The sequence below is a fragment of the Apus apus genome, chromosome 20 (genome assembly GCF_020740795.1).
Source record: "Apus apus isolate bApuApu2 chromosome 20, bApuApu2.pri.cur, whole genome shotgun sequence".
In the NCBI taxonomy this organism is placed as follows: domain Eukaryota; kingdom Metazoa; phylum Chordata; class Aves; order Apodiformes; family Apodidae; genus Apus; species Apus apus.
The window spans coordinates 8266362-8404269 of record NC_067301.1 but is presented as its reverse complement, the minus strand read 5'-3'; the positions used below and the strand labels follow the sequence as shown (position 1 = coordinate 8404269).

The 137908-nt window shown below is 50.0% G+C and overlaps 9 protein-coding genes across 17 annotated transcripts; 6 read left to right on the top strand and 3 right to left on the bottom strand.

Annotated features, from left to right (window-relative positions):
• The first annotated feature begins 37610 nt into the window (after positions 1-37610).
• Positions 37611-39486, top strand: LOC127393054 (phospholipase A2, membrane associated-like). The gene is made up of 3 exons (XM_051637691.1): positions 37611-37867; positions 38101-38207; positions 38302-39486. Exons 1-3 carry the CDS (start codon positions 37611-37613, stop codon positions 38445-38447), a joined length of 510 nt encoding a protein of 169 aa, XP_051493651.1. The 3' UTR covers positions 38448-39486.
• A 531-nt stretch (positions 39487-40017) lies between these two features.
• On the top strand, positions 40018-41713 carry LOC127392988 (basic phospholipase A2-like). Its single transcript, XM_051637556.1, has 5 exons — positions 40018-40028; positions 40336-40376; positions 40642-40786; positions 41295-41401; positions 41479-41713. The coding sequence occupies exons 1-5, from the start codon at positions 40018-40020 to the stop codon at positions 41601-41603; spliced, it is 429 nt and encodes a 142-aa protein (XP_051493516.1). The 3' UTR covers positions 41604-41713.
• Positions 41714-41924: 211 nt separating this feature from the next.
• On the top strand, positions 41925-44032 carry LOC127392985 (basic phospholipase A2 A-like). Of its 2 annotated transcripts, XM_051637553.1 has the most exons (5): positions 41925-42016; positions 42384-42439; positions 42622-42751; positions 43256-43362; positions 43500-44032. In XM_051637553.1, exons 2-5 carry the CDS (start codon positions 42400-42402, stop codon positions 43622-43624), a joined length of 402 nt encoding a protein of 133 aa, XP_051493513.1. In that variant the 5' UTR covers positions 41925-42016; positions 42384-42399; the 3' UTR covers positions 43625-44032. The 2 variants fall into 2 exon arrangements, with proteins under 2 accessions (XP_051493513.1, XP_051493514.1); XM_051637554.1 differs by lacking the exon at positions 42384-42439 and having other exon boundaries at positions 41938-42016.
• A 3140-nt stretch (positions 44033-47172) lies between these two features.
• Positions 47173-48868, top strand: LOC127393053 (group IIE secretory phospholipase A2-like). The gene is made up of 4 exons (XM_051637690.1): positions 47173-47242; positions 47337-47484; positions 48001-48107; positions 48694-48868. Exons 1-4 carry the CDS (start codon positions 47173-47175, stop codon positions 48834-48836), a joined length of 468 nt encoding a protein of 155 aa, XP_051493650.1. The 3' UTR covers positions 48837-48868.
• A 2150-nt stretch (positions 48869-51018) lies between these two features.
• On the bottom strand, positions 51019-60723 carry OTUD3 (OTU deubiquitinase 3). 5 transcript variants are annotated; one of them, XM_051637533.1, is made up of 9 exons: positions 60553-60723; positions 59695-59843; positions 58831-58943; positions 56425-56547; positions 55068-55193; positions 54382-54478; positions 53910-54106; positions 53698-53806; positions 53487-53573 (listed from the first exon to the last, which is right to left on the bottom strand). In XM_051637533.1, the coding sequence occupies exons 1-8, from the start codon at positions 60720-60722 to the stop codon at positions 53741-53743; spliced, it is 1041 nt and encodes a 346-aa protein (XP_051493493.1). In that variant the 5' UTR covers position 60723; the 3' UTR covers positions 53487-53573; positions 53698-53740. The 5 variants fall into 5 exon arrangements, with proteins under 5 accessions (XP_051493490.1, XP_051493491.1, XP_051493495.1 ...); XM_051637530.1 differs by lacking the exon at positions 53698-53806 and having other exon boundaries at positions 51019-53573; XM_051637531.1 differs by lacking the exon at positions 53698-53806 and having other exon boundaries at positions 51019-53573; positions 53910-54091.
• Positions 60724-63894: 3171 nt separating this feature from the next.
• On the top strand, positions 63895-64800 carry RNF186 (ring finger protein 186). Its single transcript, XM_051637546.1, has one exon. The coding sequence runs from the start codon at positions 63895-63897 to the stop codon at positions 64798-64800; it is 906 nt and encodes a 301-aa protein (XP_051493506.1).
• Positions 64801-69158: 4358 nt separating this feature from the next.
• On the top strand, positions 69159-107198 carry TMCO4 (transmembrane and coiled-coil domains 4). 2 transcript variants are annotated; one of them, XM_051637514.1, is made up of 14 exons: positions 69159-69228; positions 72630-72814; positions 73222-73396; positions 78411-78438; positions 80436-80568; positions 83115-83212; positions 83903-84046; positions 85016-85135; positions 87132-87296; positions 87818-87954; positions 89386-89470; positions 92383-92500; positions 95180-95297; positions 105990-107198. In XM_051637514.1, the coding sequence occupies exons 2-14, from the start codon at positions 72636-72638 to the stop codon at positions 106164-106166; spliced, it is 1677 nt and encodes a 558-aa protein (XP_051493474.1). In that variant the 5' UTR covers positions 69159-69228; positions 72630-72635; the 3' UTR covers positions 106167-107198. The 2 variants fall into 2 exon arrangements, with proteins under 2 accessions (XP_051493474.1, XP_051493475.1); XM_051637515.1 differs by lacking the exon at positions 87132-87296.
• A 2283-nt stretch (positions 107199-109481) lies between these two features.
• Positions 109482-112856, bottom strand: HTR6 (5-hydroxytryptamine receptor 6). The gene is made up of 3 exons (XM_051637529.1): positions 112125-112856; positions 110194-110352; positions 109482-109964 (listed from the first exon to the last, which is right to left on the bottom strand). Exons 1-3 carry the CDS (start codon positions 112854-112856, stop codon positions 109545-109547), a joined length of 1311 nt encoding a protein of 436 aa, XP_051493489.1. The 3' UTR covers positions 109482-109544.
• Positions 112857-117770: 4914 nt separating this feature from the next.
• NBL1 (NBL1, DAN family BMP antagonist) lies at positions 117771-137675 on the bottom strand. 3 transcript variants are annotated; one of them, XM_051637550.1, is made up of 5 exons: positions 129438-129581; positions 123223-123287; positions 119056-119250; positions 118767-118878; positions 117771-118081 (listed from the first exon to the last, which is right to left on the bottom strand). In XM_051637550.1, exons 1-5 carry the CDS (start codon positions 129516-129518, stop codon positions 117827-117829), a joined length of 708 nt encoding a protein of 235 aa, XP_051493510.1. In that variant the 5' UTR covers positions 129519-129581; the 3' UTR covers positions 117771-117826. The 3 variants fall into 3 exon arrangements, with proteins under 3 accessions (XP_051493510.1, XP_051493512.1, XP_051493511.1); XM_051637552.1 differs by lacking the exons at positions 123223-123287; positions 129438-129581 and adding an exon at positions 137627-137675; XM_051637551.1 differs by lacking the exon at positions 123223-123287 and having other exon boundaries at positions 129438-129557.
• Between the last annotated feature and the right edge of the window lie 233 nt (positions 137676-137908).

Genomic DNA, 137908 nt, shown 5'->3' with positions numbered 1-137908 from the left:
GGAGGCCTGTCCCGCACAGCCCCGCAGCCTCTGCCCCAGCCGGGCAGGAGACAGCCCGGGCCCTGGTCCAGGAGGCCATTGGCAGGGTTCTCAGCGGGTACCGGGGACCCGTCCAGCAGCCGGTGGCACCGCGGGACCGGGCGGGCAGCTCGGCAAGCACAGCCGAGAGTGGATGGGCCCCTGGGGCTCGGCCCCTGCCCGCTGCCCCTCGTTCTCCTCGGGCCACAAGAGCTGCCCACAGGGCCCCCGTGCCAGCTGCTCCAGGCAGGGAGGTGGGGACAGGAGGCCAGCAAATCCCAAAGTCTGCTGTGGGCAAGCATGAAACAGAGTGGCTGGAAGCCCATAGACCCAGGAAACATCAGGTGGGGGCAGCAGGGAGGAGAGTCCTGCCAGAGCCAGCGGACAAGCCAGGGGCCTTGACCCAGGTGGAGGAGGAAGATCACAGCGACCAAGAGCTACCTCAAGCAGATTACACCAGTAGCTACGACATTGGGTTCAAGCCCTTGTCCCCAGAGCTCTTTCAGGACCCCCACACTGGCTCCCAGGAGAGACCCTGCCCACCCAGCACAGAGCCTGCAGGAGAGGAAGATGGTGACCAGCAGAGCCCACCTTCTGACTCAGTGTGGGTCATAGAGGCTCAGCCAGGAGCTTCTGCCCTGGCCAGAGCTCTCGAAGAAGATGAGCACCAGGTGCCTGCCCTGCACAGCCCCTCAGATGATCACCTGGCTCTGCTAGACACCAACCAGGTCCCTGTGGATGAGGTGACAGGAGAGCCTGTGGTTGTGACCCAGGGACCCGGCCAGCAGGACACAGCAGCAGAAGAAAAGCACAAGGAACAGGCCCGGAAGAGCATCTCAGATGAGGACCTGGCTCTGCTGGACGTTGTCCTGCAGAACATCTCAGATGAAGACCGGGCTCTGCTGGACATTATCTTGCAGATCATCTCAGATGATGACCTGGTTCTGCCAGACACAGCAGCAGCAGAAGAGCAGGAGGAACCTTCTCTGCGGAGCCCCTCAGAGAACGTGTCTGTGCTGGACACGGCAGCAGAAGAGCACAAGGAACCTGCCCTGCAGAGCCTCCCAGAGAACCTGGCTGTACTGGACACCAACCAGGTCCCTGTGGATGAGGTGACAGGAGAGCCTGTGGTTGTGACCCAGGGACCCAGCCAGCAGGACACAGCAGCAGAAGAAAAGCACAAGGAACAGGCCCGGAAGAGCATCTCAGATGAGGACCTGGCTCTGCTGGACGTTGTCCTGCAGAACATCTCAGATGAAGACCGGGCTCTGCTGGACATTATCTTGCAGATCATCTCAGATGATGACCTGGTTCTGCCAGACACAGCAGCAGCAGAAGAGCAGGAAGAACCTTCTCTGCGGAGCCCCTCAGAGAACCTGTCTGTGCTGGACACAGCAGCAGAAGAGCACAAGGAACCTGCCCTGCAGAGCCTCCCAGAGAACCTGGCTGTACTGGACACCAACCAGGTCCCTGTGGATGAGGTGACAAGAGAGGCTGTGGTTGTGACCCAGATACCCAGACGGCAGGACACAGCAGCAGAAGAGGAGCAGGAGGAACCTGCCCTGCAGAGCCCCTCAGAGAACCTGGCTGTGCTGGACACAGCAGCAGAAGAGGAGCAGGAGGAACCTGCCCTGCAGAGCCCCTCAGAGAACCTGGCTGTGCTGGACACCCACCAGGTCCCCGTGGGCAAGGAGTCAGGCAGGGTGACCTGCACCCAGCCCCCTGAGGGGCTGCCAGGGCTGCAGCAGAGGCACCAGGTGAGCAACAGGGTAGGCAGGAGAGGGTGGGGGTGGGACGGGGCTGCAGGGCTGCCCTGCCCGCTCTGGGGGCTGTCCTGGGGGCTGTCCTGGGGGCTGCCAGGAGGTCCCGGCAGCAGGAGCTGTCCCAGTGAGGACACGGGGCCTGGGGGGACAGAGGCCACACTCACCCAGCCTCTCTGCTCTGCTTCTCTTGCAGTCGGACATCCTGGCACGCAGGCTGTCACAGCAGGTCACTGTCCGCCGGCTGTCCCTGCCCCTGGTCCACAGGCCATCAGGGGCATCCTGTGGTGAGCCGAGCAGAGCCAGCAGGAAGGAGAAGAGCTGGGGGGGTCCTGCCAAGCCCACCCCCACAGCCTCTGCCCCAGCTAGGCAGAGGACAATCTGGCACCGGCTCTGTGAGGCCATTGTCGGGGTGTTCTCTGGGCACCGGGGGCCCGGCCGGCAGCTGGTGCCACAGCAGGAGGTGGCCAACAGCAGGGGCCAACAGTGCCCCACATGTTGGGACACTGAGGAGGACTATTGTGGAGATGACAGTGACCAAGAGGGGGCCCAATGGGACAATAGCAGCACCCGCACCATCTGGGCCAGGCACTCATCCAAGAAGTCACCTCAGCACCCTGATGCTGTCTCAGAGGAGTCACCCATCCCACCCAGCAGGTCAAGCTTAAGCACAGAGTCTGAAGGAGAGGAAGATGGTGACGAGCAGAGCACATCTTCTGACTCAGCATGGAGCGGAGATGCTGAGCCAGGAGCTTCTGCCCCCGCCAGAGCTCTTGGAGCTGTTGAGGAAGAGCGGCACCGCCTGCCTCTGTTGCTGACCCTCAGAGCCATCACCTTGGCAGCACAGGAGGATGCAGCAGCTTTTTCCTCACCTCCAAGCCCTCAGACAGCCCCTGGCACAGGCCACCCTGTCCCAGCAACCCAGCAGCAGGCAGCAGCTTGCCGGCCGCCTGCTCAGGCCATCGCCCGCCACTCTCCTTCCACCACAGCCACCGCCACGCTCCCGCAGGCCCCGTCCCAGCGGCACCGACCCTCCCGCTTCAGGAGGGCGCTCCGGGCTCTGCGCAGGGCTTTCCACTGCTTCCGCGGGGCCAGGCAGCACCAGCAGCACAGACAAGCAGCCTCTGCCAGGGCCCGTTGGGGTGGCTGCTGGCCCTGAGCCTGCATAGTGCCTGGAGGATGCAGGCGAGGGGTGGGCGCACAGACAGCGTGTCCTGCTTTGAGCCAGGATGGAGCCAATTTTCCTTTTACTGGCGTTTTTTCCTTCAGGGAGCTCTCCTTGAACTGGCAGCAAGTGTTCCAGCTGGTGGGCTGATAACACTGGAACGTTTATGTTACAGCTGAGACATCAAGGGCTCCTTGCTCTGCTGCCTCGGCAATACTACTCAGAGCAGAAGAGTTGTATCTGTAGTCCCCACAGGAAGGGCAGCAGACTGACCAAAGTATTACATTCCATAGATCTACGTGAGCTCAATGTGAGGTCAGGGATCATGGAAGTCAAGCCCCTTCCTGCTTCTTCTCCCCTTCTCTCTCAGCCATGGCCGGCGTCCAGGGAGGACTCCATCCATCCATCCATCCATTCATCCATCCATCCATCCATTCATCCATCCATCCCTCCCTCCCTCCATCCATCCCCGTTGATGCCCAGGCCTGTGCATCCCTGTCCCTCATCACTCTCCCCTCAGCTCCTGTCTGCTCTGCCCTCTCTCCAGCAGCTTCAGGACATTTTGGGGCTGCTCACAGCTCAGGAGATGCCGGGGGAGCTGCTAGGGGTGGGGGAGGCAAGACAGGTTTGCACATTCCTGAGCACACTTGTATATAAGTGTATGTATTTTCTTCTGTCATTAGTGTTTAATTAAAGCTGTCTAGTTTAGTTTTCAATCCAGACAAGTCTCCATAATTTTATCTCTCCTTCCCTACCTGGGCGGGGGATCGAGAGTGTTGTTGTCTCTGGCTTCAGTGCCGATCTTGTGTCAAACCATGACAGATATTAGGAAAAATTTCTTCACAGGAAGAGTGGTGAGGCCTTGGGACAGGCTGCCCACGGACGTGGTGGAGGCACCATCCTGGAGGTGTTCAAAAAATGGGCAGACATGGTGTTTCAGGTGATGTTTTAGTGGTTGGGTGGATGGTATTGACCACGTTGAGGTGATCGCTGCTTCCAGGAATCACAAGGGCAGCTGGAGCTCTTATGTGGGACAGGGAAATGTGACCTGGGACCTAGAGGGGCTTTTCTGAAGCAGGAGATGGTGGACAGGCACAGAATGCTGCTGACCATTGAATACCTAATCAAAGTCCCCAGAATAGGCCCAAGTCTGTTCCTCCAATGTCACAGTCCAGCAAATGGCAGGGTCATTAAGGTCCTCTGTGACACACAGGCTTCTACACTCAGAGACATATTTAAGGTATTTAGAAAATTCCATGCCCACTTCCTCACCCTATGGGTTCCTTATCTCCCACCACCACGTCACCATTACTGGTGCCTCTGTTATGGCTTGAGTGACCCTGGCAGGGTGTTGAACACCTCGAAGAGGAACTAGCGAGAAGGTTTTTTAGACCCTGGAAAACCTTGGAGGGTCGGAGCAGGGAGGGGTCGATATTCCCCCACTTCCTGCCACACTGTAAAAGCGGGAGAACCTGAAGCTCAGCCCCTTCCTTCCTGGGCCTCCTCCCCTGCTGTCGCTGCTCAGAGATTGGGTTCTTCATATGCTCTCCAGAATCCAACTCCATCTGGTGCTGCCAGGAGCCCTGGACCCCTCTCCTGAAGAGGCCTTGCTGCAAGGGACACTCACCCACCCATTCCTGTCATCAGCGAGATGGGGTTTGTATGTATTTGTGTATCAGTGGAGAGACCTGTTCTCCCCCCAACCTGTTCCTCCCTTCCCGGTGTTAGAGTGAATTCATTCCTGTTTCTGTTTCCAGCCTTTCAGTCTCTCTACCTTATTCCCCTTCTATCTTCCCATGGGAGGGTGGAGGGGGGGTAATAGGGAGTAATTCTGCCTTCTGTGGTTCACCCTGACTGTTTAAACCAGCACACGAGGTAAGAATTTATTCAATACATAGGATGTCATACTCAGCATATAAACTTGGGGGTTGCTCGGGGAAGGGGAATTGTTGTTCGGAAGAATCACATGCACAGCGTCCCGGGTGGCGAGCAAATGTCTTGTGCATCACTCTTTCTTGTCTTTTATTAGTATTACTGGTATTGCTGTTTCTTCAGGCATTCTCTTGTCGAGACAGGTGACTTAGAACTTCTCTTGTCGAGGGAGGGAACTCTCCCCCTCTACTCTGATGTGGGAAGTTGCTCCCCGCAGTGCTGCGTTCAGTTCTGGGGTGCCCAAGACCAGAAGAGCATGGAGCTCCTGGAGAGAGTCCAGTGAGACTTTCAAGACCTGTGTGGATGCATTTCCAAGTGCTCTGCCCTAGTTTTTTTGCTCCTGCTCTGGCAGGGGGGGGTTGGACTCAATGGTTTTTGGAGGTCCCTTCCAACCCGACATTCTGTGATGCTGTGTGATTCTGTGACTTGCTGTGTACAAAGAGTGACGAGAGGCACGGACAGTCCTGGGCTGGGAGTCAGGGCTTTTTGCAAGACAGAAAACTGCATTATTTTTTTTTTTTAATTCTGTAGGCCCAACTAGCATTAGGAAAGGTAAAAAGCAGGCAAAAAGCTAACCCAATAAAGACAAAAAGAGTGAAGAAAATGCTAAGCTTCTACAACACTTTGTGTTCTTATCTTGCAGGTTTTGGTTTGGTTTGGTTTGGATTAATGTGCTCATCTTCGGCGTGGGATGCAGTTCCAAGGACACAGATGCCTGGTGCTGGTGGAGATGCTCTGAGACCCTCTGCCCAGGCTCTTTCTGCTGCTCCTGGGGGTCTCTGATAACTGCCAGTCACAGACAAGTACCTCAAATACATCGGGGCATCTGGTGGTGGCACTGGCTGCTTATGGTCAGACAGAGGAACTTGGACTGAAAACCTGAGAGACTTTTTAAAATTTTCACAAAGGAGCTCCTTTTCATCAGCTGGAATGGTTCAATACTGACGGTAAAAAGGCCGTGTATGTTCTGTTGTGCCAAAATGTGACTTTTCAGGTTGTGTGTCAATCGTTCAAGACCCACAGGTTTCCCCCTCTACTTGCCTTGCCGCTGCTCTATTATATGGATCTTTCAGGTCCTTCCATCCATCCTGACTAAACTGCTCATGCTTGAAGTCACCTTTCCAGCAGACTAACTGGACTTCCGCAGCTCCCGTTGTTCTCCACTTCCCCCCTCCTCTGTCTCTGTGACATCTAGGTGTCACCCATCCAGTTGTTGCTTTGAGCTTCAGCGAGGCAAAAACCTGTCCTGCCTGTCAGTAGTCTGCCTAATTGTCTCTGCAGCCAGCTCTTTATTTGCATTCCTGTTGATCTGTTCCTATCTGCCTGTCTAAACCACCTCTTGCATGTCTATTCCTCGTGGAAGGTGAGCACAGTTAAAGGCAGCTTGAGCTTGGCATCCGGTTGAGAAGTGTGTTGTGTTGCTTATCAGGTTTCGATTTGGGGATGTTTCAAGAAAATCCCTTCTGTGCCTGTTTGTAGCCACTTCTCTAAGGAAAGAAGGTGGGAGTTGGTGCTAAGGAGCCATAACTTCCCAGTGCAGACTTGGGTGGAGAAGGGGAATGTCAGGAAAAGGGGCAACAAGTCCCAGCTGGCCAATGAGAGAAATGGCAGGAACGGTGAGAGGAGGAGCGAGGTTGTCCATACAGCGTCAGATCTCAAGGTCTGCTTTTCCTCCTGCTCTGGAACTCCGTAAAATCACAGCTCTGTAGATTCAGGGAGCTGTAGGGAGCAAGGAGGTCTCCCCTCAGCCTCCCTTTCTCCAGGATGAACACCCCCAGGTCCCTTGGCTGCTCCTTGTCAGACTCGAGCCCCTTCCCCAGCTCCACTGCCCTTCCCTGGACACGCTCCAGCCTCTCAATGTCCTTCTTGTCATGAGGGGCCCAGAAATGACGCCAGGATTTGTGCTGTGGCCTCACCAGTGCCCAGCACTGAGGGCCTATACTGCCCTGGTCCTGCTGGCCAAAGCAGTGCTGATACAAGCCCCCCCAGGTTGGGGGAGAGAAAAAACAACAGCTGGAGAGTGCAGGCACACGACTGGAGACGCTGGTTTGATGTGCCTCGTGTTCCTGGAGCACCTGTCATCTACTGGATGGAGAAGGGACAGACCTTCCACACTGCAGTGGTGACAATCCCGGGACCTCTCAGGGAGGCACGTGGAACCACTCCCAAGCCCCTGGGCCCCCCCCCCCCCCCCCCCACGTCCTGGACATCTCAGAGCCCCTCAGGGACATCTGGAACAGACAGAGCCTCCCCCCAGTATCACCTGTGACCTCTCAGAGACCCCAGAACCACCTCCTGGGAACCTCAGAGACCCCCCTCAGGATCCCCTGAACCTCAGGAACAGCTCAGAAACCCCCTGAGCTGCCCCCCAGCATTTTAGCATTTTAGGCCGGATCCCATCCAGCCCCATAAACTTGTGTGTGTCTCAGTGGTGCAGCAGGTCAGTGACCATCTCCTCTTGGACTGTGGGGGCTTCATTCTGCTCCCCATCCCTGTCTTCCAGCTCAGGCCACCAGGTACCCAGAGAACACCCAGTGTTACTACTAAAGACTGTGGCAAAGAAGGCAATAAGCGCCTCAGCCCCTTCTTGCTACTATATGTATAGAAGCCTCTTCATTCTATTTCATGGCAGTAGCCAGACTAAGTTCTAGTTGGAATTTGAACCTTCTAATTGTCTTCCTGCGTGGCTTCACGACGTCCTTGTAGTCTCCTCACTGACCTATCCCTTCTTCCAAACACCGGAAACTCCACTTTTTTCTCCTGAGATCCACCCAAAAATCTCTGCTCAGACATGCACACTGGGCCTGTAGCACCTCAGCGGGGGCTCTAGGCCAAACTCTGACCAGACTTAGGGAAACCCGGTACCAAGTGTCCAAGATCTTCTCTTTGCAAGGGCTTTGCCTCCGAGCAGAGGGAGGCCAGAGGGGTCAGCACATGGAAACGGGAAGCTGAGACTGGATGCCAAGAGCTTGAGCAAACCCTGTTGTCCTCAAGGACAGGAAGAAACAGGGCTGGGAAGGGCAGGTGGGGCAAGTTGTGGGGCAGCCCCTCACCACCCCTCTCGCCACCAGCTCCTGGATGGCGCCGCGGGACCCCCTGCTCCCCCTTACCCAACCCTGAGCACCTCAGCCCCACAACCACCCCGGGGGCTGCGGGGCTGCGCATCCGATGACAATCCAACCCCCTGGAAGCCGCTGCCGCTGTGACAAGAGCCACCATCTTCCCTCTGGCCGCCACCCGCCCGGCTCCCCCGCTCCCCTCAGGGCCCTCCAGCCCCTCCATGGTCCCCCAGGGTGGGCTAACTGTGGGGGAGGGCTGGGGCTAATTCCCAGGGCTTAATTATCTGCGGGGCGGGCTCAGGCTTTGTTTGGGCAGTGTGCTCATGTGTGGAGGGTTTCGGGTCCTAAAACTTATTGCTTAGTTAAAATAACATTTTTGAAGGGGCTGAATTTGGAGACTTTGAAATGAATACACATATTTAAATCACATTTAAATTTCCGAGGTTTGAGGGTTTTTAGGGAGTATTTGAGAGATGCCTTGTCCCAAAACCCCACATTGGAAATCTCTTTAATGTATTAAGGGTGATCGGGGTCGAATTTGAGGCCATCTTCAGATATTTTGGGGCCAAATTATGCTTTTAAACGGTTTAATTGTTTTAAGTGAAGAAACTACAGGCATCTCTTTTTATGGCTGTTCTTGGGGCTGATTTACTGTTGTTAGAAATGAAATGTAGTGTTGTTTTTGCATCCTGTGTTAGAAGCATAGTGTTTGGTTTAGTGTTGTTTTCACATCCTAGTGTTAGAAGCACATTGTTGGGGTTTTTTTTATATATATACCCTAGTGTTATGAATATAATAGTTTGTTTAAGAGAAGTGAGATATCTGCACATTCCAATGACACCTGGAGTGGTTTACGGTCCAAGAAACTGAGGGACTTAGTTGGGCTCCATCAGAGGATCCGAACATGGAGCAGGATTTATGGCCTAGGTAAGGCCAAGCAAAGCCACTTCTATCTTGCTCCTCGGGGCAGGATGACACCAGTAGGTACAGATCATTTTGTTAATTGGGAAGACAGACAAGGGGGCAAGAAGGGTCAAAATTATACCTTAAAAGGTCAAAAGTAAACTGCTAGAATGGAATGTGTAAACAGGGGCAGGAAACTTATAGGATAATTAGAAGCGCTGGAGAGGCTGTAAACCCTGAACTACTCAGCCAGTGGGGAAACAGGGGAGGGAACTTTACGTTGGGAATAGGGGGAATATAAACTGTTATTCACCTTACTATGGGTGTGCCTACTTGTTTAGGTCACCCATTCTTGCAGGAGTGTAAACTGTGCTTCGCTGAAGGATCTGTTTGGGCCTATTCATTGGCGCGACAAACGTTTCTCACACTGTAAAAAGCTTTTTCAACCTATTTAGTATTTAAAATATTAATATTTTAAAGGAGGGCAGGCAGGGATTTGGGGCAGTTTCCCCTAGCTGTGGTGTGAAATTCAGATGTTTTAATGTTGTATTTATTTAAATTATTGCTATTTAGCTATTGATGTCATTAAATCCATGCTCTTTATTGAAACTCATACCCCAGAGTGGGGACCCCTGGTTTTTTTTGGAAGCCAAAACAAAAACTTTGGGAAGGAAAAAAAGGAGGCTTTGGATACTAGAGATGTAGCTTTGGAGCCTAAAAAGAGGCTTTCTTCCTGAAGAGGGGGGTTTGTACCCTAAAAGCGAGGCTTTGACACGTAAAATAAAGCGGCTTGGAGGCCTGAAGTCAAAGCGGTGGAGCCTAAAAAGGGAGGGGCGGGAAGAGGAGCCCGTTGGGCTTCGCCGCCACAGGCCACGAGGGCTGTCAGTCTGCTGCCCTGAGGAGCTGCGGGCTGTGATTGGCCGCCAGGGGTGCGGCTGCCCGCCCTCCCTGGGGTGCCGCTGCCTCTGATTGGCTGCCTGGGATGCCCCCTGGGCAGGCGGCAGGAGGAGGCGGGAAGGCAGGAGGGGCTGGAGTCACCACCAGCTCCTCTCCAGGCTGAAACGGCCCCGGTCTCTCAGCCTTTCCTGGAGAAGAACCCCCAGCAGCTCCTGGCACTTCCTGACTGACCCCGTCACAGTCTGACTCAGGATGGCCAATTAAACCAGAGACAGTGATGCTCACGATCCCCTCCCAGCCAGGTAGGGAAGGAGAGAGAAAATGAAGGAGAAAGAGACTTTTCTGGATTGAAAACTAAACTATACAGCTCTAATTAAACACTAAGGATAAAAGAAAATCCGTACGGTTCTATATACAAATGTGTTCAGGAGCGTGCAAACCCCTCTTGCCTCCCCCCAGCCCCAGCAGCTCCCCCGGCATCTCGTGAGCTGTGAGCCACCCCGAAAAGTCCCGGAGCTGCTGGAGAGAGGGCAGAGCAGACAGGAGCTGAGGGGAGAGTGATGAGGGCAAGGATGCATGGGCCTGGGGGTCGATGGTGATGGATAGATGGAGTCCTCCCCAGATGCTGCCCAGGGACAGGAGGGAAGGGGAGAAGAAGCAGGAGGGAAGATGTCTTGGTTTGTGAGTGTTCCAGCTAGGACTGGCCTGGGGCCTGGTGGCTGCCTGGGTAGCTTGCCACAACATGGATGTTCTTTTTCACACAGGCAAGAAAAATGTGGGTGTTCCTGCCAGACCTGAGGGAGCTCCTGCAGGATGCAGAGCTCATGATGATGGCCCTGGTGCCCTTCTAAAAAGTGAGCCGTCATCACTCAAGGAGCTCTGCTGCAACCAGGAGGGCTCTGCTGGAGGCCTGCTCAGCAGCAGCAGATGGGAGATGGCACCACAGCCTGGGAAAGGAGATCTGGCATCCCGCTCCACCTGGGCTGATCCTGCCCTCAGAAGCTGGACATGTGAAGAGGCCTGGAAAGCTCCCCAGGCAGCCACTAGGCCCCACGTGGCAGGGAAGGTGCTGGACTGACTGCCACCCAAGGCCACCGCCTCAGCCCCTGCCCCAGCCCCCGGCTGTCACCATGGCTCCCCTGGGTGACCCTGCTCACCACATCAGGTCTCTTAACAGCGACACCAGGCCCCTTAGCACCAGGGGGAGCATCACCCGGCCGGGATGCCTCAGAACCCTGCAGAATTCATTGCTTGGAGTGAAGTCCTCATCTGACAGGTTCATGCTGTCCAGCAGCTGAAAGAAAGCCATCCGTGAGGGGCAGGCAGAGCTGGTGGAGCTCCATGCTCCGGGCAGCTCCTGGTTCCCACCGGCAGCTGAGGACAAGGGCACGGGGGCTTCTTCTGGGAACTCACCATCAGGCAAGACAAGTCCTCTATGAGAGTGCAGAAAAGCATCTTCTGCCCCCCCCCCGCGGCTTGTGTTGGAAGAGCAGCTCGGGAAGAACCTTCTGCAGTATCTGAGGTGTGGAGAACATCACCTCCCACATGGCCAGGGCAGCCCTGCAAGCCAGAGTGCTCTGTCAGCAGGGCTGCCTGGGCCACAGCAGCAGAGCTCCGTGGGCCTGGCAGACGGGATCTCTGGGCCCCTCTCCCCACAGGGAACAAACCCTCAGGGCTGTTGGGGCCAGTACCTGTCTCCTCCAGCAGCGCCGTGGCTGCGTCCCCAGGGCACTTGGCAGCCATGGCAGCAGCAGCAGCAGCAAAATGGACAGTTTGGATGTGAAGAGTGCTGAGTTTGAGGTCAACATGGTCAAGTTTGGATCTAAAGAGATTATTTAAGGCCAATTTTAGTGTCAAAATAGGCATGTTAAGGGCAAAGGGTCCAATTTCTGGGGCCAAGAGGATCAATGTTGGGGTCAACACAGGCATTTTTCAGCCAAATGGACCCTGTTCACTGCAGGGGGGCTGCACTAGATGACCTTTCAAGGCCTCTTCCAACCTATTTGTGTGATTCTAGAGATGTCTGAGGGGTACCAGGAAGCTGAAGGGGCTCCTGGGGAGGCCCAGGAAGGATCTATAGACGATTGGGAGGGTCCCAGGGATGATCTAGCTCAGGTTCTCCCAAGGATGTAGGGAGGCTCAGGGGCTCCAAGAAAGGGTCTAGGGAGGCTCAGGGGGGTCCCAGCAAGGATCTGGGAAGGGCAAAGGCAGAGAAATGGGATGGATCCGGGTGGGATGCTTGGAGAGGGAGCAGCGTTGGGGCTGTGAAGAAAGTTGTGGGGCGGGAGGGAGAAAGAGCAAAGCCAAGATCCCAGACAGAAATCCAGTGTCCCTCTGGTGCCCTGACCCAGCTGCCCCAAGTTACTCTGGTCCTGCAGGGCAGACACTGGGGTCCCACCAGACCCACCTGCTGGCTGCTGGCCGCCCTCTGACAAGGGGGAGGGACAGGCATGTGGTGCTGCTGGAGAGGAAGAAGCCCTTTCTCTAATGGTCAAGGCAGAGCAGCTGGAGGGGAAGGAAACAAACCACATGATCCTTGTTAGGCCTGTTCTTGCAGCCCCCTCAAGGGGTGACATAAAACAGTCAAGAGGCTTCCAAGGGGCGAGCTGACACCATGAAGTTCCACAGATGGATTGTTCATCTGGTACTACCGCTTGTCACTGGCGACAGGAGTGGAGAGGCTGTTCTGCTGCTTGGGACAGGTATGGCCCAAGATCCAAGAACTCGGGATACTCCAACCTATGGAGAGACCAAGAGGACTTAGAATCCATGCTGAAATGCCTCATGATCCAGCGTCTGGGGCTTCCCAGAGTTCTGCAGAGCTTCAGGAATGAAGAAGGAGGAGGAGGGAGAAAGGAGAGCGCTGAGCTGCGGGAGATGCTCTCACCCAACCACTTCCCAGGAGCTGTCAAGGAGACACGGCTGCCTGAGGAACTCCCCTGCCGACCCGCCAGCAGTGCCCAGCCAGTGGCAGCCAGAGGGATTCTGCTGTAATCCCTCATTGCATACAGGAGATTGTCCTTTGTCCTTCTTTTGCACTGCAGGAGCCACAGCCACCTGGTGCTCCCCTTTCCTCAAGAGCTCTGGCCAGTGCAGAAGCTCCCGGCTGAGCCTCTATGACCCACACTGAGTCAGAAGGTGGGCTCTGCTGGTCACCATCTTCCTCTCCTGCAGGCTCTGTGCTGGGTGGGCAGGGTCTCTCCTGGGAGCCAGTGTGGGGGTCCTGAAAGAGCTCTGGGGACAAGGGCTTGAACCCAATGTCGTAGCTACTGGTGTAATCTGCTTGAGGTAGCTCTTGGTCGCTGTGATCTTCCTCCTCCACCTGGGTCAAGGCCCCTGGCTTGTCCGCTGGCTCTGGCAGGACTCTCCTCCCTGCTGCCCCCACCTGATGTTTCCTGGGTCTATGGGCTTCCAGCCACTCTGTTTCATGCTTGCCCACAGCAGACTTTGGGATTTGCTGGCCTCCTGTCCCCACCTCCCTGCCTGGAGCAGCTGGCACGGGGGCCCTGTGGGCAGCTCTTGTGGCCCGAGGAGAACGAGGGGCAGCGGGCAGGGGCCGAGCCCCAGGGGCCCATCCACTCTCGGCTGTGCTTGCTGAGCTGCCCGCCCGGTCCCGCGGTGCCACCAGCTGCTGGACGGGTCCCCGGTACCCACTGAGAACCCTGCCAATGGCCTCCTGGACCAGGGCCCGGGCTGTCTCCTGCCCGGCTGGGGCAGAGGCTGCGGGGCTGTGCGGGACAGGCCTCCAGCTCTGGGTCTTGGGGCATCTGCCCCGCTCAGCCCAGATGCCTCCAGCAGACGGGCCGGTCTGTCAGTGGTCGCTGCTGGACATGCCCCTGGCAGGGGGTGCAGGGGACAGAGGGGGCAGCCTGGGGCAGGTGGTGGCAGCACTTGGGCACCGAGAGGCAAGTGCCTGCCCAGGTGCTGCTGTCTGTTTGAGGAGCAGTGGCAGGGATGGAGATATTGTTGCAATTAAGGGAAGAAAAATGGTATAAACCTTGTACCCCTTTAGCATGCATTCTGAAACACCAGGACAAATTTGAAAGGGGATCCCCTAGCATAAGAAAAAATACTGTGTTATGGGTTATATTGGCTCCTGCAAATTACCTTCCCCTTCCCCCACCCCGTTCCATGGTTCCCAGAACAGCCCCCAGTGGTTCCAGCCCCTGTTGGGATGGGGCCGCACGTGGCAGCCTTACTGGGGTCCAGTGCCCGCTGCTGAGCGCACGGCAGGGTGCTCACTGTCCCCATGTATCGAAACGAGAGAGTGAGGGGATCCTGCAGCTTGTCCTGGGACTCCTGTGTTCAGAGGAAAGAGCCTCGGAGTGCTGAGGGGCTGGGGGCTGCGCTCCGGCCACAGGTGGGGGCAGCAGCAGCACCCGGCAGCGAGGGGACAGGGGACAGATGGGTCCCCGCCACACGGGGGCTGCTCCCAGGACAGATGAGCCCCAGCCCCAGAGCGGGAGGAGGAGGAAGAGGGAGTCAGTGCCATCCTCCCAGGGCATGGAGGGGTCCCTGGGTTTCTGGGTCAGCTGGAGGAGTCCCAAGGAGGGGACAATCTGGGACTTGGGGAGTGACATTGGGGCACCTTCTGTCACCCAGCCTTGCCCCCACAGTGTCTAGCAAGATGGTGTTGGGACAGGGTGTGAGCAAAGAGCCCCTTCAATGTGATCACCCCTGTCTCAGCCCCTGTCAGGGCAGCCTGGGGGACTAGGGGTGCCCATCATGCCTTTCTTCCCTCCATCCCACAGGATGGTGGACAATCGTCCCCTCTGCCAGCCCAAGGAGGCCTGGGCAGAGACTGGAGATTTCCTGGCTCCCAGCTCCGGGCCAGGGCCCTGCGAGATGATTGAGGTCCAGCCGCTGCGGCTGGGCGAGTGCGTGGGCACGGGGGCAGGAGCTGCCCACCCTGCCCTGTTCCCCCTGCCCACCCTGCCCTGTCCCAGGCTCACCCCCCCAGCCAGGCTGGTATCAGGGCTCCCAGGGCGCAGGGGCCAGGGAGCCAATCCTGTCACAGCAGCCCTGGACAGGGACCAGCGCATCTGGACCTGGTGCCAGCGCATCCCTCACCCGGGCACACCAGGGGCCCCTCCCCGTGCTGCCTCCAGAGGTACCACGGCCACTTGAACAGGGCTGTGTCTGTGTCTTCTGGCCACTCTTCCTGCCCATGCTCCGAAGGTGCTGGAGGCTGTGCTGGGCTCCCCCGGCTGTCTCTCCCCCCTGTCTGGCTGGCAGCAAAAGGACCAGAGGCTGAAGTTTCTGGACTCCCTCTGCACCGTTTGCTCCACCAGCAGCAAGCACTCCGATGAGTGGGACTTGCTTTACTTCTGCCAGGAGGAGGTGCTGGAGACCATCGAGGTGAGGGGGTGAGTGGGCAGGCTGAGGCAGGGCTGGGGGCAGCAGCACAGCCCTGGGGGCAGGAGAGGGCTTGGCCAGGCCGGGGCCGGCTGCCGATGAACACTGCCTCCGGGCTCTGTTCTTGAAGATGCTCCAGAGGCACCTGGGTGGCCCGGCTGGAGCCAGGACTTTGAATCAAGAAGGTCTGCAGGTCCCTCAGCCAGCCTGTGGCTCTGTGATGGGCACAGCCCCTCCTGCCACGGAGCTTGGGACCTCTGGGTGCTGAGTGGGGAGGGGGTGCCAGGGTGGGGGCACCCGGGCTCTGCCAGCCCCACAGGCTCTTCTTGCTGAGTGAGATAGACTGCCCTGTTCCTGCCCCGTCACACCCTGCTGTGCTCCCCAAGGGCTGCTGGAAGATGAGCCCGCTGACCCCCTGGACATCATGGTGCAGCAGCAAGCCATGCTGGCCATCACCTCCATGAGGTACCTGCCCCAGCCCCCAGTTTGGCCTCCCTGGTGCCTGGTGCAGCACAGGTCCCATGTGGGGGCTTCCCCGGTCCTTGATCCAAGAGGGAGGCAGACAGGAGGGCAGGGGCTGCCCCCGGGTTTTCACAGAATCAAAGAATCCTAGGGGTTGGAAGGGTCCTTGAAAGATCATTGTCCTGGTTTGAGCCAGGATGAAACCAGTTTTTCTTTTGCTGATCTTTTTTTTTTATTTCAGTGAGCTTTCTTCAACTAGCAACTGCGTGTTCTGCTAGGTTGATAAGACACGGGAATGTTTTTGTAATTGCTGGGCTCTCAAGGTCGTGCCTTTGCTCTGCCAGCTCAGACACTACGGGGGGATTTGTGGCCCCCCCGTGGGAGGCTGGGTTAGACGAACAGCAAAACTGGCCAGAGATATTCCATCCCATATATCTACGTAGGCTCGGGGGAAGGTCGGAGATGACAGAAGAAAACTTCCTTCCTTCCTGCTTCGCTCTCTCGCTGCTTCGCTTCGCCTCTCTGTCTGCCTTCCTTCTTCTTTCTTTTTTCTCTTTCTTTCGTTCGTGGCCAGCATCTGGGAAAACACCATCTGCCCATCATCGTCGACCCATCGACCTCAAGCCCTCCTGACCCTCGTAACTCTCTGCCTTTCCCCAGGAGCAGCTTCGGGATTCCTCAGAATTGTCTCATCTGAGGGAAGTGCTGTGGGAGTTGCTGGGGGTGGGGGGAGGCGAGAGGCTTCTACCACACCTTTGTATAATCATTATATATATATATATATATATATATATACACTCTTAAATCACGTATTAGTATTACAAATAAAGTTGCATGGTTCAGTTTTTAATCCAGCCAAGTCTCTCTCTCTTTTTTCTCTCTCTCCTTCCCTACCTGGGTGGGAGGGGGAGGGGATCGAGAGCATTGTTGTCAAACTGAGTCAAACGTTGACAATCATCTAGTCCAACCCCCCTGCCAGAGCAGGATCACCCAGAGCACATCACACAGGAACCTGTCCAGGTGGGTTTTGAATGTCTCCAGCCAAGGAGATTCCACAACCTCTCTGGGCAGCCTGTTCCAGGGCTCTGTCACTCTCACAGGAAAGAAGTTCTTCCTGATATTCACATGGAACCTCCTATGCTCCAGTTTGCATCCATTGCCCCTTGTCCTATCACTGGTCATCACTGAAAAAAACTTGGCCTCATCATCCTGACACCCTTTACACATTTGTAAACACTGATGAGGTTGCCCCTCAGCCTCCTTTTCTCCAAGCTAAAGAGACCCAGCTCCCTCAGCCTTTCCTCATAAGGGGGATGTTCCACTTCCTTAATCATCTTTGTGGCTCTGCGCTGGACTCTTTCAAGCAGTTCCCTGTCCTTCCTGAACTGAGGGGCCCAGAACTGGACACAGTAGTCCAGATGTGGCCTCACCAAGGCAGAATAGAGGGGGAGGAGAACCTCTCTTGACCTACTAACCACACCCTTTCTAATGCACTCCAGGAGGTCAGCCCCCAACCTGTACTGGTACCTGGGGTTGTTCTTCCCCAGATGCAAGACTCTGCACTTGCCCTGTTTGAATTTCATCAAGTTTCTCCCCGCCCAACTCTCCAGCCTGTCTAGGTCTCCCTGAATGGCAGCACAGCCTCTGGTGTGTCAGCCACTCCTCCCAGTTTGGTGTCACCAGCAAACCTGCTGAGGGTACACTCTGTTCCCTCATCCAGGTTGTTGACGAAGATACTTAACAACACCCATCCCAGTACCGACCCCTGAGGGACTCCACTAGTCACAGACCTCCAACTAGATTCTGTCCCACTGACTACAACTCTCTGACTTCTTCCTTTCAACCAATTCTTGATCCATCTCACTACCTGATCATCAAGCCCATACTTCCTCAGCTTATCTACAAGGATGCTGTGGGAGACAGTGTCAAATGCTTTACTGAAATTGAGATAAACCACATCTACCATTCTACCATCATCTATCCACCCAGTTAATTTCTCATAGAAGGCTATAAGTTTGGTCAAACATGACTTCCCCTTGGTAAAACCATGCTGACTGCTCTTAATGTCCCTCTCATCCTTGATATGCCTAGAGATAGTTTTCCCTCTAGAGGTGACTGTCAGTGTCAGGGGGTTGAGATGTCACCCATGGTGTGGAGTCAGTCCAGACCTCCAGCCCTGGGGTCTGCCTCCTCCTTGCTGGATCCCAAGAGCACCTTTCTGTCCCTGCAGCAGAGTGGGGCTGCTTCTGAGGGAGAGGCTGAGCAGCCTCCTTCATGCCTGCTTCTCCAGCCTCTTCTGCGTGCCTCGGCTGGAGAGCAAGGAGGGCCCTGAGGCTTCCCTGTACTCCAAGGTATGTGGTGGGGTTGTCCACCTCTTTCCCTTTCTGGGAGGGGAGAGAGCTTAATAGAGAGCATCTGTCATTTGTTCATTGCCAGCCCAGCGTTAAACCATGATGGGGGAAACCTCACGGAGCTCCTGGGCCCCAAGGCCCCTTCCTGGGCACTGCAGGGTCACGGTTGTTCTCCTCCGGGCTTCCAGGGCTGCCCCCAAGCCTCTCTCCCCATTGCAGGCCCTGGCCACCATGGACAACATGCTGCAGGAGCTGGTACGCAGCGCTGGTGACTTTGGTGTCCTGAATCTGCAGACCATCTTGCAGGTCTGTCCTGGGCACAGGGTCCCCACAGGCAGTGAGCCCTGACTTGAGCAGTGCCCCCCGCCCCCCCGACTCCTGGTGCAAGGAGGGGGTGGAGAACCTCCCTCCTTCCCCTGCCATATTCCCCCCACCAGGCCCCTGCCTGCTGACTGCTCCAGCCCCCACACCCACCCCTGCAGCCTTGCCCTCCACCCATCCTGCCCAACACCCCTCCCAGGTGGACCTGCCTGTCAGGCAAGGAGCCCAGCCCTGGGGCCTTCCTCTGCCGGCTTCACCACGGGGCATATCCAAGAGGTTCCACCCCAGGGAGGTGGCCACCCTAAAGCCTTGGGTGGGAGGCACTGGGACATTTTGGGGCGAGGAGTGAGTGGAAGGCAACAGGGGCAGCAGCAGGAGCAGGATGCAGTGACCTGCCTGGCCGCAGCAGGTGGCTGCGAGGGGGCAAGAGGGACACATGCCCCATCCCAGGCGCTGGCCTGGAGCGAGCCTGGCCCTGCCCTGCCGTGCCCTGCCACCCCCGTGCCACACCAGCAGCTTTTCTCCTTCCAGCTCCTGCTGCCGTTCACCACTTCCCAGCCAGAAGAGGTGCAGGACAGGGCCATGGCACAGATTGCCCACCTGGCCAGCTTCATCACCACCTACCCTGGGCTGCAGGTACGGAGCTCCCGGCCTGGGCACCCCCAGGGCCCCCGAGCCCCAGCACCTCCCAGGGAAGCCGGGCACCCAGTCAGCAGGAGCCTGGGAGCAGGGGTCTTTGCCCTGTCTTGTCCTCTCCCAGGACTGCACAGGCAGGACCCTGGGTCCAGCAGCCCGGCCCTGCCCTGGGCTGCTGCTCTGGGGCTCCCTGTGTGCCTTGGCTCACCCTGTACCCACTCTGCCTCTCTTCCCCCAGCTCTGCACAAGCCATCACCATCAGGCACAAGTGCTCTGAAACACAGCAGTTTGACATGCTGGGGCTGCTGGTGGGGCACCTCACCTTCTGCTGCAGCTGCAATAATGACATGGTGACCCGCCAAGAGGCTGCAGCAGCTCTCCATCAGCTCTACACCTTCATCCTGCAGCAGAGAAGTAAGAGAAGACATGTGGGGCTGGGTGCCCCCAGAAATGGGCAGCCAGGGACCACTCCCCTTGGCAAGAGAAAGCCTGACCCAAGATGCCTGCCTGCAGGCTGAAAGACCATTTCCCCTCGCCCCTGCTGGCAACAGCCCTGGACCCTCCCTGGGTATCTGCTCCTCCCCTGTCTGGCTGCCCCCTTCCTTTGCCAGCCCCTCTTCTGTCCAGGGCTCTCAGACCGCCCCTCCAGCTCCACACTCCTCTGAGCACCCCGGGGTTTGCTCCTCCCCAGGCAGGTGTTCCTGGCTGCATGACACAGAGGTGCTGCAGCTCCCGCCTCCATGGGAAATGCTGCAGCCCAGGCTCAGCCTGCAAGTCGAACACGCCTGCAAACTCTTCTCAGTAAGAAGGGCCTTTGGCTGCTGGTCAGGGGGTTCAGTGTGAGGGAGGGGACAACCAATGGTGGGGATGACAGGGACTCGTGCTGCTCCTGAGCAGGGGCCAGGCAAAAGGCCCCAGAGAGCTCCTCTCTAGGTGACAAATCTCCCTTCTCCTTCATCCCACAGATATTACTGAAATACCTCCAGCCTTCTGATAGGGTAGACATCATGCTCATGGCCATCCAGAAGATGAAAGATCCAAGCCCCTACAGCACCAACATGGCTACCCACATGGTGGACACCCTTGTGGAGCAAACTGTCTTCCAGCAGGAGCACGTGAGTAGCCTGTGGGTGGCACAGCTGATGCTCCAGCCCACTGAGGGACACTTCCTCCTTTGGCTCTATGCCTGGCCAGTACTGATGCCATCTCCATCCAGCAAACCACAATGGGAATGGGAGCAGCTCCCAGGGGGAGCTCAGGAAATGGTGGTGCTTGCCCTGCTGACATTCCCACCCATGTCTCCCCTCTAGGTGCTGAACATCATGCGTGCCATCTATGGAAACTGGCTCTCCATCAGGTCAGCAGCCTGGAAAGCACCCTGAAGAAGATGACAGGCAGATACTTCGGCAAGGTGGTGACCGGCCTGCTGCAGTGCTCCCTGACGTGCACCAGGTGCAGGGCCCACCAGTCTTGGGGACTCTTCTCACATGGAAAGGCGACCCAAGACCCTCCTGAGGGACTTCAGCCTCCCATCCTCTTGGATGTCCCCTCTGACAGAGCCCTTGGCTCCCCACAGCGTCTCCTTGACCATGTGGAGGGCGATGCTCTGCGAGCCCCAGACGGCAGAGAAGGTGCTGCAGGAGCTGCTCAGCAAGCTTCGAAACCCGTCGCTGCCTAAGACCTCCACCTCCACCAGGGCCGACCCGCGCATCCTCTCCCTGGCTGTGAGTTGCTTGATGAGGCCTCGCTGATGGCCTGGGCTGCTCTCAGCTGTTCCAGGCTCCCACTCCTCTTCCTGTCCCACCCCAAACCTTGACCCCCCCTGGGGCACAGGGATATCTGAATGACTGGGTGTCCTCTGCAGGCAACCATGGTGATAAGGGAGATCCTCCTGCAGGAAGATGCTCTGCAGGCCATCCACGAGCTGGAGCTGCAGGAGGTTTTCCGCAAGCTTTTCCTGGGGCTGCTTTTTCAAGTGTCCTTCACCGCAGAGCTGACACTGCGTCAGGTGCAAATCTTCTGGATGGAGCAACAAAGGGATCAGCTCACTCCCATCAGGTGCTGCCTCCCTGTCCTCTCACCCCTGCCAGTGACCCGGAGCCAAGCCAGAAGTCCCAATGGGAGCTGAGCCCTTCTCCTCGTGCAGGTCTGCAGTGCAGTCCATGAGACTGTTGCTCTGCAAAATGGGTGGTGAGAGCCTAGTGCTGGCCATCGAGGAGCAGGGGGGCTGGGATGCCCTGCTCAGCACCCAGACGCACCTCAGGGGAGTGCAGATCATCGCCAGGTGAGAGCCCCTTCTCCCTGCACCTCAGGGACTGGACACCCCACACTGCCTCAGCGCTGGTGGCACTCAGACAAAGTGCTGCAGACTGGTGATGTCCAGACTGGTGCAAACCCCAAAGACCACCCAGCTCAGGCCTGACGCTGCCTCCTTCCCCTCTGCCAGGGAGATCACGAAAAGCTCCGGAGTTTTGTGCACCACCATCTTCTGCTCTCTGGCAGAGCTCCTCAGTGTGGAGGACCCCACCTGGGAGATGGTCGCCATGGTCTTCCTGGTGGAGGTGAGCCTGGTGGCACTGCTCCAAGCCCCCTGCGACGCTCAGCTCTCCTGCGCCCAGCGCTGTGGAGGGAGCTGAGGCAGCGGGGGGGGGGCTCTGATTGGTACTGTGGAGGAGCAGGCCAGCAACCCCTGTGCTGTGGGACACGGGGGCTCTCCACGAGCCCTGCTGCCTCCGTCTGGACTTGCTCTCCCCGGGCATCCTTTCCCTGAGCCGATGGCCGGAGCCAGCCCCCACTGCCTGTGTTTCAGATGCTGGACTGCCCTGACCTCAGCGACGAGCTGGACCTTGCCCTGGGGATCTTCCCCATCTATCTGCAGAGCCAGTGCCTGGGGATGCCCAGCCTGGCACTCAGGGGTGTCCTCAAGCTCACCAAGAGGCCTGACATGGTGAGCAGGGGAGGGCTGGGACAGCTGGGACAGCAGCCCAGGGGGGAGCAGCGGGTGGTGGGTAACGGAGGGCCCAGGCTGCTCCGGGCACCGGGATCTGTGCCGGCTGCTGCCGGCTCTCCTGCCCCCCTGGGCCCTGCCCCACGGCTGTGCCGTGCCAGGAGGGAGGCAGCAGGGCCAAGAGGAACAGGCTCCTGCTGCCACCCCAGAGCGACCAGCCCAGAGTAAGGGCTCTGCAGAGCCAGGCCGTGGGGTGCTGAGCCCTGGGGTGCCGAGCCCCGAGCTGAGATGCAGCCGCAGTGGGGGCTGCTGGCAGGTGGGGCAGCTTTCCAGGCAGCCCTGGTGGCCCACCAGCCTGCCCAGGGGTTTCAGTGGGGACGGGGGCAGCTGAAGGGCTGCAAGGAGCCAGTGCTGCCTGTTCCCCCACCCTCCCAGCCCCCCCGTGCTCTGCTCTTACCGTGGCCGTGCCAGGGAGCCCTGGCTGCCGGGACCTTGCCCTGTCCCTCTTGAGGCCGGTGTTGGCAGAGGGGCTTATCGCCCCCAGGCACAGAAAACCCTCCTGCTGCTGCCGACATCACGGAGCTGCCCAGAGAGGTTGTGGAGACTCCTTCTCTGGAGACTTTCAAGACCTGTCTGGATGCCTTTCTGAGTGATCTGCCCTAGTTTTTGGTCCTGCTCTGGCAGGGGGGTTGGACTCGATGCTCTCCAGAGGTCCCTTGCAACCACGACCTGGTTGGAGCACCTTGGCAGGTGTTGCCCGAGCTTTTTTCCTACTCAGAATTAACTGTGTTTTGGAAAAGTAGGAGCCAGTTGAAACACTTTGTTGTTTTTCTGCTGTTTTTTTCCACTTTCTTTGCGCTTATTTTATTTTTGACTCATCTAATGGGCTTCAAAACTGAGCACAGGTGGGAGCCGCAGCTTGACCCACCCCTGAGGCTTTTTTCCATCCTTTCTTTTTGTCTTTTATTTCCCTCCTTTTGGTATGGGGTTTTTGGTTCTGCTGTGGAGCATCTGAGCTTGTCGCCCCTGCCATGGGTGGCTGCTTTACACCACAACCACTCTGTGATTGATTCAGTGATTCTGTAACCCTGTCCTGGTTTGAGCCAGGATTAAGCCAATTTTTCTTTTCACTGATTTTTTTTTCCTTCAGTAAGCTTTCTTTTAACTAGCAACTGTGTGTTCTGCTAGGCTGATAAGACAGTGGAATGTTTTTCTAACTACTGAGGTTTCAAGGTTACACCTTCACTCCGCCGGCTCAGACACTATGGGGAGATCTCTGACCCCCCCGTGGGAGGCTGAGTTAGACAGACAGCAAAATTGGCCAAAGATATTCCATTCCATATATCTACGTAAGCTCAGAGGAAGGACAGAGATCTTAGAAGACAGCTTCCTCCTTCTTCTCGCCGCTCTCTTCCGTCCATGGCCGGCGTCCGGGGAGGACTCTGCTCATCCATCACCGCCGACCCTTAGGCTCGAGCTCTCCTGACCCTCATAACTCTCTGCTTTCTCCAGCAGCGGCTCCGGGATTTCTCGGGACTCTTCCCAGTTCAGGGGAGTGCTGTGGGAGTTGCTGGGGGTGGGGGGAGGCGAGAGGCTTTTGCCCATATCTGAATATATCTGTATATAATTGTATATATTTTCTTGTGTGATTCATTAGTGTTTTAATTAAAGCTGTGTAGTTTAGTTTTCAATCCAGCCAAGTCTCTCTCCTTTTCTCTCTCTCCTTCCCTGACTGGGTGGGGGGGGGAGGGGATCGAGAGCATTGTTGTCGGACCTGAGTCAAACGGTGACAAACCCCTTGCCAGACCCATGTCCCCTGCAGTGCCCATCACACACAGCCCCTCCTGAGCAGCCCCTGCTGCCCCAGCAGATTGACACTCCAACCCAATGTGGTGTCTTCTGCAAACGGACTGACTCAATCCCCTCATCCTGATCATTGATAAAGACATTGAACAGGACTGGCCCCAGCACTGAGCCCTGAAGGACAGCCCTGGTGACCAGCCCCAACTGGATTTGACCCCATTTACCACAACTCTCTGGGCCCAGCCATCCAGCCAGTTTTGTACCCAGTGAAGAGAACTCTTGTCTATGCCTTGATTCTCCAGCTTCTCCAGGAGAAGCTGTGGGAGATGGTGTCAAAGGCCTCACCAAAGTCCAGGCAGACAATGTCCACAGCCTTCCCCTCATTCAACAGGCAGGTCACCTGGTCATAGAAAGAGATCAGGTTGGCCAAGCAAGACCTCCCTTTTCTAGAACCCTGCTGGCTGGCTCTAATCCCCTGGCTGCCCTGCACTTGCCATGTGAGCCCACTCAAGATGAAACCCACTCCATGGGTTTTCCCAGTACTGAGGTCAGGCTGACAGGCCTGGAGTTCCCCAGATCCTCCTTCCAGCCCTTCTTGTAGATGGGGTCACATTAGCCACCCTTCAGTCACCTGAGACCCAGATGTATATACCAATCACCCCTGGAGCCCCATGGATTTGGTTGTGTGTGGGGAAATCCAATCCCCAGCTTAAGGAAAAAGCTATGACTCCATGTGCGTCATGGTTCTCTAAGTATTTTGGAGGATATAACCCATCTTAAGCTGATGTTACCCTGTTTACGAGAGTTGTTCTGTTCAGAAAAAAAAGATAAAATAACTGAAAAGAATGTGAAATTGATCCTAACAGGCAGGAGGAAGTCAGACTGACTGGCCTCAGGGTAGATCCTAATTGGGATCACAATCATCAAAGAGAAACCATCGCCAAGCCATGGTTAGAGGTTTGATAAATACAATTAGAGCTTAAAAAGAAAAAGTACAGGAATGTAAACAGAGGGCAGATGACAATCCCAGTGATTATTGGGGAAGACTGAAACAAGCTTGTTAAAATACGGAGGGATGAGCCTTCAAAATCCTAATGAAGCATTATTGGCTGTCAGTGTATTTGTGGATCAGGCAGCCCCAGACATCTAGAAAAGTGCAGTCAGATGAGCTCAGATGTGGGGCTGCTGAAGTCAGCACAGCCTGGGGGGGCAAAAGGGGGTGCTCCCCAGCAGGGAAACAGTATCCCCTGTGTCCTGGGTTAGTGGTCTGGGTGAACCACAAGCCAGAGGGCAGAACTGCTCTCTGTTACCCTCCCAAGAGAAGAGGAGAATAAGGAAGAGAAACTGAAATGTTGGAAATAAAAACAGGAACAGGTTTACTGGAACAGGGAAAGGGGAGTAACACATGGAGGGAGGAACAGATCTATAAACTTATACAAGACAGATACAAAACAGATCTTGATGACCACAGGAAGGATGATGGCAAGGCTGCCTCAGGAGAGGGGTCCACGGATCTTCACAGCATCCATATTTGTAGAATGCAGCTCCATTGGAAGAAGCTCCAGGATGGGCAGTTTCAAGTCCAGCAGAGGCTGGGAGAAGAGAGACAAGATTCCTGATGTTACTTTGACAGCAGACAGGGGCAAACACGTCACTGTAAAAACACTATGGGCAACTGGAGAGACTACAAACCAGCAAGAGATTCAACAACTCCCAAGGAAACAAAATGAAAGGGCTGGGCACGAAGGAACAAATACATTTCTTCCACACCAGCTTATCAGCTCAACATGCACATGGATGCAATGCAATGGTTTTGCATCCACTGAGACCTGTGGAAAGAGCCCTGGAGCTGGAGCTGAACACTCCCGGTGATTAAACGCATCCAGGAACAGAAGGAAAGTATCTCAGGGGCTGCCTGCTCTGAACCAGCACCAGTCCCTGCCAAGCGGGGACTCTGGAGGAACAACCATGGAACAGGGGCAGCTGCTCTGGGGACATCTGGCCTCAGATCAGAGCAGGTTTGATACTGTGTGTTACAAGCCTTCAACGCCTTGATGTTTGCCTGAACACTCTTTTGTCACTGATTGTTCTCCTTGATGATTCAGAACGGACTGCACCGGTACCTGCTAAGCACAGGCACTTGACAGCTCTCAAGCCACGATTCTAAGAGCTGGGAGCACTCATCTTTTCCCTTAAAAACACCCCTAACATAATGACACCTTACCTCTGTGCCAGGACACCTCTCCCCAGGACACCTCTCCAGGATCAGCAGGTGCCCCAGGGCGGTGTCCCCCTCCCTGGCCCTCCCTGCCCCCTGAGGTGACAAGCTCTGCAGAGCCCTGGCACGTGGCAGGGGGTCTGTGTGCCCCGGGAGCCACAGCCTGGGCCTGGGCACCCCTGGATCTGCCCCTTCCCAGACCAGGGATTTCCCTTCACTTCATCCTTGTGGGTTGATTTCTCACCTCTCTTGAGTTTCTCTCACTGTGAATTTTAATTCTAATCAGGAAAAAAGTCTCTTTTTAACAACCATGTTACGTTTTTTTTCAAGTTATATTTTTATTGTATATGTTTTGTTGTTATATTTCATTACGCTACATTTTTTGTTATATGTTGTGTAATTGCATTCGTGCACCATCAGTTTTTAGTTTTGTTTTTTAAGTGCCTTCAAACAGTAGTAAAACACCTTGTATTTTTTAAGTTATACTTTTATTGTATATATTTTGTTATTATGCTATGTTCAATTATGATATATTTTTATGTTATATGTCTTATAATTCCATTCATGCACCATCACTTTTAAAACTGTTCAGTTTTTTAAGTGCCTTCAGATAGTATTAAACAACTTTAAGAGTATTAAACCCCACTTTTTTTGTTTTATAATTGCATTTCTGTAATCACTTTTAAAACTGCGTTTGTGGAACATTGTTAAAAAGAGACTTTTTTTAATTGGTGCAATGTACTCAAGAGGCCACAGACAGCAAGAGCCTCAGGAGCTCTCTGCAGAGCCTCTCCAGAGGAGCAGAGCAGGCAGGAACTCCAAGGGCCAAAGAAGGGGGCCATAAAGCAACAGAGGGGAGGGAAAGGCCCTCTCTCCAGGACTAAAGGGACAGCTGTCACCAAATTCACCAGCTCCTCCAGGAGAACCACCCCATGGTACTTTGTTGGAACAGTCTGTGCCTGCACAGCTACAAGAGGGGAGCAGGGAGAACAATGGGAAGAGCTGGAAGCACAACGGGGAAGAGTAGAACACACGCACAGGCCAACAGCTCTGGGGCAGACACGGCTGCATTGGGGGAAACTGGTGAAAAGGGGTGTTTTTCCGCCCCCTAACATGTGAAATAAGACACAGGGAGCTGAAAAATAGCAGGAAAACTAATGCCTAGACCAAAAGATTACCCCAAACGGGACCACTCCTCAGCAAAGCAGTGGTAGTTGAGGGGTTAGAAGAAACCATTTTCCCTGGTTTCTGGAGCCCTCACAGTGACCTCAGAATATGTTGTTACACAACACGTGCAAATGTACAGGTGGTCTTGTAAAAGAATGTAGTTACACAGATCATTATTTAGATCTCAGGAGATTTTTGGTCTCTGAGCACTCTTGGAAATGTGTCCAACCCTCACGACCACAAGTCTTCACCCCTATCACATGCAGCTGTGTAGGGTTTGGATGAGGAGGAGTTGCTTTGGCATATTAGACCAGATGGTTTGGAAGTTCAAATGAAATGTAACTTTAAGCTAAGAAGTACTACCCTGCTTAGGACACTCTTCAGCGGCAGCTGCGAACAGTATTTCAGAGTGCTCACCTTAGCTGCATAGATGTAGAACCTGTCTCTTCTTTGGAAGCTTCGCACTGAACTTGGATTCCTGCTCAGTGCCCAGCAGGTGCCAGGATATCCCAGTTCAGTTGGACACTGAACTGGACTCACAGCCAAATCTCCACTGACAAAGCTGTTTGTGACTGAAGGTGTTCTTCTAACGAGCTTCCCATGGAGCTTAGCTTTGCCAGCTCCTCTTTAACTCTGCAACATTCAGAAGCATCCAAAGAATTACCTTGGGCAGTGACACTTCCACCAAGTTACCCTCCAGGTCTTTGACTGTTACTCAGCTTCTGAAAGCAGAAGGGATTAAGAGCAACCAAGTCCAGAACAGCATTTTATCTGAGGTTCTTTGGGCCCTATTTCTTAGCAGTCGCAAGACCTGCAAGGGGCAGCAAGAGTTACCAAGACCTAGGACTTCTCAGCATTAGGCCTTCAAAGGAATCCCTGAATGCCACGTGTTTTCATGGCTCCTTCTGAAAGGTCCACCCCCTGCACAGGAACTCTGACCTACCCTTCCTTTCCCAGGGAAAGCTCAACCTCAGACACACTGCTAAAATGGAAGCCAAAAAATGTATTTTTTATTTTCTTGCTTCACAGAATCAAATTCTGTTCTCCAAGGGGAAGAAAATCCTCACTCAAGCAGTAAATGGCATGAAATTCACCTTTGCTGCCACCACTGACTAAGAGGAGGAGACTATTAGAGACTGGCAAAAAGGCTGCCTGTTAAAACACAATCAATTAAAAAAAAAAAACACCTAATAATTTCCTGATCAATTAGGACAGTTCTCATGCAGGGGAAGGGTCTTAAGGAACTTTCCTCACAAATACACCATCTTAGGCTAATGTACATACCGCTGACAGGACGGGCCAACAGGTCTGGAATTTTAGCAGGAAAATGCCTGAGGGAAAAGTAGTCCCTTAGTACCACTGCACACACCAAGTACTTCCCTTTCCTGGTTACTTTATAGGCATTCTCTGATTTTAACTCACTTCAGATACAGCTCTTTGTACTTTTCCAGTTCTGCTCGTGTGGATTCTTTTTTAGAAATGGTGCCTCGCAGGGTATTTTTTTGTCTTCTCCAGTTCCCTTTCAACAGCTCCAGTTCTGCAGTTCAGCTGCCCTCTCTGTGCCTCTTGGCAAGGGGCTCTGATTTGCTCTGGCCTGTCCCCAGAGGCTGCCTGCTCCTGAAGCAGAGAACACACTGCCAGCCCCCGTCAAGACAAAGAGATCACTCCTGCCCACCAGGATCACTCCTGATCCACCTGCCCAGTTCCCAGGGCCCAGCTGGACTCGGCAAGGCAGCTCTGCCCCCTCCCTCCCATCAGCAACCAAGGCAGGACCCTGGAACCACCAGCTAAAGAATTCTCGTCATTCAGAAAGAATCCCCCCTCTCAGCACTGTCATTCACCAACGCTGCTACTGAAAGAGCAGGGTCTCTGTAGGACAGGGCACACAGAAAAGAGCTCCTCAGGGAAATCAGGAGGATCCCCCACCTCCGCCTCTCCCGGCCCCTGGGGTGACTTCTTTCCTGAGCACCTTCCTTTGCACAATGAGGAAGCAGGATCCTGCCATAGCCGCTGGCCAAGGAGAGGAGCTTCCGCTGCTGCTGAGGAGCGGGGGGGGGCACCCACAGTCCTCGCTGCTGCTGCCGCTGGGGAAGAAGCCGCCGAGGACCGCCCCGGGGGCTGCACCCCCCACACAACCGGACACCGGAGGGGAAGCGCCGCCGCGAGAGGGTAACGACTCCACACAACCTCCTCTCCCCATTCTCGCACACACATTGCTACGTCTTTAAGGAGGACTGTGTCGGGCTTGCCCTCCTTCCTCCCTCTCCTTTGGTCTACAACCCTCTCTCGTAGAGAACATCTTAAGGGCACAGGACCTTTTGCGTTACTTCCCTGATATATCCTTGGTACCCGTTTGCCATTTTTACATTTTTCCTAAACCTTATCCCTCAGTTTGCTTTAACCCTTAATAAACCGGATAATTAGTAAACTAAACATTGGCCTCAGTAACAATTTGTGGGCGTGGTGAGGGTGGTATTCTAATCTTCTCTCTAAAATACAGCGGCCAGAGGCGAGCACCACGTGTGTGCCCTGGGGTTCATTTAAAAACCCCTCCAGAGTGGGTGGAGAAGTCGCGGGAGCGTCCTGACTGCCGGTAGCTTCTGTGCCGGCATCGGCTCGTGACAGACGGACACCTTGGGTCACTCTGCTCTTCTCTTACCATTGCACTCGTTCTTCCAGCTCTTTTATTGCAGTGTCAGTCCCAGAAGATGCCAAGAGCAGGTCTTGCAGTTTCTGGGAAGAAGCTCTTAGTTCTCTTCCCTTGTCACCCAAGCCATGAACACAAGGCTCAGACTGACGGTGCTGTTCTTCCAACTCTTGCAACTGTGAAATCACAGCAAGAATCCACAGCAGTCAGGGGACCTTTTCTCTAGAGGAGCCAAGAACCCAAGTGCTGCCTGTGTCTGCACCCAGAGCTGCCATCATTTGAGTACATTCAAACCACCACTTCTACCAGCAAATGAACACAAACTGGGCTAATTTATCATCTTGTAGACTGGCCTCTCCCACCCCTGTAGCCTGGCTCTAAGCACCAACACTGGCCCTCCCACCTTTCAGGGGCTCGTCACACTCTCTGCATCCGCTTCTTTGCTCATTGCGACAAGAAAGACATGGAGGGGCTGGAGCGTGTCCCAGGAAGGGCAACAGAGCTGGGGAAAAGGCTGGAGCACAAGTCCCATAATTAGGAGCAGCTGAGGGGCCTGGGGGTGCTCAGCCTGGAGAAAAGAAGGTTCAGGGGAGACCTTCCTGCTCTCTACAACTACCTGAAGGCAAGGTGGGGGGGGTTGGTGTCTCATGCCAAGTAAGAAGCGATGGGACAAGATGAAATGGCCACAGGTGGTTTCAGAGGAGGTTTAGACTGGATATTGGGGAAAACGTTTTCACCCAGAGTGCTGTCAGGCACTGGAACCAGCAGACGAGCAGATGTGGTGCTGAGGGACATGATTTAGTGGTGGCCTTGGCAGTGTTGAGGTAAAGCTGGACTTGACCTTAAAGGTCTTTTCCAACCAACCCAGTCCTGTGGTTCTGTTTCATGGGGGGGGGGGGGGCGGCGAGGGGAAGCACAGCCAGCACAAAGAAGCCCAAATGCAGCAGAGCAGTATTTCTCCTGTTCTTCAGAAATCACACAACCTGCTTGGGGTTGGGTGAGGGGGAGCAGGGGGTCCCACCGCGCCGTCCAGGAGCTGGAGGCGAGAGGGCACTGGGCTGGCATGGGGCAGGTACCTGGGATGACACTTTTGGTGCTTCTCATAGCTGAATTATTTGTTTTGTGGACTTGTATATAAACATATTTGTATAAAACAGTTGTCTCTTCTCTGGGGTGGTGGGTAAGACTGAACAACTGAAACTGAGGAGCGATTGAGACACCTTTTTAAAATGATTCATTCTCTAATGAAGGTGTGTATCAATTATCACTTTCTACATAAACATTTATTGATTTTTAGTTTTTTAATTTTGTTTCTTTTGTTCTTCTTTTTGCACCAGAGTATCTACCAGTAGCTGTTGGGATGACAGCATGAAGCAGTGGGAGCTAAAGTCCCATGTACTCGCCCATGGCTGCGAGTGTGCACGGGGGGGCAAATGAGGCTATCATCTGACCCCCTAATTAAGGGTTTGGAGACAACCTCCAGCATTCTCAGGGGACAGACATTCTCCTGGTAGCCAGCGAGGCCAGGACAGCAGATGACACCTATGACAGGCAGAGGGGCAGCAACATGCAGGACATGTCCAAGAGAGTCCCTGTCTCTTGGCTGAAGCTGTTCATGCCCTGTGGCTGGATTGCCCTGCCCGTGAGCCCTGCTGGGCCTTGTCCTTCCCTCCCTCCCAAACCAGGGGTCTGGGGCAACTGGAGCCGTTTCTGTCAGGAGAGACCAGTGGGAAGGACAGCAGTTCCAGTGGCAGCTGGGGCAGTGGCTGCACTCCAGCAGTAACACCATCGTCATCTGTGTCCCCTCCAGGTGCCAAGGATTGTGAGGTGCATCCCCAGAAATGCAGAGTGGATATGTCTGATTCAGACAGAGAAACCTATTCTGACTTCTCCTGTGGCCAAAGGCTGCTTAACAGATACTGGTATTAACCTCCATTAAAGGTGAAGCCACGTTCTGCTGCATGTTCCCCAAGTGAAGCTGCTCTCAGACCCCTCATGATTTACCAGAAGAAAGCCCAGGAGCCTGGACAACCAGGTCACAACCTCACAGCAACATTTTGGAGAAGCACAAAGGGTGGTGCACTTCCCCTTCTTTTTCTGTTGTTTGCGTAGCCAGATTTGTGAAGGGAGAAAAAAACAATACATCAGCTTTGATCACTTGGCATTCTCCAGGAATGGTTCACTTCAGTCAGACTCACCTGCTGCTCCTCACCCCAAAACACAGAGAAGGGAACAGCCACTGGGGTTGTTCCACAACTTTTTGCCAGCAATTTGGTATTGGATGCTTGGCTTCTCCTCCACCACTGTGAAATGGGAATGCTCAGCAACGCCCAGCAAAGCCAAGAGTCCCAGCAGAGGCACACCCTGACCAGAGCCAGCAGGAACCTGCTTGGAGATGGAGAGATCTTTCCCTGTGTGAGCCTGGACACCAAGTGACTCATTGGAGTTTCTTAGGAGCCCAAGGGAGGGAGGGAAGGGAAAGGGGGTTGTGCCTTTTCACATACTGCCTCTAATAAACAACCTCCAAGACAACGAGCTGAGGTTCAGCATCCCCTGAAGAGGAAGTCCTAAGTGCATCACGCAAGTGAGTAAAAGAATAATAAGAATAAAACCCCCCAAACAACCTATCTGCCAGAAGTCATGGTGGGACCCTCCAGAGCCAGGGTCTGTACTGCTTCTGCATGGTATGAATTAGAGCTTTGCTGTGAGGAGCTGTTTTCAATGCAGCATATTTTGTGTTCAGGTGCCTGGGTGAGGGGTTGGGATAAAGAACCATAGTCAGGACAGGCTGTGCCCACAGGTGACCCCAACCACGGCGACCCCAAGGCTTGGGAGAGCAGCCAGCCCCAAGCCCCTGGCCCTACAGCACAGCTCCATCCCCGCATCAGGGTCCTCAGTGCCACAGTCTGGCCTCAGCCCCACAGCTAAGCCTAGTCCTGGCCTCACAGCATAGCCCCGGCCCCTATAACTCACCACCACAGCCCCTCTGCCGACCCTGTGCCCCACAGCCCAGTCCTGACCCTGTAACTCACCTCCACAGCCAGGCCCCGGCCCCACAGCCAGGGCCCGGCCCCACAGCCAGGGCCCAGACCCACAGCCAGGCTGAGACCCACAGCCAGGCTGAGACCCACAGCCAGGGCCCAGACCCACAGCCAGGCTGAGACCCACAGCCAGGCTGAGACCCACAGCCAGGGCCCAGACCCACAGCCAGGCCCAGACCCACAGGCAGGCCCCGGCCCCACAGCCAGGGCCCGGCCCCACAGCCAGGCTGAGACCCACAGCCAGGCTGAGACCCACAGCCAGGCCCCGGCCCCACAGCCAGGCCCAGACCCACAGGCAGGCCCCAGCCCCACAGCCAGGGCCCGGCCCCACAGCCAGGCTGAGACCCACAGCCAGGCTGAGACCCACAGCCAGGGCCCAGACCCACAGCCAGGGCCCAGACCCACAGCCAGGCTGAGACCCACAGCCAGGCTGAGACCCACAGCCAGGGCCCAGACCCACAGCCAGGCTGAGACCCACAGCCAGGCTGAGACCCACAGCCAGGGCCCAGACCCACAGCCAGGCTGAGACCCACAGCCAGGCTGAGACCCACAGCCAGGGCCCAGACCCACAGCCAGGCTGAGACCCACAGCCAGGGCCCAGACCCACAGCCAGGCCCAGACCCACAGCCAGGCTGAGACCCACAGCCAGGGCCCAGACCCACAGCCAGGGCCCAGACCCACAGCCAGGCCCAGACCCACAGCCAGGCCCCGGCCCCACAGCCAGGCCCAGACCCACAGCCAGGCTGAGACCCACAGCCAGGCTGAGACCCACAGCCAGGGCCCAGACCCACAGCCAGGCTGAGACCCACAGCCAGGCCCCGGCCCCACAGCCAGGCCCAGACCCACAGCCAGGCCCCGGCCCCACAGGCAGGCCCAGACCCACAGCCAGGCCCAGACCCACAGCCAGGGCCCAGACCCACAGCCAGGGCCCAGACCCACAGGCAGGCCCAGACGCACAGCCAGGCCCGGCCCGGCCCCACAGCCAGGCTGAGACCCACAGCCAGGCCCGGCCCCACAGCCAGGCCCAGACCCACAGCCAGGGCCCAGACCCACAGCCAGGCCCGGCCCCACAGCCAGGCTGAGACCCACAGCCAGGGCCCAGACCCACAGCCAGGGCCCAGACCCACAGGCAGGCCCAGACGCACAGCCAGGCCCGGCCCGGCCCCACAGCCAGGCTGAGACCCACAGCCAGGCCCGGCCCCACAGCCAGGCCCAGACCCACAGCCAGGGCCCAGACCCACAGCCAGGCCCGGCCCCACAGGCAGGCCCAGCCCCACAGCCAGGGCCCAGACCCACAGGCAGGCCCAGACCCACAGCCAGGCCCGGCCCCACAGCGAGGCCCAGACCCACAGCCAGGCCCAGACCCACAGCCAGGCCCGGCCCCACAGCCAGGACCCAGACCCACAGGCAGGCCCAGACCCACAGCCAGGCCCGGCCCCACAGCCAGGACCCAGACCCACAGCCAGGCCCAGACCCACAGCCAGGCCCGGCCGGTGCCGCCCGCCGGGACACACACAGACGCGTTGCCAAGGCGACCGACCCACTTCCGGTGTCGCAGCGAGGCCCGCTCGTGCCGCGGGGCTGCAGTTGATCAATTAAGTCAAATTTTTGGGGAAAAAAATCACATTCTGGGGAAAAAAAGTCGCATAAAGGAGGACATAAGGGACACGCAGAATAAAAACAGGGCTTAGATACCAGCGACACAGTAAGATTTAGACAAAACCAGATTCCAACTAGAGGAAAAAACACATCCCAAGTGGTCAAGATGATGAGGCAAGAAGGAGGAAGAGGATGGACAGGAACTCTACCCACAGCTTGTCTTGGGCACCGGGTAAAAAAACACCAAGTCATTGGATTCCCTGTATTAACATACCAAGAATATATATTAATGAGCTATTAGAATACAACAGCACCCACCCATAAGCTGGAGGGATCCCTACTGACAGAAAGCCCCTTATTCTTGGGCTTGGATACTAAAAGCCTTCTTTTTTTCCTTAAAAATAGGGTGCCAGACCCTCTCCTGAGCAAAAGCAGCAGGATGGGAACAACAGGACTAGGGATTGACCACCCCATGGCAAGGGATTGAACCTGAGCCATTGCTGAATAAAAACTGAATAAATAAACACTGAACTCACTCGTTTTGATAAAAATGCCTTAAAAAAATTACCCACCACCACCATTTCCATCCCTTCCCATTAATCCCTTTTTAAACCCTGTGTCTGGTTAACGAGCTGCTTTTCCCACTAACCAGATGCTCATCAAAGGCAGCAAGAAACAAGCAATAAATAACTTCAGATAACTTTATCTAAATCAGAGATCAAGGTGGTAAAGGGATTAAAAAGGTCAGAAAATGGTCTCATGTCATCTCCTCCCCCCCCATCCATGGGATGTTCAGCAACATCACACCCAAGCCACGTGCTTGAAGATCAAAGCACCCAGTGAGTTTACATTTCAATAATGAGCAAACAAATCTGTGAGTCAATACCTCTCATGGGAAGGCTGGAAAGTTCCCTCTTTCCCATTGGATAATAACTTCCACGTATGGTTTTTACCCACCCGGGTTTGCAGTTTGATTGACAAGAGGATTTAGCCCTGTGTGCTCACCCTCCTGAGGTCCTCCATGGAAAGGAAGGGCTTAAAATGGAGGGATTTGGTTAAATCCACCTGTGGAACCCATTTCTGAGTGATTCCAGCATGATCCCAGCTCTCTGCTCTCCATTTAAGTGCTTTTCATGCACATTTAGCCAAACTTTACAGCAAAACACCAAGATCTCCCAGGAGATCAGGGCCACCTTCCTCATCAGGGCCCATCCTGAAGGGTAAGGAACACCAAAGCACATGAGCACCTAACAAACATCACAAGGGGGGAAAAAATCTGTCCTAATGGAAGGCGTTTTTGTGGATGAGGTGGGAAGGGGTTGTTTAATCATCAGGGATGCCACAGCTCTAAAAGTCAGGTGGGGAAAGCAGGGGGTTTGGGCATCGTGGCATTTCGAGGTGGTTCCTCCTCCCTGAGCAGGGAAGCAGGTGAGCTGATGCTTATCCTTTCCTCATCAGGCTTAGATTTTTTGAAAATCTTTTATTTATTTGGCTTTTTATTCCACTTGGCAGGAGGAAATACAAAGTTAAAGGGAAGAAAAGCCACAGGACAGACATCTCTGCCAGCCTTGGGAGGTGACGTCCCTTCCAGTAAGCAGGTTTGGCAGCTCTCAAGAAATTCAGCAAAGGTTTTTTCCTATTGAACACAGATCCCTGCGTTTCCCAACTCCCCAGGCTCCAAATTCCCTTCCCTAGAAGTGTGGTTAATCGCTGAGGGTGGGGCCTCTGTGTGTGTTTGCATTTGGCCCCACAGTTTGGCAGGGCAGATAACATCTTTTGTTTCTTATCTCTCCCTCCTTCCCCTGGTTTTCTGCTTCCCTTGTGTTTCTGTATCACGTCTCTGTTCTGGTGATTAAATAAACTGTATTTGAAAAGTATTCCAGGTTGGGTTTCCATGGCATTTCCAGCTGATTATTTAATTCCACAGACCCCTTGCGCAGAGTTTGCCATGCCCTGGGGGCAGGACAGGAAATGCACAGACCCAAGAAATGAGACCCTGGCATTTGTCATCCTCTCTTCAGTGTGGATGTGGACATGGATCTGGGGAGGGGGGAATTGCAAGTGAAATACCCAAGAGAAATCACCTCTGAGGTTGCAGGGGATGAGTTGGCACCATGAAGCAACTACTTGAGATGGCACCCAGGCCAAAGTGCCACCACTGCAGCTGCCACGAGGATGTGACAACCTTCACGGTACCAGTTCTGCTCCTCCTGGGCACAAACCACTTCTGTCCTGTCTCTCCAGCCACCCAATGGAAGTTCTTTTGTGGATGAGGTGGGAAGGGGATGCTTAATGATCAGGGATGCCATGGCTTTGAAACACCACAGCCAAGACCTTGTCTGGCCTCTTCCAGAAGCTGCATCAGCCCTAGATGGAGACAGCTTCATGCCCGGGTGACAAACAGGAGCGGGATTATGGAGGCAGCACCACCACTGTGGGCAAACTGGAGTTCCTTGCGAAGGGGAAGGATGGGACCCTTCTTCTTCAGCCAGGGCCTGCTTGGTGAGTCCTGCTCTGGGATGAACCGCAGTGTCAGCGCAGAGGAGGGGGTGGACCTCATTGTCTATATAAACCAAACCCACAAGGCCAGCAGTTTGGGAGCAGCCAACTCCAGGCGGGGTAAGGAGAGGGGGGGAATTTATGGCCCTCGTATTTCATCAGACAGCGGTTGGGAGACTGCAGACCAAGAGATTCTCCATCAGCCCACCATGTCCCTCGATATGTCCCTGCCAAGTGCTGCATACCAAAACTGGAGCCAAAAGGCCCTGCTGGGTGTCAGCTGTGTGGGCTGGGGCATGGTGGTTCCTCCACAATACTCTATACCCACGGTGACACTAATGTCACCATGTGATGCAGCCAGGGGGCACCCAGCCAGCTCCATGCCCTCGGTGTCCTGCTCATCACCCACTGGTGTTGTTTCCTCTTCCAGGGCCAGCCCAAGGATGAAGAACCTCCTCTTTGCCGTGCTTTTGGCTTGTGGTAAGTGCCCCTGTTTCACCCAACCAGGCTGGGATCTTGCCAGCGTGGCAAAAAAAAAGAGGCAAAACCCCAGAGTCTTGGTGCTTCTCTCTAATGCTTCATGTAGCACTGCCGTGGTCCTGAAGGTGTTCATGATGGGAAGGTTTTAGGATGCTCAGATACATATTTATTTTCAGAAGCCCTGTGCCAAGCCCAGGGCTGATCCTGGCAACGTGGCAGTGTCAGCTGCAGGATGCAAACCCAGCCTGTACAGAGCGTGCTGACACCTTCCGCCAGACCAGATCCAGCGGTTGCAGACACTGGTTATAATCCCGAGAGGGTTTGGGTGGGGGGTTCTCATGGTTCAAAGCATGTATTTCCAGCAACACCAGGCTCACCTAATTCCTCTGCCCAGCCTGAGATGTGGGGAATGCTGCCCGCCCCGTCCCTCCGCACCGGCTGAGCCGGTCCCTTCCCCTCCAGGGCTGATCCCGGCTGGCGCCAGCGTTTTGGAGTTGGAGCAGATGATCAGGTCGGCCACGGGGAAAAGTGCCCTGCTCTCCTACAGCTGGTACGGGTGTTTCTGTGGCATCGGAGGCAGAGGGACCCCGGTGGACTCCACGGATTGGTGAGTGCCTGGAAAAGCATCCCCAACTCGCTGCTCTGGTTTGACGATCCCTTAAATCTCCTCGCCGTGCTACCTACCAGAGGGGAATTTGCACCGTTCTCCAGCCGCATCTTGCTGCTCCCTTGTCATCCCCTCCTCTCAGTGACCTTAAATTCAAGGGTGGACCCTCCTTTCTCTCCGAAGGGGGCGTGGGGGGGCTCAGGGGCAGCAGTGTGAGACAGTGTCCCCCGCAGGTGCTGCCATGCCCACGACTGCTGCTACAGGAAACTGCGGGAGGGCAAGTGCAGACCTCTGATCACCCCCTACCACTTCAATGTCACCGATGGGGAGATCTTTTGCAGTGAGTACCGCTGGGTGGGGTGGGGGGGAGGTCCACGGGGACGCCAATGCCAGCTAGAAAAGCCACCAGGTAACACGGTGTTTTGTCCCTGCAGGTGATGAGCAGAGCTGGTGCAAGAGAGAGACCTGCCTCTGTGACAAGGCAGTGGCCTCGTGTTTCGCGGGCACTTTGACTTCCTACAACAAATCCTACCGCTTCTATTTCAAGCTGAAATGCCAAGGAAGTCAGCTCCAGTGCTGAGGAGAAATCTGCATCCAGGCTTGCAGATATTGACTGGTTTTTCCCCATTGCCATGGCAAGAAAAGCCTGATGTGGGGGCTGTACGGAGCTGGAGCCAGCAAAGTCCAACCACAAGGTGATGCTCAGGGTGAAGAAGGGCACACACACATTAGGGATGGAAATCCCCGAGGTCACAGAAAGAGACAGCTTCCTTTTCTTATTTTGTCCCTTCCTCCTTTCGTTTTTCTTTCTTGATTTCAGTTCCCAGCAAAGATCATGAAATAAAAGTTATTCAAAATTATTCTCTGTAGTGTTTTCTCAGAGCTGCTGATTGAGGCACTGGAATGGAGTCATGTGGGCTGCCAAGTTTGGGGAACACTTTTGCCTCTCACACCAGCTGCCAGACACCTCAATATTTTCATGATCCCAAAAAAAACAAAGGTCTGACAGTGGCTTATTCACAGCCAGTTATTTACTCCTTCCCTGTCCAGGCCTATCCCACTGTGGATCAGTAGTGCTGCTGCCAGACCCCTCAGCTAAGAAGGACAAAGAAATGCCACCAAGTAAAGCTCCCTGGGGTTTGTAAACTAAATAATTCCCCAGTGGTGAGCCTTGATGGCAGCCAGGTTTTTTGGCTTCTACCAATGTCCCTTCCCACTAGCTGAAATCACCCCAAAAACCTCGAACAATTGCATTGAGGGGCAGATAAGGCCAAAAGGTGGTTTTTTACAGGAATAATTGAAGTGGGAAAATGTGGGAGATTGTTTGAGACCCTCCTCTGCTGCTTATGTAAAAATAAAGGGTAAAGACTAGTTATCTGCAGAGGAGGGAAGATTTCAAAGCCTTGTCCATACCAAGGCAGATGCGAATTTAGGAGGGCAGTTAAGTTGGTGACTAACTAGTTTCTCCACAAGTTCTGCATACGAGTTGCAGTGTGGAAGTGGAAAAATCATACTGAGAGAAATAAAGAGTATTTGCAGTCACTCATCCCAAAAACATTCATTTTGCTTCATTCCCTCTCACGATGGGTGAGCATTTAATCATCCAGTCCCTGCCTAACCCTGTATTTCTAGGAACAGCACATTTGGAGATGCTTTTATTGTTGCCCATATACTTTTCCCAAATAACCCATCACTTGCCCTGAATCACCTTTGCAGTAGGGCAGAAGGACAGTACCCAAACTGAGACCCCTCAAAAAACTCAAACCTGCTTTTTTTTTGCACCTGCTGGAGTGCAAAAGCTGAACCAGGGCTATGATATACCCCCTGACACAGCACCATGGTGCTGGGGAGGGCAGAGACAAAGGCCCTTATGTATCTCCAGCTGGGGGCAAAGGCTGTTGGCTTCCTCCTTGGGTTGGAAGTGATGCTGCTTTACCAGCACATCCCACCCCATGCTGACCCTGGTGTGAAGCTGGGGTGTTTCTGCATTCCTGTAAAGGGGAAGGATGGGGTCTGAGCACACAATGGTGAGGAGCAAACACTATATAAAGCAAGCCCTGCTGGCTACAGGGCCCTGTGAGCAAGCAGCAGCTTTTGCTAAGGTAAGTGGGTTCCTACTTGAACCAAAAGCTATGGGGCAAACAGGGTCCATGCCAGGAAAGCAAGAGGGAAGGAGAAGCTACCTGAGATGCCATCCCAAAGGCTCCAGCAGGGTGCAGCCCTCCAGAGCTGATGGATCTTCCAACTTTTCTCCCTTTCCCTTCATTTTGCTCTGCCCCACCCCTCTGCCATCCCATTCCCATCCCTGACACTGCAAAGCTGTGTGCCAGAGGGATGGTGATGGGCACATCCTCACCCTCCTAATCCCCAGAGCATCTCTGCCCCCGGATGAGAGGGAACCATAATAGCAAGTGGTTGATATAATAGAGAAAATATGGTTTGGTTTCCTCTCCCAGGGCTGTCAAGAGGATGAACTCTCTCCTGGCCTTCCTTGTGCTGTTTGCTTGGGGTAAGTGTCCTGGCTCACAGCAGTCCTGTGGCTTTCCATGAGTTACATCCATGGAAATTAGGACCAGACTGGAGCTTTCTTGATCTTTCCTCACGACCACCTCTTCGAAACACACAACTTTTCCTTCACTGAGCCAGGGATATGTTTCCTTTCCATTGTCTCTACTTGTTTTTAAGACATCCTGATAGCAGTCTGAGGGCCAGGGGGACAAGGATGCTGTTGGGGGGTGGGGTGCTGGGGTGAGTTCCACCAATTTTCCCCACAGGTTTGTCCCCATCTCATGGGAGCCTCTGGAATCTGCACAAGATTATCACAAAGGTGACAGGGAGGAATGCCTTGCTGTACTATTCCTTCTATGGCTGCTACTGTGGTATGGGGGGCAGAGGGCAGCCCAAGGATCCCACCGACAGGTGAAACCCCTTTAAAAACCTCCCTGCCCCAACACATCAGAGAATCATAGGATGCTAGACTGGTTCAGATTGGAAAGGAACTTGAAGACCATCTAGTTCCAACCCTCCTGCGTAGGCAGGGACACCTCCCACCAGACCAGGTTGCTCCAAGCCCCATCCAACCTGCCCTTCAACACTGCCAGGGATGGGGCAGCCACAGCTTCCCTGGGCAACCTGGGCCAGGGTCTCACCATCCTCACAGGGAAGAATTTCCTCCTCATGTCCAGCCTAAATCTCCTTCTCCAGTTTTAATCCATTCCCCCTTGTCCTCTCACTCCCTGCCCTTGTTCCAAGTCCCTCCCCAGCTTTCCTGGAGCCCCTTCAGGCACTGGAAGGTGCTCTAAGGTCTCCCTGGAGCCTTCTCTTCTCCAGGCTGCACAACATCCCTGCACACTTTTAAATTGATAGGGTAGGGGGTTAATAAAATAAAACAACAAACCACCCCCCAAAGCCTTGAGCTCCCCTCCAGGTGCTGCCAGCTGCATGATACCTGCTACGACAACCTCATCAGGTACAGCTGCAATGCCAAGTTGAAGAACTATCACTACAGCTGGTCGGGTGGCAGCCCCTCCTGCCGTAAGTAGGACCCTGGCAAAGGGGGTGACACCCCCCAAAAAAGCCAGGTGTGACCCTGGGCTCCCTTCTGCCTGCAGAAAAGGACAACTTGTGTGGGAAGTTCTCCTGTGAGTGCGACCGCAGCCTGGCACTCTGCCTGAAGAGGAACCTGGGGAGCTACAGCAAACGCTACTGCTTCTATCCCAAGCACCGGTGCCAGTGACCAGAGCTGGGATGCAGGGCTGGAGCAAATTCATGGATTCTGCATCCAGATCACCTTCCATCCCTGCCTGCACAGACCACGTTGGTGCTGCTGTCAATTCAATCTGTATGAAAATAAACAAGGTGCTTAATCTCTGTGAGCTGCTACTGGGCAGGGAGAGAAATCCCTGTAAATACTCGACATCATCCTCCCCAAACACACCCCAAACTTGGTGAAAACTCCGTCTCGTTCCCTGCGTCACAGCCCACAGGGACAAGGGGGGGTTGGCCAGTGAGGGAAGGGGCGTAGAAGAAGAGCATATTTGGGACAGAAGAGTAATTTCAGTTTGGAGCCCGTGGGATAGACACGGAGGGCAGAGCTCCCCACAGAAGGACAGATTGGCAGTGAGGAATCAGAGCTGGAGTGATCCCTTGGTGAGCAATTCCCACTTTCACTCTGCCGCTGGATGGGGTGGCTGCATAGCTGCTGCGGGAACAAAAACAGGGGGGATATATTGGGAGGAGGCAGCAGGCACGCTGCTTTTCCATCCCAGCAGATAAAGTGACACTGCTTTAGGATAAAAACCTGTCTGGGAAGGTTGTAGCCCTGGGGGATTGCTGCACTGCTGCTGCAAAGGCATGCCCTGGGGGCCAAAAGTGGTGGGACAGGAGGTGGGAGATGCGCAGTGGTGAGACAGCTTCAGGAAGCTTTGCCTTCAGCCAAGAGGCAGCAACACAGATGCAAGGGTGCACGGCTGGCCAAACTGCCTGGTTGAGTCTGTTCTCTGTTTCTCCTCCCAAGCCTGGATAAGAGGAAGATGAGGGTCCTGCTGACATTGGCTGTGCTGCTCTCCTGCAGTAAGTGCAGCCGTTCCCCAACCCACAGCCAGGAGCCCCACACTGATCCAGGGAGCTGATCCAAACCCTCCGTGCACTCCATGGGGAAACTCCCAGCAAAGCCCTCCTCTCCCCTTCTGGCTCCCCAGGGGCCTCATTTCTGCGTATAACTTGGGGAAAATCACTTTTCTGGGTCACTCTAGGTGTGGTGGCAGCTCATGGGAAGTTCCCGCGTGCCCCAGGACTCGAGGGAAGCACCGTTGGAAATCTGACCACCCACGGCTGCTCCTCGGGATGGGGCAGCAGCGGCACCTCGATGGCTTCCATGGACCGGTACAGGCAATAAAATGCTAGCCCTGGGGTGGCTAATCCTAGCCCCACAGTAACTCTCAGGCTTGTGAGCAATCCCAGCAGCATTCTCTGAAGCTTTGCAAAACGCAGCCCAGGTGACAAGAGCAGAAAGGGAACAGGTTTTAGAGAAGGGAGGAAGCGAGGTGGTGTTCAACCCTGATTCCAGCCCTGTTGTCAGTAGGGTTGTGCCAGTAACAACTGCCTCAAGTCAAGGGGATGGCACTGGAGGATGGGGATGGCACAAGGAGGATGGGGACAGACCCAAAGCCAGGGTGCACAGGGGCTCTTGGAGCTGAGCAGGGCTTGCCAGGGGAAGCAGAGGACATGGGAACAGGCTCGAAAAGGCAGTTTGTGGGTAATGTAGAGCATAAGAAGAGTGCAAACCCTGGTGGTTCTTCCCACCCAGCTGACAGAGCCTGTTCCAGGCAGGTTAGGGGCTGGCAGTGCCATGCTCTGGATGAGGCCAGACTCTCCTTCTCCCCGCAGGTGCTGCCGGCTCCGTGCCTGCTGCTACGCCAAACTGGCTGCACGACGGTGCCGCCCGGGACCCATCCAGCCCCTTTCAGCACCCGGGGCAGGAATTCCCACCTGCAGTGAGTCCCCACAGTTCCGTTCGGGATGCCTTTTCCCAGACCATTTCCTTCCTTTATGATGCCCTTTTTCCTTTCAATACCCTCGGGATCTTCCCTAAAATAAGGTCTCAGAGGTGTTTTCTCTCCGGTCCCTGCAGGGTCCGGGAGCTGGTGCCAGAGAGGCGCGTGCAGGTGCGAGCGCGCAGCCCTGCTCTGCCGGGTGCGCAGCCGGGGGCTGCTCCGGTACCGGAGCCGGTGCCGGGGACGAGCCGGGAGGTGCTGAAAAACAAAAGACATTGAAGCAAAAAGGCTCTTTTGCAAAACCACCTCCAGGCTGACGAGGAAAGGGACAGCGCGGTGCCGGGAGCGCTTCCCAAACCTTAGCGGGTCTCCTTGCCTCCTTGGGGCTTTTTTTGGCTTCGGCACGAGGACAGCCAGCCCTCTGGTGAAGTTGTGTCATTACACACTGGATCGGAGGAGGGGGAGCAGCGCAGATGGGATGTTTTAGCATAGGAAACAAGGGAGGGGTGGACACTTGCGCCCTGTCGGTGGGAAAGGACGGGATGGAAACCGGGATGACACTCATTTCCCCTTGGCTCGAGCTCCCCAAGCAGCCTTTCAGCTGCCTCTGCTTTCTGCTTCGCTACAGATTCTCTTCTGTTGCTCAAAAATAAAACCAGAGAGCACAAAACAGCTGTCCTCGGTGTGACATGACTCGGCTGAGCCCAGCGACCACCCCTTGCAGCCAGCGAGGAGATGCCAACCTCTTAGCTAAGTTTCCCATTGAAATTGCCCAGAAACAAAGTTAAAAGCCAGACACGAGCAGCAGACTCGAGAGCCCGTTTCAAACATCATCTCCAAAGCCTGCAAGTCAGTGAGTTAGCACCAAAAACAAGGACTACATGTGTTCTGCAGCAACATTTCCAAATGATTTAAGATCTCACTTCTGCCTGGGCTGTGTCTGGTTTCACCAGCTGAGGCAACACGGGGAGATACACTTTGCTGGGATAAAAAAGTCCCTTTGCACACTCAAATTTTAAAGGTTAGTTCAGCAGCAGGTTAAAGGTCAATGCACAAATAATCAGGGAGGTGATTTATAATGCTCCAGCCCCAGCTGCCAGCATTGCCCACCAGTATCATCCCCTTTTTGGGTAATGTGAGACTGGTGAGTCCCTGGCCCAGGTTGCCCAGGAAAGCTGTGGCTGCCCCATCCCTGGCAGTGTTGAAGGGCAGGTTGGATGGGGCTTGGAGCAACCTGGGCTGGTGGGAGGTGTCCCTGCCCATGCAGGGGGTTGGATCTAGATGGTCTTAAAGGTCCTTCCCAAGCCAAACCATTCCATGATTCTACAGTTCTGTTCTACGATACATCTGCACCCCTAAACTTCTGAGCCCTGAACTTTTGCACTTTGAAAAAGCTGTCGTTGCCCCGAGGCAGAGAAATCCAAGCTGGTGCAAAAGGCTGCAGGGGGGATGGGTGCTGGCAACCTTTGCTGAGACAGAGTGGCCAGGAGGTGGCTCTTGCCTCATGCTCAGCACGGAGCAAAACAGATTTCTCACCCGAAAAGAATGTTTTGGCCCAATTCTGCAACAACCCCGAGCACATCCCCCAGGAAAGGCAGCTCAGGCTGTGGCTGCTTTCACCTCCCACCTACAAGCATCCTCACAGTGCAGGTTTTCTGCCCTGCCGACCGTTTCAGCAGGGTTGAACCCCTGGGAGGTCTCAGGGCTGCAAACCCCTGTGGGGCTCAGCAATGAAATTTAGCCACAGAAACTAAATAGTATTTCCCCAAGGGCTGATATCTCAGGCATCAGCAACTGGAATTCCCACCCAAGCTGCAGCAAAGGAAATAACCTTTAAATCACAAATGCTTCCCCCTGACTATAACCCAGAGATCAAGCTCAGCCATCCTCCTGGTCTGTCAGCTGTAGTCCAGGAGAAAACAAGGAAGGAGAAGGCAGCCCTTTGGCCAACAGCTGCTGTTTGCATGGCATAAATCAAGGATCAAATCCTCACTGACACAGGAGAGAGGTGATCATGGAGACTGGCTGAAGACCAAGATGAGCTGAAATACACTCTCCCTGTTTAAATTCTGAGTGAATTTTAACTATTTCTGTGTTTTCCTGCTTGGACACCTGGCTGTACAAATCTGTTGATACAGAGCTCCAAGTGCTGATGTTGGCTTAGATACTGCACCCGCTTGGGACACTGCAAGAAACTGGGCTGAAAAAGTGGTGGTTTGCATATTGTTAAAGAGAAACAAAACCCACATCCTTCCAGGGATGGGGATTCACCCCAAGGAGGGGTGTTGTTTCACAATTGGAGAAGGGCCACTGGAAACCTGCTGTGGGTAGAGGAGTTGGGGCAGAGGGCCTTTCACCTGGCAGCTTGGATGGACAGAAATATACTTTATTCTCCAGTGTTAAAAACTGGCTGTGGACTCAGAAAATTTGCTATTATGGCAAGTCCCAATTCAGCTAATTAACTAGAGGCCATCTCAGGGGCTACTTAAATTGGCCTGGAAAGCTGATGAGGCAAATGGCAAAGGAGGGGAAGAGATTTTGCTGAGGTCCAGCCTGAGTTCCCTTTTTACACATCTCTCTGATTCCCACAAAAGTTGCAGCCTTGTTTCCTGCCTCAGTTTCCCTCTTGGCAACAGGGGGATTTCCTCCCCCTGGCTCAGTGTCTGCCTGCACTGGGGTTGCCCTGCAAAGCAGCACAGAGCACCAAGCATCTGCAATTTCTGCCAGAAGAAACCCCCTAAAATGACTGCTCAGCATCACCAATTAATTAGAGATTCTCTCCAGGCAAACAACATAACCATCCTCTATTTTTTTACCCTTCCATTATACACCACTCACGTTATTTTTTTCCCCTTACCCTATTCCTTGACTTATTCTGTTCTGAGAGCAAACCCATGCACAGTGGACACAGGGAAAGGGATGGAGCACCCCCATGTACAGGGAGCATCTGGGCACTGACAAGCTCCTGCTAACAAAAAAACCAGCACACTCAGCCCTGCCTTCAGCCACTGCCTGTTCTGGAGGACAACCAGACCTTCCTTCTCTCAGGGTGCTGCACCTCGCCTGCTTTGGTAAGTCAGAAGTGGAGGGTGCTTTGCACTGGCTGCACTTTCTCCCAGCTCAGATAAGTCACGATGGAAACAGTGAGATACAGAATGGTGTTTTCTAACCAAGGCATCAAAAAACTAAGTCATACAGGAACAAAGTGACTCCCATTCTCCCTCAAGTTCTGTTTTGTTCCAGAAGGCATTGGGATGCTGAGAAACCCAGAATCATAGAATGGTTTGGGTGGGAAGGGACACTAAAGATCATCTAGATCCAACCCCCTGCATGGGCAGGGACACCTCCCACCAGCCCAGGTTGCTCCAAGCCCCATCCAACCTGCCCTTCAACACTGCCAGGGATGGGGCAGCCACAGCTTCCCTGGGCAACCTGGGCCAGGGTCTCATCACCCTCACAGCAAAGAATTTCTTCCTGATATCCAACCTAAATCTTCTCTCTTCCAGTTTTAATCCATTCCCCCTTGCCCTCTCACTACAAGCTCCTGTAAATGCACTGAACCCCAGTCTGCCCTACTCATGCCAGTCAAACAAAACCTCCCCTGCAAAGGGTATCCTGCAGCTGGGGCCTCCAACAGTGCTGAGAGAGGCTTGCACACAAAGCAGGACCATTACGGTGAGGATTGTCAATATTTGCCTACTTCGGGCTCTCCAAAGGAGGGGCCCCACCAAGCAGGTACACAGTGGCCATAAAAGGTGTGACCAGTGGAACCGTGGGCTCACCCCAACACCAGAGCTGCCACCACCAGACATGAAGTTCTTCTGGCTGCTCCTCTGCTGTGAGTACCCCTCAGCTCCCACACCACCTGATGAGTTGATGGGTAAAGTTGGGGAGGGCAAAAATTCTGGGTTTTGAGGAGGGGTGGGATGGGGAGGGGTTTGCTTTTCCTGACACTCCTAACCCCCTGTCTCCAGTCGCAGGGCTGGTCCCCACCAGCTGCAACGTGCTTCAGTTGGGTTCCATGATTAAGCACAAGACAGGGAAATCGTGGCTCTCCTACAATGGCTATGGCTGCTATTGTGGCTGGGGGGGATCCAAACGGCCACTGGATGCCACTGACTGGTAAGTCAAGAGCTGGTGGAACGTGTGCCCCCAGCCCTCCTCACCTCCCTGCCCCTGGGTCCAGGGAGGGGAAAGCTCACCCCTGCTCCTGGGAGCTGAGATAGCAATGCAAAAAATGGCTGTTTGTCCTTAACACCTCTTAAACAGTTGCTTAGTAGCAGTAGCTGATGGGAACGGGGCACATCAGCATGTCTTCTGCCTTTGTAGGCATTAGGCAGAAATGCACCCTGAGCCAGTCACCACCTGGGCTAATTGAAAGCAGCCACTCAGTATTCTGCAAAGTCACTGCAGCAGAGCAATGGGAAAGCAATTAAGAGAGCTGAGCTGATGCCAGGAATGTGTGAGTCACCTCTCTCCTCCAGCACCAAGAACAAGGCTGCTGCTCAACCACGTGCCTAATCAAGGCAAAATGGAAGACATTTCTCACGGATGTTGTGCACCACCAGGTGTTCACCACCATGGTTATGTCCCCAGCTGCTCCCCGTCCTGCCCTGACCACAGCTCTTATGCTCACAGGTGCTGCCATGCCCACGACTGCTGCTACAACAAGGTGTCTTCTTCTCACTGCAGCCCCAAGCTGGTCACGTACAAATACTCCATCAAGGGAGGCCACATCAACTGCAGTAAGAGACGACATGGGGCCAACATCCTGAGGGGGAAAGGCACAACCATCCACTCCCTTGGGGGACCTCTCTTCCAAGATGTCCTTTAGACCACGCTGGCTAGGAAACCACTTGCAGGAAGGGGGGAGGAAATGGGGGGAAAGCACCAGAAATAGGGCAATACATTTGGTAGGACTAAAGTGAAGTTTAAAGCTTGGAGTCCTCCCAAAAGAGAGGGCTTGCTTTTCTGTAGCAGCCAAACTGTGAGGGTTTGAGGTGATCCTCCCATCTTAGATGGGGACCTGGCTCTGCCACCCCCATTTCTTCAGAGCAAGCACTACTATTTCAGGGCAAGTGCATCAAAACAAAGCATTTCACTGTGAAAAAAGTATCTACACATAAGTAGGGAGATAAAGTAAATTAAATGGTTCCTCCAGGGCCATACATGGTTCCTAGCCAGGTAGTTCCATGCACCAGAGGTAAGAGGACTACCCAAGACACCCCAAACTCAATGTTCAGGGCTGCATACACCGCAGGGCTGGTCCTAAAGACATCCCCCAACTCTCACCCCCTTCTTCTGACTCCATTCCCCCAATTTTTTCTCCAGAATCCAAGTCTTTGTGTGAAAGAAAGAGCTGCGAGTGCGACAAGCGGTTGGCCGAGTGCTTCCAAAGAGCAGCCAAGACCTACCACAACAGTTACAAGAATTACCCCAACTTTCGGTGCAAGGGGAAAACTCCCCGCTGCTAGACATGCTGGGCTCAAAACCTGACATAAATGGTCTAAATTGTGAAGTTTTTGCATTCCCTGTGGCCAGGCAGGGCACAGCCCAGCCCTGTGGCACCAAAATGGCACCTGGCACCTTTCCCCAGAGCTGGTACACAGAGAAAAACCTGCTCCCCACGATTCAATAAATCATAATAAACAAGGGACTCTCTGCAAATAAAAAAAACATTTTCAAAGGCAATTTGTAAAGTAATTGTAATTTGTAAATCCAGTGTCATGTTTGTGTTTCGGGAATTGATGGTGGAAGGGGTAGAAAACAGCGCAGAGCTTCACAGCTGGTTTTCTGAGGTAAATATTTATGTATACTCGTATTTTTGCATCTTTTTCTTAAAAAACATGTACCAGAATTTTAGCAGTTAAGCAGTAAATCTTAAAGAGCTTCAGAGGTAAAAAAATCCAAATCCACAGAAACAAGCAGCAGCTGCTGCGCCCTGGCCCCAAACCAAGGCTCCAAACCCAGCTCCCCTCAGGGAGCTTGGCTGCAACACAGCCCCATTCTGCTCCTAATCACTATTTAAGCAAAGCTGTGCAGGAGCATGGTGGTGATGGTCTTGGGAGTTTGGGGTGGCTCCTTCATGCACTCCATCTTCAGCAGGTCCTTGTGGGGACCTGGAGCTGGCTGGGCAGGTCTCCTCAGCCCTCACCACAGCTGCATGCAATGCCTAATTAGCCCTAATGAGGCCTGGCCAGCTGTCCCTCAGGCCTGGGCTTCCATAGAGGCCATCTCCATTTTGAAGGCCTCCATTTTAAAGCCATCTCCAGAAATGTGTTCTGCACCCCTTCAGAGGGGGCAGTTTCCCAAAATAAAGGGGCATTGAAGGGATTTTCTTGGAGTTTCACCTCAGCATCAAGTGCTTCTGCTTGGCTCCATTGACTGTTTCATCACAAGCAACATCCCTTCCTACAGCAAATGTATCTTTGTAACTCTAAAACACTTGTTCTCCTTTTACTTATTTTCTAGTGCCACGGAAGGGCTTTGGGATGAGAGGACATCTAGGATGGAGCTGGTGAAGCCGATGCTGCCCTCAAGAGTTTGTGCCTGCAAAAAGGCTCAGTGCCCTGCAGTTACAGGAACCATCACACAACTCTAACATGAGCATAAACCATTTTATATGATGCTGGAATATACACATGAAGAATGACCCAATTTCCCCCCCCCCCCCCTTTCAGCCAAGTTTCTGAAGGTTGTGAAAGCCAGCAGGTGGAGGTGTGCCCCACAACCAAATGGCATCCCCAGGAGGGGTTCAGGTTGTGCAGACTTGTTGAACTAATCCAGTTTTGCCTTTTAACCTATGGCATGGCCTGTACACACAACTCCACTCACACACTTCAGTTGGTGCATCTTTGCAACCTTTATTGCCCTCAGCATCCAAAACCCAGAGGTTTGGTTTGGTAAGGGGAGCTGCAGATGAGGTGAAGCTGTTAAATAAACCAAAAGGCAGCCCCCCAGGAAGGAATGGGGTACACCAGCAGCTGAGCAGCACAACCAGAAAAACCCTCTGACACCTTCTAAGGCCAAGACACTTTTACAGAACCTGGCAAAATGCTTAAACACTCCAGTTCAACCGAGCTCCGTACTTGCAGGGGCAGGATTTGGAAAAAATAATATTGGGCAAGATGGTGGTGGTAGATGGGATGAAGCAGGTTTCTACACTGTCTTGCTGTGTACTTACCTTCCAGAGACCAACAGCAACCCAGCTGGTCCAGCAGCAGTCAGAGCACACTCCTGGCCCTCTGCCTGCTGTGACCCTCCAAGATGTAAACTAGGAACAAACTGCAATCTTCCCCAAATCCCAAGGGAACACACGCAGGGCTTATTGTCCTATGACCACATCTTAGGATGTTAGCTCCACCAAAGAGTAAACACAAGCTGTGAATCATGATGTTTTTCTTTGCTTGTTTCTTTCCTCCCTTCCTCCTGTAAGGAAAATCCACAACCTATTTTACAAAGCAAGTTCCCTAAGGAACACTGCATAGAGGCTCCCTAGAAAAAAAAATACACATTGGAAGGGGCAGGTGGGAATTTCAACAGCTAAAGGAACAATCTACAACAGATGACAGTTTTAACATCTTTGGATACAAAATCTTTGTGGAGGTACAAAGCCATCCTGGCAAAAATAAAGATCATTTGACTAGTTTAACAAGATTCATGAGCCCAGCACATTAAGACATTGTTTTTATCATAGGATACTTGGAAATAAAAGCTTTTTCAGCCACATATTTGGTTACAGGTATCAGAGGCAAAAAGCTGAAGATCAATCCCTGTCTAAGATGTGTTGCTGTTGCAGCCCTGGCTGTTTATCCTGGACAGGCTGAAATGAGGTTTTGCAGGTCCCTTCACACCCACAGATGCTCAAGCTTCCTGCCTACAGGACAACTCCCCTCACAGCTCTCCAGGCTGAGCAACAATAATCCTCTATCAGGTCTGGCTCAGGAAGACAAAAAAGCAGTTAATTAAGATCAAACATGTAATTCATAATGTACAACTGCAGATTCTTACCATCTTTTCAAACTTGCAGACCCTTCTCACCTTTCAAATCAGAATACGGCTGGGCAAAGACAGAGGTGACCTGAGCCCCCTTGCCATGGCCAGTGCCTTCAACTCATCACACCAGTGAAGAGATTTGCACTTTCTCCCCATGAAGCTACAACTTACCATTCTTTCAACTACTCTAAAAGTGACCCTTTTGGAGAAAAAGAAATCCAGGAAGCAACACTGCTAACAACAGCCTATCTAAGGTCGGCATAAAATGGATTTTACCAAAGTAATTTTCCACTTTAAGAATAGTACTGGAATTCCAGGCTTATCCATGCTCTTCCTACTTAGAAAATACTGCTCAGACTTCCCTCCACAGTGGTTACTCACACCTACCACTGGCTCTTGGAGCAGACCTTAACACTCTGCTTCACTTACCAGACACTATGTCCCACCATAAAGCCCAAGAGCTGCTTTGTGTGACTTTTTATTTCTGCCAATCTCATTACAGGAACCAAAGGAGCTTCTTTACCAACACTAAAGCCTGCTCTCCTACAGCACCAGTACTTAAGAGTTTCCTTCTTTTATTCTTCAAATGCTCCTGATAAGCAGTAGCAGAGTATATGAAGTAGTACTAGCTCAGATCTTGGCAGTTCAGTCAAAAAAGGCATTTATACTTCCCTGCTGATTTGGAACAGTTGGAAAGGCAGCATAGATGTTTTTTCAAGAGCAATGTTCTTTATTTTCAAGCAATCTATTTTATCTCTGCCCTGGCTGATGAGGTGTCTCCTGTTATCTATTGTGTGTGTAAGTGCACATGTGCTCTCTTCAAGCTTAGGGCTTGATACAAGTCCAAAAACCTGAGTGAAGCTGAAACACTGCAAAGTCATAAATGAAGGGCCAGGTCCCACAGGTCTTACACTTCAGTCCAAATTCCCAATTCTACAGCAGGAAGGATCCCAGGACCCAAGCTGTACATTCTATAGTTCTTGATGACCTTACCTAAGAGGAATTTAAGATGGAAAAAATCCTACTCTGGAAAAGGCCTGACTTATAAAGAGTGAAGTAGGCAGGGTTCCCAGTGATCACCACAACTTGGAAGCTTGTTCCCAGGACTCTTGATCCTTTGGCTATACCAATTTCACTCATAGACTAACAACTATCAAGTTCCTGGCTCGGAGTAAAGCTCTGAATTAGCCCAAAAGCTCCAGAGGATGGCAAAGGAGACGAGATTCCAGATGTCCAAGTAACAACACTCAACAGAACTCTCACATCTGCTCATGTCATATTTTACTACCTCATCAGACTTCGCCAGGTTGAATGAATCAGCTCTGCAGCCTCAGCAGTCCACTGATATTCTGTTTTTTTCCCCTCAAACAGCTAGCAAATGAGCTGATCTGCAACTTGAGCAAGAAGCAAGCATGGTGGCAGCAATCTCATTCTCCCTGGAACAGCCCAGTGCAACAACACAAGCAGTTCTAGTTACATCAAAACTTCTCACTGCCTTCTTGCATGGGGAAAAAAAGAGGAATCTCATATTTGATGCACTGCTGGCTGACACACTTCACTTTGGACAAGGCTCTGGGATTCTGTTCCCTTCATTTATTTAAATAGAAAAAAAAAATTAAATATTCCTGAGTTGAGAACTATTAAGCTTTCCCTGACAGCAAGGGAAGATAAAGCTCCTCCAAGCATAACCAAGTAAAAAGGTGCTATAAAAAAATAATCATCTAAGCACATCAAGAGACCTCAAAGGAAATCTGATAGTGCTGTGTGAGGAAAAGGTCCTCACCTTCATCTAACTCCAGAACTATAAAATCATGTCTCTCTTTTTTGTTAAGTTCAAAGAACTTCTCACACACAGGCTGATGCAGAATTACTAATTGTTCACCTCACAACAGAGGAAACAGGAAGTGAATGTCTGCTTAGAGATCCCCACAGAAATGGATTTGAAGGTAACAATGGGTGCTTGGAAATCTGCTGAAGTGGAATTCTGTCTTCACCAGCTTTATTTGCTTTTCTCCCCAGGGCACTCAGAACACATTCAGTCATATGTTTAGAGCTGCCACAGCCTTCACCAAGGTGACCTGGTTGGTTGAGTCTGTCCCTGCCCTGCTGCTCTCTGCACAGTCACTCTTGTTGGCCAACACCTTTTGTCGGTGTCTTCCTTCCTGCCGCTTCTTTTTCTCCAGCCGCTGCTGTTCCTTCTTCTGTTTGTTACACACCTGAGAGGGTGAGAACACCAAGCTGAAAACACACGTTTTCTGCTCAGCTGGGAGAAAATAATACAGGGGAAAGGAGGCAAATGGGTATCAAAGCAGCTGCCAGCCAGTGTTTATGCCAAACAACTCATCTGGACTTTATTCTGTGTCATTTGGGGAAGTGCCACATGTCACTGAGCAGCGTGTGCATCAGAGAGGTCAGAGCTGGGGCAGCAAGGAAACCCAGGACGGGGAAGCTGTTTAATTCAAAAGAGAAGATAGCTGCTGGTTAAGCAATCCCAAGCATTCCCCTCATCATTAAAGGACATGTAAATCCCTGCCGAACCACCCTTCACATACCTTCTGACTTCTGCTAGCTTGATTCTCTCCATCAGATCTAGTCTGTCCTTTCTTGGGTTCTATTTTATCTTGACGCAAACTCCCACTTCCAAAGATTCTTGAACCAGTTCCGTTCTCCTCCCGCAGAGTTTTTTTATACCATTTCTGATCCTGGCTCTGGGGATCACACTGCTCCTCAGCACCTACCAACAACAGAGCTTTTTCTCAGTCACACTCTACCCAAAAGCTGTCTCAGTGTCAGCCACTTCCTTCTTCCAGACTTTCTGGAGAAATAGTTGTGTGATTTTTTTTTTTTAATATTTTTTTAATCTGCCCTCACTTCCAACCTTCCTGAGCACAGAAAGGCTGAGGTGGCAGCACAGCCAAAGGTAAATTCCAACTGCTACTGTCCCTCTCAAACTGCTGTTTACAGTGAACACTGATGTCAGACAGCATTCTGCTGAAGAACCAGTGACACACTCCAAGTACTTACTGATTTTTTCCACTTCCTTCACTTGCAAGATGGCAAATGTTGCTGATTCTATATTGTAGTCTTCCACTTCCAGAATCCTGCTTACCAAATCAATGTCCTGTCCACAAGAGGAGAAACGGAACACTGAAGAGAGTTCAAATCACTGACATGCATCCATTTAACAACCACCTGCACCTCCAAGAAGGGCTTGCTGTCTGCTTTTATGACCTTTCCATTAGCCTGTATTCCATTTCTGAAAAAGCTGAGGGAGAAAATCGCTACAATCCTGAAGATATCAGGAAAAAGGAATATGCTTTTATCATAACTGCTTCACTCTTCCTGTCCTGTACATTTGCCCAGTGCCAGCAGCAAGGTGAGGACCCACAGAGGCTCTGCAGTGACAACAGGTAAGGTTGGCAGAGTATCTAGTAATCTGGGATGTTCAACTCCAGACACCCTCAAAGGACTTCCAATTATACAAAATTTGTTTCTAAGTAAACTTCCTGAGAGGTTGCAAGACAAACCTTCCAAAATTACTGGGGACCCACCCAGAGTACACATTTCATCTGGATTTAAGGGCTGAGTCGAGGATGAAAACCATCCTGATTTGTCTGCTGTACTGAAATTGCCTGAAATTAAGTAGTTTTGAGAATTTTTCATGCATCAAGGTCTGAACACTAAGCATAAAAAGGCTACTTAATACTTACTGAACACCCAGTTGCATTGCACACTTTTTGTATAGCATCTTCCACTTCCACTTCATTCTTCTCTTCAGAGTCACCCTTCTGTGTCTTCACTTCCTCCTCCTTTTTCAAATCATTTTTGCAAAGCATCTGCAAGAAAAGCAAAGCCCAGGAGGTCACATGAGGACATGCAGCAACTTCATCATATGCTGTAAAAATAACCTGACATCGGTAAAAATGTTGTATTATGGCACACTATTCTTGGAAACACCCTGTGTCAAAGTATTTTGGCGAGTGTATCTTCCATCATCACTGACACCATTTCCCCCCATTCCTACATTTCTGAGCAAGCTCTGACATAATACAAGATCATGCAAAAAAATAAACAATCACTGGCTTTTGAAGTGAGATATTAATTTGTGTACAATGCCACCCATCATACAGTTGTGTGCAGAGAACCTCCAGGATAGCCCAGTTTACTCCTTGACATGAAAAAGTGAGATATTAAGAGGACTGTTGTATCCAGCCATTGCTGGATCCCTCCTCCCTTCCCTTTGTTTTTACATTCAAGGTGCATGAGTATGTAATTTAGATATTATTCAAGACATCTACAGCCCACATCACAACAATCATAGAATCATAGACTGGTTTGGGTTGGAAGGGACCTTCAGGATCATCTAGATCCAACCTCCTGCATGGGCAGGGACACCTCTCACCAGACCAGGTTCCTCCAAGCCCCATCCAACCTGCCTTTCAACACCTCCAGGGATGGGGCAGCCACAGCTTCCCTGGGCAACCTGTTCCAGGGTCTCACCACCCACACAGGGAAGAATTTCCTCCTCATGTCCAACCTAAATCTCCCCTCCTCCAGTTTCAATCCATTCCCCCTTGTCTTCTCTCTCCCTGCCCTTGTCCCAAGTCCCTCCCCAGCTTTCCTGGAGCCCCTTCAGGCACTGGAAGCTGCTCTAAGGTCTCCCTGGAGCCTTCTCTTCTCCAGGCTGAACACCCCAACTCTCCCAGTCTGACCCCAGAGCAGAGCTGCTCCAGCCCTTGGATCATCTCTGTGCCCTTCTCTGGACTTTCTTCAGGAGCTCCATGTCCTTCTTATGTTGAGAGCTCCAGAACTGGGCACAGTTCTGCAGGTAGAGTCTCCCAAGATCCAACTTCCTGCTAATGTCCAACCGAAATCTCCCCTCTTCCAGTTTTGATCCATTCCCCCTTGTCCTCTCACGCAGCACTAGTTCCAGTGACCTTTCCTATCCCCAACACGACCAAACTCTTTTCTCAATCTCAATGCAAATGAGAAAGAAAATCAACCTCTAACATTAACCTATTTTGTTTCTCACCCACAGCTGACTCAGGCCATCCTGTCACAACCAACCTCCATCTGAAGACAGGCTGGAGCTGCAGAGTCATCACTGATCCTCCTCACGCTGTCGTAGTGCTCTCCGTAACGATACGCAATGTGCAGCTCCCTCACGTTGCTTTGGTCTGTGCCCTGAATCTAAAGGAAACAAATCACTTGCAAATGAGGATTTGGAATCAAATTCAGCACCACATTCATTTTTTGAAGCCATGATAAAACACTCTTGACAGGAAGCAAAGAGGTAGCTGCTAAACATTGATCTAATAATCCTATAGGGCCAACAGAGCTGGTGTCTCATGGATCTTTGAAAATGAACACACCACCTTGGGTCAGCTATAACATATATAAAATATTTTTATATATCCACACAGATATATATATACACACACACACATATATACATAAACAGCTCAAAACTGTTTTCTAAACTTTTCACTGGAGCTGCTAATTTTCTGACTGTCCTCCCAGACCCCTCCATTCAGGGAGAAATGTCATTTTCCCCTCAAAAACAAGGGTAAAAAAAAGAGCATTCAAGTTATGATGTCAGTGGCAACACTCACTGGGAGTCAGTTTTGTTCTGCAGTTGGGCAAGATGGTGCGCCAACAGTTAGTAGTCTAAGTGGTTATGCTTTGTTTTTAAAAGCAAGACTAACAGAAATAAAGCCCAACCATGGCAGTTGGTTGCACTGGGAACAACCACATGTTCCTTTGCTTTTGTCAGCACCAAGTGCAGCAGTTTCCAGAGATAATTCCTGCTCTGAGTATTACCTGTAGTGAGGCAAGAATCATTCCTACCCCGACCATCAGTGTCTCAAACTCTTAGCTAAAAGCTCTGCCACATCCCAGCTCTTGCAAGGAAGGCAGAAAATTACACTGCACTTGCAGATCTCCTTTGCTTACCTGTCAAGCCAGGGTTCAAAGATCTGACAGCCCTCCTGGAGAAGACGTCAGCAAGCAGAGGACAAGAAATACCCTGCTTTAGGGCTCCACAGTTTCCCAATCCTTTGACGTCTTTGACTCAGCTTATCCCACCTTGCAGGATATACACCAAGTCACCTCTCAGCCACGTCTGTACTTAATGACTCCAGATTTCACAAGATATGTTCTCCATTCATCTCCTTTACACTCGTTCACCGTTTTAAGTTCCAACTCAGCACTCAGTTATACTTAACTCCTGCCTTTATTCAAGATGTTGGATCTTGGGAGACTCTACCTGCAGAACTGTGCCCAGTTCTGGAGCTCTCAACATAAGAAGGACATGGAGCTCCTGAAGAAAGTCCAGAGAAGGGCACAGAGATGATCCAAGGGCTGGAGCAGCTCTGCTCTGGGGACAGACTGGGAGAGTTGGGGTGTTCAGCCTGGAGAAGAGAAGGCTCCAGGGAGACCTTAGAGCAGCTTCCAGTGCCTGAAGGGGCTCCAGGAAAGCTGGGGAGGGACTTGGGACAAGGGCAGGGAGGGAGAGGACAAGGGGGCATGGATTAAAACTGGAAGAGGGGAGATTTAAGTTGGACATGAGGAGGAAATTCTTCCCTGTGTGGGTGGTGAGACACTGGAACAGGTTGCCCAGGGAAGCTGTGGCTGCCCCATCCCTGGCAGTGTTGAAGGGCAGGTTGGATGGGGCTTGGAGGAACCTGGTCTGGTGGGAGGTGTCCCTGCCCATGCAGGGGGTTGGAACTGGATGATCTTAAGATCCCTTTCAACCCAAACCAGTCTATGATTCTATGATCTGAGTAAGATTTATTTTCAACATCCCTCCTCTGTCAGAGCCTAAATAGATCCCTAAACAAATCCTAAAGCTCTTGAAAGATTATTCTGAAAATTTAGCTCTCAGTAGTGAGTCTCTTTTTGCATAGTCTTACCAGAACACCCTGGAAGTGTAAGTAAAAGATAGTTACAGATAAAAAAAGGCAAAAAAAAGGGAGAGCAGGAGGGATCTGATGGATTACTTGCTCCAGTGCCCCTCTGTCAGAGGAAACCAGAACCTGATTAACCACCACCTTGAGGTTTTAAAACTTCTTTCCTCTCTGCCCAGTCCAGAACCTTATTTCTCCAACTGTCAGAAACCTTATTCCCAATCCCATGCAGAGCTTAATTCCAACACACTACAGGGACTGCCCCACTATACCCTCAATTCCGTATTTCTGAACCTCATCCTCTCAGAAAAGTCACGTTATATTGATCTTCAGGAGAGAGAAATGAAGTTAGTAGCTTAAAACCAAACTAAAACAGGCTGCTCTGTCTCCAACTCTTTATCTTTCATTCCCTCTCCTCCCAGATGAAATCCAGAGTATTTTCCTTCAAGTGCAGCTCTACATCATGCCCAGCTACTGACTGCTCTCCTTTAATAAATAAGGAAGTTTCAACACTTTTTGTACTCATCAGCTAAAAAATAGGCCAAAATATAGAAGTTTGGTTTCTTACCTGCCACAAAGGAGCATTAAGCTGATGAATAACAACATTCAATTGATTGTTCCTTGCAAAGGCCACAATAGCATCATTGCCAGCAAAGGTACCAGGCTTGGCCAAGTTGGTAACTGAAGGAAAAAAAACATTCAGAAGAGTTGGAAACCTCATTTCTGACACTTCCAAAAGTACTGGAGGGATAATGAGTAATAAAATTTCAACACAAGCCCAAGAAATTCTGGAAAGGAAATCCCAGCTGTGAAACAGTGACTGCTGGGGGAAGAGTTTGGCTGTGGCAGAAGTTAATGCATCTAAAAACCACACTACACCCTCAGACTATGTGTGGCCATCAGCTCTGTGTTAGCTCAGAAGGAAGGGTGTCACGTTCTAAATGACCAAACCACTTCCATGCATCACCTCCACAGCACTTGGAACACCCCGTCAAAGCAAAGGCTGTACCAGTCTCTGCTTCGGATCTTCCCCAGGGTTTCCACTATGAAATATTAAGTGTCAAAGGGGGAAAAAAGGAGCCCAAAGAAATCAAGCACTCAACGTCTCCCAGTATTCATGGGGAGCTAGACAATTTTTTCAAGTTCCTTCTGAAAGCATCAAATTTTTCCTCCTTGCCTTTTTCTGCCTCTCTTTCCTTCTCCAAGTTCTCCTAAATTTAACCAATTCCTAAGCCAAGTTTAATTCAAATTTAATAGCTCCTTTCTCCATAGAAACAAAGCAGAAAAAAAAGTAAAGTCTCTGTTTCCAAAAACCAGAAAGAAGCCCTAACATAGTTGTGGGAGGAGGAACTGTTCAGTAAGAAGGCACTCAAATGAGAGGTAACCATGTTACACACCAAGCCCTTCCCTCAGTGTCCCACAGAGACCATACCATGCTTCTCAAAGGGCACGTCATCCTCCACAAAAGGCTCAAAGTCCTCCCGTTGCTTGATCATGAAATCCACGGTTTCCTGGCGGTGTCTGAGGTGGTTCCTTGAGTGCCCCTCCAGCTGGTCACCCAGGGCCCGAAACAAACAATTGCTACCAAAGAGAAACCACAAATTAGCATCTCTGAAACACAGCAGATACACCATCGAATCAATGCCTGGCAAAGCAGCAGAATGAATTACAGTGGGAAAGAGCTGTGCTCTTTCTGCCCAGTGAGTTCAACTAGGGATATATATGGGAAGCAGCAGCTGTTCCCTCTGCTTTGCTGAAATTAGAAGAATTGCTGGTAAGAACATGAGGTTTGGGGTGAATATGGCACCAGCTCCAACAGGGTAAGTGGTGTTAACAATGCTGGGGCAAAATGTCTTAAACTGACACTGAGACAAATGACATAATGTAACAAAGGACAACCCCAATCATCTGCTAAGCAACTTCTCAGCATACATGCCTAATGCTCCTTTCACCCAATGCTTATCTATTTCTATGCTGCACTTAGCAGGCCAGTGGAGCTGTAAGCTCCCCTGGGATCAGGCCTAGGACCAGCAGAGCCCTCACAGCAGCAAGTGACAGGCCAAGGGAGCCATCAGCCCCGGGAAACACAGTCCCACAAAGTCACAGCGCAGAGTGCCCAGATCCCTGTGGGATGCAGCAGGGAAGTTCTCATTCCTGCAGAGCACTGGCCCCAATCAACCCCGAGAGGAAAGCCCTCAGCCCCCGGGCCACAGGCTTCTCACCACCCGGAGCAAAACAAATCCCTCAGCACCCGGGTCCAGAAGGTCGGTGGAAACGCCGCGGCTCTCACCCATCGCCTGGCACTTCCCGCAGCTTGAGACCAAGAGCTCGGAGCTGCCTGGCGAGGCCCCCCCCGCCCGAGCCGGTGTCCGGAGCCGGTGAGGCGAGGGGCTGCCGGGGCCGCCGTCCCCTCCTGGCTCCGGGGCCAGCCCGGGCCTTGCCCGCCGGCTTGCGGGACATCCCCGCCGGGAGCCACTGCGCCTGCGCCGACGGGCACCATCGAGACGCCCGCACGGGCGGCCAGAGCGCCGCCGCTCTGGTCCCCCCCCCCCCGGAGGACTCCTCCAGCAGGACAGACTACGAAGGCGGCGGTTGGGGGAGGGTTATTCCCGGAGGGAAACTGAGGCCGGAAGACATGGAGGGATTTTAGGGATCAAAGGCAATGGGAACTGCGAAGGATAGGAGGCTGCAGCCCAGTCAGGAGTAGTTGGGAGAAGGGTGACCCGTGAGGAAAAGGCTGGGGAGGGGGCAGAAATAATCAATATTGTACCAAAATGCTTCGCCCCAGACTGCCTGATTCTCCGCCTCATCAGCTTCTACTGTTAACTCTCCTCCTCTGCCCAGGAGCTTTCCTCCGGGGCACGGCCACAGCCCCCAGTCCCTCTCCGCGCCTCGTGCCCTCGGCTCCACACCCGTGGGAATCACAGAATCACCAAGGCTGGAAAAGACCTTTAAGATCATCAAGTCCAGCAGATCTCTGCCCTTGTTCGGCACCAAATTCGCGCTCTGAAATAAAATAAGGAAATTCAGGAAGAGAAGGTTGGGTACCCGCGAGGTGGCACCACGAGCACGCGGCTGACAGCAGCGAGGGGCCAGGAGGAGAGCTGGAACAGCCGCAGTTAATTAGTCTGCCACTCTTCCAGTTAATGAAGTCACCCACCATTAACGCCCCAGTGCATCTCTTCTGTCCCTGTACTCCTTTACTTGTCCTGCTTTGCTCCCAACTAACAAGGTGAGGTAAAACTACCAAGCAGGATCTTCCTGGGAAGTGTTTCTGGGCAAATCATCACCTGTTAGTACCAGCCATGAGGTGGTAGTAACTGCTAACTAACTGCTCAGAGCATCAGCTTTATTTCCCACCAACAATCACCTCATGTAAAAAAAATCCCTGTCACACCAGGCAATTTGTTGTAAATCTGAAATCAACTGCTTGGCTCCTGTGTACACTGGGGATACAGGAAGAGGTTTCACATCCAGACAACTGTGTATTTTTTAAACTCCTCTTACTCCAACAAGCTGAAACAGTGTGAGCACAGGAAGAGGCTCAAGGGACTATCCACAGTGTCTTCTCGGATGTTTTGTATGTGATTGTGCTCAAAGGCCTATGGGCAAGCCAGGATTTTACTCTTGAAATGACACAACTGCACTTTTATGTCCATTTCCTGTCATAAACAACTCCCCAAGAAGCATTCCACAGAAACACATTTTCTTATGCAAACATACTAAAAGCAGGGATACAGGATGAGTATATAAACTGACTGCAAATGATTAATGAAGCAGTAATTATCCTAAGTAGCATTAAAGGGTTACAGGGAACCCAGTTAAGCACAACCTGGGTGCAGTGAACGTCATTCAGGGTGGCTCCAGTGAGTTGTCCTGGCTGATGTGCATCCAGAGCAAAACAATGACACCACTCAACCAGCTCCAAGCTTCCAGTATATGAGGGCAAAATGCACATAAAAATCATCCCCACCCACTCCTAGAAAACACAGCTAACAGCCATGGAGGCACAGATTCACTCCACCTCGTTCTGAATGGAGAGATTGGGAGGGTAGTTGTCCCTCTTGGGGTCTGTTCCACCTTCTGCCAGCCACTTTCACACTGTTCTAAATGCTTAAGAAACTGGAAATCTTAAGACATTTCCATTTTGGACATGAGAACTGACAAGAGTAAATTGGAAACTTCTAAAGCATTGTAAAACTGGCAAGTCTGTCTTCTGTTTTCCCAGATGTTTTTAACAGCATCAACTTAATAATAAAAAGGTATGTGAAATGCAATAGAAAAACTCTCCCATTTTTAAACAAAAAAGGAGCCTTACAGTTCACCAGTCCCCTTCCAGATGTTCTTGCACCTCAACTAGGAGTCTCAACTTTTGCACTGGAAAGATCTCCAGACTCCTAACTGACTCCTGACTTTTTGGGGTCACCCAAAAGTCCACCCAACACCACCACATGCCACATCAGCAGAAACACAGCAGGAATGCCCCTGACAAAGTCTGCTTACCACAAACCTACTACTATTTCTCAGCAAAGAACAAGCTCTTCTCACCTCATCACCCTGTCAGTGAGTTCACAAGATTAGAGGCTTCCTGAACCCCTTGCCCTCCTAAATTGCAGTTGTTTCTTTTCTGTCTGTTGGAGGGAGGGACAGGGACATGGTAACACAGCTTGAGCACTGAGGTGCACTTGAGGCTACAGGCTGGTCTTCTGGTAATGCTGACCTAGTCTAGATTTCTGGGATTAGTGACCTTCCTATTCTACCTTCCTTCCTTCCATGGGATTCTTATTGTGTCTTACCTTTCAAATAAAAAGGTAGGGAGAAATCAGAGAGTGGAGGATTTCATTCAAGCATTTATTTTCCAGAAGAGCTGATGAGTCACAAAACCACCTCACAGAAGGGCACTCCTGAGTGCAGGAAGATGGTCCTGCCAAGACAGTAACCTGGTTTTTAATTCCCAGATCTCTCCCATGGACTCTGTGAGACCCTGTGTGACCCTGTCACGCTTTAGTTTGCACTCTGATGACTGAAACTAACAGGCATGCTCCTAGGATAAGAGAGTTGATAATAATTAGACATTCAAAGCTCAACTAATTATTTGTGCTGTCAGGTAACAGCTCTAGGACAGCGAGTATTGCTAAAGCAAGAGCAGATTTCCTATCCAGAGCACTCAAAATAGGTGACAGACTGTCTCTGATCCAAGCACTGCACTCAGTTCACCAATTTTAATAGTAGACCATTCTTCTGAACTGGTCACTGCCCATCAAAGCAGTGTTTAGAGACCAGTGAAACTGCATTTAACAAATAAAGTACTAATTTAGTAATGATGGCAACGTCTGGCTACCACAGTGCACCGAGCTGCAGTCTGCTCCTGCCATGGAGTCTGCTTCCGGACAGGAATTACTCAGTGATATTATCAGTCCTTGTAAAATGTCTTATGTCTTGGCCACGAGGTTAATGATTAACTCAGGTCCCCATCTCATAAAAACATTGTATTGTAAGAGCAGGCACGTGTGAAGCTAACTGTCACTAATCCATCATGCACACAACCTGAGTAGAGCGACACATAAAAGGAGCCAGAAACTCAGCAAATCATTCAGCTCAGGGAAGACCAACTGCACTGAGATTTATCTCCATGGAGAAATCCAGTGGGAAGCTAAACAATGGATCAACAGCTCCTGGAGTACCACAGGCTGAGGAGGACAGTCCTGTGCCAGCTGAGGAGGGTGCTGCAGGACTGAGCAGAGCAGGACCCCCAGCTGAAAACAGTGTGGATGTGGAGAGGCTGGAATTCACTGAAGAAGGTGTTAAAGAAATGGAGGGACCTTCAGGCACAGAGCCAGCCAGTCCTGATGCCTCTAAACCAGCCATTTTGGAAACAGACTGTCCAAAGTCAGAGCCTCTCGTTATGCTAATGAACGCAACCTCTGCCCAAATATGCAGTTTGGAAAGGAACCAGCAGTGTCCAACCACAGCATCTCTTGACATGGACTGCCTAGTTTGCTTCAACAAGTACAACATCTACAGAATCCCAAAGCTCCTGGACTGCCAGCATGCCTTCTGTGCTGTCTGCCTCAAGCTCATCCTCAGGAGAGAAGATGACACCTGGCTCATCACCTGCCCCCTCTGCAGAAAGGCCACTGGTGTGTCAGGAGGACTCATCCGCACACTTCAAAATAAAGAAGATATCATGGAGCACTTGGAAAACCTTGATTCAAATCCTGAGGTACACATTTCTGCTATAGGGCTTGACAGCACTAGCTGGACTCAGAGCAGGCAATACACAGAGGAAAATGTTCCAGCAGACAACAGACTGGCTGTCCAGAGACTTGTGCTGCTCCTGCTGCTGCTGGTGATCCTCACTATCCTCATCCTCCCATTCATCTACTCGGGGATGATAAAATGGGTAATTTGTCTCATGCTTCTTCTGGGGTTGGTCATGTCTATGGTGCTTTGCTGCACTCCTAATTTCTACTGCAGGTGTAACAGGAACTCACTCACCTCCTGCCACAAGGAGACTCACATTGTTGCTATTGCCTGAAACAATGACCACAAGCTGCCTGGAGGTGATGGTTTGGTCCTGCCTGCAGGGCTGCAGGTTTGGCACCAGGCAGTTCTTGGGACTTCGAAAGCAATCAATCATTCATATAATAAATTCAAGAGGTGGCAAAGCTGGCTCAATGGCAATGCAGAGTGTTGCTAAATTTCATCACTGGAGACACAGTTAAATATTTATATGTTGGTATTTATGAGATTAAAATTGTACGTTTTCTGTGCAATCCCGGACTAATAATTTTGTTGTGTTGCTTTTATCAATTTGTTCTTTTGTCATCTCCTGATCAGACCATTACCTGAAACATCTGACAGGTTAGGTCCTGTACAAACCCCTAGCTGTGGTTGCATTTCCCCACTCCCTTAACACATGCACACCTTTTCTCCTGACAATGTGGGTTATCAGACTGCCCAGTCAGGGACTGGGTGCTGAGCCTCAAGGGAACAGAGTAGTTGCAACCCAGGTTATCACTTTGATCCCTCTCACTGCCCAAATGGTTGTTGGCAGGGATGGGAAAGGGCCTGGGAAAAGGGGATGCGAGTTGATGCCATTTTACCGAATAAATTGGTGAGGAAGAGGCAAAATCAACACTGCTCATTGAGTCTGTGGCTTGCAGAGGGCCAGGCTCTTCAAAGCTCACAACTCTCCACATTCCCCGTGTTATTTATCATGGAACCAATTCCTCTCACCTGGACTCCTGTACCTGGCCACCTGCACTGCCTCTCTTTTGCTCTCTTTAAATAAGAGGCCCAGAGAGCTAAACAGCAATCTGTTCTATGCCATACCACATGTGCTATTTTTATATGGAATGTGTCCATTAAAGCTTAATTGCTCATTGACTTCTGTGTTTCAGTTCCTCACTGACAATGTCAAAACACTTCGTAGTTTCCTCACTGACAAGAACTACACCTGAGAAAGAATTTTAGGGAGTCTCCACAACTGAGGAGATCACAGTGATGTGTTGGTCTTTTCCTATATTGAAAAAAAAACCACTTAGTTGCTAAGAAAATACCCTATAACCCAACTAAAACTAAACTGGAAAAAACCTGGGGGACTGCTCTAGTTAAGTTACATTTTTAAGAGTACCACGGGTCTCAGGAGACCTTGGATGAGGCCTGTGGCAAATATTTGTGTTTGATAAGAATGGAAACTCAGTATATAAATACACTTAGTGCCCCACCAGCAGATAAAACAGATTAGATGGAGAGGGTAAGGAACTGCTGTCCTCCTGGAGTCTTGCAAAAAACAGGTTTGTTTTCTGCCTAAGAACACCAACCTTCAAGGGAAAGAAATACTTTGGGGGTTTTTTCTCATCTATTTGGACAGCAACTGGCTTATTGCAGAGTACAGAAGTGGTAACATTTACTAATAACCAACCAGGAAGAAGCTTTCAAGCTGAGAAAAGGCAGGTAGTTTTAAACCCAAACTGGACAGGATATTCATGTGTGCTGAAAGCAATTTTAAGAAACTCTTGCCAAGGCTTTTAGCTCACAGACAATTTTCCTGTCAAGTTCCCATCACCAGCACTAGTGGGTGACTGGTACTGTAGAGGTTTGTAACAAGTATGTGAATATTGGCCTGCACACAGAGTGCATCAATGCATGGCTAAGATAGAAGGGTTAAGGCAAAATGATGTGCTGAGAACACTAGTGTCATTCAAGTGACCACACAGCAAGGGAGAAACAGACTGTCCTAAAGATAAGATGACAAAGGTAAACTGGACTAGAGCCATAAAATAATCCAAATTTAAAAAAAAAAAAAAATAATAACACTTGGGGAATTCTGCCTAAGAGGGAAGAGACCATGCAAGATACCCACCACCACCAACTCCAGAAGGGTGTGTGCCTCACACCCAGTGTTGGTTTGTGATCATCAGTCAAGAAACACAACAAAGACTTTGAAGGCAGTGTCCCCTGTCGTCTGGATCACATGCAGTGGAGCCTGGCCAGCCCTGTGGGCTTGTCAGCACATGGGTGTGAGCAAGTGAAATTGGAGAATGGATGTGAACAGGAAAAGTCAGTTTGTTACCTATCACCCTGCCCTTCCAAAAGGGTGTGTTCCATTTTATTACACCAATTTACGTGGAAGCCCGGGTTTCTAACCCCCCTGCTTTGTATCAGTACCTTCCAAGCCTGCATTCAGCACTTCAATTGAAATGTTTCTTCAGCCTCCAGGAGCTAATTCAGTTCATGGATGTTGCTGGGAGTCACTGGGCCCTGGACACTGATATCCTCATACCAACTGTTGATTCTCAGCTGATAAGGCTGGATGACAATGCAAACCTTTCAAGCAGCAACTAAGTTTATGAAGAAAAAGCCAACAAGTTTGTGTTCCTATTCCAAAATGTAGAGGATTTGCTTGTACTCATTTTAATTCATGCTAGTCTTTATTTGGCAGGGAAGTTTCAGCCCCTAATAACCTTGCCCTGCCTACCTTTTTGTGGTGGCTCCTGGTTTGTGGACAGTGATAAGCTAACACACACTGCAGCCTGAAAGAGAGATCTTCATCATGACAAATGGGTCCAGGCAGTTTTAATTAAAAAAATGCTTATCCTTTTGTCATTCTGTGCACCCACTCTGCCCCTCTGCCCACAGGGCCCTTCCCAAAGCCACAACTTTCCCTATCCCAAATCCTTCTCAAGGCTTCTCATCAACAAAACACTGCCACAGTCCCCAGTTACTTATGTAAGAGTGAGACAGGTGCCTGAAAAAAAAATTGAGTGTAGGTGTTGAAAATTACTGTCAAATGTAGAAACCTCACTTTATCTACAGAACTTTAAATTATCCATAATTGTGCTGGCTTTGATTACTATTAAACTATATAATGAGGGCCCAAACCTACAACAACTGGTAAAGCTCATTCCTAAGTGTCATTCCACTCCACTACATTTTGGCCCACTTTTAATAGCTCTTCTGCATTATCACACAGATATAAACAGGCAAAAATAAACATAGACTAAATAATGCATTTCACACTTCTACATCACTCAGATTCTGAGCAAAGAGAACTTCAGGTTCCCAAACACAGAACTGTCAAAGCTACAAGAAACTAATTTGCAGATCTTGGTCTCAGAGAACAGATTTGTGTCCAGGTGATTCTTTGTTGTGAACCATTTGCAGCTTGTCCATCATGTTGAGCAGTTACCCAAGTCACAGGTAGAGAAGATAACTCCTGCATCCTAACTGGGATCAACAGAACTCACCTTCTGAACTTCACTGTCACACTGAATGACCATAAGATGATGCTTAAAATACCTATACATAACATAAGTACCTGTGTGACTACATTTAAGGGGTTTAACATTAGCCGCAAGCAACCAGGATAAGATATTTGGCCAAATCAAAATAATCATTTAAACAGAATTGTTACCCAGATTGTTTTACACATTTATTTATAAGGAAGTCCCACACAGCACATTTTAAAGTATAAATCAGTTACCGCAGATACCAAGCACCAAAAACTGGTTCTGCTTTCACAAAATGCAATAATCCAGAAACTGCCCTCCTTTCCCTGGAAAAAAAAAAACGACTTCTCAAAAAATCACTGTGCATTGGACTTGGGGTTCCAGCCTGAGGGTGCTCACAGAGCAGATGCATTTTTAAAATCCCCAGAGTACAATGTAAAAGCCTTATGCTTGGCTAGCTGAGCTCCAAAGCCTTAGTAGGATTTATGCAAGGCCAATTAACCACAATAGAGCAAAGCCTCCTGAGCTGTGTCACTAACCCCACTGCCATTAGGAGCAACACATATATGGCCCTCATATTTGCCTGATGAGTGAATATATATACATAAACACATACTGCAGCGTCTGTTCATATGGCTTTTGAATCCCACACAGTCACATAGCATCAAGTATAAGACACGACTGAAGCTTTAGTTTTCCTCAGGGTAACCCTCAGACACATCAACCTGTCCTGCGTGGAGGTGGCAAAGAAGCCACGGGGCAGCAACCTGAGCACAGCTCCACCAAACAGGAGTTCTCACAAGGAGAAGAGGGGGCTTAAAAAGGGGCAAAACGGCCAGGACTCAGGTAGGCCTTAATCCTGAACGCGCTACCAACGCGGCGCACAGGCCCCGCTACTGCAGATATAGGTGGGCAGCGATGAAGCAGCAGCTGTACCCATCTCAGGGTGGGGATGGACCTACCACCACCCTCGGTGAAGGGGCCGGGAGCCGGGTAAGAGTCAGCCCGGGGCTGCCCTCTCACGCCATCACGTCAGCTCAGCGCCGCAATCTCCGCGCCTCCCTACGCGGATGGCGTAGAGCAGGGCGGAGAAGCGAGAAGGGCCTGGGCAGCCGCGCGCAGAGCGCGCAGTGGCGGCGGGAAGGGCCAAGAACGGCCCGTCAGGAAGGGGCGGGCGGCGGCGGCGGAAGGGAGCGCGGCGGCTTCTCTTCTTGAGGCCGCGCCGGCAGCAGGTCGGGGCTGGGAAGGGCTGGGAGAGGTGGGAAGAGGGGCTGGGAATGGCTGGGAATGGCTGGGGTGCAGCTTCGCGGGCTGAGGGGGCGGGCAGGCCCCTCTCGTCAGGCCGGTCCCTGAGGGGAGGGCTGTGGCAGCGTCCGGCCTGCTGCCGGGGGCTGGTTACCTCAGTGGTTGTCAAAAGGCTAGTTTCTGTAACAAAAAAGTAAATAGATCCCTGTGTTCTGCCAGCAGAGATGTCAAACGCAAAAGGCTGGAGGTAAAAGTGATGTCATTCCTCACAGCTTTCCCAGCTGAGGTGTTTCCTTCACGTTCTTTTTTGTCCATTTCTCTGCTGGCGACATCCCTCTCCACAGCTTTGCCCACCTTCTGTGTCCTGACATCGCTTCTCAGCTACTGTTCCTCTGGATTAACCAACTCAAACACGCTCAGTTTTGCAATTACTTAAGCTTTTAGTTTTTCCCTGTCCCCTCGTCCCCGGTCTCTGTTTTACATTTAGCCTGCATCTCTGCAGCAGCCGTCTGTATCGCATTCACATGGTTTTGTGGGAAGATATTATTTTATCCATGACTGAATTAATTGCATTCCATGTTCATATTTAGTATCTATGGATTAAAAGCAAAGGCCATGGCTCTCCCAGCATCTAAGGATGTGTGTGGCTCTGGAGCCTTGTGCAAATCCCCAAGAAAACTGCCCAAATGTTTCTCAGTCTGATGTTTAACTGAAGTTTGGCCATGCCATCCTCTGTTTTTTCCTGGTAAGGGAGTTTTTGGCCAGCCCTATCTTAATAATTATCTACAATTACTTCTCTGAAGTTGATGAGATGCCTCATTAACTTTGGAGGGTCTCAGAGATGAATGTGTCAGGTCACTTTTGTCATTGTTTAGGATGAATGTGATGCCACCATCTCTAATTCTTCCAGCAGTAGGGAGCACGTGTGTATTGTACAGCTTTAGATCCATGAAAGGTTTATCTTTCCACTTTCAAACAGGAGTTTGAGGGCCTTTGTATAAAATACACCACCTCTCAAGAAAACAAGGGGCTTTGTGTGAAAAGTGAGCACTGAAAGTGATTTAAAAAATGTCTTGTTCAAGTGACAGTTCCAATCATGGCAATACTTTTGATTGCTGAATTGCATTGTTTGAGACACAGACAGGAGTTCCAGTGCCATGAGCTGTAAATAACTTTTGCGGTATATTTATAGCTCTCACATTTCCTAATCTTGGATTTAGTAACAAGATTTCTTGGCTTCAATTTTCTTTACTGAATTGCATGATGGAATTTTTTTATACTGCATGTGAAAATTCAAGCCCATATTTTCCTAGGTGTTTATGAAGAAATAGATGCCTATGCTGAGGGATACACATGGAATGTACTGATCACAGCATCTTCAGAGCAAAGAAAAAGCTTTACATTTTTTTCTCAGGATATTCTTGCTGCTCAGCATTGTGAATTATTTGTTGCAGAACAGCAATAAAGTTGCATGCAAGAAGCCACTATGGTGTCACTCCATAATTGGTCACATCTTTAATTTTATTGGGAAACAAGGTTAAATAGCTGTCCTTTTTCTGGATTCTTTTAGCTGCTTCACTTTTCTTATGAACCTTTGCTAGCAAATCAATAAATCTATCACAGGAGGTGAGGGGATTTTATTTTCAATGCTGTCTCCCATAATAAGTTAATAAATCTATGCCTAGAGGTGAATTTATTGTTTGTAATGTTATTGAAACTTTAAGCATTAGATTATTTCTGGGCAGATTGGTCCATCATTCTGTATGGTTTAGGAAGATCAGAGCCTGTTGAGTGATGTGAAATGGATCTTGGGTATCCAAATGAGGGTTTGGAGCTTCTGAGGTAATACAACAATCTTAGGATACTGTAAGGAAGTCCTGGAAAGCACAAAGACTGCCATTCACAGGTGTAAATTCTGCTGGGAGTTGTGGTTGGTACTGGGTCTGGGATTGATCCCAGGCACCCGCTCTTCCTGAGGAAGCCCAGTCTGGCCCTTCCCTTCTCTGGTTGGTACGGAAATAACAGAGTTTATTTATTTCTTTGGACTTTGTGCTCCCTTGTTGCTGGAATGTGATGTTTCCATGGAAATGGGCCGAGATGCCTTAAACCTGTGTGCTTAAGCCATGGACAGAATCTGGAGATGGGTCTTGTGGGGGGCTAAGTTCTCTCAGGGAGAGAGGTGCGAGTTAAAATAACCATCAGCCCTCCAGTGATGAATTTTCTTTGCATTTACACATCAGCAGTTAAAGAGTACAAGCCTTGAGAAATACAGATCTCCTCAAATAAATGTCTGAGCAGGAAGGCAAGAGAGATACCTGCCCTGCAAGACCATGATGGATGGCATGCAGGTAGTAACATCTCTTTAAAAAGAGCTGCTCCTGGGCTGCGTTTTTGTCTTCCAGGACTCGCAAACTATCCCATAAATGGTGTCTGCATCCTCTGAGACTCAGCTGTAGTGTCAAGGGCTCCTAATTCCTATATAGCCACTTTCTACAGGGCTCAGAAGAAAGGAAACATTGAAATATAAAGTATGTAATGAAATAATTTGGCCTTTAAGAAACCAACTGGATCTTGATGAAGTCGGTAGAAACTTCAGGTATCTTGTAAGCTTACAAGCAAGGTTTGGAGCAGATTGTTACCCATGTTGAATTGCAAAAGGAGCTGGTGTCACATCTGCCTGATTTCAGTCATTTGGTTGGTCGCCTGTGTCATCAGGGGAGCTCCAGGGAGCAGTTAGAAGCTGTTCAGTTGGAAGTGTGCATGTCTGCCCTCTGAAAAAATAATATCTTGGCCCAGCTGAAGGTCCACGTGGTGCAGGAATCGTGTGTTTAGGGAAAAAGCAGCAGCAGGTTGCACGAGGAATGAATGTGACAAGCACAGCATAGCGATGTCCATGGGACACATTCAAAGTCTTCCTCAGCAGAGTCTGCAGCTGGACTCGACTTCTTAATTCTGTCAGCAACATGAGCAGAGGAGCAATTTGGGTTGAGGATGAGAGGCAAATGATAATCCAGGCAGTTGTACTGGTCTCTGCACCAGACGCAGAGCTTTTTTCTACATGTTATTTCTGTGGTAAACATGTGACTGGTACAGCCGAGCAGAGTCCAGCCTCTTTGCATCCCAAAGGGGACTTCTCCTGCTGTGTGAAGTATTGTTGGACCCTTTTGTGTAAAACTTTTGAGAACTGGTGAACAGGAACACTCCTGTTGCCTTCTTTGGTCACAGCACTGTGTTGGGGGGGATACACACGCTGGACCTTGCCAGACTTGATTTGATATTGACAGCAAGTGTGAAAGCAAAAAAGAAATTTGCATCCTTGCTTCCTGATTTCCAGTGGTTTTTTGTTTGTTGTTTTTTTTCTTCTGCTTTTTCCTCTTTGAACTTGCAGGAAAAAATGGCTGCAGAGGAGAAGTGGAAAAGTTTGCCTTCTAAAGAGCCCAAGGGGGCTGAAGGGGCAGGTGAGAAGGAGCTGTGTGTACCCCTAGGCCAACGGCTGGCTGAAGCGGGAAGGTTTGCTTATGCGGCGCTCTGTGGGATATCCCTGGCGTGGCTCTTCCCTGAGGATGAGCAAAGGTACAGCATGGGGTGAACAAAGAGGGTGGCTTTTGGGGAGCAGCTCAGACAGAGCTGGTGTGAGACTCCCTGTGGGAGCTTCTGAAGTGAGGGGAGTGGAAGATCCTTTGAGCATTAGGTGTTAATTGCATTGACTTTCTCTCTTACACCTTTAAGAGTTTTACGCTTCGGCACAAATTGCATCCTTAATACTGCAGACTTCAGAGCAGGTACTGAAGCAGGAGCTGGCTCCGTTCATATTACTTGTTTGTTTAGCCAGCTTGTGTAGCAACTCACCTTCTGCTGACTTCTTACTATGCTTTGATTTTTGTGGGAACAGCAAGAGATCAGTATTTGAAACCAGGGACCACTCAAAGCTTGCAAAAAGACCCAGTTATGGAGCCTTAACTGCTGCTGTTGCCTTACAGCTCCTTCAGGACCGAATTCATTGAGGGCTTTGTGAAATGGCTGGACCTGCCTGAAGCTGTCTTACCTGCCATGACAGCATTTACTAGTGGCTTAGAAGGTGAGGGCACAGAAACTTTTGTCCAGATTTTGCTGAAGGATCCCACCTTGAAAGAAAATCCAGTTGTCATTACCCAAGTAAGTTCATCCACTCCCTTCGCCCTTGTTTGCTTTTGCAAAAGAGATTTTTCCTGTATGTCTGTTTGTAACTGAACGTCTGTTTGTACAGTCAGGGAAGTAAAACTGACATTTCTGATATGCCTGTAATTCTGAGCAGCTGGGTGGGTGACTGGCAGTCTTTCCACCCATTAGCAGCTCATGGAAGCAATGAACATCAGGCACAGTTACTCTGTTGTATTAACTTCTTGTGACTGCTGCTTTCACTCTACAGAACAAACAACTGTCAAGCTTTTGACTTTGACTGTATTCTTGCAGTCATTTTGTTTCGTATGTGTGTTCTTTTTTGTTTCTATGTGCATTCTAGGGACATGGTTTAGCACTGGACTTGGTAGAGTTAGGTTAATGGTTGGACTTAGTGATCTTAAAGGTCTTTTCCAACCAGAACGATTCTATAATTCTACAGATTTTGGTGAAACACTGAACATGATAGACCTGATTTCATCTGTTTCAAAGCCCCTGTGATACAAAACCCAAAGCTCCAAACAGCACAATTCTCAGAGTGTTTTTTCCAGAGTCAGCTTTGACCAGAAGGTAGGAAGTTATTGTGACTTTATTTTCTTTCACTGGGAAAGAATTAGTGAGACTGGGACTACTTTGTATTGTTCTGATTTTGATCTTGTTGGCTCAAATCACTGTGTCCACACTTGGTTCTTTCTGCAGTTACATTGTTTGATATTTCCCAGGTTGTTTCCCTCATTCTCTCTGCTTCAGGATGGATCCTCTAGAATTAGGCAAATCTTCTTGTGTTGCTGCTGAGTTTAAGGGTGAGATTTTGGTGACATTTAACTCATGCTTGCAGGCTTGTGTTGCATAGTCTTCTTGTGCTTTTACAGGAGCAGCCTTGGATTTGTGCTCTGAGCCAGAGAACTGAGGCACTTGCCACCTGGATTCAGGTGGCATACAGAAACCACAGATAACAACTCTTTGATAAGTTGAAAGCAAAGATCAGGGTTAGCTATCAGCCTAATGCCACAACATCAATACCTTATGCAGTCGTGTACTGGCTGATTTTATCAAAGGAAAGATAGAGTGAAAGGCTTTTGTAGAGCAAGGCAGCAGAGGATTGCAAGGTGTCTTTGGGAAGGCATGTTGGCCTGTGGGAAACTTCAGTGTATCAACCTGAGATCAGCTTTTTCTTTCTTAACTGGAAATAAAAAAGCCATGGGACAAAGCTTTGTGAGTTCCTGATATGTTGCTTCTTCGTATTCAGCAGCTACTGAGAGGTTCAATAAAGCCAAGTGGCAGGTCCTGCGTTTTGGTCACACCAGCTCCAGGTAACAATACAGGCTTGGGGAGGAGTGGCTGGAAAGCTGCCCAGCAGAAAAGGACCTGAGGGTGCTAGTTGACAACTGGGTGAACTTGAGCCAGCAGTGTGCCCAGGTGGCCAAGAAGGCCAACGGCATCCTGGCCTAGATCAGGAACAACATGGCCAGCAGGAGTAAGGAAGTGATTGTCCCCCTGTACTGGGCACTGGTGAGGCTGTACCTTGAGCACAGTCTTCAGTTCTGAGCCACTCACTACAAGAAGGACATTGAGGGGCTGGAGTGGGTCCAGAGAAGACCTACCAAGCTGGTGAAGGGTCTGGAGAACAAGTCATATGAGGAGCAGCTGAGGGAACTGGGGATGTTTAGTTTAGAGGAGCATGAAGAGAGACCTCATTGCCCTCTACAACTTCCTGAAAGGAGGTTGTAGGGAGGTGGGTGTTGGCCTCTCCCAGGTAAATAACAACAGGACCAGAGTAAATGGCCTGAAGCTGCAGCAGGGGAGGCTTAGATTGCATATTAGGAAGAATTTCTGCACTGAAAGGGTGGTCAGGCACTGGAACAGCCTGCCCAGGGAGGTGGTGGAGTCACCAGCCTTGGAGGTGTTCAAGAAACATGTAGATGTGGCACTTCAGGGCATGCTCTAGTGGCTGAAGTTATGGGGGTTTGTTTTGTTGGTGTTTGGGGTTTTGGTTTGGGGTTTTTTTTGTGTGTTTTGTTTGGTTTTAGTTGGTGTTTTCTGGTGGAGTGTGTGATTGATTGTGTTTGTTTGGGGTTTAGGCTTTTTTGTGCTGATGGTTGGACTTGGTGATCTCTGAGGTCCTTTCCAACCATGATGATCCTGTGATTCTGTGATGCAACATTTTGTGTTTAATTAACAAATATACACTCAAATTGCTCAGTATGTTCAGTGACAGGGTCCTGTCAGCACTAGTGCCTGCATTTTTGCATGCCCTCCATCTCCCCAGTGCTGAAGGGGTAATACATGAGATCAGGAGATTAGAGCTGAGCTCACCATTGAGTTGATGAAAATTTGAGGATTAGGGATTTTTATCTTTGTTTGCATTCATCACAAATGACTAACACAGGCAAATGTTGGTTAACTGAACCCTTAAAGGACAGTAATCATAACACAGGCTGTGAGTGTGGTGTGAGAAAGCAGTGCAACAAAAAGAGGTGAAGTGATGAGAGGTGAGAAAATGTTGAAAGGTCTTATTATTAATGTATTTTTTTCTCTGAACATACTTTGAATCTCCATTTTCCTCTGTTTTTCTACACACATCCACTGTGATGTGGATTGAATGTGCCCCGTTGCTGAGGAAATGGGTTTTGAACTTGCAGCAATTCATAGAAGCTGGCAAGGACTGAATAAAGGTTTCTCAATCATATGGGTAGTAATGCAGAGAGTTCACAGGGGGATTCAAAACACCAACTTCAAAGTAAGACTGAAATGTAATAACTGCTGCTCAGAGGAAGAAAACAAACTACTTGTAAACTCATCTAATCAATGCTGATTGCATTCCAGATGACTGCACAGCAGTACATGCAAAACCTAAACCAATTAGAAGTAGCTGAAAGTGCTAACTGGGACAGATGCAATAAAAAAATATTCCAGTTTATCACCTGATTACCTATATCCATCCCTCACCTTTTGAAATGCTTAGGCCAGATTTTTTAAATAGGTTATTTGCTATTAAGTGCCACAGACAATACTGGGCATGTTGTGCAGGACCTGAGTCAAGACCCACGGCTTCCTTTGCAACACAGGGAGAATGTATTGCCTGCAAAGGAGCTCTGTACAAACCAGTAACCTGGTTAAGGAGGTTGATTTAATTAGTCCCTGTATGGCAACAAGGTCACAAGCTTCAACATATTCTAGACTTCAGGCTTTTTGCTTGGCCAACTTTCTGCTTAGGACTCCCACCCCAGCACCTTCTGCTGGGCTTTGACACCTCCATGCCAAGCCTTCCTCACCAAACTGCAGCCAGGGAGGAGGTGATGATGCCCAAATATCTAATACTTGGGTTGTTACAGTATCTGGGGCTCTGGGAAACCAGTTATATTCCTCCCTCTCTCTATGTGGATTGATGTCTCCAATTCCCACATCCCACCAACCACCCTGGGGAATAATCTGCAGCATGTGTGCATGCACAGAATGCTAATCATGTCCAGACCTAGAAAGAAGCCCTTTTTTTTTCTGTAGCATGGTGATTAGGGGTTCAGAGGAGACCTGATTCAGTGATTAACTTAAATTAAAAGGGTTATTCACACACTGGAGAGAGCAAACCAGGACCTTCCTTTCTTGGGTGAGCACTCTGGCCACTGGGATGCAGCATGGAGGAGCAGTGGTGGCTGCTTGGTGCAGAGCGCTGCCCACCAGATACCTTCTGAAAATGCTTATCCCACTTGGCCCTGCAGGACAAGCAAGTTAAAGGCAGCTTTCCCTGGGGATGGGAACAGCCACCCAGATATTCAGCATCAGAGGTTTGTGTGTGTGTGTGTGAACATCAGGCAGTGGAAGGGTGAAGGTTTTGGGGCTATACCTTGTGGAAAAAGAGCCATAGGTGGGATTTCAGCTGCCCTAATCCTTTGGCTTCCTCACTCCTATGCAAAAAGCTCTCTTCTTCTTTATGAAATAGCAGAATTTGCTCATGTTAAAATGATACTCAGAGTCCAGGCACTTACTTTTGCTTGGATAATATTTACAGTTTGCCCCTTTTCTAGTAGGAGTTGGTTAGGCATGGCTTGTTCTCTGTTCTGCACTTCTTGTGCAGCTGGGAAAAGATCAGAGACATTTTTACAATACAAATTTTGCCTAGTTGCTTATGGGACTAATAATGATAAACTCTTTGGCAGCATCCTACATTATTGGCTGCATTTTTTGTGCTTTCAAAGGGCAGAAGAATTCCCTGTAAAATTCAGCTCTGCTTTATTTGTGTGTAGGAGAGGGAAGTAGCTACACTGAGCTAGTGCTTAGTGCTGTAGTTACACGAAGAACTTAAAATCTATCCAGTGACAATAAAAGAGGAGAACACAGCAGTAAAAACACTGGCCTTTTTTTCATGGATTTGTCCAGAGAAACCATCTATTGCATTGACCTGCTTTTCTGATTTTTTTTTAGTGGTGAAGAGCCAACACAGAAGTCAGGTCCCTCAGTCTTGACAGATGGCCATAAATTCTGAGTTTTCTATTTTTGAGCACTTAATCCAAAAGAACTTCACGCCAGTTCAAGCCTTACCTAGAGCTGTGAATTCCCAGAATTCCAAAGAAAATAAGAGCCACTGGTCCATGCGAGCAGCACTGAAACCTGTTACTTAGGTTGAAAATAAACAGTATATGTGGATGTATAGTGAGCAGAAGGCATTTGAGTGGTAGGAGAAGCCCTGTTTCTCCAAACTTTGAAGTCCATTGTAATCATGGTGCTTTGATAATTACAACAGGATGGCTGGTAACAAAAAATACGGGATGCTTCAGCATATCCCAAGCATTATGTGCTTCTCTACAGCTGTTTGCACCTGCATATGGAGAATCTTGTACTGGAAACATCTGGGTTTGCTCTGTGCTGCCTTGCTGGCTTCCTGTGTTCATGAACTGACATGCTGCAGTACTGAAGTTATAGCCCAGTGGGTTTTGATGCCTCCATTTTGGTATCTCCAGGCATACATCGTAATTTTAAACTTGAATATTCTTTTCTTTTTCCCCTATTTTAGGACCTTCTATCCTTCTGTCTTAGAGATGGTAAGTTCATATAGCATTTCTTCTTTGTAAGAATAATGTAGGTGAGTTTATGTCTGATACTTTAAAATCCTCAAAAAAGCTGAAGCTATCATCCTATTTTATCTTAGCTTCCTTTATAATAAAAGCAGCACATTCTTTCTCTGCATCCACTGCAGGAAAAGCAACTATTACATTAGGAATTATTAATAAAATACCTGTTAAAAATTGAACAACTGATCACCTCCTTACCTTCACATCAGGTATTGGCATGCAGGTATTGGTATGTAGAAAATTTCTGAAGTGAAGTAATTAAAGTGGAGTGTTTTTTCTCTGGTGTTTCCAGGGCTGCAGGCCACCTCTTCCTTTGGGAAGGCAGTGAAGCTGTTACAAAAATCTCAGCCTAGCAATTTTTTTTGCAGTTGCCTAAAAAGAAAAAAACATAAATAATCAGGGAATAAATTCCAGAGTGTCCTGTGAAACCTATTATAAATAAAGGTGATTTTACTAATAGAATGTATTATGCATAGAACAGTTTCCTGGTTTACAATCCATAACATGGATTAGTCTGATAAAAATACTGAAATAAAGACTTCCTACTGAACAAAATGCTCATTTCTAAAATAAACCTTTTTTATGCCCCTGCTTTCATTTTTTAAATCTTTATGTTTTAACTTGTTCTCACAGGAAAGAACTTGCTGGTTGCTGATTAGCCTGTTTCCCTGCAGAACAAAGTACCATTTTTTCTTCTTTGCTTTATTTTGAATGGAAAAATGACAAGTCAGTTATTGCAAAACTGCTTATTTTGCTAAGCTGGAATTGAAAAGAAATATATTTTCAAGCTTCACTGACTTAGTGCCAAGCTGGCTAAAGAGAAAGCAAAGTTGTGTCTTAGCAGACAGGAAGCAAAGGGGCTGCTCATTAAAACACCTGCTTGGGCTTGCAAGACGTGGTACATGTCAGGGATGAAGTGAAGATAAACACTATCCTGATTTCTCAACTGAAGACAGATTTTAGAAGTGGCCTCATTAAAGCCCACAAAAGTAATTCGGTATCTTGGTAATGGTGGCAATAAATAAATCAACAAAAGATTGCCAAGGGCCGTGCTTGATCTACGTGCAGTGGGAATCAGAAACAGGCCCTGTAGTTGGATCTTGCTGGTATCTTCACCCCTCCTAGAAAAACAGTTGCATTTTTCATCCCAGAGTGCACCAAGAACCTTTTACAAAAGCCTACCATCAGCAAGCAGCAGGTGCCTCTGAAAGAAATGCATTTAAAAAGCAAGAGTAGGCACAAATAATTTAAAATCCATTCAGTTTTAAATGTTTTTCCTTTAAGAACACCTGCTTATAAGCTCAGGAGTAATTGTTTCTCCTGTTCCTGTTGTCTGAGTGCACTGTCCACTCCTGCATCTCCAGCAGTGAAGTAGAAATGCAAACAATGATCTGTGATGCTGCTAGGTGAGCTGGTGTGTAGTTTTAATCTCCAGAGTCCCTCCTGCTGCCAAAAAGATAAGCTGAATATAAAGCTTTTGCCTGGAGGTGCATTTTTACAAGATACCATGTCTTTCATTGCTGCATAGTTGAGATGTACCGTGTCATGTCACACACACGCACACATATATATATATATATATATGTTTGATATTTCCAGTTAGATCTGGTCTTGCTGCTGCATTTCCCTGTTGAGAATAAAGATGCATCCTTCCCAGAGCCAGAAGGCCTCTCTCACAGAGGATAAAGACCAAAGGCTTTGAGATCCTTTTTCTGCTATAAAAGGCAATTACCTAGTGGAGTGACGGTTCACAGGATGAGGTTTGCATGGGTAAAGGTTTTTCCATTTATCTCACTCTTCTCTAGATAATAGGAGTTGCCTTCAGGTAGATGGAAGATGAAGAGGGCCTGAGGGAAGGAGCTGTGCCTGAGGGTGACGTGTTCCTCCAGCACAGCTGGGTGCACGACTTGATGTTTCATCTGGTGTGACAAGCACTGATTGATTTCTTGGGCTTCCCTGTGTTTAAGGGTACTATGATGCTCGAGCAAGGGTGTTGATCTGCCACATCACCTGGTTGCTGAAAATCCCCCTGGAGGAGCTGGAAGCCCTGGAGGAATCTCTGCTTGAGAGCCTGAGGGAACAAAAGGTGGAAGAGGCTGAGTAAGAACATTTGGGTTGACTATGGGATGAAAAAACACTGCTGGTGCTGGAAAGTTTAGCAGTAATTACTTATGCCTAAGTCCAGTCTCTGATCATTCCCCCCATGGCTCTTAGTGTAATCATTTATGGCTTAATTAGGGTTGCAGAGCCCTCACAACACTCTTAAAACCAGAGCTGAGACCCAACCTTACAAGCTGGCAAAGGCTGCTTGGGCTGAACTGCTTCACTTCCTTGTTCCTTGTTGCCTCTCTGAGACTGTAGATTATGCTTAAATACATCACAAAGATCTCATGTCTCTTATCATTTGGCCCAATATTCTTCAGATAGAACTGCCTCTTGCAGAACCAAGTTCCTATACATTTCAGGATTAGATCCTCAGCTGCTCATTTTCTATGGATCTATCTTCTGCATCCTGTCTAACTCCTATTGGAGGTAGGTCTTGAGGGCAACAGTCTACATCTTGAGATCCTTACGGGAGTGACTTCAAGTTCTGTGTTATGAATATAAGATTAATTCTCTTAATTACCATTTCCTAGATGTGAAACAGCCAAAAGAAATGTAGTGGTTTTACATTCCACTTATCAGGCAGGAATTGTGTGAAGATTAAGCAATTGTAAGGAGGTAAACATGCCCATAGTGGACTTTCAAGGGACCGTTTAATATTTTTATCTGTCAACTCAGCAAATAGGTTATGAGATTAACCCAGGTGCTAATAAAGCCTTTAATCAATGTCCCTGACACAGAGCAGTTCAGATGTTACCAGGGTGTTCAGCATGTGATGGGTATCTTTCAGTTAGAAGTTCATTTGAACAAAGCTTAACTTTATAGCACACTGTAAAAAGGGAAAGTAAAAATAATCTCAAAGATCATGCACTGCTAAACAGGACACTGTTTGGTATGCAGGAGCAAGGGTTGGTATTAATGAAGACTGTTTTGCTGTGGCTTGTGGAAATAAACTCTATCCTGGGCCTTGAGTGGAGAAAGACAATGGTGCTGAGAATGGGGTGTCACCTGCAAAGATACTAATTCTGTACCAGCCAGATTGTGGCTCCTGTGGCACAACCCAAAAATATAGTGAGCAGAAAATAACACTGCCTACTTACAGGCATGAGGTTGTAGCCAGGTCAGTGGGGGCTGTGCATAGCTGGTGAGGCAAAAGCCATGGACTTCAATCTTGTTCTTTGCCCAAGGATCAGAGAATCAGAGAATCATGATTCTAGTCATATTTCAGCTCTCCCAATGTCACCATTTTCGGCCCAAGACAACAGCACATTGGCTACAAAAGCAATGAACCCTCTAGAACAGAAACTGCTTGATATTGCCAACACAGCTATTAACAGTCAGACTGCAGCATGTATTTGAGAAACTCCAGGAGGAATTTTTCCAAAACCAGGCATTCAGATTGATGACTGCACACACAAACTCCTGCATATCCTGCACTCTTCTTCTCAGCAGACAGCTCCATTGGCTGCTGCAGAAGGTAACACCCTGCTTTTTTGGAGGATCTCTGTGGAGAGAGTGTGTGAGTTGGTGGGAATTCTGCCATTGACTCCCAGCAGTGCAGGGATTTCACCCACTGTGCTTCATTCTCCTTCTGCTGTGTTTGACAAAGCTGCACATTGTTTGGGATTCATCTCAAATTGTCTTTATCAAAATTAGAGTTGCTCTTAGGGGGTTCCGGGAAGGATTAGGCAATTATCTGCATAATGAAAATCCACAATTAAGCTAGGATTTAAGTGGGAAAATATCCAAGTTTGGAAGCAAGATAAACTCTTATGTTTCAAGGCCCACATTAACTGCTGTGTAAGCAGGCTGGGACGAACATTCCTCTGTCAACAACTTATTCCCGTATCCTCTGTTTCTTGCACTTTCCTCTGAAGTGGGAAGTATTTCTGGTAAGAGAGAAACCCAAGACAGTGGAGAGAAGCCAAAAGCAGTTCCTAATAAGTGACATTTGTGCCTTGTAGTTTATTTACCTATTTCTGATAAGCTTGTTAAAATGTAGCTGAAATGCACACAGACAAATGAACTAATGACTGTGTTTAATACTTATTATATTCTTCTGTTGTGAGGTGCAATTAGAAAGCAGCTGAATATATATATACTGTTGTTGGAAAACAGTTTGATTCCATCTCTCTGTTAGCACAAATTACCCCTTATTCCCTTTGTTTCAAACACTTTCCCCCATTTCCACTTAGCTTTCTTGCAGGTTTTGTAAGACAGATGGGCAGTAAATAGTTATTGAAGTGCTTTTTGACTTCTTGTTTCTTTTTTTTTTACAAGCTTCAGCCTTATTAGGAAGGGTTTTCCAAGTAAGTAACATCTGTTGGCTTTTGTCAGCAATTAAATAGTTTCAGATTAAATCTGTGGGTTTATGTCCATGCTCATAAATCTGAGTGTGTTGTCACAGTCCACACCTGCATGTTACTTTTTACTGTTCCCAGTAGGGAAATTATACTGAGGAGAATCCAAGCAGATGGTGATGCAGCACTGGTATCCCTCAGGCTTTTTTTCCATCAGTTTTTCTGCTCCTAATCCCCCCACAGAACTGCAGAAGTATCCAGAAAAAAGAAGGAAAGAAGCAAAAAGCTGAAGAGATGCCTGCTGATTGGTTTGGCCACTGTTGGAGGAGGAACAGTGATTGGTGAGGCTGCCCTGGGCATTCTGGAGACTCCTGAATTACATGCACAGCACTGGGGGCAGAGGGGAAGGTGTATGAACTACACATTCAGCAACAGAAGCCATTACACCTTTTAGCCCAAACTCTAATTTTACCAGGCTGAAAGTAGGATGTCACTTCAGACACCAAAAAAACCCACCCCAAAACCCACAACCAGCAGAAGAGACCCCCAGTCCAAGGAAAGTATTTTCCACCACAGAAAAATAAAACTGAAAGAATTAGCTGGAAAGGTTATTCCAGTGTACCTTCACTGGCTGGGGGAAATATTAAACTGAGGTCATCACCCTTAAAAAATGCTTTCTCCTCTTTTGCCCTTGTGTTATAAGGTGATCAGATCTTCAAATCTAAATTCAAAATAGTGCGAGACCAGATCAATGTTTCCTAAGCAAACAGGGCATTGTTCACCCCAGGCTACCACACATCCTTCTTTTCACTTTTAAATTATTCTTCATTTTTACTGAAATCAGTCAAAGAACCTGTGCAGAGATGTAGGGCCTGGGGAGGATCTCAGAAAGCCCCTGTGTTGGTGATGGAAAAAAACCCAACATTTGTTCTCTCTTAGGAGCCTTAGCAGGATTCACGCAGCACAGGGCAATGACTGCCTGGATTTTGTAAGTGATAATAATTTAGTGATATCATTTCTTGCATCGTCAGGCTTGACAGGGGGTCTTGCTGCCCCTCTGGTTGCTGCAGGAGCTGCTGCTATCATTGGAAGTGCTGGAGCAGCTACCTTAGGTTCCACTGCGGGGATTGCTGTCATGGCATCACTCTTTGGAGCAGCTGGAGCTGGACTTACTGGTAAGGGAGAGACACACAGTGCTCAGTACTGAGGCACAGGATCACAGAATCATGGAATGGTTTGGGTTGGAAGGGACCTTCAAGATCATCTAGATCCAACCCCCTGCATGGGCAGGGACACCTCCCACCAGCCCAGGTTGCTCCAAGCCCCATCCAACCTGCCCTTCAACACCTCCAGGGATGGGGCAGCCACAGCTTCCCTGGGCAACCTGGGCCAGGGTCTCACCACCCTCATAGTGAAGAATTTCCTCCTCATGTCCAACCTAAATCTCCCTCTTCCAGTTTTAATCCATTCCCCCTTGTCCTCTCACTCCTTGCCCTTGTCTGAAGTCCCTGCCCAGCTTTCCTGGAGCCCCTTCAGGCACTGGAAGGTGCTCTAAGGTCTCCCTGGAGCCTTCTCTTCTCCAGGCTCACCCCAGCTCTCCCAGCCTGTCTCCAGAGCAGAGCGGCTCCAGCCTTGGATCATCTCCATGGCCTCCTTTGGGCTCTCTCCAAGAGCTCCATGTCCTTCTTACACTGGGGAAGTCATGTCTGCTAATGCAGAGCTCATGACTAAGCAGCTTGAGGTGTAATCTTACAGTTGTGACATTTGTATTTCAATGCTGGTTAAGATGCTGTGTAGCCCCCGATGACCAAGTAGGAAAAGAATAGTTGGTGTGTGGCTGGGTAAGGAAATGGAAGCTTGCTGTGGAAGGTGCTGCCATGAAGAGCAGCAGCTCTTCCAGCTGATGTCTGCTGCAACAATTCTGAGGGAATTCTGCTGGGATTCCCTCAGATCACACAAACTCAGAAGGATCAAGCTGGCTCCATACCAAGCTCTTAAATAATGCATGGACCGCCTGAGGGTTTTGGAAAGGAAAAAAATCCCTTTCCAAATTACCCAAGTAAATTCTTAGGAACTTCTACTGTTAGCAGAGTCTGTCCTTGCTGTGTGATTTCTGTCTTGTGTTTCTGCCTTGCTGTGGGTAGGATACAAGATGAAGAAGCGTGTGGGAGCCATAGAAGAGTTTGAATTCCTCCCACTTACTGAAGGAAGGCAGCTTCATATCACCATAGCAATTACCGGATGGCTCTGCACAGGCAAATATGGTAAGAACAAGATGAGGAGGCAGACAAGAGCCTGGAGAGCTGTGTCTGTGTTTCACTCCAGGCAGGGTTTGTGCTCTTCTAGCATCCTGTCTTCCCCACACTTGAATAGCCTGGTAACTAAAACCAACTGACTCTCAGTGTAAGATTTTGTAACCCAATCTGCAGTCCCAATCAAAATAGAGGAGAGGGCAGGGAATTGGTAGTGGTAAGCAGATTGATAGTAATCACAGCAGATGGTTTTTGTTAATAAATGCTGTCTGCCTTTGCTAGGAAAGGTTTTGTTTGGGGTGGATGATTTCCAGCAGTAGTACAAAGTGTCTCACCTATCTCTGAGACATTATGTTTATCCTCCAGCAATTAACAGAAAATAGTATCTTTTTTCTTCCTTGGTATCTGCCAACTAATGAAGTTTATTGGCAAGAAAGTTCTGTCAAGCAAATCCTGTTAAGCTCAGCACTCAGGAGGTGAACTTACAGGCAGCAACCTTGAAAGGTCTGTAGCATTTTAGTTTCCAGTATAGCCTGTCATGTAAAATATGTCAACTGTCTGCTGATGTGTTCAGCACCCTGACTGAACAGCTGCCAATTTATTCAGAAGGATCATAATTAACACTGGATATTATTAATGCAAAAGGATGTCTCTAGCCTGTTGCTTGCTAGGTTGCAGCTTGCTGTCAGGGGAAGGTTATTTTCACTTTGCAGTCCTGTGCCTTGGCTTTTCTCCTAATCTACTTGCCAGGGCCCCAAACCCTTGGGCTTGGAGGGCTCCCAGGCACTGTTACAAAGACAAGTGTGTCCCCTCAGGAACCTTTTTGTGTCTGTTTGCCCTTAAAAGGGAGTTACAAATTACACACATTCTTCTTCCATAACTAGCAATCTACTATCATGTTTAAAAAAGCAAAACTGGAATTGTCATCCATTTTCCTCCTTACAGCTGTGTCTGTCTACACACTTCCATGACTCCTTGAAACAGAGGGACTGAGGACAGGATTTTTACAGGATTTATGGTTTTTGAGCTGCCTGTCTGTACATTCATAAACCTGACAGGATATTGTGGTATTATCTAGCATGGACTCTCTCATGCCTCAACCTGCCCTGCATCGTTTGGGGAAGGAACAGGGTGGGAAGGGCTTCAGTTAATTAAAATGAAAATTCTACTCTGCCTTTCAGAGTCCATCTGCTAATAATAGCCTTGCCAGGCCCCTCCTGGCCACTTGTACAAGCTACGCTACAAACAGGAAAGAGTACAGCTTAAAAATTGGTTTTTTCAGCCAAAAAATTAGACTTGTAAATAGAAAATTATCCATTATCTCTCAAGCATCCAGGCACTGCTTTTCATTAGCACCTGGAGGGAAAAAATTAGACTGAAGTGTCTTAACGAGGCTAGATGACAAGTGAAAATAATTGCAGTCTGGATCTGCAAGTGGAGATCCTTGTTTTCAGACAGAGCCATTACTGCAATCCTTGCTCATCTAACTGAAATGCTGAGGAGATGCTCTGTGATAAGATTTTGACCAATTTTTTCCTCTTTTCTGTGCTTCTGGTCCCACTGAACTCAGTCCATTCAGCACTTCATCCTTCTCAAGCCAGGCTCTCCTTTGGTCTGCATGAGAAGATGGAGCTGCAGGACTGGGCTTGATGTATGATGATAAGAGGAATGTCCTCAGTACCTGACATAATTAGTGTTAATGTCCATCTGTCTTGGTAGTCTTTGAGGCAACTGAACAGGTCATGAAATCTGAGCCTGTCCACACTGCAGACACTGTGCCAAGGCAGCTAAAGCTGCAGGATTATCAACAAAGCCCAAATTTATTGTGAATCAACAGTAACATGGAATCTAAATCTCACAGTAGTTTAAACTGTAATTCCTTGTTATATTGGTACATTCCAGTATCCTGCCAGTTCTTCTCTGATTCTCTGGTGGACTCATCTTGCCAGGAATCAGCCACTGTTGTGTTTTCTCTGCACATAAATTCCACCTTTGCAACTTTTCTCAGGGAGCTTCACAGCACCATGGAGCAGCATGTTGCACTCCAGCGAGCAGTACTGCCTGGCCTGGGAAACCAAGTACCTGATGGAGCTTGGCAATGCCTTAGATTCCCTGCTGAATGGTTTTGTGAGCATGATGGCTCAGGAAGCCCTAAAATTCACTGTCTTGTCAGGTGAGAATGGTCTCAGATCTGCTTAGGTGGCTCTTACGCAGTTTGACTGTTGGTGGCTGTTTAAATGAGCTTCCCAAAACAAGGAAGATTTCTGAGAAGGCTCCTCCCTTGGCAGTTTTGGCACAGAAGAGTCGTGAGAAACTTCTCTGGCCCACCAGTGATTTAGATTTCCCCTCCTGGATTGCTGTTTGTGTCATTGACTCATTCTTTTAAAATTACAGCTGCAAACACCTTCCTTTGTGTGTGATTGTTTCTTTCTCTGTTATTACAGTTCCACTGCCTGACAGAAACCTCTGACGTGCAGGTTACGTTCATGTGGAATGTCTGTGTCCCTCTGTGTCAGAACATCAGATTTTTTCTTATCTTTAGTCTAGCAAAACATTCCTCAGATCAGCTCTTGAGAAAGAAGAGCTGGAAATGACAAAAGCTTTAGCTTTTAACTTCACTGAACTGCCTTGCTTTTGATGTTTCCTAAGAGGAACCCAGATCCTTGACTGTACTGTTTGCTTTGCATGTGGCAGGTATTGTGACAGCCTTGACTTGGCCAGCTTCACTCCTGACTGTGGCCAGTGTAATTGACAACCCCTGGGGAGTGTGTCTCCATCGTTCTGCTGAGGTTGGAAAACACCTGGCACACATCCTGCTCAGTCGACAGCAGGTAATGGCCTAGAAGGTAACCAGGAATAATGTCTGGAAAGGATTTGACCCATGGAGGTCAAGTTTTATAGGCATGCTAGTTAACTATCAAGTTCTATCTTTCCAGGGAGAAGAAAACAAATGATAAACTGAAAAATTAATAAATTCTGTATGAAGGTGACCAGCATGTATCTGGTTCTTTGGGGAAAAATAGGAAGTCCCAAGGAAATCAGAGAATTCCTGCTAAAGATTCATCCCATCTAACCTAAAGGTTTTCTAATGGAAGAAAAGGAGATCTAGGTGATAAATGACAAGTGGCTTGATCATGTCACAGAACAGCCAGGCCAGCTCACCTGGTGGAAATTTGAGAACAAAAAGTAAAGATAGGTCAAAAAGGGAAGAGAATACAGGGTTAAAATATTCCCTGATAATGAAGATGCCCCAGGAAAACAATATAGGAGCAGACCATGCAGCAGGAGATGCACTGTGAGCCATGGCTTTGCCTACAGAGAAGTGGAATGGGCTGGTAGCTGAAAGAAGTGATAGATGTTATTAAAAAACAGAGGGTTTTGCCCCAAGAAATTCCTGGCTGGGCTCTCTCTGGCATGGAGGGGTCTCTTCTGCTGGCCACGTCTTTGTCTTGCAGGCACACAAGCCCAGGATCTATTCCAGAGGAGCCCTCTGGGAGCTGCTTGTCATAAATAACCATGTGAAACAGCAGAGTAGAAACAAACTTGATTTCTCATAAAAATACAATCCCAGGAAGGGCAATAAACTTTTATTTCATGCTTGGGGGCATTTTTTACTGCCTTTTAAGCATTCAGCATTGTGAAAACACATATTCCAATGTGCTGGAGCATCTAAAACAAGTCAGTGTGTTGTCTAGGGAGTCCACCTGCTCCCCAGTTAACACAAAGACCATTTTTCATGGTTGTTGAGACTGGGCTCCCTTTAATCTTTTAGAAAATCTCATTAGGTTATTAAAAATAAAAGCTTACCCCTGTTTTTTTAAGCAGCCACACCCTGCTGCTGTCACTCAGTCTTAAGTCAAGATTTTTGTATTACAGCTTCTGCTTCTGTGTATTGAGACATTTCTAGGAAAATGTTGTTCCTTGAATTAGGCCTTGATTTGGACATTTTAAACCAATGACAGCGTCTGTTTTGTTTCTGTTGGAAATACCTGCTTGGTTGTAACTTCTGATCATTAAATTATTTCCATTGATTTTCTGAACATCAAAAAAATAACAAAATACTCAGATATGCAGAATTTTTTTTACATTGAACTGGGCAGTTTTGAGGATGCAGAATCTCTTTGAAATCAACCAAGTTAAATGTTTGAAAGATCATACACCAGCATAAGTTCTTTGGGTGTCAGGGTTGGGGGATCCTGTGGCCAGTCTCTCTAGGTCTGGAACACATTTTGATGGTGGTGTCTCCTTCCCTTCTTCCTTAGGGCAAACGACCTGTCTCACTGATTGGCTTCAGTTTGGGTGCAAGAGTAATTTATTTCTGCCTGCAGGAAATGGCTCAAGAAAAAGGTAAAATTCACCTTCTAACATTTTCTTCCTTTATTTTCCTCACTGTTAGAGCAATTTTTCTTCCCAGAGGAGGAGTTCTGGAGTTCTTCTGGAATAGAGCTCGAGTCTTTTAGGATAGGACAGAAACCCAAAAGAAAAAGGTTTTGAAATCCATTTGGAGCCAAATTCTGCTGTCATTTCCACCAGTTCAGTGGCGTAAAGCCACTCTCTTCACTCCAGGTGCTCCAGGGTGTCAGTTTGCTCTCCGGTTTGTGAACAACAACTTGACATTTTGTGACATTTGACTGCCAGACCAGTCTGAGCGGCCCACTCACCACTGGGATCTTGGCAGAGGAAGCTTTGCCTTTATTGGGAGCTCCCTATAGCTATTGTATCTGCCTCCCTCCATCCTCCCTTCCATTTAAGTCACTGAAACACCATTGTCATCTGCTATTTTCAGGGTAATTTTCCCCCAAAGTCAAGTAGAGAACCATCTGTCAATTTATTACCCGTTGTGGTGCTGTTTATTAATATATTCTATTTTTAATTTAGAAAGAAAAGAATCAAATAATTATGATCAGTTGATGTAAATCACATCTTGGAGCCGAGTCAGTAGTGAGTGTGTGTGTGTGTGCAGCCTGCCTTCCCCCCTACGTAGCTAATTTAATTCATTAACCATTTAGCCTCACAAAGAATCACTAATAAATAAGGAACTTTATAAAGGAAAATGTTTCATAAAGTCCAAGAAGGTGGGAATAGAGCCAAGTGAGGATGGAGAAGGTCAGCATTCCTTCTGTTGACAGCCGTGTGCCAGAACTTCACTCCTGGTTTAAGACACAAGTCCTCAAATACAGGAATCCTGTTCTCCAAACAAATCTAATCAAACCCAGAATGGTCCAAATGGAGTTAGACTGAAGCCAGAACCCAGATCCTAATCTGGCCCTAGATCTACTCTTTTTGTGTCCCAAGGAAGCCAGGGGTTGAGATATTTTCAGCCTTTTTATTTAATGATCTGCAGCCTCTTGCTGGAATAACGTGACACTGTAGCTAAGTAATACGTGAAAGGAAATCATTAGGGGTCTTTAAGGCTGGCTGCCATTCTAAAGAAATCCAAGCATCATAATTATGTATCATAGCAGCTCCCCACTGTACACTAATTTTTCAGTTCCTTAATTGAATTATGAAAGCTGAGCTCTTTGGGAGATGAAAAGCAGCATGTTTAGTGCAGATTGCCAAGGCGCTCTTCACATGCACATTCCAGAGCAAGCCACAGAAGGAATGGAGCTGGGACCTGGGACATCTGAGACTGATCTGGGCTTGGACTTGGATGTCTCACACGAAGGGAAGACAAGGCCTTGTCATGCAGGCTGTTTGTATCCAGATGGCAGTGGCATTTCCAAGGACAAATAACTAAGTGTGGATTATCCTGTGAAACACCATGGCAGAAACTCTTAAAATACTCTTCAGCAAAGCAATTAAGTAACCTTTGGGATGTACTTAATCCCAAATGAGTCCGGAAGTCAGAGCTTAGTAGGTTTCCAGAAAATGGCTTTATAGCAGAAGATGCAGTAATGTCAGAGACAATTTACTGCATGGGAAGCACATTGGTCTGTTTCTTCCTCACAGTTCCCATGCATTTTAGTAACTAAGAAGTGTAAACTAATGAAACCTGCTAATGGCTGTTACCACCTCTGAAACCCTCAGTGAGGACCGAGGTGAAGGGATGTTTTCTTCTGTGCCCAGTGAGTTGTATCCCAAAGGCACAGCAAACCCAGCTCCCAGGGACTGGTTATGGCCTCTGGATCAGCTTGTATCTTCCACACCTTTTCTGGACAAATAATCTTGTAGTTTTTAATTGTTGTCCATCAGTAATTCCTTTTTTTTCCCCTCCTGCTTGTGGAGCCTTTATTGTTCTTCAGCATATAAAATATTTTCAGACTGTGAAATACATTTAATTAATCAAGAGTGTCAGCAGCTATTCATGCCAGTGATCTGTTCTCAGGTTTCTGCTCCCCTCTCTCAACAGGAGTATTTTTCAGCTAAACATTTTTGTTCTGAACAAGAAATGAGCTGTACAAAGGACTGGAGAAACAAAAGCTTCCAATACCTTGCCCAAATGTTTGGAATCCTCATGAGTGAATGGTTTGTTTATTCAGTTGGCCACGGAATTTAGTACCTTGGTTGTAACCAGCTCCCTGTTCACAAGGCTGGACTTTATTGCTCTCAGATTACACTAACAAAATTGACTTGCTCTTTGCTGTTCTCTTGACTGGTGCAAAATTAGCTTTGCAGTAACAATTAATGCCACCAGAACTCTTTTGGATTGTTGTCAGGGTGCTGGGATTTACACAGCAGGGAAGGATGCAGGCACTGCAGGTTGTTTACTGTTATCAGGGAAAGGAAACCTATTGATTTACATTTAAAAAGTCCAGCCAGGCAGCACCTCCCTGTCACAATTTGATGTGGTATGCACTCATTCTCACTTTCACTTTAGGTGAAATTTAGGCATCAGGTGCTTGATCTCTCTTTACAAAGCTTTATGAACATATATTAGTATATTTTTTAAGAGTTTAGGCAAGTAGCAGAGCGCAAATATTTCTCATTCAATCATTATTTCAACTGAGCTTTCCACAGGTTTGCTGCTTGAACTGCATCTTTCTGGACAGAGACCAGGCCACTGCTCCCTCTTGCCATCATCACTGCCTCAGGAACTATAATTTTCACATTTACTGCCTCCGGCTGGAACTGCTGAACATTTATGCAAAAATCTGTTTAAGATTCTCCTTCCCATTGTTTCTGTCTTTAAAATTTAAACCACAGAAATGGTGACTTTTCTGTAGTACACATCTGGACATACCCCTCCTTCATGTACATGGAAAGATCCATTTTCTGATCTGTCTTCTAAACCTGAGCTGTTTTCCTTTCACCCTTAGACTCTCAAGGGATCATTGAAGATGTGGTTTTACTGGGAGCTCCAGTGGCAGGAGAAGCTAAGCACTGGAAAGCTATCAGGAAAGTGGTGTCAGGCAGAATCATAAATGGTTACTGCAGGTTTGTACATGCTCAGTCCCCTGCTTTGATGTCCTAGAGTCACTTTGAAATTATTTTCCTACATTTATCCCTTTGAAACATTTTGTAAGTATTTGTTCAGCTGGTGAGTACATTGATTCAGAGACAGCAGTGCCAGAGCCTCTTCCCTCTGGAGGTCTCTCCCTCAGATTAAGGGGAGGTGACAATCCTGAGGAGACATCTGAAGGCTGCTCTGGCTCTTCTTGGTGTGGTGTCACTGTTAAATCACCCTTGCAGCTCAAAGCTGGGTCACTGGGTTTGTGATCATCATTTGACATATCCTTTAGACCCCTTAAATATCAGCTTTAGGTAAAGGATTGTAAATACAGCTGTTAAGTTCACTGACAGTTAGTGAATGTGAATGAAAAGCTATAAAAGCTTTGAGACACAATTCACTTGGGGAACAACAAGATGTGGAAATTGCAGTGTGGGGGGAAGGAGCTCAAACAAAATGGAAATTTTTCATATCTCACTTTCTGGTCCATGTGAGCAAGATGTTTCACTTAAAGAGGAAGTGTAGCTGGAAAAACTGTAGCAGATTCACCAAGGATGTGATGTAATGGAAAGGTTACCTTGAAACCAAATATCAGCCTTTTAAAACTGCAGAGACAACTGCAGAGTTGTGGGAGCTGCTGGGTGAGAAGAGAGAGATTCAGAGGCATGGAACAGCTGAAACCATCTTACAAAAGCTATTATGAATTCAAGTGACAGCATCAAATCTAATGACTGTGTATTAGAATATAATTGCGCCAAGAACACTGCTTACCAGCACAATCAGTAAGAGGGGAAATTAAAATGAAGGAATGAAGTAGGGAAGACTAAGAGCTTGGGAAAATAATAAATTGAGAAATAACCAGGCAAGAAGATGAGCAAAGAACATGTAGCTGCAAGTCAAGACAGCTTATAAAGGAGTGAGCCCTCAGGCCAAGAACAGTTAAAATGCTGTTGGTATTTTCCATACACACATATTTATATTAATCCTATCTGTCAGTGAGGCTGAAAATTGTTACTTTTATCCTTTTTGGATCACAGGAGGTTTTATGGATGCTGGATGTGCACAGCAGTTACAGGATTTCTTCATGGGACATAAGGAAAAAGCAATTGCTGCCTCCCTGGGAGTGCTGCTGCATTCCTGCAAGAAGCCAGAAATGATAGCAAGTGTTGGATAAGGTTGAATTTACCCTGGCAAATATCATTCCTCCCCATGTTATACAAAAATCAATTTCACTTTAAAAAGCTTAGTGGATTCATTTCCTAGAATATTAAAAAAAAGTGTTCTTGTTATAGTTTCAAAGCCTGCATGTTGGAATAAGATACTACATGTGTTCGTGCCCCTCTGTGTGCAGTAATCTGGGGGGTCTCTGCTTGGACAAGCCCAGGTCTTGAATGTTGAATGAAAAATGATGTAGAAATTGTAGCTTGTTGCTCACAAGTAGGAAGAAGCAGGTGAGGAGACTGTCAGGAAATATTTCACTACTCTGGTTCTATACTTTGCCCTCAGATGCTGAATTTGAGGGTTATTCAGTTATGGAGGAGCAGCTAGAGGGGGGAACTGAGAGATACGGAGAATTTATGTGAGGATATTAGATATGAGAGAAGGGTTATACAAACATTTTGTGGTAAGAACTCACCTGATTCTGATTTCTCTGGTCTCTTCCACCGATTGTGGCCTTGTTCTGTCACTCGAGGAGTAACTCAGTTTAGGTCAGATTAATTACATTGAATAGATTTCCTGCACCATCAGATTTGGGCCAAATTTTTTGAGTTTCAGTCCACTATAGCTTGTCTCCTTCAGCTTAGAAGTCTGAAAGCACATGGAGAGTGAAAACCAACTGTCAGAGCTGTCCCATCTGATTTCACAGCAGGGTTACAAATTAGTTAGACTGGCTCAGTTTTTGAAGAAACCCAGCACAGATGCCTTGCAAAGATTTTGCAGAGACTTAAAAAAATGTAACACAGACCCTTTTGGAGTGAACAGCAGCAGCCAGAAATGGGCACAAATACCACTTGCATCCAACTTAAATCCACTCTGTAGAGTGTAGTGGCACTTAAGTGCCCAAGTTTTATGCATAGAAGAGGTTGTGTATGTCCAAAGGACACATCCTCTTCTCTCATCTTGCTCCAGTCTACCCTGAAACTGTCACAGTGAGTTACGGAGATCCTTTATGGTGGGAACGAGCTCTTCCCAGTCCTGTCACTGAAACCATTATTTATACAGTACCCATAAATCAGGAGCACTCTGAGGAGCTTCACAGTCGATATTTCTGTCAGCAACACTGGAATTGTAGGCACCATCATGTTCACAGCTGTCTACAGGCTGGAGGACTTCTACCTATTAGGTAGATAAAAATATTAAACATGGGAATGCATTGCAGTCTCTCAGCAACTACAGAAATCAATAGAAGGGTCAGATTTTCCAACCTGCTGCATGTCATGAGCCTGCACCTCATGAATCAGGATTCAATTCTGACTTACACCACTGTGGCTCAGGAAGCTGCCTTGAATTCAGCAGCTGCTCTGATTCCTACATCAGACAAAGCTGCAGCAGGTCTTGGTCCAGACATCCCCAGCCCTCCTGCTCTCCTCCTGGTCTGAGCAGTCACACATTGTTTTGCTTTGGCAACAGGATTGATTCCCACTCTTCTTCTGCTCTGCTCCTAGGGAGGACTGGCTGCTGAGGTTTGTATACAGAACCTCTGCTGTCCAGATCAACGTTGCAGGCCTCCAGCCAGTGGACTTGGATGACAGGAGGATGGAAAACATGGACCTTTCATCTGTAGTAAGTTCTACTACTTAAATTACCAGTTTTATCCAGCACTGTAACCTCACACTGATTGATTAGGGGAAGATGGGATACTGCAGAGAGCACCTCTATGTACACTGCCCCTCTTTCCTTTCTTTGAAATAACTCTCAATTCAGACTTCACTATGGATTTTGTTGGCCCACCAACGTAATGAGAATTTGCCTCTCCTGTTGGATATATTTGGGTTTTCTTGGTTCTGAAAGGTCTCATACTGGAGACAGATTGTTCTCCAAGAAAGACCTTGCTGTCTTCCAGGCCCTGGATCAGCAGGGAGGTAGGATCAGCAGCTGGGAAACCTGGAGCTCAAACACATGGCTGTGGAACAGATGCCACCTGCAATCTTATCTTGGTGGAGCCTCCAGCACTGCTCAGGTTCACTCTGGGGCAGGGTGACAAGCCTTGTACCTTGGTCCCTGGGGCTGCACTGACGTGTGATGCAGGAATCAGGCTGTAATCACAGCAGCTCTGAGATACTGATGGCTGGTTTGGTAAGTCCAGACCTGGGCTGCTGCCTTTTTGGAGTGCAGATCTCCAGGAAGTGAGAAATTATTCCCCTGGATGGCTGGTAGACACTCAGTTTCCTCAAAGCTATCTGGTCTCATATCATTATATGTCCAGCAATATTCAACTCAGTTACCTTAAGCAAACTAATGACCTCAGTGCCTTATCTTCACCCACAAGTGAGCTCTTCCACAGAGTATCATGGAGTGCTTCCAGATCTTTTGGAACACCAGCCTGCTGAGCCTCTAAATACCCAACTGTTACTAGCTCATTTCATTCATTAGAACTGAGCTATGCCAGGAAACACAGGGTTTCATGCTGCACAAAGAAACCAGAGACACTGCAGCACAAAAGATGGGCTTCCCAGAAGGAAGTGGTGTAGCAGAGGCTTTTCAGCATGGGCCAGCACTGTAGCTGCCCTTGTATCTTTGCATCTCCTTGGTTAGCTTTCCCACATGCTCCCACATCCCTTTTTTCACTGGTGCCACCAGGCTCTTCTGAGCAGTGACATCTGTAACAGGCATGAAAAGAAAAATGGCCAAAGATGTCAAGCAGTGGTGGCACTGGGGTGACTGTTCTGTTCAGTCTGTGTTGCTCTCCTCTCTGTGACTTCAGAGAACCTCTTTCTGCTGACCTTCTGCTTCCTGAACTTTGAAACCCCCTGGAGTCCTGCAGGCTTGATCCTGCCTGGCTCACAGCAGCCTCTCTGTTGCTGCCCCAGAGGAGCAGTATTTACATTCCAGCTAAAAGAGTAATGGTTACAGAGCCACTATCTGCTAATCTTCTGTTGTTGTGCATCTGTATCCCTGCTGCCTGATGCCAATAGACAATCCCAGTGCTGTTCTCATCTCAGAATGAGCTGACACTTTCACTTGCTTCATCTTACTGCAGAGCATCTCAGGAGAGGGGGGGAAAGCAACCCCCTGCAGGGGGAAGAACCTAAATTAAACAGGAGTGATTCTCTTGATCCATTTTTTCTTTATGAAAAAAAACCCCACGGTGCATTTTGATGGACATTTGAAATGTGATAAGGAGCAAGAATGGGGAAGGACATATTCAGGGGCACTGTTTTTTGAAGGGGGAAGAAAGCAAAGATGGATTTTATCATAGAATCAAATAATAGAATGGTTTGGGTTGGAAGGGACCTTAGAGATCATGTTAATACAACCCCTCTGCATGGGCAGGGACACCTCCCACTAGACCAGGTTTTGCTGCAAAAAAAGAGGAATATAACAGAAATGTATACAGAGATATTTGCTATAAATGGGGACCTTCAGATAGATGCCCTGTGAGTCTCCACCTTGCTGGATGTCCCTGGGAGTCTCCTGCCAGGAATAAGAAAGGCCAAACTGGGATAGAAGAATAAAACAGATGATGCAAAGGTGTGTGACAATCTGATGCAGGCAGCCTCAGTATTTTAGGCTTCTCCCAGTCCATCCATGATGAAAACCAGACTGGATCCAAAGGGCTTGGTTCTCTTTGCTGTGGTAGCATCAGAATCCTGAAGTGTGTGGAGGAGACCTCAGTGTAAACAGGAGTTCACCTCCAAGGCACTTGGTGCACGTCTCTCTTGATTAGTGTGTTTTTTATCTGACTTGATAGTAAAAAAACTGAGAGAAAAATGTCCTCCCACTCAGCAAATGCAGATATAAAAGCCTTTCTAAAGGTTACAGTGGGACTTATTTATTCAGGAGATTTATTTGACAGCACCTGTTAGAGAAACCAAGGCAGTAATTGAGCTGTAGCGTATTAGACTGATTGCTGTTTGTTGTAGATTACATTTTGCATGAACATTTGAATATTCCAGAAGTGCTCAGAGCCAGAAGGTAGGCAGAGCATTTTCAGGGAGGCTCCCAAGCCAAGAGCAGGTGCTTGAGTTGGTCTGGGCAGTTTGACTGCACCAGGAACCAGGGGTGGACTTGGGGGCAGCTGGAATACACAGCTGGGAGTCTAGTAGATCATTATTGCTGAAGTTCTCTTGATATTCCAATGTGAAAGTGTCTTAAAGATGTTCACATTATGATTAAGTTTTGCAGTAACTTTGAAACTCCTCCCTTTCCCAACCTTGCCATGGCAGCTGAATTCTCCTTTTCTTAATCTTCATCAAAACATTGTCTGGGTGGCAGCTGCCAGCCTGCTGCTGGGGCTCACAAATTCCTGGAAATCATAGAATCATGGAATGATTTGGGTTGGAAGGGACCTTAAAGATCATCTAGATCCACCCCCCTGCATGGGCAGGGACACCTCCCACCGGACCAGGTTGCTCCAAGCCCCATCCAACCTGCCCTTCAACACTTGCCACACTAGAGGAGAGTGAACCTCATGGAGATACCTGGAGCTCCAGAGCCATGCTCCAGAACCCACAGACCAAAGATCCATGGTACTCTGGTGGATTTCACAGCCACCTTCAGCTCCTGCAGCACCTCTGCACAATGGAAGGCAAAACAGCAGAGCTGCTTTTGGGAATCATCTGTATCACACCTTTGCTTTTTTTCCCTCTGAGACACCCTAGAAGCTTTTTTCCTCTCCTTTTCTTTGCTGCTGTAACTAAGAAGTGGGAAAGCTCTCCCTGTGTCAGTGATTAAAAACCAAAAATAACTGATCTCTCTTTCCAAAAGCTTTCCCAGAAGAGGGACCTAGTATTCCCACTCCAAGGGAAGGCAAAGAATCTCGAGCCATTTACAGCTTGCAGTTTGTATTTGCTCTGTGGCAGACAAAAAAACCTGAAAGGCTGATGTCCCTCCTGGCTGCAACACAGAGGTTTGGCTTGAGCTTGATGTTCTCTTTGGGGATATTCAGCTGCTTCTAAAAGGCAGAGAGAACCATTTCCTAGAGCCTTTATTCCTCATTTCAGAGCTCACACAGGCACAGCTACTTAGGATCAGTGTGGTGCCCTGGCACTGTGGCCTTCCTGCAGATGGATAGAAGGCATTTCCTCCCCTTCCCTCCACTGTGCCTGAAATCTGAGCATCATTTCCACACCATCTCTTTGAGTACCCACCCTGGCTGAATTCAAGGCTGGATTTCTGGGTAATCTCATGTTTTCTGAGATTACCCAGTGCCACATTTCAGAAAAGATTCACAGGTTGTTTCTGTTTACATCTAATACAATTTGACAGATGAAATTTGCTGTTCCACTTGAGTAACCAGCAAAGTTTTGACATCTCTCTCCCCTGGAGCATAACAATTTGCACCACTTACCACCTTTAACAGTTTTTTTTTTCTCTTGCACTTCACACATGAAAGCACCTTCCATTTGAAAATCAGGCTGTTCTTGCAAAGCCAGCCTCTATTCTTGGCAGGTTTGCAGTGGTTTGAAGCTGTTGGCTTTGCAAGAAGCTGTTCCCATCACACAGACCTTCCTGGAGCAAAACTGCCAGCAAAAGCAGTGGGAGTTTTCCCTGAGTAGTGTTAATAATCTTTGCTTCTGTGGAGTAGCTGCACAAAGCCCAGGAAGGTGAACTGAGGACAGAGAATTCATCTTTCTGTTTCCTGTCTTATGTTGGAACACAATTGATAATTCTGTATAATTTCTGTGCTCAGTTGAGGAGCTTTGGTTCTGACCCCTTCAGCTAACACAGCAAGCAAATTCATTTGCAGCATCCAATTAAAAGCGTTAATGAAGGGGAAGGCTGACTTAGCTGACACATTGTGTACATGAGGTTTCCTCCTGGGGCACAGATTCAGCTCATGTGTGTGAGATTCTGCACTTACAACAGTGTCTATTATTGATATTGGCTGGATGTAGCTCTGCCCCAGACACACCAGAAGGTCTTAAATGTGGGATGGATTGGTAGGAGATCACATTGCTAAGCAGAGATGTTGCCCTGCTCCATAGCTACTGAATTTCCCAAATGCCCAGATATGTTATTACCCTCAGCTCATAAAGGAGATTAAGGGATGGATAAACTGAGAGCAGGTCATTGTCCCCAAAGAGGGTGAAAATTCCCTCAGTTAACCCAAAGTGATCTTGTTTTGTGGAACAGAGAAACTGGTTTGAAAGCCACAAAGATGGTGACATTTCAGCTGCCAAATCTTGTGTATTCCTGGAGCAGGATGGGGAGAGGAAAGGTGATCAGGCTGTTCCAGGGAAGGAGTTGTCTTCTGCTGCAGGCAGGTCCTGTTACACCATCCTGGTTATGGAGACTGCATCTTACCTCAGTGTCTTCATCTGGACTCTGGAAAAATTCTTCTCAATCCTGGCTTGGCCAATAGAGCAGATATTTTGGGTCACTAGTGTAGTTCACAGTGTCAGGCATTTGGGTCCCCTAAGCTAATTTTTAGAAACACTCCAGTTCAATATATCAATCCAGTCTTTATTTTTGGGGATCTCTTTTCCTCTGAGGCCCCAGGACTCCTGATGCTCAGGATGTACCTTCAGTGCAAGGCAGGACTTGCTGCATATGGCAAGTTCATATTTTTTCATCAATCCATTCAAATTCCAGCTTCTGAATTAGGAGATGTGTTCACTGTCCTCACTTTTGGAAAACATTCTTTCTGAAGAACCCAAACAGAAGAATTTTATTTCTATCTTAACTTCATTAAGCCACGACCTCTTTCAAGGTTTGTTTGATGTTCTTCACGTTCTTACTATGGGAATTGTCCCTCCCAGGTCCAGCCACATTCCCCAGCCTGGGTTAGATCTTTGCTTTCAGAAAACTGTGAAAAACAGAGAGGACATTTTCTGCTGGGCTGAATGCCCTCTCTCATGCAAGAAACACCCAGCACTCTGAATCAAGGCTTACACTGACATGTGGGAATAATTGTGACCAGGGGAGCCTGCCAGCTTGGCAGAGGTGGTTGTGTTTTGAGTGAGAACCTGGCAGAGCTCAGCAGTCCTAAAATCCATCAGTCTTGGCCACCATCTGGAAGAGGAGGGCTGTATGGCTTTGGTGGCAGTATCCAAAACTGAGGATGGATGGATGGATGGATGGATGGATGGATGGATGGATGGATGGATGAAAGGCTGGACATAAGCCACCAATTTGCAATTGCAGCCCAGAAGGCCAACTGCATCCTGGGCTGCATCAAGAGAAGTGTGGCCAGCAGAGGGAGAAAGGTGATTCTGCCCCTCTAGTCTGCCCTGGGGAGACCTCACCTGAAGTGCTGTGTCCAGCTCTGGAGCCCCCAACACAAGAAGGATGTGGAGCCGTTGGAGCGTCTCCAGAGGAGGGCAACCAAAATGATCCAAGGGCTGGAGGGAGTTGGGGTTGTTCAGCCTGGAGAAGAGAAGACCCTGGGGGGACCTTAGAGCACCTCCAAGTGCCTGAAAGGGCCCTATAAGAAGGCTGGGAAAGAGCTGTTCACCAGGGCATGTAATGATAGGACAAGGGGTGATGGTTTTAAGCTAGAATAGGGTAGATTTAGGTTGGACATTAGGAAAAAGTTCTTTAATATGAGGGTGGTGGATCACTGGAACAGGCTGCCTAAAGAGGTGGTGAGGCCCCATCCCTGGAGACATTGAAGGTCAGGCTTGATGGGGCTCTGAGCAATCTGGTCTAGTTGGAGATGTCCCTGCTTATTGTAGGGAGGTTCGACTAGATAATCTTTAGAGGTCCCTTCCAGCCCAAGGCATTCTATGGGTTTTTTTGGAAAGCAATGGTGGCATTTCAGTTTCTCCCCTTCTTTCCCAGTTCTCCCCCCAGACTGGCTGGTGGTTCATTTCCCAGCACGGGGCTGCGCTCAGGTTCTCTTCCTGGATGCCAAATTCCCTGCCACCAGTTGGAAAGGGAGAGGGGAAGTGACAATAAGCAAAGCTGCTGAGCTGGCTCTGCTGAGCTCTGCCACCCGGAGGCGGTTCGGTTTCACTATGTGTGTGTACACAGAGTGTCTGACACACCAGGGGGAGGAAAGGGCTGCGGGGAAGGAAGGTGTGATCATTATCTGAGCTGCAGAAACTGCACCTCACTCTCTTAACCCTTTTCATCCTGCACAAAATACTGGTTTCTATGAAAACAGCATTTTGTCCAAAAGGGATCCTGAAACTGATGCCCCCCCAAGGCAGACATTACAGCTCCTGGTGAAATAAAGAAGCTCTGGAGAGGCATTTGAACTTGAAGGTGTTTTTTTTCTTGCATGGTAAATTTGTTCTTTGGACATGATGGGCTTCAAAACAAATCCAAGAGGTGAAATTCTGAGCTGTTTTAATGACCTGAGCTCCTGCAACTTGAAGAGTTCTGCACATCCTCTGCTCATGCTGCATGGCTCCCTGCTCCTCTGGAATTCTCCTTCAGTCCATGGGATGTTTGATCAAGGAGAGCAGGAGGAAGGCAGAGACCAGCTGCTCTGTCCTTTCTCTCTCCCTGCAGGTAGCCAAGAGGCCAGAACTCCCAGCTGAGCTCTCACAAGCTCCCCAGACCTGCAGAGCAAATATCTGTGAGCTGTGCCAGGCTCTGGAGCCATAGTGTGATTCTTGCACTGGCCAATTGGGATCAGTGCTCTTCTTGAGGGAAACTTAGCAGGACCTTAGAACAGTTGGGTCTGGTGTGAGCAAAGCCTTCTTCTGCCATGTCGAGCAGAGCAATGTCATGGTGATACCCAGGGTTGTGACAGAGTCTTGCCAGTACTCGTGTGGGTCTGTGGCAGAGCCAGGATTGTACATAGGATCTCCCTTCTCCCAGGTTCTTTCCCCATCCCACCTCTTGGCAGCACCCCAAGGGTGCTGGGCTCTGGGTTACACCTCAGATACCTGTAGCTCAAACCCTGAAAGAGGTCAGGGTTGTTCCTCTCTCCTAAAGAGCTGATCTTCACAGATGGATCCTGTGCTGCTGCTTTGTCTGTTCTTTCACAACACTGAGGGAAACCAACTGTGTGGAGCCCTGGAGATTGTCCCAGGGAGCTGCTGGTTGATCCTATGATCATGTCTTCTCCAACATGCTGGTCCCTGTCTCTCTCCACCCAGAGCTGCTGTCATTTCTAGGGAGAGCAGCATCTGTGCTGCAGAGCTCAGAGTGGGCTGGCTGCAGGTCCAGGGGTGGAATTATTTTTGTTCTTCAAGCTCCCATAAACTGAACTGTGTTTTTCTGGCACCTTAACCAGAGGCACTTCTTGTACCAAATAAAACAACTGCCACCTGAATCCAGCAGACACAGCTAATGATAATGCTCTGTGACATTTTTTATGCTTTTTTGGGTGGATTTGAACTTGAAAATCTTTCCAGACTTTCGGAACTGACAGCTCCTTCCAGCTGAGTGATGGATCCACCTGAGCAATGCCATCACCTGCAGTCCTCTGGAGATCTTCCCCTCATCCAGGAGCTGGCTTGTGTTTTCCAATGAGTCAAAACAACCACAAAACCAGCTACAAGGGGGGAGAAGTCACCTAAGCACAAAGATAAACCAACCCCATTGCATTCACTCCCTTTTAACAAGCATCAGTATCATTTGGTTTGGTTACAAGACCATTTTTCTATTCCATTTATTTTGAAAATTCCTCCTCCACTTTGTTCTGACAAATATTCAAACAATTGTTTATTTCCCTTTAACATGTTTATTGTCCCTTACAAGGCTTTAGATGTTCCCATCCTTTCTCCAGCACCACCTACCCAGCAGAGGAATCCAGCTTTTCAGAATCCAGATGAAAGCAGGTTTTTGAGAGGTGGAATTTTTTTATTTCCCCCCCAGAAGGATGGCTTCACAGCTTTGAAGTGGCAAGGCAGTTTGTTGGCTGGTCTTTGGCTGGTGGTTCAGTACTTGATGTCACAGCATAGAAAGAGTCCTACCTTCTCAGGGCTTCTCTTGGTCTGGAATCCTCTCCTGGGCTGTCCTGGAAATAGAAGTGAGTTTCCTTTTGGAAGAGATTCAGTGGTATTAGCAGACCTGCAGTGAGGGATGGACTTTCAGGAGGTCTCAGCTTTTCTTTTAGCGCCATCAGGGGAAAGCTCAGCTCTTCAGAACTGCTCGTACCCAGAGTCTCTTGGTGATTGTGGTGCTCAAGAAGAGGAATTCCCCATCATTTTGGTGGAAGCTGCTGGATACTGAGGAGTTATGAAAATCTAGTCCTTAGGGTGGAAGAGGAAATTTGTTCTCTCTAATGACCAGAAAATGTAAGAGGTTGAGAAATCCCCCAGCACTGACCAGGGCAGGAGGGTTGTGATGACTGCAGAGGTTTCACCAAACCAAGAGGCTTCACAGCTCCTCCCAGTACATCCATTTCCTTCTTGTTTCTCCCCCCTTGTCCAACTTCTGTCTTTCCTTAGCACCAACCCCCTGACTGTGCACTGAGGTCCATCCTTTTTCAGAGAACAACATCCACATCTGAACAGCCAGTCCATTAGTCCTTCTATGGTTATTTTAATTAGCTAATCTGTTCAAAACATCAAGAGCCTGTCGAGCCATCTGGACTGATGAAAGTTGCTTATTGCCTTCCTAATGTGCTGTTTAAATCCTTCATTTTGCTCCAAGTCCTAAGTGTATCCAATGTTGCCTCTCAAAAGGAAGAGCTTTGCTCTGGTATGAACAGAGAGTTCCTTCCTGGGGCACTGGTGCATGGAGCTGGGAAGCAGGAAGCCTGGGACCGTGCTCTTGGGTATTCCCCGCACTGGAAATTCCCTAATTACAAGTAGGATTTTGGAAAGTAAGTGGCAGTGTTGCCCAAGACAACCTTCTGGCTGGGGCAGGAAGGATTTAAACTGTTGGAAATGGAATTTAGCAAAGATGGCAGCAGGTCAAGGGAGGTGATCCTCCCCCTTTACTCAGCTCTCATGAGATCCCACCTGGAGAACTGTGTCCAGTTCTGGAGTCCCCAACATAAGAAGGACATGGAGCTCCTGGAGTGAGTCCAGAGGAGGCCACAGAGATGATCCAAGGGCTGGAACAGCTCTGCTCTGGAGACAGGCTGGGAGAATTGGGGTGTTCAGCCTGGAGAAGAGAAGGCTCCAGGGAGACCTTAGAGCAGCTTCCAGTGCCTGAAGGGGCTCCAGGAAAGCTGGGGAGGGACTTGGGACAAGCGCAGGGAGTGAGAGGACGAGGGGGAATGCATTAAAACTGGAAGAGGGCAGATTTAGGTTGGACATGAGGAGGAAATTCTTCACTATGAGGGTGGTGAGACCCTGGCCCAGGTTGCCCAGGGAAGCTGTGGCTGCCCCATCCCTGGCAGTGTTGAAGGGCAGGTTGGATGAGGCTTGGAGCAACCTGGTCTGGTGGGAGGTGTCCCTGCCTATGCAGGGGGTTGGATCTAGATGATCTTGAAGGTCCCTTCCAACCCAAACCAGTCTGTGATAGGCTAAAACATCTTAGGAGGCAAATCCTACCAATACACTCTGCAGGAAACAGCCTCACCTCAGCCCCTGGGCGCTTCCCTCTCCACAGGAAATCCCACTGTCCATCCCCCTTGTGATTCCCGGCTCCAAGGTGCTTCCCCCACTCTGGCTGTGAGCACAGCAGCAAAGCAGAGCTGGAGGCTGCTCCCCAGGAGGATCCTGGCTGTCCTGACTTCAAACACTCAGCTTGCACAGGACACCTGATATTAAGAAGGCAGTTTCAGCCCTTCCAGCCAGGCAGAATTACATGTATAACAATAACCTGCAGAGGAGCTTTTCTCTCCCTCCTGTGCCGTGGCTGGAAGGGTGCTTTCCAACATCCATCTCAGAAGGGTTTATCTTATGGAAATCACTTTACAATCAAAATGGGAGGCAGCTTGCATGTACTGTTGACTTTAATTTGGTTTATGAACCCATAACTCTCAGCCTCCCAGTTTTATATGGTCAGTGCAGCTTCCAGCCAAGAGCCTTGACACGCCTGGGAGCTGTTGTGAGATGTAATGACTGTATCTTCATTTTAATAGGATAATATTTGCTTTTACAAGGGAGCTAAGGCACAGGGAGGACATGTGATTTAGCAGAGAACAGGGAGTTGAACTATGACAACTTGTCTCCTACCTGGGTGTCTCTCAGCATGGCAGGTCACCTCATAGCACCCAGTACCTGGGGGTTTGTAACTCACCAGTGGCCAAGCAATTTAAATCCACACTTGTCAGAGGAAAAGCAGCCCTGCAGCAGTGTGTACCACCAAGGGTGCAGCCAGTTCAGGTGGTTCAGTGGACAGCTGCAGTTTTCAGAGCTCCTTCTTTCATCCTTTCAGGTCCCATGGGTGGCTTTGGAGTTGAAGGACTTGCCTGAGCCGGGTTCCCTGCTGCATCCCCACTAATGGGACTCTTGTTGCTTGCAGGTGAACGGCCACCTGGACTACATGAAGCAAATGGACATGATCCTAAAAGCTGTGGGCATCAAAACCAAGGAGTGCCAGCTGGAAGAGAAGGGCAGCAGGAGTCTTTTGTCCCCTCAAGCCAAGAAATCAGAGCGGGCAGCAGGCAGTGAGGCTGCAGGAGAGGAAGATGTGGCATGAGAGGAGAATGCAGCTGATGGTGAGGCTCTCCCAGCTGGCCACACTCGCTGCTAGGGTTCCTCCAGCCACCTCCTGGGGGAAACCTCCCTCCCCTGACCAGCCTCTTCACACAGTGGGGACAGCAGGGAGCAGGCAGCAGGAAAAGGAGCAGATTAGAGCTGTGTGGGGCAGAGGTGCTCAGCCAGCACCAAAACCACTATCAAAGCAGCGTCCGTTGCACTGGGACTCCCAAAGGAGTGTCAGGAGAGCTGGCAGAGCTATAGCTGCAGCTTTCAGAGCCTGGCACCAGGACCAGAGTCCTGTTACTGGATCCAAGCTTTTGGAGCAGCCACCCACAGCATCTCCCACAGATGAGAAGGGGCTGATTCCTGCCTGAATCAGCACTGCTCCTCAGGAAGCAGTGGCACTTCCCTCCTGGCACAAACTGGGCTTATTCTTGAGGGAAGCAGCTGTCACCAGCAGGGACTGTGTCTCTGCTACATAACTCTTGGGAAAGCAGGTGGCTCTGTGGGTATTTTTAAGCTATATCATGGAGAGGGGCTTGTTACTAGGACATTAAAATGAGTTTCCCACCAGTGGTTGATGTGGGTTTCAGGCGAGCAGGCATGTTGCAGGCTCTGGGTGCCCAGCTCTGTACATCTGAGCATCCCCACTTCAGCTCTGCTAGCTGGGGAGGTGAAGGGCTCTGGCAACCTGGCTTCTGTCTCCCATCTGCTGCTGGTTTGCTGCCAGGGCTTGGGCACTTCCCAGTCAACAGGACTGTTCCTCACTCTGGAAGCTGAGGGTGATGAGCATTTGAGGCCTCCCTGCTATTAGAAACCTGCTTCAAGTCCCTGGGTGGAATCAGAAGAAACAGAGTGGGCTTTTATGAGTTACTACTTTGTGAAACTTCCTCCCAGGTTTTGCAAGCCAGCAACCCACAGAGACTTTTGTTTCATGTCCCACACACTTCTCCAGCCTTAAAAGCCCCCCCTGTACATATTTTTAATTGGCTTAGAATAAAACCAATACTTGGCAGAGGATAAACATGAATCTGTTTGATTTCTACCTCCTTCCATAAAAGCAAATTGGCATCTACTCTCTTCTCCCTCAGTCTCAAACAGGAGGGAGGGACCTTGCTTTACATCCCCTGCCAGGCAGACTCTTCCAAAACCATATGGGATTGATCCACATCCATAAAAGGTCCTTTTCTGACCTATTTTGTTTCTAAGCCCAAGGAGATGCATCAAGCAGGAGCATGGCAGGAGGATGAACCCCTCCTCTATGTTTTTCTGTTCTAAAGCAAGTGCTGGCTGGTACAAACACCTTCCCACATCCAGGCTGGGAAGGTCTCCTTGACTCAGAAGATGGAAACCAGTGTGATTGCAGCTTCCCATTTTGGCTCACACAGAGCCCTCTTGCTCCTTCCCCATCCCAGCAGCTGCTTTAGTTCCCCCTCTCCTGCCTTTCTCCTGCAAACCTCACCTGCAGATTATTTCTCACCAAGTGGAAAGGGTGGCTGCTCTGGGGATGGCATGTCACCTGGCAGCTTTGGGTGGCTTTTCCTCTCCCCAGTTCCTACTACCAATGGGGGCTCAGACCTGCTCAGCTCTGATCATGAGCAGCTCCTTGCTTCAGAACCACAGGAGATGTCTCCAGGAGAAGCTGTGACAGGCCTGTTCTCTGGTCAATGTGGCTGCAGGAAAGAGGTGCTATTTCTCCACCGCATCAGACAATTTGTCCACAAGTAAATGCTTTGTCACAAAGACCTGACTCAATGATAAGAGTCACTGATTATTGCTTTTGAACATCTGGTTGGAAGAAGCAGTTTCTCTTTGTCCATCTCCTGAAGCCTGTGTCTGCTGCCTTGGTTCCCTGATGGACTCGTGGAGTTCATCATGTATTTACTTCTTTTTAGCTGGAGTTGCAGCCAAAAGATGTTTTTACATCATTTGTGGAGAGAGGGACACACTGATCTTGGTTCTTGATCCCAACCCCAAGCTCTCTGTCCACAGCTAGGTGGCCAAGGTCTCTTAGTGGGTTTGATATCACCCTGGGCTCAGCCCTCCCTTTGTCCTGTGCCTCACTGACCCCTGGGCAGCCCTCAGCTGCAAGGGGATTTGCAGCAAATAAATGTCAAGTTAGTCATAAAAACACACGTTCAGTTCTGGAACATACATGGGCAACATGGCAAGAAAACTGATGAGACTTGCTTGGCATGTGGCTGCCTCTTCCAGCACCCCAAAATCCTAGGTATGCCTTGTCCTCCTTTGTCTTCATCAGCTTTGGGAGCACAATTAAACTGGTTAGAGTGAGCTTGGAAATGGGCAGCAAGGCTTGTAGGGTCTGAGTCCATGGAGGGCACAGCAACCCCCTCCCAACCCAGCTCTGCATCCAAAAGGCACTTGAGGAAGAATCTGCTAAAAGGATTTGTTGGTTTCTTTCATATTTTAAGTGCCCACTTCCCACATCACTCACTGCTCAGTGAGGAGGGGCTGGGGGGGCTGGCACAGTCATTTAGAAGACAATATCTGTTCAGATTCTGATTTGAATAAAGGGGATAAAAAAAGGTTTTCTGATTCCATCATCTAAAAACTGACGGGCTTGTCCAAGTGTGATGGTCATGTGCTAAAAATAGGAAGCTGTAGGATGGAAGCTGAAGGGAGTCTTATCTCCTTACTACTGCCAGGATACCCGTAGAGCCACAAACAAGTGGAACACCCACACACCCTCCAAAAATCAGCCCTGAACAGTTTGCACCAAATTTAATCCCCTTTAGCACAGGCTGCTCATAATTCAACATGAGGGTTTCACTCTGCTGCTGCTCACAACTTTTGCAGGAAACCAGGACAGAACCAGCCCAACTCAGGCAAGGAATTCAACCTCCAAGAAGGTGTGATGTTCTGTGGACTGAAGCAGCCTCAAACTTCTCGTCCATGAATCATGGCACCGTGGGATGTGGTTTCAACCAATCCTCTTGGTGAGACAGAGGTGATCTGCTGAGTGGCATCTGAAAACCAAGCCTTGGTTTGAGTTCAGGGAGATAAAGTCTAGAAGAAGAATCTAAAGTCTGAGGTTCAGACTAACTAGAGATGAAAAGGCAACGAGAAGCAGCTCTCAGAGAAGGGCAAGGGATTGGTGATGGTGAGCAAAGGAGGGATGGAAGCAGAGAGAAACAAGGCAGATTAATTCAGCAGGTAAAGGTGGCTTTGCAGGGATGAACCTACTTGCCTCAGTGCTCGGTGGCGACGTCTTCTCCAAGGAGACACGTGGTGTTTGAAGAGGGCATCGAGCAGCAGTGTGTGGGCCAGCAATTGTCCCTCCAGAGAGTTTGCATCAGGCTGGGGGGACCCTCCCCAGCAGTCAGAGGTCTGGAACCCCCCATGGGGACACCCTCACTTAGGCCACGGGGGTGCCAAGACACTTGGGCTGCAGCTCCGTGTCCGAAGGCTCCACATCGAAGTGGTTGAGCAGGCAGGGCCTGGGGGCTGGGAGGGCCAGGGAACTGTGGGCAGCTGGCAGCAGATTGTGCTCGTGTCCCAGCACCCCAGACTCCAGCGAGTCAGTCTCTGCCTGTAAGGTGAGGACATTCTTGAGGGAGGTGGCAGCGCGGGCTCCACTGTTGGAGTTCCTCATGGAGAAGGAGATGGCGCTGGGATGGGGCTCCCCCGCACGCCGGCAGCAGGGCAGGTATTTGCCCATGGCCCTCTTGAAGTCCCTCATGAAGAGTGGGTAGATGATGGGGTTCATGGTGCTGTTGCAGTACCCCAGCCAGGTGAGCACGTCAAAGAAGCCAGCTGGGACACAGCCACACACTGCCTGGCAGGGGGACACAGCAAGGCATTAGCACCATCTCTCACCTCAACCTGGATGCCAACATTCTCCTTTCAAAGGAACCCTTTCAAAGACTTTTTGCCATGTCCTCACTCCCTGGGGACACTGCATCTTCAGTCCCACAGGTTTTCCAACAAGACCTGCAGGCATCAGAGCTCCGACCCAGCGATGAGCTCTTGAAAACCTGAGGTCCAAAAACCCCACAGCTGCTTACCTGAGTCACATTGGTGATGAAGAAGGGGAGCCAAGCCACAAAGAACATGCCCAGGAGGATGCCCAGTGTCAGGCTGGCCTTCAGAGCCTTCTTGCTGTGCTTGTTGGTGAACCTCCTGCCCTCATTGCCAGCCACGGGCTGGCTCGGGGCACAGGGAACCTGCAGCAGGAGATGGGGTGGTGAGTGGGCACCTCCCCTGGGCCAGAGCACAAGGAAAGTGACATTTGGGGCTTCAAACCCTGCAAAAAAACCTGGCATTATTTCCCTTTGCAGGAGGATGTCACACACCACAGTCCCTGAACCCAGGAATCAGGAAGAGTTGAAATCCTCAATATCAAAGAGATTACATCTGTATTTATTTATTATTTTTACTGTAAAATAGGGGCTTTATCATTAAGATGCTTCTTTTGTAGAAAAATCCAAATCCAATGTTTTGGTGAGGATAAACCATGCCCTGAAGAGGCAGTTCTAGGTACTGATTAGAGCAACAAATTAATTATATTTTTAAAAGCAGGACATCAAACATTCCAGCCCACAAACCCCTTAACTTGCCCAGGGAAGCTGTGGCTGCCCCATCCCTGGCAGTGTTGAAGGGCAGGTTGGATGGGGCTTGGAGCAACCTGGTCTGGTGGGAGGTGTCCCTGCCCATGCAGGGGGTTGGGATCTAGATGATTCAAGTCCCTTCCAACCCAAACCATTCCATGATTCTGTGGCTGAACTAACTCTCTCCTCTACCCACTCTTACAATCCACAGTGATTATCTCAACCCTCTGCCATAATGAAGTAAGGCCTCACAGCCACACAGCTCCCTGCCCAAAAAGAGATCAGAATTCCAGTTAACCAGATGAAATCCACACGTTCCCTGGCTGACCCCTCCTTTGCAGCTCACCCTGAGCTTAAGCTCACCCAGGAACCTGCTGGGGCACTTTACTCTGCTGAAATCCAGGGTTGAAGGCTGGTTTTCCACATCATCTCGCTGTCCCCTGAGTGGGGCAGCACTGGAGAGGTGGCAGGTTTGTGTTTGTCAAGTCCCAAAACCTGGTATCTGGGTGGGAAATAAGTATTTTATGATATTGTCTGTTTATTTTTTGATTCTCATTTTCATATTGTCTGTTTATTTTTTTATTCTTATTTTCCTCTCCAAAGTCTGTTGCCTCTCAGCTCATGTGGGAGGGCTGACTGGGCCAGAGAGTCCCGCCTCCTTTCTTAAAAGAGAGAGAAAATCAAATTAAATCAAGGTATTTAAAGGCAATTAAGTTTTTCTTTTTCCCTGTAGGATATGAGGTCAATAAAGCCCATTACAGGGAATTAAAGCTGTTAGATTTAGTGACAATTACCTTCTCCTGGAGCAGTACAAACAAGTGCAGCCAGGGTTTGGTTCTAAAAACCACACATGCTGGTTTAACCAGCACTGGAGTTAGGAGGTATTCTTGCAGTTCCCATTATAGAAGAGGTAACAAAAATAGAAGCTGCCTGTTCAAAATAAGGTGCTCTCCAGAATTTGGGATTGACTGTTATTTAAGCTCCTTCTACCCCATCTGTCTCACACCCACCATGGCCAAGATTTAAGTGTGGAAAGTCAGATAAGATTAAACCCCTCTGGGATGACATGAGCCAAGAAGGGGGAGAAACTGAGTTTATTTTGCACTGCTGAGCATTTTTGCCTGGATCCTCATTGATTTCTCTGCTTCTGCTCATGATTCTGTGCTCCTGAGCAGCTGGAAAGCACAGCATGGCTGGGACAAGGCATGATGCACCTTGCAGGAGACATCTTGAGGACATCTTGGGGGTGGATGTTGCCCACAATGTCCCTCCCTGTGGTCTGGTTGCCAAAGCCCTTTGCCAAACCCAGGCCATCCTGAAGACAGAAACACCCTGAGGGTCCAAACCACAAGGGTCTGCAAGGAGCAATGTGGCTGTGGCCACCTTACCTGTGATGTGGTCTCATCGGAGGTGGTGGTGGTGGCCACGTTGGAGGCAAGGGAAGCCACCTGCACTGCTTGCTTGCGGGCTGCCAGGAGGATGCGGCAGTAGGTGAAGGAGATGGCAGCAGAAGGGAGGAAGAAAGTCAGGCAGGAGGCCACCAAGGCATAGGGCAAGCTGACCAGCAGCCTGCACTGCTCCTCATCCCCTCGGGAGGTGACATTTGGGGACTGGACTTCAAAATCCAGCCTGTGCCAACCCATCTTGATGGGTAGGAAGGAGGCCAGAGCAGCCAAGGTCCAGGTGGCCAGGATGAGCCAGAGGGCTCTGCAGGAGGTCATCCTCAGCTTGTACTTGAGGGGGGAGATGATGAGCAGGTAGCGGTCCAGGCTGATGAGGCAGAGGTTGAGGATGGAGGCGCTGCAGCACATGACATCGAAGGAGTACCAGAGGGAGCAGAAGTCACCCCGCAGCACCCAGCGGCCGTACAACTGGTTGAGCATGGCTGGGGGCATGACCACCAGCCCCACCATCAGGTCGGACATGAAAAGGGAAACCAGGAAGTAGTTGGAAGTGTTGCGGAGGGAGCGCTGGGTGACGATGAGGAGGATGAGGAGGAAATTCCCCGCCGTGGTCAGCAGGATGATGAAGCAGAGGAAGGCAGCCACCCAGCTGCTCCCCACCAGTGCCGAGCGCTCCCCCAGCAAGCTGGAGTTGGGGGCCCCCGAACCACCCTCCATGAGGAGCTGGGGGGACCTTCTCCAGCCCTGACCTGCACTAGGTGATCATCGCCAGAGCCAGCTCCAGGGGAAGGACCATCCCTCTCCCTGCTCCGTGTTCATCCTCCTCCCTCCTCCTTCTCTCCCTCTCTTCCTCCACTCTCCCTCTTCACTGGCAAGCAGGGCAGAGTGACATTCCCAGGAGCCGATCAGCAGGAGTAAGGTTCCCTCCCTGTTATTCACAGCCAGGAATTTCCTTGTCCCTGCAAATCCCTCTGCACTGGGATACCCCTGGACACAGCTCTGGGATGCTGGGGATCCTCAGGATGCTGGAATGCTCAAGATGCCAGGGATCGATGCTGAGATGCTTGAGATGCCAGAGATGCTTTGGATGTGCTGAACCAGTGAATAATCTGGAATTCAGGATGCTCCAGATGCTGGGATACTCTGGACCCCAGGATAGTACCGATGCTGGGGATGCTCAGGACCTCAGGATGCTCCGGATGACAGGGATGCTCCGGATCCCAGGACACTCCAGATGCTGGGAATGCTCTACCCCGCGGTGCTCTCTGTCCCCCGGGGCAGGGGCCCCGCCGAGCGGCTCCGTGCCGGGCTCTGCCGCTGCCGCAGCCAGAGCCGGGAGAGGCAGAGCAGCCCCGAGGCGAGCGCGGGGATGTTCCCAACCTTTCAGCCAAGCTCTCCCGTCAGGAGGAAGATGGGGAAGGTGTCCCTCCGTGTCCCTCCCCCGGCAGAGGTGGGTGCAGAGGTGTGCGGGGCAGTGTGACCTGCGGCTACGGGATGCACGGAGCAGGAGGCAGAGTTGCCGGTTCTGAGGAGGTGGGGCTGGGAGTGTGGAGGGAGAGGAGGAGATGTAATTAAATGCTAATGAAAACAGGGTCTGGTGGGAACTCCACGAAGGGGCAGCCTCAGAGTTCCCTTTTCCTCCTTAAGGACACAGCCAGTGCCCGCTCTGCTTCCCCTCTGCCACCGGGGACCCTGTGGTCACCTGGCAAGTGGGCAGTGGCCCCGGGGCCAGCACCTCGTGGCCAGCCCAGCCCGCAGCACCAGGCTCCACTTTTCATTCAAAGCAAAATTTTACAAAGCCAAATAAAAAGTGACCAAACCTGCAGGCAACAGCTCCCAATTCACCTGCCTCGGGAGGGACTTGCTGGGTTGGTTTTCCAGCAGTCTGGATGGAGGGGTGAGCAGAAGCCAAGGGAAAAGGCTGCACCCATTCCAGGACAGCCAGAAAAGTTTTTTTCCCCTCAAATGGCTGCAGTTTCTGTTGAGGGGAGACCTGACTCAAGCACAGCCCAGAGCTCTGTGTGTGTGTCTGTTGTGCCCCTGGCACCAACCCCTGTGGCCACAGGGACAGCCATTGTCCTTCCCTGTGAGGGTGGTGAGACCCTGGCCCAGGCTGCCCAGGGAAGCTGTGGCTGCCCCATCCCTGGCAGTGTTGAAGGGCAGGTTGGATGGGGCTTGGAGCAGCCTGGGCTGGTGGGAGGTGTCCCTGCCCATGCAGGGGGTTGGGACTAGATGATATTCAAGATCCCTTCCAACCCAAACCATTTTGTGCCACCTCTGAAGCTTTTGTTAACTCATTTCCAGCTGTACCAGCCCAGCAGGAATTTGTCTTTTCACCAACATCCACTTTTTCTAATCACCTTTCCAACAACTTTGTCATGCATTTTTCAGGGGCTTGAACGTGCAGTTCAGCTCTGTGAGATGCAAAGCAGGGCTCACCTCTGCAGATGGACACAAGCCCTCATGCAGCCCACTTGCCCCCCTGGGATCTCCATGCCACTGGAAAGCTTCTTCCTGGGAAGCAGCCGCTGTCACTGGGAAGCAGCTGCTGTCACTCACACCAGGACAAGCTCTCCCAAGAGCTTGTGCAAGGGTGTTTGCCCTCCCTCTGCTTCTCCAGGACCCTCTCCTTGGATGCTCCCAGCCAAACCCACCCCGGCCACCCCTGCATCCCTATGTCCTGGCAGGGATCCCAAGGCAGAGCACACAGACACGAGGCTCTGATCGCAGCAGGAGGTTGCTTTGGAAAAGCTCTTGTACCAGGAAACCCTCATTTCCTTGTCCCATCTGTGCTGGCAACAAGCAAGAAAACCCACCCCAAGCCCACGCTGCTCCAGGCTCATCAGCCTGGGGACATCAATGCAGCAGCACAGATTTCTCCCAGCTGGCTCCACACGAGTGCACAGCTTGGAAGTTGTGCCAGAGTGCAGAGCCAGGCTCCCTCCTCAGCCCTGCTGCCCCAAAAGCTTAGGAGCACCTCAGTTTGTCTCCAGAAAAGGAGATGGGATCAGGAGTGTGGAGCACAACCAGGGAGGTTTTGTACTCTTGGTTTGGATGCTTTTCCTGGGGAAGTGAATCTGTATTGATGGAAGGAAAATGTGTTTAAAAAAAAAAAAAAAAACTGCCTTAAAATGAGATCCAAATCCTACTGTTGTCCCTGCAAAAGCTTCTCTGCTCCAGCAGCTCTGCAGGCCTGTCTGTGCTCTCTGCCCTGTGCTGAGTTTCTGGGCACATCTGCAGGGGACCATGGTTTCCACCAGCTCTGCTCTCCAGTACCACTAGCAGGGAAAGCAAAACCAGGTTGTCAACAGCCACCCAGTGTCACCATAGCAAAGAAAGGGTTGGTGAGCTGGAGAGAGGAAAACTGGGAGGCTGGGAGACCTCAGGGAGGACACCCAGGCAGTCCAGGGCTTAACGCAGTGGCCTCCAATAGTACAACCTACTCTTAGGATCTCATTCCACCTTTAATTGGGGTGGCTCCTTAGGGCAGATTTTGGATGGAGCTTGGCCAGTTACCTTTTCAAGGTCTGTGTTTTCATCTGCCCTCCACTGTCTGTCTCCACTGAAGCTCAGGTTGTGTGGAAAGGAGGTGGAGACATCCTGGTCTGAGCACCTTAAACTGCAGCTCCTGGAGTTTACAGGAACAGTCCCCTGGCTAAATCCAGCCCCTCTTTTCACTGACCACCAATAAAAGGGCCACATCGTGGTGGTCTGACAGCATGGATTTCTCCACCTTTGCCTGCCTCTGGGCTCTCCTGTAAAGCTCCTGTCCTTGGGAGGACACTTCACAGCCTAAAATAAATTATTTTTATGCCCAGATCCTTCCTTTTCAGCCCATCCCCTTCCTTGTGGCAACTGCTGCCTTAACACAAACCTCCACCACCTGGAGAGCTGCTCTCCAAGCTCACACAGAGCCCCAAGGACACAGCCTCCTGCCCCTCCAGGAGCAGACACGACCTGCCCCAGAGCTAGGCTCAGACATGGGAAAATCATCTGATGGTTTCTGAGGGTCTGGCCAGGCACCAGTGGGACCAGGGGTTTTCAAGGGCAGGTTCTGCTCTGCTGGATCCAAACACCCTTGGAAAGAACCCACTGGTCAGCTAAGGCACTTGTGTCCCCTCCTCACCCACGAAGGGATGTCCATGTCGATGTCCAAGTTCGCCTTCCTCCACGCCAGAGGCACTCCTGGAGGCCACGAACATCTGGAAGCCAGGGAACACGCTGGATCAAGAGTGTCACCTAGTGGCAACAGAGCCGGTAAAGGTTGCACGATCCCGCAGAGACCCCCACGCACTTCGCACACAAGTGGGACCCCACAGCCCTTAAACCTCCAGGCTGTCGGGACAAGACCTCTTGAGCACAACCAGGCCTGGGCAGCAACTGCTGAGCAGGCTCCTCATCCCCACGTGCAGCCCATCTGGTGAGGTTTTGGGGTGGGTTTTTCCCTCCTCCTCCCTGCAGGAAGCTGAAGGGATCCATGGCTCTCCCTGCACCCTCCTGCACTGCTGTCCCACCTGGGATCCTGGTGTAAAGGATCACTCCCCTGGCCAAAAACCACCAGGCACCCAGAGCACTGAGAAATGGAAGTCAGAACTAAATTTATTTAAGAAAAAAACAAACCAAACAACAACCAATCAACCATAAAACCAAACCTTGTAAAAAGGAGGGGGAGGAGGCATCGATTACAAGCTCTGGAAGCTCTTGTCAGGACAGTGCCAAAGAAATCAGCTTTATACACCAGAGAGAAGGGGCCTGGGACCACCACCTCCACCCTGAGCCCCCCCCAGCCCTGCAGAAGCAGCCCCCTGTGGAGGTACCTTGGCATCCCAGCACCCATCCCCCTTCTCCCTCCACCACCATTAAAGTGCAGCAGGGAGAGGGAGGAGAGGGACTGCCTCCCACCCAGACCACCCCAACACCATCCCCTGGGGGCCACCAAACGTGAAACCTAGTGCCCACAGAACACCCAGCTCCCTGCTCCCCAGGGAGCTATGTGGTGGCCCTGAGGACCAGCAAGGAAAGGGCTCTCACCACCAGGGTTCCCAGCAACCTCACACACGTGGTCCCATACCGGGACAAAATACTCCCCATGAGCTACCTAATAGGAGGACACTGGAGTTGAATTCAGATCCAGGAGGACCAGTGTGTCCATGCTGAGCCCACCTGTCCTTAGGTGGCAGATGGCAAGAACAGGAGATGCCCCCAGTCCCTCACACCCCAGGAGAGATGTGCATCTCTCATGGGACTGTGGAGAGGCCACAGCCCTTCTTCCTCTGCCCCAGACACAAGCCATTTCCAAGAGGAAAACCCAGCAGAACCCAGCTAGGGCTTCCCAGCAGGTTCCAGGAACCTGCAGACAGCCCCTGGGGAACCCAGCCCACCTCTTGTCCTCAGCCCAAACCCCCTCATCCTGGTTCCTGCTCCTCTCAATATATTATTACTATTATGTGCAAGTAGTTTTGCATCAGAAAACCCCAAGCCCTCTCTGGCCCTGCAGCTCCAGCCCCACACCCACCCCTCAGCCCTGCTCCTGCCTCCAAACCTCCCTCCAGCCCCAGGGTGTCTTGGAGAGCAAAGTGTGAGGGCAGCTATTAGACAGCAAAGACTCCACCACCCCCCTCCCTCCCCAAACCCCGGCCCTCTCCCTGGCACAACCCCCCCTACAAGGACAGTCCACAAGGGTCAGGTCACTCCTCGCTCTCTTCCTCGTGGTGGTGGTGGCTGGAGGCAGGAGGTTCTTCCACCTCCTGTTGGTGGTGGGCATAGTGGTGGGGGCTGGGACCTTCAGCGGGCATGTTCTCCTCTGCATTCAGGTAGACATTGAACAGGGCTCCCTCATGGCTGGGCTCCTTCCCACAAGCCTGGCAGCTACAGTGAAGTATCTTCTCCACCAGCTTGTCCACCCTGGGGATCTCCTCATTGCCTGGACAGTCCAGTGTCACCTGGGAAGAAGGAGGAAGACACAGAGAGTGAGTGGGCAGGCTCAACGCCCGATGGCCGTCCTGCTGGGGGTGGTCTGATCTGCCCCCTGCCCTTAGAGCTGGGGTATCTGAAGCCAGCAGAGACATGTTGCTGCCCATCCAGACCTCCATGGCCAGGCTAGAGGCAAGAGTGCTCTGGGAATGTCTCACAAGGTGACATCTGCCCAAATGTCTGCTCTGAAAGCCAAGCAGAGAGCTGAGCCCTGGATCCCCAGGCTTGCCTCAGACACAGGGTTTGTGGCTCTGCCAGAATCAGCGGTGGCATGAAACTGGGAGGTCTGAGGGTGATGGGAGATGGGCTGGGAAAGCACTTCTGGACACCTAAGAAGGCAAAAGCTCCCAAGTGGGAGGAGGTGACAAAGAGAGTGGTGAGGAGAAGGGGCAGGTAGGATGAGCACAGGGATGAGTAATGCAGGGAGTGGTGGAGAATGATTCTGCAGAGTGACTATCATCCACTGGGGCATTGGGGCCAGCAGCCCCTTCCATCCAGGCACCTCAGGACAGGGCACACTCACCCTAGAAGGAAACTACAAGTGGGAAAACCTGAGGGAAGGAGAACAACTTGCCCTAAAGTGGTGGCAGAGCAGAGCTGAGAGCTCCTGAGCTTCCCTGCAGGAAGAACCGTGGAGCAGACAGTGATACTCACGATTTCCCACATGGACTGGGCTGGCATGCAGGAGTCACAGTGAACCAGGGACTCCGTGGACTGAGGGAAGGTGTTGGGGACACTGTAGCTGAAACACTGTCCCAGACAGGCCCTGCAAAGACAGCAGAAGGGCTGAGGGCTCAGAGGAGGTGCCTGCTGTTCCCAGCAAAAACAGAAGGAGATCTGACCTTCCAGAGGGACAGACAGAAGGACAGTGTCTGGCTTCTTGTGCGAGTGACAGTCCCCAAAGCCACTCTGGTGCCATCTGCAAGTGGAAATGGATCCATACCTGTTCTGGATGGACTTGGACTCGCAGCCACTGTGCCCCACAATCTGGGTGATGTTCTTTGCCTCACACCAGGCGCTCTTGTCCGGGAAGAGGGCGAGTTTGTTGATGGGTGGTGGGGCAGCCAGGAGCAGCGCTGGGAAGAGGGCACTGACCACCAGGCGTAACATCATGGCCAGCTCTGCCAGAGTCCTACAGCTGGAGACAGAGCAATGGGGCAGCGGGGCAGAAGACAGGCAAGGTGGCCTGTTTCTCCAACCCCAGGGTTGCAACAAGTGTGTGGGTACTTGTGTCTTAGGATATACTCGTATCTTGGGATGAGAGAGAATGGATTAAAACTGGGAGAGGGGAGATTAAGGTTGGACATGAGGAGGGAATTCTTTGCTGTGAGGCTGGTGAGACCCTGGCCCAGGGAAGCTGTGGCTGCCCCATCCCTGGCAGTGTTGAAGGGCAGGTTGGATGGGGCTTGGAGCAACCTGGTCTGGTGGGAGGTGTCCCTGCCCAGGCAGGGGGGTTGGGACTAGATGATCTTGAAGGTCCCTTCCAACCCAAACCAGTCTGGGATTCTATGATTCTATGATCTTCCTCCATGGCCAGGGAGGCTCCCGAAAATACCACACAGGGAGTGGGACATGCTGCTCTGCCTCTTCCCTCCTCAAAACCTGCTCTGGGGCAGGCAGTCACCTCTGTTACTTCTGAGCCTTGAGCCAGGAGCAAGAGCAGGATTTCCAGCATTTCCCACCCAAAGCTGGGCTGGGAGGAGCCTGCAGAACACAAGCCTCACTGCCCTGGGCCGAGCCAAGTGGGAGAAGCAGCAGAGGCTAGAAACGTTTTTATCTGAGGAAGGAGCAGACTTCCCCACTTCCTTTTCTCCCAACTTAAAAAGCCAAACTAGCCTTGCTGAAAGCTTTCCCAGGGAAAAGGGACTGCTTTCCTGGGAAGGAAAACCACTCTCCTCCTAGAATTGTGCAGCAGGTGTCGCTGCGAGGCAGCAGCAGGAGGGGAGATGTGGAAACCTCAATCCTGGGGCTGGAACAGCCCAATCCAGCATTATTTTTATAGAGCCACTCACGTTCAGCCAACTCTGAGGACAGGAACTTCAAGTCTGCAGACCAGGGGAGGTCCTTCAAAGGCCAAGCATGAACCTCCCTCGCAAAAGTGGCTGGCCCAGAAGGTCACTTGCCACCCCCAGAGAAAGCCCCAGCAGGTTTTCCGTGCAGAGCAGCTGGATCCTCCAGCCAAGGTGCCTGGACTAACACTCCCAATCACTGGGGATAGGCAGATGGAAAAGCATCACAGAAAACAGGGACATTTTTTCCTTTGTGGAGTTTGGATGGAGTCAGAGCATGAGGCAGACATTTCTACTCGTGAAAAATATTTGTTAGAATCATCTTATTTGTTATTTCCTTCTATTTATTTATCCAGATTAAGATCCAAAGCCCACACTGGAAAGACTCCTGTTGATTCCCATGGCTCTTGGGCCCAACCCTCAAAGTTTGCTGGGGAAGGAGAGGAGAAATGCCTTGTTTATCAGTCACCAGTGTCAGAGGCTGGTCCCTCAGCCCATCCTCAGAGTCTTCACCAACACAACCTCAGCTGGAGGAACCAGGTTCATCTAACCCCACAGCTCCAGCTCAGGGATTTTAAGTCTTTATGGGGCAGGTTTTGCCCTGTTATCCCTCCACTGAGCAGAACCTCCTGGATGGGAATCAAGAGAGATGCTTCCCCATCCTTCATCCCAAGGCATCAACCTCATTCCCTGGCCCCAGGATCTCTACAGGAATCAGGTGGGATCTCTGCTAAATTTTCTGATATCCTGGTGATACAGGACCCACAGCAACACCCTGGCTTCCTAATCCTCCCAGCACTTGTTCCTGTGAATCCCACAGGTCCCTGCAGAGGACACCTGCCCAAAGCAGGGTTTGCAGCTCTTGGTCTGAGATAAGCAGAGGGGTTTTGCCCCTTAACTTGTCCTGCCACTAATGAGAGCAGTGTGGTTAAATACATTTCTCCTGGGGCTTCGTTCTGCTCCCTTGTCTCCATTTCAGTGGGGGAATTCTGCAATTTCTGCTAAGAGGAACAGGCACACTCTGGGTTTGTTGGTTTTCTGAAACCGGCATCACTCATTCCTCAAATGCCAGCGGCTCCGTGCTGAGGAATCCTGCTCCCAAAGGCAAGTCCCAGATCAGAGCTGGGATGTGACCCAAACAGCAATAACAGCCCCCCAGGGAACAGCTGAAATTCCTCTGGAGTCAGCACACAAGTTCACTTCCACATGCCTGATTAGAGAGCAATTTCCTTCTTTCCAAAGAAAGGTGGTGACTGGGTTTTTTTCTATGCATCTCCAAAGAGACCAACATTTCTGTCTGTGCTGACAGCCCTACCCCCCTGGGACTTTCATTTTATTTTTTTTCCCCTGGGACTTTCTTTTTTTCCCCTGGAGGGAGGTGTTCAACAGAGAGGTGTTTCTGCAGCACCAGCCAGAGCAGATCCATTGCCAGAGGGATGAAGGATCATCTTGGAGCATCTGGGCTCCTCTCTCCCTCCTATGCCGAGGGGCAGATGAGTGAGGTTGTGCTCTGCTCAAGCACAGGACCTGGCCTGGGTTCAGGAGAGCACTTAAACATGCTTGAGTCCTCTCGTGTCTGAGCAAGGATGTCTTTGTAACAGGGCCCCCAGGCAGCACAGCTGCTGATCCAGCTTCAGAGGGTCAGTGGGGGAGCAGTGGAACCAGGTACCTCTTCAGAGCTGGAGCAACTGCAGTTTTACCCACTCCTCAAGGCACTGCCACCCCCACCTCACTGTGAGCCTTGGACAAGTCCACATCCACAGAGAGTCACGGAATGGTTTGGGTTGAAAGGGACCTTAAAGATCATCTAGATCCAACCCCTTGCATGGGCAGGGACACCTCCCACCAGCCCAGGCTGCTCCAAGCCCCATCCAACCTGCCCTTCAACACTGCCAGGGATGGGGCAGCCATAGCTTCTCTGGGCAACCTGGGCCAGGGTCTCACCACCCTCACACTCAAGAATATATTTCTATTGTCTAATCTAAATCTCCCCTCTTGCAGTTTAATCCATTCCCACTCATCCTCTCACTACAAGCCCTTGTCTGAAGTCCCTCCCCAGCTTTCCTGGAGCCCCTTCAGGCACTGGAAAGTGCTCTAAGGTCTCCCTGGAGCCTTCTCTTCTCCAGGCTGAACACCCCAACTCTCAGCCTGTACATACTATTTTCCTTCTCCAAGGAGCTGAGGTCAGGAGGGAGATGGGGCTGGAAGGAGGCTGCTCATAGCCCAGCTCAAACCAGTCATGCGAACAGAGCTGCCACCAAAACCATTCATCTGACAGGAGCCACAGGGCCAGAGACAAAAGCACCATGTTCCTTCCCCCCACTCCAACCACAGCTGGGAATGGAGAAAGGAAGATGAGGCACCAGAGCAGGTTTGCAACCTCCCTATTAAATAAAGGCAGGGAGCACATTCCTCCATGACAAGCTAAATTACACGTTGCAGCCCCTACAGGAACAAGTGTGTGGCTCCCGGGGCTGACCCCAGCCCTGCCATGAGCCCCTCCCCACACACTGGGGCTCCTTTCTCCTCTCCACACCAGAGCACTTTGTTTTTTTCCTCTTTCCTTTTTGTTTTTTTTTTTAATGTTTTGTTCCTGATGGTCAAAGCTTTTCAAGCAGAAAGTTCAGCTCAGTTCCAGCACAGCCCCGTGAGGGTCTCCCCTCTCCAGGGAACTTCTGCCATCCCTTCAGCAGGCAATTGGGAAACAAATGACTCAGCCCATCAGCCTGGCACATCCCAGCTCTGGAGACAACCAACTTCTCAGCACACACAGATGCAGCCTCGTGGTGAGCAGCTGCAAAGCCCTTTTCCAGCCTGTCCCTAAGCCCAAGGAGCTGAGAAGCAAAATGTCCAAGGCTGGTGGGTCTCAGGTGTAGCAGCTCAGCATCTTCTCAAGGCCTGGAGTCCTGCCAACAGCTGAGCCTGCCCATGATCTTGATTTTGGGATCTGGTGGTAGCACATTCAGATGTTTCTTATCACCTAGAAGAGGTCCTTCCTCCTATCCTGACAGTCCCAGGAGTCCCACAAGCAGGACAATGCCTGGAAGCAGCTGGGAAAAGCTACATGGTTGCACAGGCTGGAGGACAAGCACGGGAATTACCTCGGAGGCCATGTTCCCACCATCCAGCCCACAGCTGCTCCCAGCCATTTGGAAACCAAACACTTCTGGAGGAAAATAAAAAAAGATCTAATCAGTTTTACCCTCTTTTTCCAGCAGGAAGTTCACACCATAATACAAGACAAGCCTGCAGGTGGACATGGGGAACATTTCAGGAGTAGTTTAATGTATTTTTCTCCAGGATCTTGCAATTTTGCCAAGCACATAAAACCACAGACACAGGTATATTGTGCTCATGGCCACACACACAGCATCCCAGGTTCTGAGAGACAAGAAACCCCTGAGCTTTACAAACATGGCTTAGCCAGGGCTGGAAGCCTGGGAATCCAGCACAGAAACAGTGTCAGCTCCAGGCTGGACAGGAGGAAAATGAGGCACAAAACTGGGAATGGCCTCACCTCAGGGCCTAACTCAGTGACTCAAGTCTTTGTGTGAGATGCAGGAGATCTCAGCATGGATGGACAGGGTGAAGGTTTCAGCTGCAGGTCTGGAGCAGAGCTGGGGTCTCTCCACTTTCTCTCCTGCCTCCCTGGACATCTGGCTGTCCTTCCCAATGGAGTCAGCTTCCCACCCAGCCTGGCTCTCCAGTTACACCATATGAAGCTGCCAAGAGCAACCCCAAGTGGGTGTCAGGGATGAATCCCAGCAGTACCAGGTCCTGACTTTGTGTCCAACTAGTTATTTGTACCTCTTGGCTAAGAAAAGCTGCTGCACGACAGTGCTGGGAGAAAAAGAAGCCCCAAAGACACACTGCTGAGTGCACTGCTCCTTGCCTCAGTTTCCGAACTTGTAAGACCAGGGACAGGAGAGCCCTGGATGATGAGCTGATGGATGCAGAGAGAATGAGAAAGCACAGGGAGGTCCTTGGAGCACCAAACTTCTTTTGAGGGAAGAGGCTGCCTGGGACAGGAGGGGAGGGATGGCTGCCAACAGCCCTTGCCCCACACGACGCACGTTCCTCGATGGAAAGTGCTCCAGGGAAATGCCCCTGCAGGGCAGGTGGGATTCAGGCTGGGATATCAGTGTGGGTGGGGGAATCATGCAAGGACAGGGTGCTGCAGGGCAAGATGGGGCTCACTGTCTGGAGAAGAACTTGGCTGGGATCACTCGGGTGTGTGGAGGTGGCCAGGAGCCATCTCCTTGCAGGGAGCTGGAAACTCTACAAGGGAAATTATTTTTTAGGCACCTAAAAGGAAGGAAAACCCCAGAAAGGGTCTGATTTAGTGGCAACTGTCCCACAACATGGGTCCAGGACAGGGGGCATGGGTCTCCTTAGGCACAGGATTTTGTCTACACAGTAACTTCTAATCCTGAATTGCCTCTTAGGAATCTCAACTCAATTAATATCTGTTTACATGGGACAAAAAGTATTATAAGCCAGCCAGGAAAAAACAGTTCCTAAACCTGAAAAGTCACCAGGTACTGAAAACAAAAAAACAAAACAACTGCTTTTTACTCCATACTTGTCCTTATTCAATACTTCCCTCTCATTTGAAATGTAGCTAAAACCTCACAGTTTTCAATTTGGTTGCAAAAAATACAAAGTACAACCTCCTTCTGGGGTCTCAACTGTTGTTCCTGCAACAGCCAAAAGTTAATCTGATCATGATTCGCCAGGGGAGAAGAAAGAGAACTATAGACTGAACATGCCTGGAGTGAATTCTTCAGAGTACCAAGACACATGAGTGCTTAAGTGAAGAAAAAAGGTCACTTCTGAGCTGAAAAATTCAGCCTTGCTTTGCTGAGCTGCAAAATCTGTGAAGAAATTACCAAAAAAGAATAATAAAAAGGCCACAGGAAGACATTTTATATTTAACATGCACAGGAATCAAACCTGAAAGCTTTTTGATAAGGGAGCAAAAACTGTGTCATTTCTCACTGTGGATCTGGCTGCCTCTGCTCCTTTCAAAAGGAGATGTTAGATCTTCCCTCTCCCTAACATATTCATTTCCACTCCAGCATGGTTGGTTGGTTCCCAGAAATAAAGCAGAAATAGAGAAAAGCAGTGCAGCACTTTTAAAGCCCCTCTCCCCTCCTCAGGTTGGTCAGAATTTCAAAAGAAGTTGGTACATTGGGAGTTGAAATTCTGGCTTCTTGACCGTGCACTGAGTACTTGAGAAACTCATTTGATGCAGCTGGAAAAAAAATTCCTTTACCTACCAAAGTCATTGGAAAGCTACCTCTGGACTTAGATAGGCTTAGAATGGGATCCTAAAAGAGCTCTGCTGGAAAAGGGACACACTAATGGCCTGTGGAGCAGGCAAGGGTAATATTAACAGTTTCTGGTAATTTATTTCAATTGCTCCATTTCTTTTGCAGTACGAACAATCACAGCCAGGAAAATGCATCAAGCTAAAGCACAGGAATATATCCTGGCCTCTGCTGGGATAGATATTCCTGATGTCCCAGGATTATATCCACACTAGCCCCTGTTCCCTCTCTTCTTCAAGCACCTGCTCAAAACGTGGGGCTCTGCAGCCCCTGAGAGCAGCAGGATGGGAGCAAGGATCAGCTGTGCTGGGGACCTGGAAAACAAGCCTGGTACAAGCCTCCCACAGCTCTGGGGAGCAGCAGGACTGGGATTCCTGGGCAAACTGGGGAAAGGGAAAGTGTGCAGGCTCTGCCTGGGCCCCTGGCAAGGAAGGACTAGTCTGCAACATGCTTTGGCTAGAGCAGACCTAGGCAGTAGGTCCTACCCAAGCGTGCTGCAGATAAGATGAGAACTGGGCCCTTCCAAACGCAGCTGTTCTCAGCTTTGCAGCCAGAGGCCTTGCTCACATGCCTGGACCTGAAGGAAGCTCAGCTCCCTCCTGCCTTTCCCCTGGAGCTGGTGTTTCCCACACAGATCCCCAGCACTCCCTGCTGCCGAGTGAGCGGGCAGAGCAGGGCTGAGGGTAACCACAGTTGTCCAACCATGAACCACGGATCCAATCCCCTTGGAAACCCCCCCTTCAGCTGGGCTGCTCTCTCTGAACCTGCCTCTGACCCCTGCAAGCTTCCCACCCAGCGTGGGAAGGGGCTGTGTCTTTTCCTCCTCCCTAGCATCCCAAAGTGACACCACTGCCACCATCTCCCCACTGGCTCTGCAGCTCCAATCTCACCATTTCCCCTTCCAGCAGAACCCACAGACTCTCCCCTCCTTTTTGGGTGAAAACAGCCTTCACAGGGCTGGTGGTAAAATCCACACCACCTCTGGGAAGGGTCCCAAGACTCATTTGCTTTCCCCCAGGTTTGATTTGCACCCAGATTTTCCCAAGGGAGGGCTTCTCCCAGCAGTCCCAGTCCTGCCTTCCCTTCGAGTGAGGTAAACTGGGACCGGCTCCTCTGAATGACTCCACTGGTGCAAATGAGATCAGAATCTGGCACCGCTCGTCTGACTCAAAACAAGCGTAACTGGAACCAGATAAAACCAGTTCCTAGTACATAGTGGCCACCAGGATGATTATTAATTTTTTAATGAAGCACGCATGCCGCGTGAGGCCAGGCTGCAGGCAGGGCTGGGACCTGCCTGCAGTGCCAACCACACTGGCTTGGGGCTTGCTGGGTCACTCATTCCCAAACTTGCCTAAAAAATGGAGTCCCATCCTCCAGTTGTGCTCACAGGATCAGGTTCCCAGGGCAGGAGAAAAGGGCTTGTGGATCTTCCCCCCCCGCCCCTCTTTCCACCCATCTTGGCTGCAATGGCAGAAATCCAGTCAACCCAAGTGCTGTTTTGCCCTCTTTCAATCTCTGCTTTGCACCTCCTCAGTTTAGAGGATATAAAACCAAACATCTGGGTTTTTCAGCACTATCTCCAGCCCCAGAGCACAAAATCCCGTGGCAGAGCAGGATTTTTGGGGGCATCATCAGGGTCTGCAGCCCGGCTGGTGTTTTCAGTTGCTACCAGCCATGTTGGGGCTGGCTTAACCCTTGACATTTAGAGCGTCTCTCCTAAAACTGCAGGATCAGGCCCAGTGACCACAATGAAATAAAGTTGTGAACCAAATGCTGGTCTTTTCCTCTCTCTGGAGAAGGCATCTGAGCTCTGTGTCAGAGAAGCAAGAGGTTCAAGCCACAGCTGAGAGAGTGACCATAGGCAGGGCCTGATCCTGACGCCATTTCCAAAGCTCAACTCCAAAGGATTGAAATCTTGGCTTGGATGGAGGTAGCAAACTGGTAGAAATGAGTTGCTGGGTTGCTCTATTCCCAGCACGGGAGCTCATTTATGCCCAGGAAAGCTCTGGCCACCACCACCCCGGGTTGCTCTCTCTCTAAACAGCTCTGTGTGAGAAACAAAGGTCTGAGGAACAGCAGGCACAGCTCCTGGGAGGCACGGAGGACAGACACTCCCCCCTCCCCTCATTCCCACTCCCCTCCTCTCCCAAAAGAACAACTTTATCACGTTTTTAAGTCTGATTTGAGTGACTGAGAAGTTTCTTCGCCGTGCTCTGGCCCTTGCTTTAATGCAGGGGATCTCTGACCTCTGACGACTACAGAGGAGAGGTATTTTTTACAGCAGATTTAAAAATAAAAAAGCCAGAGCAAGGCCTTAGGATGGAGCAAGTCCCCAGGTCTGCCTGCCCCAGGGTTGCTGCAGCTATGATACAGAAGCTGGTGGACATTTTCCTACCAACACTTTAATGGGAACAGCACGGACCTCAAGGAGGAATAACTGCCCAGCTTTCCCACGGCTGTGCCAGCTTAACGCGACCTTGGCTACGCCAACACATGCCACGAGCAAAGTGACTCCAACACAGGCAGGTCTTGGAGGCTACTTAAAAAGCAGTTTGGCTTGTGGCCCAATTCCGGGCGCCCAAAACTCCCTCCAGCTCCAGCCTGATTCTTTTCCTTGCTTCGGAAAGATGAGCGGGCGCTCGGGAAGGTTTTGCTTGTTCACCCTGTTTGCAAGACCGCAAACTCCCCAAGCTGGAATTCACTGTGGAGAGGTCAAGCCAAGAGCCAGGATTCTTCTCAAGGCTGTTTGCAAACACTTTGGATTTTTAAACTGAAGGCAAACTCCATTTTCCATCCTGTGGTTTGCAAATTTGAGGCGAGCTGTCTCTCCTTTTATTTTTTTTGAGATGGGAAACTGCCTCCAAGAAGGGAAAGTGCCCATTGTATCCAGCTGGTTTTTGGCTGGTTGGACATTGCAAAGAGGACATGAAGTTCTTGGGCTAAAAATACAAGGGAAAATCTGGGTCTCAACCTATCACTGGGATCTTTCCCGCTCATTTTAGGAGGGTGCAGATTTAAAAACAAACCAAACAAAAAAACCTGTGTGGCAAAAGCTCTGGTGTCCCAACTTCACAAACACTTCACACAGGCTGAATGTTGAATTTGAGGTAGTTAATCTTATGGTAAAAGTTAGATTGTGGAGCAGAGGATAAGTTTCTCCAAAGAGAAATGTTAGGAGGCAAGAAGGGATTGTCCAGATCAACTTTAATGCAGCCTGAAAACGAGTTGAAGTGTGTTCTGTCCCCTGAACACCTCTCTGGGTAAAAGAAAAATCCCCACTGTGCCTAAACCACAGAGATGATTGTATGTAACACGTAAGAATTGCCACAAACACTTAGACAAAATGAAATACTATGTTAGGACTCAAGAAACAGGTAGAGGTGGATCAGATCTAAGCCTTTGCAACATTCCACTAAGGACAAAAACTATTTTCAGGAGACAAGGATGGAAATTCATCCCCTGTTCAAGCTTTTCAAGTACCAACAGTTCCCTGCCTTGCCATGGGGAAAATTTCCTTCCTTTATGATACCCAAAATACTTTATGTCCTCTGGTTAATGGATATAGTGAACATTCCTGTTCTTCCCTCTGCACTTTTGTTCCAAACCCAAAAGAGATGGGAAGGGCTCTCTCTGTGCCACAGATGTGCAACCCAGCTCCTCATATCCTATTCTTTTATTTTATGTCAGCTAAAGCAGCGGTGGAAATAGTTTAACGATTGCACAGCAGATTCTCCCCCTCCCCTCCAAGTCCTCCTCATCTGCAACTGATTTCTGCCCGTGGCAATATTCTCATCCTCCCGGCCATCAATCACCCGAGGAGTTAGGAGTCGGGGAGGGGGGGGAAAGAATAGAAAGGAGAGAAAAAGAGGCGGAAAATCTGGTGCTGATCAGCGGCGGGGAAAAAAGGCGCAGGTTTGTTGTGTGTTTCTTTTTGGGGTGGGGGGAAGGAAAGAAGGGGAGACACAAAGCCGCGGGGTACTCACCACCCAGGCGACGGCGGGTCCATCCATCCCATGGGGTCCGGGGCCGCGGGAGAGCCCGGCGGTGCCCGGCGGCTGCCGCATCCCCGGCGCCGCGGCCCCCGGAGGCGCTGCCGCCTCCTCCCCCCGGTGCCGGGCTCCGGGCGGTGCCGCCGGCCCCGCCGCTCGCGATTGCACAATCGGGGCGGGGAGGGACGGGGAAGAGGGGGGGGGGAGAGGAGGGGAAAGGAGGGAGGGAGGAGGGAAAGAAGGGAGGGAGGGTCTGCCCGCCCCCTCGCCGAGCAGAGAGAACTGAGAATCCCCGGGAAGGATGAACCCCCATCGGACGACACCCCTTCCCCGTGCCCGGCGAGCGCTGGAGACACGGAGGGGCGGCCCCCGGACACCCAGGGCCCCCGGGATCGGCAGCCCCGGGACCGGCAGCCCCCAGGACCAGCACGGAGCTCACCGCCCGCCCGCCTTGGGGGATGAAGCCCCCGCCAAGGGCTAAAAAGTCACCGGAGAGCCCGCTGGTACTGCACGTCCCTCAACATGACCTGGTTATAAAAGCAAAGCCGTGTGCGAAGGTACTTTTCCAGCGTTGGCTCCTGCAGGGACATAACGTCTGGATTTGGCTCACGGAGGAAGACAAACAGTTTTATTTAACCACAGTGATTGATAGGGAGTGATAGGGGTAGGGTCCCAGCAGCAGGGAAGGCTTTGGGAAAGTTCTCTGCCAACACCAGTGACGATGGATTCTCTCTATTTTTATTTAACTTTTTTCTTTATTTTTATTTCCTCCCTTTCTCCCTTCCTTCCCTTTCCTCCCTTCCTTCCCTTTCTTCCCTTCCCTTCCTTCCTCTCCTTCCCCTCCTTTCTCCCTTTCCTTCCTTTCCTTCTCTCTTTCTTTTCCCCATAAAGTTCTAACACCCAAACACAGTCCCAGTGAAAACCCCCCTCATCTCAGTTAGTATAAATGTCAGAGACCAGAACAACTGTTTCTGTCAAGCTGCAATTCATCTAATAGATGTCTCCACATTAAACCCTGGCAGGGCTCTACCCAAATCCAAAGATACCTGGAAGGCTTGGATGGGCTCTGCTGGCTCCTTTTGGGGTAAAGATTTGTACAGAGATGAGACAAGAAGGAAGAGGAGATGGTAGGAAAGCAACAGCTAGGCTGGGAGAAATGGTGGTTGTGCCCCACAAACGGTCCTGGGGAGAGGAAAGGAGACCAGGCCTCGGGGCTGGCTTTTTGCTGCGGGAAGCTGGAGGCTGCCAGTGAAGGACCATTTCCTACTGCTTAGTTCCTTCCAGCTCCAGGACAATAGGATTTTGTAAGGAGGATGGCAAAAACCTGCTTCCAGCATCACTTTCTTATCCTGCTAGAAGCAACCTACCCATCCCCAAACTGCTGAGCTCCAAAAGGGCCACCAAAGAAGGAGCCCAAATTCTATTCTCCCAAAATTTTAACCCTCTGCTGAACTTGGGCTTTTGACTAATCTCCACCTGCTCCTCATGGCCAGCACAACCAGCACTGAGCTGCCTGGGGGGCTGCTTTATTCTGAATAATATGAGTGAAAGACATCAGAGGCTTGGAAGCAAATTCACACATCTGGGGATAAATGAGGAAAACCAAGATGTAAACATGACCAGCTACAAAGCAAGAGACCACAGGCATTAAGGTGAAATTCATCCCCATGTGTCAGGTCCAGAGTTGAGTATTTTTTGATGGTTTTGGGGGATCCTCAGTACTGGGCTGTGATTACTCTGAGCAGAGTGCAAGGTTGCAGGCAGAGCTGTGAGCCAGCACACTGCTCATTCACTGCTTCCTACCATTCCTTTGTGTTCCAGTTCTGTAAACAGCCAAACAGCAGAAAAGGGAAACACAGTGATCTGTACATCTGGGGGTGGAGAGGCACGAGAAGCAGAGTTCAGGTTTGCTGGTGTCAGAAGAAACAGGCAGAGGTGCTGGAGGATGAAAGAAGCTGTTGAGAGGCTGTCAGAGCTCTGGGCCAACACTTTTAACTTTTCTCTTTGGCAATGCAGTATCAGCCAGAACAAGGAGTGAAGAAGACCTGATGTCTGCAGATGTCATTTGGACAGACCCTGGCTAGAGGCAGCCAGGAGGGAGAGCAGAGAGGCAACACCAGCAGGAATGAAGCCATCCTCACCCCCCAGGCCTCTTGCCCATAGCCAGGGTCGCTGGCTTCAGCAGCATCTTTACCCTTGCTCCATATCATTTACCAGCTCCTGCCTGTCCCAAAAACACCCCTGCCAAACCACATTCTTGTTTTCACACCAAAAAGTATGACAGAATACAACATGTGGGTTAGTACAACACAGCTCTCCCCTCTCACCCCCTCACAACAGCCCATTTCATCAGCCTGTTGTTTCCCGCTACAAACAGAGACACCAGGCGTGCAGAGCCTTGCCCAAAATGTCCACATACCCACCTGTGTCTTCCCTCCTCAGCCCTTTCCCCTGCTGTTCAATCACCAAGGCTTTTGTGCCATAAGACACAGCAGAAACCTGCTCTCTGGTCTCCAGGAGCTTCCTTCCCTCGCCCGCTGTTGCTGTTTTGGGCCTGCTGACAAACGCCCACAGTGCCAGGGGCTCCCCGCTTGTCAGGACAGGACTAGGAACTGTGGGTGTGAGAATTAAAAGGGTGTATTTGGAAGTTAAAAATAAAACTATTCCTTTTATTTGTGTCTTACACACAGATTCCAAGGTTCCCTGCCCATAGCTGGATGCTAGAAAACACACAAGGGGAAAGGCAGCTGAGAAAAGAGAGCATGTGTGTCTGCAAAGGGGACCTGACCTTCACACATCCCTGCAACTTTTTTTTAGTTCACCATCCCCCGGACACATGGTGTACGGTCCAGAGAAGCACTCTCAAGGGCTTAAACCCCCTGCCATGACCCACAAAGGATTTGAGACACTGATGTCTGGGTCTGCCACAGCCCTTCCCTGCCCTGTCTCAGGTCTCCTTCACTTCACCTCTCCACATTTGCTTTGCCAATGGGCACAAAATGGGATTGCAGCTCCCTGGAATGTAGGTGGCTTTTTAACTGCTCCCTTCTCCAGGATCATCACCTGCTGGAGTTAAACTCCCACTTCTTGGTTCCTAAATAAGCCCTAAAAAATCTACAAGAGAAGGGCTCAGGATCCCATGTGTAGGGCATATGTGCCCCAAGTGATGGGAGCAGTACTGATACCAGGAGATGGAGGCAAAAAAACTGGGGGGGTGATTTTCCATCACCATTTCAGGTAGATGATGGGAGGGGACAACGGTGGCAGGCAGGGCATGAGGACAACATCCTCCTGTCACCACCAGTATGTGACTCTCACATCTGCACAGTTTCAGCACCCACAGGCAAGGATGGAGCAGTCCTTCCAAATGCCATTCTTGCTTTATAAGACTCACCCAAAGCACGTGGGTCCAACAGCACTTCACTGCTCATCCAGACTCCCAGGTCAGTCCTCCCTGAGCACTGTGCCGGGCTTAATAACATGCACAGATGTAAGGAGAGACTAGAGGGGAAGATTCAGCTATGGGAAGAATCTGGACCAGTGAATTCCATCAAGCCAGAGCTTTACAATAACAGATCCAAGCTCTGTGCTGAATCCCTTTGTGCAAGCTAGATGGCTTGGACTGCAAAGCCCAACTTGCCCGGCCACGCGCAGGAGGAGAGATGCAGGGGACAGACCTGGCTGGCAGGGACTGTGCTGGGTAGTAAAGGGAAAGGATTTATCATAAGAGCTCATTAGAAAACATCTGGGCTCAGCAAATGACCTGGAATGCGACTCGGCAGCAGGGCGCTCCTCTCTTCCCGAGTCCCGGGAATGCGAGCTCCCGCAGGGCACGACTGAGCCAGCTGTTTCCTCTAATCCCATCAGCCTTTCCTTCCACGGGGGGTCCAAGGGCTCGGAGAGCAGGAGGCACCGAGAAAGCCCACTGGGCGAATGAGCGGTTTCTCTGTAGGGCTGTGCCAATGCGTTTTGGGGCCCTGGGGCAGCAGGAAAAAAAAAAAAAAAAGAAATGTACCCCTCCCATCTTGCTGCAAGTCCAAGTGTGTTTAATCGCTTTATTTTGCACCTTGCCCAATCGCTCCCAGGCGCTCTAGGCCCCTTCAAGCCTCCCTCCCTGGCTTCCCCAGCAACTCAGGTCATGCAAAACCCTTCTGCTATTCAGCTCATGTCTGCAGGGGCAGTTTCTAGCAGAGAGGGCTGGGAAGAAGCTGTTGGGCTTCATTTGCAGGTGCCCTATTCCCTGCGAGTTCAGAGTTGGTTGTTTTTTTTGCTTTCTACTTCAAAAACACCAGTTTCCTCCGACTCCATTCCACCCAGCTCCCTCTGATAACCATCTTCTTTTCTGCTGCACAACTTCCCCCTGCTGCAATCGCTCAGAACCTCTCCTTATATTCATCATTTTTCTTAGAGCACTGCCTGAAGTCCCCAGCCAAGCTCAGGGCCTCGTCACAATAGGTGCTTGTATGTGTTCTAGAGACAGTTCCGGCACCAAAGAGCCTCCAAACTATCAACCAGCAGGACAAAGTTAGAACATCCATATGAGTGCAGGAACATTTTGCACATTACTGAGAGGAAACCAGCCTGTAACGGGGTGACTCAGCCCACAGAATATTGCACTGCTTGGGAAGAGGCTCATGCACAAACCCTCTGGCTTTTCAGAAAAGCACCCAACATCTGAACTCTCAAAGTGTCAGTTTCTGGAGAGCATCAGGAGGTTTTTAAGGAGGGTCAAACTGTGTATTTGCTATACAGGATGTGTGTTTGCTACCAGATTCCTCTGCTCCCACTCACCTTACAAATGCAAATGTAATCCTTAAAGTGATAAGATGATCTTAATATTTTAGAGGGTGCGGTTCATAAAATCATAGAAATGTGGGACCCTGAGAAATCTGCTTTCATGGCCTGCCCTGAAGCAGGGTTGCGATGTTGGAGCTTGTGAAGCAGATAATACTATTAGAGCTGGTGAGGAACTGAATGAAACTGGCCAAGGGAGGCTGAGCTTATCACTGCTTCCTTGGACATGCTGGGACACCCCTGCTAGCACTGGACCACTTTGGTCTTCTGGTTTTAATTCTGGTAACAGGGACTGCCTCAGTGGCTGCTGCAGTGTATGACAAGAGTTAACATTGAAGCCTCAGTTAAATAATTACAGGCTCATCCTGTGCTCAGAGGAGTCACAATGACCTTGTCTCTATCTGCCAGCCTACCTCTATTTATACCTAATAAGGATATAAAATCCACAACTTTGTAGATAGTAAACTAGAGCCTCCCACAAAGCATGTTGCCTACTAGGATGGTCACAAAGATTTAAGGGAATTATTTCTCAGGCCTAAAAAGAACCCAGTAAATTCACTTTCTCTGTTCTGTCCATGGTGCAGACACCAGGACTATGTGGACTTTCCCATCCAGTCCTTCCAGTGTACCTCCAGTCCCAGGCTTCCACCCATCATTCAAAGAAGCAGGGGGGTTGGATCTAGATGATCATTAAGATCCCTTCCAACCCAAACCATTTTATGATTCTATGAATTCAACAATGGGCCCCATGCCTGGAAAAGGAGTGGGGGAAACACACACCGTCAGCCATTCCCTCAAGCAAAAGCAAAAAAAACACTCCAAAAGGGAGAAGCTGGAAGAACAAAGAAGCAATGATCATCATAGAAACAGGTTGTCTTACATGTGAGATTCACACCAGAGACGTCTTTGGGGAGTGTCTAATAAACAGGGTCCTAGAGCTGAAAAAATTCTGCATTTAGTTCATACCAGATTAAGCCACAGGACAGAGACCAGGACCACTGCACTTAACCTTCATGGCCTTAGAAGTTTAAGAGAATTTATGGCCAAATAAGTACAGTTAGATCATCTGAATCCATGTGTTACAGGTCATTTGGTTTCACCCCATCACTCCCATGTGCAGCACAGCAACTTGCATTTAAGACACCAAGAGCTGAAAAATCCACCCATTCCTCTACCAGCTCACCCCAGTCTCTCTCTGCTTATAATCCAGTTCCCCGCTGTCCATTTGCATGAGTCCAGCTTTGGCCCCCAGCCATTGCTTCTCATTGTGCCCCACCCTGTTAGTAGCAAACCGTTCAGGCCCTGGGGTTTCATAATCATCATAGAATCATAAGTCATAGGGGTTGGAAGTGACCTCTGAAGATCATCGAGTCCAACCCCTCTGCTGCAGCAGGAACACCTGGGGCAGGTCACACAGGAACACGTCCAGATGGGTCTTGAAAGTCTCCAGAGAAGGAGACTCCACAGCCTCTCTGGGCAGCCTATCCCAGGGCTCCATCACCCTCACAAGAAAGAAGCTGAGGTGGAACTTCCTGTGTTGTAACTTCCCAAAGTCCTTGTGATCTCTAGATGTGATCAGCATTTGTTGTGCCTGGATGTCAAACTTCATGTTTGACTATACCAAAATCTCCATTGCTCCACTTTCTTTTCCATTTACATCCCACCCACCAGCAGTTATTCATCTGCCACCATTCTGTACCAGGAATTTTACCAGGGAATGAAACAGGTCATCAAGCCATGACCATGTGGAGAGAGTATCAGCATTTGTTTTCCAGGGGGGAAACTGAGGTGCTGCCTATCACAACTGAACTCCTAAACCCTCAGGGAAGGTTTCATGGGATTAGTAATGATTTTGGGTTAAACTGTTAGTCACTACTAAGAGCTTCAACTGCAGCACTGAGGGGGAGGAAGAATACCCTCTAAAACTTCTAAAAGAAACATACTCCTTCCTACAACAAGAGATTTATGAACTGAATTTGAACTGATAAGGGCATGACCTTTTCTAGGAAGGGGCACACACTCCTAACCCAGAGCTGGAGCTTCTACAAGCACTAACAATAAAGACTATGGATGAAAAGTGATTTATTAGTACCAACAACTTTCTCAGCATCTTTCTAAGCTATAGGAGGTGGGTATCCACCACCAGGAGGAACACCCAGCTCTGAACAGCAAGCAGTGCTGGACAACTAAGTGCTGACAGCCAGAAGTCACATGAGAAACAGCCATCCACAGCTGAATTTCCATAAACTATGTTCCCATTTAGTTTCAAACTCAGTTCAGCATTTCACTGTGGGTGGGCTAGGGGCTGGACTCTCAGTTAAGAGACAGTAAGCACTGCCTACAGCTGCCTACTGGGGCTGGAGTGCCAGAATTTGCACTGGCCCCATTTATAAAGGCAGGGGTGGGGTGAGAGATGAGGAAAAAGTTGATTTCTTACTGTCAGGATGTGTGTGGTAAGGGGGGAAAGCAACAAACCCCAGCCAGCTCAGAGCAAAAGGAAGGGTCAGCAGTGCCTCACTGATTCAGAACACTGCTGAAAAATGTGGTTTTCCTGGCAGGGCACTGATGATAAATTCCCCAGCTCTGCCTCTCCCTTCTAGCATAAGAGCTATAACTCGTAGAGATTCCTACGACAATCACCACAGTCCTCTTCAGTCCACCCATGCACCCAGTGTTTGCATTTGCAAACAAGCACCTCTGTGATTTCTTTTGTGATGTTCAAAAAACTTGAGGGAACCTGGTAAAATACCCAGAAAACCAATTCCTTCCCCTTTGGGGAATCACCTGTGTGAACCCCCTGGAAGAGCAGAGTTACAACATGACTGCCGTGTCTCCACTAGTGGAATGATACTGTTTCCTTGATATCCTCCCTCTATCTTGATCTCTTAAGTTCATATTTAAGGTAGATCTACCAAGGCTGTGACTCTCTTCTGGTGTTATGCTTATCATACCTAACGTGGTGGTGTCCTATTCCATGAGATACCCAGAATAATAGAATCATGGAATGGTTTGGGTTGGAATGGACCTTAAAGATCATCTAGATTCAACCCCCTGCATGGGCAGGGACACCTCCCACCAGACCAGGCTGCTCCAAGCCCCATCCAACCTGCCCTTCAACACTGCCAGGGATGGGGCAGCCACAGCTTCCCTGGGCAACCTGGGCCAGGGTCTCACCACCCTCACAGCAAAGAATATATGTCAATATTTTCTCTCCTTATCAGATTCAGATTTATACCAAAGTCAATACTGAGGATCTCAGTGGTTTACACCTATTAGTGATTCTATAAGGAATCACCTCCTGGACAGTAAAACAGGATGTCTAACTTAGCAGAGATTTGCCATTAAGAATTTGGGGCAATTTGAGGAAAGCAAATGGTTGGAGAACATACCCTTCTGGAGTCTCCCAGGCTATGAAGTGGGCAGCCTTCCCCTGAGACTCCATGACCTGCCAAGTGAAAAAACAGTCAGAAAGGATGGCTGATGGAGTCAGTGGCTCAAGGCTCAAATTAGAGCCCCAGCTGAATGCCATATTTCCTCCCAGAATTATCACTGACCTTGGCTACAGCTTCTCCCATCTTTAAAGTGGGAATGATAAACCTTTCTACCTCCCTTAATCCCATCTGTTTAGTTTGTAAATTCTCCAGGGCAGAGCCTGGTTTTTATTTGTGTGT

Bases quoted from the DNA above. Each gene is read 5' to 3' on its own strand.
- RNF186 (XM_051637546.1), top strand. From the start codon at position 63,895: ATGGAGAAATCCAGTGGGAAGCTAAACAATGGATCAACAGCTCCTGGA.
- TMCO4 (XM_051637514.1), top strand. From the start codon at position 72,636: ATGGCTGCAGAGGAGAAGTGGAAAAGTTTGCCTTCTAAAGAGCCCAAG. The intron at 87,955-89,385 runs GTAATGGCCTAG...CTTCTTCCTTAG, and splicing joins TCCTGCTCAGTCGACAGCAG to GGCAAACGACCTGTCTCACT. The intron at 92,501-95,179 runs GTTTGTACATGC...CTCTGCTCCTAG, and splicing joins ATCATAAATGGTTACTGCAG to GGAGGACTGGCTGCTGAGGT.
- LOC127393053 (XM_051637690.1), top strand. From the start codon at position 47,173: ATGAAGTTCTTCTGGCTGCTCCTCTGCTGTGAGTACCCCTCAGCTCCC. The intron at 47,243-47,336 runs GTAAAGTTGGGG...CCCTGTCTCCAG, and splicing joins ACCACCTGATGAGTTGATGG to TCGCAGGGCTGGTCCCCACC. The intron at 47,485-48,000 runs GTAAGTCAAGAG...TTATGCTCACAG, and splicing joins CCACTGGATGCCACTGACTG to GTGCTGCCATGCCCACGACT.
- NBL1 (XM_051637550.1), bottom strand. From the start codon at position 129,518: ATGCGGCAGCCGCCGGGCACCGCCGGGCTCTCCCGCGGCCCCGGACCC. The intron at 123,288-129,437 runs GTGAGTACCCCG...ATTTTCCTCCAG, and splicing joins GACCCGCCGTCGCCTGGGTG to AAGTGTTTGGTTTCCAAATG. The intron at 119,251-123,222 runs GTAATTCCCGTG...CTCTGTCTCCAG, and splicing joins GTGGGAACATGGCCTCCGAG to CTGTAGGACTCTGGCAGAGC.
- LOC127392985 (XM_051637553.1), top strand. From the start codon at position 42,400: ATGAGGGTCCTGCTGACATTGGCTGTGCTGCTCTCCTGCA. The intron at 42,440-42,621 runs GTAAGTGCAGCC...GGGTCACTCTAG, and splicing joins GGCTGTGCTGCTCTCCTGCA to GTGTGGTGGCAGCTCATGGG. The intron at 43,363-43,499 runs GTGAGTCCCCAC...CGGTCCCTGCAG, and splicing joins GGCAGGAATTCCCACCTGCA to GGTCCGGGAGCTGGTGCCAG.
- LOC127393054 (XM_051637691.1), top strand. From the start codon at position 37,611: ATGTATTTCCAGCAACACCAGGCTCACCTAATTCCTCTGCCCAGCCTG. The intron at 37,868-38,100 runs GTGAGTGCCTGG...TGTCCCCCGCAG, and splicing joins CCGGTGGACTCCACGGATTG to GTGCTGCCATGCCCACGACT. The intron at 38,208-38,301 runs GTGAGTACCGCT...TTGTCCCTGCAG, and splicing joins CGATGGGGAGATCTTTTGCA to GTGATGAGCAGAGCTGGTGC.
- LOC127392988 (XM_051637556.1), top strand. The intron at 40,377-40,641 runs GTAAGTGTCCTG...TTTTCCCCACAG, and splicing joins CCTTGTGCTGTTTGCTTGGG to GTTTGTCCCCATCTCATGGG. The intron at 40,787-41,294 runs GTGAAACCCCTT...GCTCCCCTCCAG, and splicing joins CCCAAGGATCCCACCGACAG to GTGCTGCCAGCTGCATGATA.
- OTUD3 (XM_051637530.1), bottom strand. From the start codon at position 60,722: ATGTCCCGCAAGCCGGCGGGCAAGGCCCGGGCTGGCCCCGGAGCCAGG. The intron at 58,944-59,694 runs GTATGGTCTCTG...TTTTTCCTTCAG, and splicing joins CGTGCCCTTTGAGAAGCATG to TTACCAACTTGGCCAAGCCT. The intron at 55,194-56,424 runs GTTGGTTGTGAC...CTTTTCTTGCAG, and splicing joins CAGCCTGTCTTCAGATGGAG to ATGCTTTGCAAAAATGATTT.
- HTR6 (XM_051637529.1), bottom strand. From the start codon at position 112,856: ATGGAGGGTGGTTCGGGGGCCCCCAACTCCAGCTTGCTGGGGGAGCGC. The intron at 110,353-112,124 runs GTAAGGTGGCCA...CTCCTGCTGCAG, and splicing joins CCGATGAGACCACATCACAG to GTTCCCTGTGCCCCGAGCCA. The intron at 109,965-110,193 runs GTAAGCAGCTGT...TCCCCCTGCCAG, and splicing joins TCATCACCAATGTGACTCAG to GCAGTGTGTGGCTGTGTCCC.